The 144,179-nt window shown below is 39.0% G+C and overlaps 1 long non-coding RNA gene across 4 annotated transcripts; it reads left to right on the top strand.

Annotated features, from left to right (window-relative positions):
• Window positions 1-67,231: 67,231 nt before the first annotated feature.
• On the top strand, window positions 67,232-134,613 carry LOC146441162 (uncharacterized). Of its 4 annotated transcripts, none has more exons than XR_014849802.1 (9): window positions 67,232-67,368; window positions 107,298-107,374; window positions 109,914-109,989; window positions 119,237-119,333; window positions 119,758-119,984; window positions 126,080-126,256; window positions 127,004-127,129; window positions 129,418-129,580; window positions 130,460-134,613. It is a non-coding gene; the product is annotated as an uncharacterized LOC146441162 (long non-coding RNA). The 4 variants fall into 4 exon arrangements; XR_014849801.1 differs by having other exon boundaries at window positions 127,004-127,146; XR_014849803.1 differs by lacking the exon at window positions 119,237-119,333 and having other exon boundaries at window positions 127,004-127,146.
• Window positions 134,614-144,179: the final 9,566 nt, after the last annotated feature.

The following is a 144,179-nucleotide window of genomic DNA, read 5'->3' as shown; positions in this document are numbered from 1 at the left end:
CAGCATCATCAATTCCAGAGTCTGGCACACCACCCTTTCACTGTTATACTTTTTAGGATGATTGAGCACATGTATTTTTAAGGTGAGCCTCTCTATTGTCTCCCTTATGATTTCCAATATTGGCTAGCATAAGTTTTCTTGTATGTCCAGCTACTCATCTCAAAGGATAAATTACCAAGGAAGCAAGAAACGTTGAAGGAATGTACATCCCAAATCAACTTGAGGAAACAGAGTTTACAAAGAAAGTAATGGAGAAGAAGCTTCTTCACAGACAAAACCAATGAGGGCATGAAGGGTCTCATCATTTGGGGCTATTCCTACAGGACCTTTCTTTAATTCTCCTCCAGACACATCAGTATTTTAAAAAAGAGGAAACACTTCTATCCTGGCCCACTGTGTTCAAGTCAGATTACCTCAGTTTTTGTCATGAATTTCTTTGCCATTTGTATGGAATACAGTTTAGCCCAGGATAAAGATATCTAATACAGAAGAGATGACCATCTGCTAAACCAAAACAGATTTGCAATTCCCTGCTGTAGAGCTTTGTTTCCCTTTTCAGACTTGTACTATGTAATTCTGGCTGGGCAGATTTTTAAATCTGTATTTGCCAGTTAAAAGATGGCAGTTTCTACTGAAGCAACTCCGACTGTGTATTCAGAATCTTTATGTCTGGTGGCCTTTGAAGCGCCACTATCAGCTGTAAAAGTTCACACTGGTTTGAGGTTCTTGGACTTGAGGTTTTCCACTCTGTTGTTGGCTTGGGTTGTTTGGGGTTTTTTTGCTAAAGGTTGTGGGAAATTGATTAAGGCCAGTGCTGTTTAATATCTTTATCGATGATTTGGATAAAAAGACTGAGTACAACTTCAGTAAGTTCACTGATTTCACTGAGTTGGGCAGCAGTGCTGATCTGCTGGAGGGTAGGAAGGCTCTACAACGGGATCTGGACAGGCTGGATCAATGGACTAAGGGCAGTTGTGAGAGGTTTAACAAGGCCGAGTGCCAGGTCCTGCACTTGGGTCACAACACCACCCTGCAGTGCTGTAGGCTTGGGACAGAGTGGCTGGAAAGCTGCCTGGTGGAAAAGGACCTGGGGGTGCTGGTTGACAGCAGCTGAACATGAGCCAGTGGTGTGCCCAGGTGGCTAAGAAGGCCAATGGCATCCTGGCCTGTGTCAGGAATAGTGTGGCCAGCAGGACCAGGGCAGTGATTGTCCCCCTATGCTCAGCACTGGTGAGGCCACACTTCAAATCCTATATTCAGTTCTGGGCCCTTCAGTTCAAGAAAGACATTGAGGTTCTGGAAGGTGTCTAGAGAAGGGCAATGAGACCTGTGAAGGGTCTGGAGCACAAGTCCTGTGGGGAGCAGCTGAGGGAGCTGAGGTTGCTTAGCCCAGAGAAAAGGAGGATCAGGGGTGACGTTATCACTCTTTACAACTGCCTGAATTGAGGCTGTAGCAGGATGGAGACTGGTCTCTTCTCCCAGGCAGCTAATGACTAGACAAGAGGAAATACCCTCAAGCTGCACCATGGAAGGTTCAGTTAGGATATCAAGAAGAATTTTTTCACTGAAAGGCTGGTTAAACATTGGAATGAGCTGTCCAGGGAGTTGTTGAGGTCACCATCCCTGAAAGTGTTCAAGGAATGAATGGATGTGGCTCCTAGTGCTAAGGTTTAGTTGGCATGGTGGAGTTCAGTCAAAGGTTGGACTCAATGGTCTTGGAGGTCTTTCCCAACCTTAATGATTGTATGATTCTAAATGCACTGTTTTTCCTTAGCTCTCACAGGCAACAAAAATTCTGTCTTATGAGCTACTTTCACAGAGAATTCTGAACACCTAAATTGTCAAATTTTGTTCTCATTATCAGACATGGACTGAATAGTTCCCACAGTTACGTTTCCTGACATAGGGTTCTCATTTGACACCAGTCATATATTTATATTAATGCAATCTTGCTACATGACTTTGTGTATCTTTGCATTTTAAAATCTTCAGATGAAATAGAAAAAAATGGCATTCACTCACTTTATTAGCACAGTAATCAGATTTTCAGAGTTCCACAATAACAGGAGAAGCTTGAAAAGTAATTAAGAGATTCTCAGCACAGCAGGAGTTTTTGTTAAAGGAGAAAACTAATTCAGACTGTAGTTTGCAGATACAAGAGAAGTTGGGGCTGGAGTCCAAGAGACTTCTAATCTTCAAGAAAAGTAGCTGCTCTGAAAGCCGTGGGGAGGGAGAGGTCATTCATATACTTTCGCTTTCCTTTCAAAGAAAGCAAACTATTAGGGGCTTATCTAACAATTAAAACATCTGCTTCACAAAGGAAAAGCACATGTCAGCTTGCATTGCCTTGATTGAAAGGATGCATTTTATTATATAAGAACTTGGAAATATAAAAAGTACTACATAAATTTGTGTTGGTAAGGAACAAAGTTGATTTCTAAAGATTAATAACAGACTGTACATATGCCTTTGAGAAAGCACCCAGCCACATGAATGACTGTTTCCAAATGCACGTTTATTTAGATGTAACCAGATCCTGTAAGTAATGCCTGTGTAAGTCAAGCAGGAGATTTTGATGAGTTGTAATGTACTGAGATTTTCAAAACTGTGAATCCTCTAAACTTCATCTTTCCCTGATGCAGATATAGATGGTAATGAATGACAACAAGTAATTAATTCTTAAATATTTGCTATCTCCTACTATTTTATGCCTCCTTTGTTACTGCTCTCCCTATCTCATCTGCCCTTTTCTGTGGCTAGCTGCCACCGCTCCTGCTGCTTTGGTTTTGCAATGCAGACACAGATTTCTTTAATGCTTTTCAGCATCTGTGTTTGGCTTTAAGGTTGTATTTTCTAAAAAAGTAGGAATTATGAAAAACTGCTTTAATAGAAAAAAAATTGTGCTGCCTCTTGTGCTAAATAACGTACTGATATAATTCATAATGCAGTTTCATGTCTTTAAATGTAATAATTACCTTTTAAAATGTTCATGTGGCCTGATCTTTTTATGGTGTGTGGAAATGGAGGAGTTTTGTATGACTCACAAGTGATGATAAGGATGTACATTGTAGATTATTGCTCTATCACCGTGCATTTGAAGAGAGCTCCCTTAAGGCAGTAAAATAATAATAGGACTGATTGCCTTGTCCTAAAACCACCTGGAAAGCACCACTCTGGGTTATTTTAGAACATAATGTAGAGGTTTGTTCTCCTGTGAACTTCTCTTAGGTGGTAAGTACCTGACCTGTGGAAGGCACTGTGCTAAGCAGTTTGTCTAGGTCTCCTAATCCGCACCAGAATCCCCTTGCCCAAAAGTTGTGCCTTGGCTCTAACTTTCTCATGCTCTCTAGGGCTGGAGAGAAGGAGAAACATATGGAAAGAAGCAGAAAATCAAAACGGAGCATAGGAGGTCAGTGGGAAGCCGATGTGCACCCACTGTCTTCCTTTTCTTCCCTCCCATCTCTCTGTACTTTCAGTGAAAATTGCTCTTCAGGCATGTGGCATTTCCTACAGGAATGAGTGTTTCTGAGATAACCCCACTGGAGTTTTATGGACTGAAATATCTAGATTTGAGAGAGTTTCTAATACTGACCAAGTGCCATGTCATTTTTAACCTGCAATAGCCAGGAAATCTGTATTGAGGAAGTACATTTTAAAATACTAATAGAAACTGAAGAGCAGGCAACAATTTTGTCAGAAATGTTTACTTGAAAAGCAGAACAAATTAGACAGTGGCTGTTGCCAAACATCTTTCAGGAGACTCTTGTTGCAGATGCTGACCCACAGTAGGAATCAGTCATGAGGACTGGGACAGAGAATATGACCGAATGTGATTCAGCGTATCAGCAGTGCATTTGGACAATCCTCTTAATAGCCATTTCAGTTAGCACTATAAAACTGTACCCCGCCCATCTTTATGTCAACTGTCTCAGCTTTCCAGTCACCTTAGTCTAGTGATATCTGTTTGAGTTGTAAATCAGGAAAGAAACAGTGTTGCCACATAAATTTTACAGGGCACTCAGTTTATCCAGATTTGACACATTAAAGCTTTTCAAGCCAGAACCACAAATTGATGGAAAATGCCCAAAGTGAGGACACGCAGTGGCGTGTGGCTAGCACAGGTCTTTCCCATGAGAAATCCTTTTGTGTTTTATAAATAAAGATAAGGTTTGGATGTTATTAAAAACAGTGTCCCAAGACTTGGACGGTGCAGACCTGGCCAATCAGGCCTAGGGGGAGGTTTTTGACTGACCAATCTGGGTGACTTTTGAAAACTCTATATATATGGTGAAATCAAAACAATAAAGGCCTTTACCTTCTTGCCACTGAGAACTGGATTCTCCTCTCTGCTGGTGGCTCAACAGCGACAGTGGCGTAACCATCCTTTGTCCCACAGGCCACGATAAAATGATGTGTGTGCCTTTCTAGGAGGTGCTAAGAGGAGTGCTAATTCTCATCACCTCTTTTCCTCTCCTGCCTGCAGGAATTCCTCTCATGCTGTTCGTTGCTGAATTGAGTTCCCTGCGGCCCCAAAAGAAGATTTCTGCTGGTAGCACTGCAGAGCCAAGCTGGCAGTCTGAATATTAATGTTTTTAGTGATATGGAGTGCTCTCCTGAAATCATCATATCCAGATGTTCTAAGACCATGGGGAGAATCTCAGGTTTATACAAACCATGAAGAAAATTTTGAAAAAGTGAATGCTGTAGTTTCAAAATCATTAGTAAACACACTCACTCCTCAGTGTCAGGTTTTTCAAGCCAAATTAGTTATTTTTACGTCACCATTTTTGAATGCTTTGGGGTAGTATGTTGTATCATTATTGCTGCTCTCCTAGGCCTGCTTAGGAGGATTCGGGTTTGAGGCTAAATCAAAGTTTGAGGTTAAATCAAAGTTTGTAGGTAAAAATCTGTTTCTTCTTTTACAGTTTCACTTAGCTGTGGTTCACATCTCTTCAAGTTAACCCCTAATTGCTGAGGTGATTCAGGGTGAATCCTCACTGAAGGCTGTTTTACACGACAGGGAGAAGTACTGGAAAGAGGTCAGGGTTTCATCGACATAATCCTATCTCAGGGTTTGCAAAAATTTACCTTTGCTAGAGTTCAGTCAGTATCCATGACTTTGATTTGAGGAGGCTTCTATTCCAACACAATGATTCACAAAAAAATTATATGAAAATTTGGAACTCGTTTGGAACTCGTTGAACTGGCTGGTTCAGAGGTTTCCACCTTCCCTACCTTCAGATTTCTCCTATTTCTTCCAGAAAGACCTAGAAGTTTTGAAATAATGCTTTTTCCATGCTCTTGAAAACTGCACACCGAGCTGAGGAACTGTGATATCTTTATTCCAATTATTTTAAAAATGCACATATTTTTTGCACCAAAAAGGTAGAGTCAGAAAGGGATTGCTTTCAGTTGAGTGGTTTTTATTTCCTGCCTATAAATTTATGACATAGCTCAGAGCTGACATAAGTCAATAGCTGGTAACATAGTTACAGTCTATGGAAACAGGCCTGGCAGGGAATAGTCCTATGCTGCTCTTACACCAGGAGTGAAACTGTCTTGTGCAGAAATGACTCACACACGTAGGGGAGATGAATTTTGGAGAAAAAGTGTCTGTATACCTGCATCCTACAAGTGATGGCTTGTGGAAACAGTGCAGTGGTCTTTTTCCTGCTAATTTTTTGTGCTCCATGCCACTAGCAAGAACACTTGGTGCATGGTGAAATTATACTGGAACTGAGATTGGCTAGTCTTCCTATTTTCTGCTGTTTCTTTTTTTTAATCCTGTAACTGGTTTAGACACAATTGCCTTCATCTGCTGTCCTACCTTTCAGCCTCCAGGGCCACTTTTGTGATTAGTATATGAAGAGCAGGGGATGAGGAATTGTGCTGCAGGCTTCCTGCTGGTGATAAGGGCAACAAGCAGTTCACACACACTTCTTTTGTTGACATCTGGATGGTAGCTCATTTAGGGAAAATGCGTATAAGGTAGGTTTAGATTGGATATTAGGAAGAAATTCTGTACTGTGAGGGTGGTGAGGCACTGGAGCAGGTTGCCCAGAGAAGTTGTGGATGCCCCAATTTTGGAAGTGTTCAAGGCCAGGTTGGATGGGGCTTTGAGCAACCTGGTCTAGGGAAAGGTGTCCTTAATTTTTTTTTTTTCCAGTATAATGAATGGCAGTGTTCAAATTCATTAAGAATAAGATTTTCTCCTATTGCTTCAACACTTTAATGTTAAACATTATCATATGCATAACAGCATGGTACATATTAAACAAAGAAGTTCCTACTGAGTCAAATAATTTACATAATTATTAGCAGGTCTCTTTGCTAGTTGTACAACATTTAAAACAAAACCAACAAAAAAGCTGAAGAGTGTAATGTCCTTTTTAAATGCTGCAGAGGCCATTTTATAATTCTGAGACTTGGAAAATCCCACTGTCTCTTTATGAGATATATCTAGGGATAACATAAAACTGGAGGTAATTAGTGCAATGCTTATTATTCTGATGTTAATATTATTTTTCCACTCATAGCTCTGTTTCAGGTAAATCTATTAAAGTTTTATGTGTTACTACACAGCAGCTTAGACCTAATCCACCATGTTCATATGTATCCTTTTGCTTTCTGCACAGGTGTAGCTTCCTTGGTTTAAATATAAGTGGGCTTAATCACATTTTTTAGTGTTTATAGTGTGCAAGAAAGGTATAGTATATTAATACTGTTTTTGCTAAAATGTACCTCTAACATTGTCAACCATGTACTTGATTTTCTTATCACTTAGTCTCTCAGATTACTTCAGCATAGTTGTCCTGAATATTTTACAGTTCATATGTAAGTAAAAACATGCTCTAAGTAACCTTCTTAAATTGTTGAGCAAACACATAACCAAATGGAGAGCAATAAATAAGTACAAAGAAAACCCAGTCAAACACTTATACAAAACCCAGCCAATGAACTGTATCTCCAGCATAGATAAAAGGTTCAGGAGTGAGTTGAGGAGGTGGATAATGAGGGACTGAAGGGCCTCTGTCCCTGTCTTTGGGCTTTTGAGGACAGCTGTGTCATAGTGCACCCAAGTACATTTCAGTGGGCACTGAGGAAGGATGTAAACACTGGTTTCTCTCTAATTCCAGAAGCCAGACAGTAAGCTATTGGTAAATGAAAGCTCTTTTGCCCCTTTCCCTCCAATCTTGGTTAAAAATGACTTTTATTTACAAGGTTGTATTAGATCCTGGTCAGTCTATGACCTGATTCACCATACAGCCAGACAAACCTTTGCATAACCCAACTGAGACATTGCTAAAGGAACAAGAAGCAAGAATTACCTAAGCTGGCATAGTTGCCGAAATAAGTGAGATTCAGTTACAAAATAGCATCCCTACTTATGGTTATCCATACCATGGCCTTGCTCCAAACTGGCATGGCAGGGACAAGGGGGACCCTCTTCACTTTTGTAGCTCAGGAGAAGTAAGAAGCTACTTTCACAGCTCTCTGCTGTAGCAGCAGGCTTTTCCCTGGAGAAAAGTACCTGGAAGGAGGGGAGGTTGTAGATAAGCCTTCCAATTCTTATGCTCTCTAGAGTGACTGGCCAGGACCTGCCACTGTGCTTGTCACATCCATGCTCCTCCCAAGGGGCTGTTGACAGGATCCTGAGAGCACTTTGTTCATGCACTATTGGCATTCATGGTGTGCTTCACGTTTCCCAAAGTTAATGATCCAGATTGTCTGCAGATGCAGGCAGACATCACTGCTCAGACCTGTGGTGCTGATGAGCTAGTTACACAAATAATGTTTTACCTAGAGTGAGTAAATACATATAAGTTTTGTGAAAATTGACCTTTCATGTTGGATGAGTCTCAGGAAACAGTTTTTCACTTAATAACTGTCTTGAATCCAGGCCAAATTGGTAAGTCTGTAAGTCTGGACTAAGCAAGTAATTTTGAACAAATTATTTATTCAGTGAAGATAGCTGCTTTTCCTCACTAGTACATAGTTCACGGACAGACTGTGAAACTCTTTAACTGACTTGTAATTCAAAGTTATTCATACATTTCTTCACATAATAATTCTTGATCTAAAACTATTTATGAAAAGATTATCAGTGCCTGCCATGAAGAGACATGAAGGAATGGAAATTATGTCTGGTTCAGAATCAGCTTGAAAATGTGGACGGATATGCTCTAATGTGAAGAAACTCTTCACTGTTCAGTGAATGTGGCTGGTTTTCCTCAAATCATTTATTTGACAGACCAGTTTTTCTGGCATTTGACCAGCTCCATAATTCATAGAGAATTTCCCTCCCCCCTGCCCATCATTTTCCCAGCTCTGCTGAAAGCCTTGCAGCCAGACAGCTGTTCTGAATGAAGTGTATATATGGCCTCATATTGGCTCCTAGTAAATAGGTACGCTGATGTGAAAGCACACGTCCTACCTTAGGGCCATCTTTGCAGAGGACAAAAGGACATGGACACGTGCCTGCCCGCTTTGTAATAGAATTGGCCCCTCTGGTATGAGCTGCAGTTAATAAACATTAGTAGAGCAGCACGAACTTTCTGGTGTGAAGGGCAACACCTGTACCTGCTGTGCTGTCAGAACAAAGCTAGCATGCAGTACCTTTTAGCATCCCTTAACTGCTCACAAAGAGAAAGGTGAGGAGGGACACCTGCTCTTTCCATTCCTAATTCCCTCCTGTGTCTGGGCAGAGCTCTTTTGGGCATTGCTCACTGAATCCTTCAACTCTTCTGCAGAAAAGCTGGCACTGCCTGGGGTTTCTGCTTGGCATCCCAGACCAGGACATTTATTTAAACCTTCAACTCCCTTTCCTCCAGTGGTAACATAATTCTTTTGGTTAACCCTTTGGTTAACCTCAAACCAAAGAAACTGATTCCTTTCAACTCCATCATCTTTCCTCCCTTCACTCTCCACTATTCCCCTCCTGCAGCCCTCACCTTTTTCTTTTACCTGCTTCACTTCTTTTTCGGTTTTTGTGATTCATAGCTTTTCTCTTTAGCCTTTGCTATGTCAGGGAGGAGGATGTCTTTTCTGGCCCAAGTTAGTGCTCTTTCAAGGTCTGGCTTATTCTTTATAACATATCCCATTTTTTTCTTTATTTTATATTACAATGGAGCCTCCAGCTGATATTAATAATCACTGAAAGGAGAGCTCCTACCCAAAGAATTTAGAATGCAGATGAATTAATGCCACAGGTTAAAGAGAACCCTCCTTTTGTAAACATACAGTGTTCAAAACCAGTAATTAAAATGATTAAAAATCTGATTTTGTTGTATCAGGATTATAAGTATTAATATAAATACTAATTTAGGTAGTAGACAATTTTAAAGATTCTTGCTTGCCTGTAGGTTGTTTTTATTCTGGCCTTGCAAGATTTTTAACCTATCTTCAGAGTTGAGGAGCAGTAATATAATCAACTATCTTGGATCTTATCTTCATTTTAAAATACCTTATTCTTTCTCACCCAGGTCTACTTTTTTTGGTTCCAGTAGCCCTCTGTGAAATACAATAAGTATTTTCATTCAGTTCTGCAGGTGGTGAAAGACATAAAACATTAGAATGGGTCCTTTAAAACAGCTGTAAACTAAAATGATGCTTGTAAACTGAAATACTGCAGTTTTGTTCACCCTGAATTTTAAAATAGTTTCATGAGGTAATTGAGCCTTAAAGGATCTGGATTTTTTTAACTCTATTATGTTATTATGCAGTTGCCACAGGGGGAGCATATGCTTGCTGCCAAAAATCTAAAACTGGAATCTTGGATGTTAAACAGATAAGATTAAGTCATAGACTTCAGCTGTACTAGAAGCAAGCACAACATTCATCTGAAGCATGTGACAGCTCTGTCCTGGAAAACTGTTTCTAGACAGACATTCTTGCCTGCTTACATAGGCTGAAATAGGCCATTCTCATTCATTCAGTCTACTGAGTTTTAAGCACCTCTGTAGAACTATTTGCTTGAATGTTTTTTCCATTTTCCTGAAGTGTGGCATTGCTTCTTTAAGGAGACTTGTAAATGAAGCCTTTCACCTAAGATGGTTATCCTGTTAAGGATTTCTGCTGGTTTTATTGGTCACTGAAAACATACCTTGACATTTGGGTTTTAAGACTTACTTTTTCTTAGTTGTATTAATGGGTTTGAGTCTATGCTGGATTACAGGTGTCAGTTTGTGCACATTCTCTATTGCATTTTATTGTGCCCTAAAACATGACAGGCATTGCACAAAAGAAAGATGTAATCACTTCCCTGAAGAATTTACTATCTAACTTTAGATTGAAAAGAGAGTAATAAACAGCAGGAGGAGAGGGAGTGAGGAACTACCTCACACATTACAGCAGTAAGATCAAGCTGTTAAGCTGTTGGGGCTTGTAAACACCTCGCTTGCTTAACTAAATGGTTTATTTAAAATAATTATGATCAGTGAGCCACTAATTGTAGGCACCACCAAAATGAACTCAAAAGGAGGGATTTGAATGAAAAGTTCAAATTCAGTGAACCAGAATCAGCATTGCATCTCACAAACCAGGCAGCATGAGACAGAAAACCTTACTGGCAAGGTAGGTAAGTGGGACATCGAGACTGATGTCACTGGTAAGTGGAAAGAGCAAACCTCTGTACACAGAAAGCATGCAGTTATTCAGGGCACTAAAGGTGAGAGGGGACAGTTTAAATCTAATGTGGTGGATGAAGGAGAGCTAGTGGACTGATTTAAAATGGATTTAAATATTGGAAGTGTTTCAGCTGACTTAGCAAGGTCGGCACCAGTGTGTTAGGGAAAGCGTTGACCTGTTGCCAGGTGGAGCAGACTGACAGGAGGCATGTACCTTTCAGGAATAGGTAGGAGGCATGTACCTTTCATCCCAGGGTGAGTGCTTATCCACTGGAGCAGAATAAAAGTCTGGAAGATTAGTCCATAAGCACTTCAGAAAGTTTCTTACCCAGACCTCAGGCACCTATCCCTCATCACTATAGTAGCCTGTCGCTGTTGAACCGCTAGCAGAGAGAGAGAAACTGAGGCTCAAATGTGTGGTGAATTGTGTCCAATTTATTAATTCCAACTTATATAGACTTTCAAAGATCACTCGGATTGGGCCAATTCAAAATCTCCGCCCAGGTTGACTGGCCAGGCTTGAAGCATCCATATCTTGAGACACTGTTTTAATAACATCCAAACTTTATCTTTGTTTATAAAACATAGGAAGAAGAGAGAAGATTTTCTCACGGGGAAGGTCTGTGCTCACCACAGTAGCCCACCTTTCTTCCTATCATGGCTCCACATTAATAGCCCTCCTGAGTTTCCTTCCTACACTGTCTGTCCTGAAACATGTATTGGAATGGTGTCCAAGTGCTGTCTTCTAATTTATATATAGTTTGGTGGCACTAGCTCACACTTCGTACCAGGTAAATGAACATTGCAGCAAGTGCCATATTTGCTCAACAGTGACGTCAAAGACTGCCCAAAAAAGGTGGCTTAAAATGATCTTCACAGAGAGATAAGGCCCAGTGACAGAACTGCACTTGGACATCTTTGACATTGCTGTCCACAGTCTGTTTTAACACTAACATGAACAATGAAGCAGCACTAAAATGTGCAAACATGCAGTTGCCCCATCTAAATAAAACACACTTCAAACCACTTGTTAAGGAAGAAACTTGGATGTCCCAGATGACCTGTTTTTTGTACAATTGCAAATCCCCAGTCACCTATACCTCTCTCTTTGATGGTCTCAGATGGTTAACATCTAGGCTTTATTATGTTGCTGAATCTTGCATGTTGTCAGGCAGCACCACATCGATTAAATTGCACTCAGGAGAGGGCTAACCACAAAGCCATAAGCATTCTTGACAGGTCATTCTTGCTTGAGCCTGGTTTCTTCTGTATAAAGATTAAAAATCTTGTCACAGATGGTGAAGAATGAAGTACATGCAAAACAATGGAGCATCAATAACTCATAAAAAGCACTTAACAGAAGTGGCAGAATTTGAATGAGATGCTGTATACATTAAATAAAATAACACTAGTAGTAGTGTTGAAGATTGAGAGTACTGTAAAATAATTTCACTAAATATTGAATGCAAGTACTAATTGACAATGATTGTTCATTTCAGTGATGAATGAGTGTAAGAATTTTATTTTTATTCAGCACTGTACTGAACCCAGGCAAATAACTCCTTTGTGTTTCCCATCATTTTTTTCCTGAATATTCCATATTAACAATATTTGAAATTAACGGATTCTCATTCTCTATTCTGCTGGGTCTGATTTTGCTCTGCTCTTTTAGAATAAAGCAACTCTCAAACAGGCAATCTACCTAGAAGATTCTTGAGTTCCATGGTGGCAGCTACTTTATTCCTTTATCTTGGTTACTGGTATAGGAGTTTTGACTTTGGAAAAAAGACTATGACCAATATGCATTTGCATCAGGGTTTATTTCTACTTTCTGGCCTGCTATAGGAAGCTGGTGTAAACCTGAGCTACATTCTCAAGCAATGAGGAAGCCAGATGGCAGCTGTGACTTGTTCAGAGGCCCATCCTGGTAGCCAGGTAACTCTGGGGAAGAGAGTAGAAGCAGCCCAATACTTTTTACCTACCTTCTGTCTCTGCAGGTTTCCATCAGGTGAACAGAAACCTTGAATAAGAGAGCCATTTGAGATCTGCATTTTTCCTCCTTCTGGTGCTTTTGATTCTGAGCTCTCAGAAAAGGTGGGCAGTCCTGATGGTTGAAAGGCAGCCTGTGTTGGGGATCTACTTTGGGAAATACATGGCAGTGGTTTAATTGGACAATATTATCCTATCCCATAACACACATGAAGAGGGAAAAGAGCCCAGGGTGTTATTGACAGCTCCTGAAGCTTATGTTTTTAAGATGTAGTCTTCTGCAGCTGGATTTGAATCAGGTGCCAAGATTAAGAAAAGAAGGCTGACAAACACAAGTGGCTTGAAAAGGTGATTTTTTAGGGGAACTTTCAGACCAGAAATACCTTTGTTTTTATGGAATGCTAAGATAACTATAAAGCTGACTTAGCAAGCCTTATGTCTTTAGGTTTCCCTTCATTACAGAGAGCTGTACACTCCCACAGGAAAAAAACGTGGAGCCACAAAATTGAAAACATTGATCTACAGCTTCCTGATAATCTTTATGTGAGAAGCAGGGCTGTCTCTTAAGGTATGTGGAAGAATTCTTACAAATACAAGGAGAAAAGTGTTCTTTCCATAATTGAATAATCTAAATGACTGCCATGGCCTCCCTGTGGATTTCCTATCCAAATGCCAACTCAACCTGTTCATGATTACCCTGAGAGAGCCAGAGTTCACAAACTGCAGAGGGAAGACTGCAAAACATGGTAAAAAGGAACCTAGAAAAGCTGACTGCTTCACCACTTTATTATTATTTATTACATTATTAATTTGCAGCACTCTGAGTGAAGATGCTCATAAGGCTGTGCTTTCCATGTCCTTTTTAAATTGTCAAAGGATTCAAGTCACTTAAAAAAAAAAAAGTTGGGTAGAACAAAGTGTGCTACAGAAGATTTACCACTAGCACTTAGACAGTCTGCTGTACTTGAGACAGGCCACCCCTCAGGCAAATTTGTGTAATCTACACAGCACACAATTTCCATAGGCATGAACACTTGCAGGGCAGGATTAAGGTGAAGAAGATTTACACTGCTGGAGAGCAGTCAGGCTGCTACTTCTAGGGACGGATTCTGGAGCTGCTTGGTGTATTTAATATTTTTGGAGGAGAGAGAAGCAGTTTTAAACTCTGTTTAGCCTAAAGTTTAGAGTAATAGGGGTTATGAGTAGTCCCCAGATGGTGTAAGCACTTTTTAGCTGCAGGCAGGATGGTGATTTCAGGGAATGCTCGTGGGCTGATGCAGCAATGCAGGATGTGAAGACATGAAGTGTTACAGTCCCTATAAGTTTGCAGCCAAGGAAGGAAGGAGAAGTGCCACAGGGCCTTCAGAGTGTTTTGCAATCCCTCCCTTGTGGGATGTCTAATTTTTGTCTCCTCCTTGGCAGAAGAGCACACAGACCCATACAATCATCTGATCTGCTGTGGGGTTGCTCTTGCACTGCTGTTAATTCTCCCTGCTCTGCACCTCTGGGGTTTACAGCTGCAGCAACCTTCACCAGAGGAACACAGACAGTTGGGCTCTAGCCCAAAGCAGCAGCTGCTGCCACCAATGAGGTTGAGCAGGCTGATGAGTGAGGAAGATGAGCAGGCAAGGAGCTGCCCTTGCCTTCTTTTTCTCAGGCTGCAGCACGTCCCTCATCCCTGCTGCCTGCCCCCTTGCAATGGGAACAACCTGTGATAAATGTGGCCCAGCTGGACCAGACCTGGCTTGCTCAGCATAAATAGTGCTGGTTTGAAGCTCTAATTAAAACAAAGTGAGGATAATAACCTTCTGAAACCATACAGGGGAATTGAAACTTCAAACAAGCCATTTCAGTAAGAACTAAAATTTGGTTTTTGTTTTTTCCAAGCTCTTAGAAGGTGTTTGGTAGATCAAGACAGCTATTATGACCTTGCATTATGCCTTAAAATACCCATTCAAGTAACTCCTTGGTGAATTTTGAGGTCAGGAAAGACTTTTGTGACTATGAAGGAATAGATCAGCTCCAGTTCCCATTTCAAAGAAATGCCTTGAAGCCAGAGAAGCAGTTTTCTGCCCCTTAAAGAAAAAGGGGTTATGTTTGACATATTATCGAGGGATGACTATTTGGAGCAGACACATCTGACCCAGAGGTGGGTGGGAAGAGAGGACTTGCAAACAGAACTGAGTCGTGTGTGTTGGGTGTTTGCATTGTGCTAAGAAAGAAACCAAATACCTGTAGCTCTGTCAGCTCCCTTCTGACTGGTGTGCTTGTGCATTTGGTGTCATAGCAAGTGATAGGATGCAGAAGGGTTGGCTACAGAGGTTTAGGCAGGTGCTAGAAAGAAGAGGGCCAACACTATAGTCTGGTTCATGGCTGTGTTGATATGCAAATAAAGCACAGAGAGTAATGAAATGTATGTGTTGTTTCACACTGAGCCAGGTAAATCCAGTTTGAAAAAAGAGTCTGGTGGCATATTAGATTGCTTATAGGAATAAAGTACCTACTTTGTAGTCTCATTTTCACACTGGTAATTAGCATTAAATTCCTGTTTTGGAAAACGGTTGGGTTCTGCTGAGGTTTTTTTGGAAACAAAATGAAAAGTTTCTGTGCACCTGAGTGCTGACTTATTTATTCTGTTCTTTGCATAGGATAACTAGTAAATGATTTCTGCTTCATGCTGAATTTGGCTCAGGTTTAAATGTGCTTTGCATATTTTCTTATCCTGTGACTGTTATTGCTTTCAGTGAGCCTTGATTACTGTCATCTACTGTCATGCCCTGGTGCATCTGACCAGTTACAATTGCACAGTAAAATAGCACTTTGAGTGATTTTTATCTGCATCTACAATTTTTATGTTGCAGTTGTGTAATACAATGCAGTTGTATATTGTACCTCTGATATTTTAACGCTTACTCCCTTAAAGTGGATCTTGAAAAGATCTACTGAAGTCCTGTTCCTCAGTAAATTACCTGGAATGGATAAGCAAGTAGAGCACACTTACAGACCCTCTTTTGTTTTCCTGCTTATGCCAAATCCACTTATTTTTTCTTGGCCAGCTGTCTGAGACATAATTATCCAGAATTGTAACTATCAGACTTAGGTGAAGCTTTTATGTGGAGATCAAATACTTTCTATTTCATAGGAAAGCTTATACTACAGAACAGAAGAGCTCACTGAGAAGCTTTGAGTTACGTCTGTGCTCCCTTGCAGGTGGGGTGATACTCTCCAAGTTGCAGAGGGCCCTCCTAGGGCTGCACCTTTACTATTTTTTAAAAATTTTGTTGTTCCACCGCTCGCTCTTACCACAGCCCCCATCTCAATCACAGCTTTTAACTGTCTTATGTCTCCTCCTGTGCCTGTTTCCAGATCTGTTTTGCTTCATCTTTGATGGTTCAGTACGCTACCTGTTCCACTATGTCCACTAGGACAGCTTTGGATCCTGCACATGATCCACCACCATGATTTCTCCTCCTAGCCTCCACAGACCCCTGTCCCTGCCATTGTCATTATTCCTAACCCAGCACACACCATCCATTCTTCCTCTTGTGGCCTCTCTAATGCCTAAAGTCTCAAAAATGTTTGTAGCCTTCCAACCTCTCCTCACATCTTCCACACCTGAGTCCTCTGGTAGCTTTTTGTATTGCATACATACACAGAAACACACACACAGACACACATATATATGTATAGTATATAAACACTTTCAACATGGTGGTTGACCCCTTGAGGGTTCCTCCCAATCTTTGCCCTATTTATCTTTATTCCCAAGGGGGATAAAATAAACCAAGACATGTAACAGGGGAGGTCATGTAGCTAAATCAAACCTGGAGCTGCAGGCACAAATATGGGAGGAGGCCTGTTAATTTTTGTGTGGAGGCTCAAAGGAGCAGAATGGCTCTGTGAGCTTTTATATTCAAATGAATTCTTCTCTACTGCCAGGTAAAGGATCTAATAATTTAAGGCTGGAGTATGAAGGCCAATCCTATTAGCAGAAGCAGAAACTCAATCAGAGAATCTTACAAAACCTGCACTCAGTGTTACTTGGCTTCACTTGGAACATTTGTGTGTCTCTAAGCCGTGTCTCCTCCTTGATATTTCTTCTTGTTTTTCACTTTCATTTGTTTTAGCCCTCAAATTTAAAAGAACCATTCATTGTAAAGTGGTAACCACCTCTCTGTACACGTGTCTACTGCTAAATGAATTACATTATTTAATTAGCAGTTGTCTTGTAAATAATTGAATTGAGTCATACATAGATTTCAGTCTGAGGTGCTATTCAGCTTGGTGTTAATTGAGGTGACTAATAAAAGAGATAAGAAAACATGAATAATGAAGTCAGTCTCTCTACCACATCATCCATAGCACTTTCATGGCCTTGGTTACCTGGAGATGTAAGATGAAAAGCTCTTTTTCTCAGCCAAGGGAATCTCTGGCTATGTTTTCCCTGGATCTGTAATTTAAGTTTTCCAGGACACACTGACCCACGGTTACATTGTGCTACTGGGAGCAATTAGTTTAACTTAGCTTTCCTTTTATTTGAGAGAAACTAGAATATAACTGTGTGGGTTTTTTTTAAACGAACTTTTAAGCACTATTTCAATCAAGCATGTATAAGCAGGAGGTTTATTTTTTACTTTTTTTTGTAATGTGAGAAAGAGCTGCTAGTTTCTGAAAGGTTTTTATAGGTTTCACATCAACTTTTAAAATTCTGCTTGTTTAAAAGGAACTGCCAAATGCTGGAAAGCTTGCTTGTTGCTGCTTTCTAGTTATCCTGGCATAATACCAGAAGTAAGTCTCAAATGCTGATTAAATCTCAAAGAGGACGGAGATCCAGAATTAGTTGCTTACAGGATGTCATACCTTATAAACACCAGGGGAGAAATAAATTAACACATCTCAGAATGGATTATGGTAAAGGTCTAGAATACCTAAATAATTGTTTAATGATGTGACATCTACACTTCCTGTACTAAACTATATTAGCTGAATCATTAATAGAATAATTAGCTGAACCAATACAGATAATAAGAAGTTGTTGCCCTGGTGAGGCAGGAACAAGATATAGAGAAATAGATCAGGCAACAGGACAAAATTTAAAGATCACTTTTCTTCCCAGTGGTAAAACTTGAGAGCTCTGCAGAAGAGACGCTGAGCCTGCTTTCAAGGATGATCTCCATAGCAGCACTCTAGACTTGGGAGAAAGCTTCAAGAGCTTATCTTGTCAGTTTTTACTGTTCTGTCACAACTTGGCTCTACCCACATCTGAAAAGCCATATCTGAAAGCAGGCCTTGCTCTCTGCTTGAATGGGCAACTTGGCATGTCTTTACTGACCCCTGGGTGAGAATATACTGCTGTGGCCATGGTGTCTCTGCTTTATAAGGCAGGGACTAGGAATTCCTTAGCTAGAGCTTTCAGGCTCATCAGAGTTGGCAAGAATCTAAATGGCCGTGGCACAGGTTGACAGATCTGAAATCTTCTGGGCTGTGGGTCATGCTAAGAACAGTGTGTCAGGAGGCAAAACAAATTCATCAGGTTACCATGTATGTCATTCTTGAGAAGTCTAATGCTTTGATGACTGAAAAAGAACAAAACCCAACCCCAAAAGAAACCAACCATTCCCCCCTACCCAACCCTATCTCACTGATAGAGGTCATGGTGTGTGGGGGAAGGCTTTGCCATTGCTGATAATCCTCATGGAGTCACTCAAAGCTCCTGATTGAAGTCTGATCTTCTAGCTGTATTTGGGGTAACCAAGAGCTAGAGCTTCACTGCCTGGGCAATAAAATAAAAGATTCCATGAACACAAGACATTAGAAGCCCCTCTGTTGGGGCTTCCCAGTATTAGTTTTATCTCTTCCCCAACAACACTTTAAGTAGCTCTTAATCCTGCCCAAGGGAGAAATAGATTATTGTGTTTTGCGAGTTTAGCTTTCAGATTGGTTAAAGGCTTGTGTGCTGAGCCACTATACCTGGAGCTACACCAGCTCACTCGCCTCTTCAGACAAAACCACAAAAGGAAAGCTAGACACCAAAGCACCTATGTTGTTTATAGCTGCCATCCTTGCTCAGCAGGTTTCTGGTGTTTCAGGTGTGGTAGAAGTCCATACCTGGCTTTAGAACTGATCCCAGGCAGGCCTGGGAAGACCTTTTCCAGACATATTTCTGGAATGACTACAACAAATAGTTTTATTGATCATCCCTGACGCCTCTGAACTCTTCTGACTCCTGGCTGAAGAAATGCAGCCACCAGGTTCTTCTCTGAATACCTCTTAGAACTCCTTCTAATCCTTGAGGGCCTCCATTCTTCCAGGCCACAAAGGCCTGGTGATTTCTTCACAGTCTGACAAGTCTGAAGAGGTTGTGGTGTTGAAGGGTTTAGGCTGGCATTATGGACAGTGCTTGAGGCAGATCACCTGGTTACTCTTCAAGGTGCGGAAGAGAGAGGAATTGTGAGTTAAAACTAGCAGGCAGAGCACACTGGCCGCTTGCAGATGTTTTAGTCGGTTGGAAAGCTCTCTGCTTGCTTTTCTCTGCATTACCACCCAGCTGCAGCAGCAGGGGAAGGGGAAACAGGAGCTGTCACACAGCACTGGCTCCTGCAGCAGGCTGTGCTTGCCTGGCATCACTACTGGCTCTGAGTCAGCTGATAGCTGGGTAAAATCGGGTCACCTGCCAACACGTTCTTGGCTTTTAACATAATATTTGAGGTTAGGTAAATAGATTAGTGAGAGAAAACTGTCTCTCAGAATGGAGTGCTTGATGGAAGAATGTGTGGGTGCCTTCATTCAGTTTTATATGAGTCCTAATGGTCCTGAGGAAGCCCTGGCTATGACCACAACTGCAGATTCAGTCCTTTCACTGTGGGAGAAAGGACTGGAAGCTGGTACCTCAGGGAAAGAGGGGGTAGATATGCTGCCTTCAGGGGAGAGACTGGTGGGGCTTCGTGTTTTGGTGAGCTGTCAGGTGGGCACATGACGGGATGCTCTGTGAGGAGTGAATTTTTCCTGCTCCCATGGCTCCCTAAGCCCTCCCCAACAGCCAGAGGGAAAGGGTGCTTGGAGAGGCAGGTTTGCTCACTTCCCCAATCCTGAGCTGGAGGTACAGCTCTTCTGCCAAAAGTGAATATTTTTCCAATAGGCACTAGCTGCTATGTGAGCGACACAGACGTGAAGTTTCATATACGAAGTAGAATTTTAATTCAGAACAAATGTAGAAGACTGCAATGTGTGTAGTGTGTTCAGCACAGCTTTGAGACTTTGCTGTCTTGTTTTTAATTATATCCAAATATGATAGCATGACACATTATTCATGTTCTTAATAATGGATTGTATTGTTTAAGGAGACACAAACAGAGAGACCCTGGGGATATACAAAGTTCAGACATTTTAAAACTAGTAAGATTCAACTACTTCAAATATTTGTTTGTTTTAAAGGGGTATGTCTATATCTGCAGCAAACCCATCATCTCTCAGTCCAGGCCAAGAGAGACTTCAGTGGGACTGCATGATTCTTAGCTCAAAATCAGGGACCCATCACTGACTTGTTCAGTGTAGGCTGCTACAAAATGTTTCACAAAATGTTTGTGCATCATCTTTAAGCCGAAAACTTGCTCTCTATGAATAAAAATGATTTACCCTGGCAGGTTTGATATAATTACTTTACACATCAACCAAGGGACTGACAGTCACGTTTATGTGAGAAAAATATCTGGTGCTAGAACGCAGTGCTCTTAATGGCATTTGGTGAGGAAAGTTTTATCTGCAAACTTTTTTTTTTTTAATTTTATTTTTCAAAATTAATTAATTCTTTTTCAAAATACCCTCATTTAGTTTTACTGTTAACATGATAGAATTCCTGGAGTTCTAGTGTTCTACTGCCAAGTTACTCGAACAGGGCCTGTTCTGTGATGCTGGAGGATAGGGATAGCCTCAAGTAACAGCATGGAAATTAATCTGAGGAAAAGATTAAATTGTGTCAGGATTTAGAAAAGAATAGCAGATGAGAAAGAATTGGATTAGAAGGAAAGTCATGAAACAATTAGCTGAGCTAGGTGATACAGAAGGAAATGTTCAAAAGGAGGTGGAGATAACTGGATGAAAAAATCTATACTTAGTGGGAGAGGACATCCAGTAAACTGGAAAAAGAGAGGTCAAGGGACAATGCTATTAGTGTGTACATTCAGTGATAGCAAAATGACACATTTTCATACCTCACTGCTCTGTCTGAGCTCTTTTTAGTGACTGCATACAAAAGTCTTACCTTGTTAAGATAAGCACAATCCAGGATCAATATTGGTCACATCTGGGATCAAATCCTGTTTGCCTTGCTTTCCTAAATAGTGACATTGTTTAAGTAGAATTTAGATGCAATATGTTAGTTGATTTTATGTATCAGTAATTTCCCTTGGACAAGGAGACTAAATGCCAAGGAAAGAAGAGTTGGAGAATCTCAGTGGGAATTAAAAAATAATATGGTATGTCTTAGTATCCAGACCCATCTTGAATCATAACTCCATGCCTGCACATAAGGCTTGTCAATGATACCTGTTTCTTCATCCAGTTTGGACAAAAGTATCATGTTCTGCTTAATAATGTCAGATATAGACTGGGATAATGGTGTGTATCATCTAAATCTGTTTTTAAAAGGAAATTTTTTTTGTTATGATTTGCATTGTAGCATAATTTCAGGATCTAGTTTCCTGAAATTCACAAGAATTATCTTAGCCAAAGTACAGAGTTGGGTTTTATACAACTTTCCTGTAGAGAAAATAATTTTAAAATTACAAACTTACACCAAAACTGGTATATAGTAAACAGTTCACTGTTTCTTCCCAAGTCTGGATGTTAGTTTGGCTATAAGAAATGAGATCTCAGAAAATACCCTGACAGATGACACCAGCTATCTGTAACTATTATTCGCTTTTAATTTAAACATTGAAGTACCTGATTCTACTTATAAAGGACCTATACCTGCGATGACCTAACTTTGTAGAGATGACTTGATTCTACATTTTTTTTTCATAAAGAGTGAAAATGAAAATAAGCCTGTGCTTTAAAATTTTGCCTGAAATAGTGTACAAGTTATTTCATCTGCTAGTAATGGAAAGTATGACAATGCCACCACAGTGGCACAGTGTCAGAGCTGTGTATTATCATGGTGCTTACACAGAACACCAAAATTATTTACATTTCATCCTGGAAGCGCAGAAGAGCTGGTCCTGGCATGAAATGCAAGATAAGACAAATTGGGAATGAATCAGAGTTTATGTTACGAATATGAGCCTGCAAATGACTCAACTGGAAAATTTCAGAGCTCAGTTTTATGCTGAAGGACGGGCAAGTATTGCTGAGTAGACCACTTCTGCTTAGTCACTTTACAGAAGGGTTATGGTGTGATCATGGTCTCGGCTTGAGACAGGCAGGATCTCCAGTATTATGAAAATGGATCCATTTTGCAAGGCAGGAGGTTCTAATCCCCTGGCATCATCTTTCAGAAGTTGATCCAGCTTATTATTCTGCACATACTGTTATGGGGTTTTTTTGTTTGGTTTGGTGGTTTTATTTTTGTTTTGGTTTTTTGTTTGTTTGTTTTTTGATTTTTTTTCCATTTTACTTTAACATTTTATTTCCTCCTTGACATATATGGAAATAGGACTTGTTCTTTGGCGTATGGTGGGGATAAAGCTCTGCACTTCCAGAGCTACCTATGATTGAAGTGGGATGAAGTGGTCAAAACCAAAGCTTTTGTTTATTTGTTTATTTTGGTCTAAGAAAGCTTCTGTAGTTCTGCTAGAGCAGTAGGAGTACAGAAATAAAAATGTATGCAGGCTAAAGGGGAACTGAGGGAAAAACACCTTTGATTCGAGTGCTATTATTATTGCTAAAATGTCAGACATTTATATTATGCTATAGATCTATAGTATTTTAGGAAACAGCATTTCATGCGAAGACAGGGAATGCCCTCTCCCTGGTAAATTTGCAGCCCTAACTGAATGATTAATGAAATCAGAGCCTGTGTATTTAACTATGTATAAAAATGATAATGTGCCAGCTTGCGTCTTGGGATAATGGAGGCAGACTAGTCCTGACAGTCATCCAAAGGGATTTAATTTCCCAGACATTTAATCCAGCTGTTTTGTGCCCTGGTCTGCACAACATTATTTTTCAATGCAGCATTATATAGCAAAGACATTAACATCTTGGAAGGTATATCATATGTGATAAGTTTTTCATTCAGGAGAGTCATAGGACAGCGCCAAAATGCCATGTTGTAGAGTTTGGCTGTCATGATCAATTTGTAGAATGAAATAAGTATCTACTTTATTTCTTGTAAATCCAAATCAGCAGTGAAACCTATTTACTGCCATAGGGACCATGTTTAAAATTCCAGAAGCTGCTCAGTTGATTAATTTGATCTGGGAAGTTTACAGTCTGCTTGAATAGTAAATATTATCTTAGTTAAAACAACAACAACAACACAACTTTGGTAAGGATATGTGATATAAAAACCTCCAACAAATCAGGTTTCTGAGAGATGAATGAAATGAAGATCTTACACTGAAAATAACATTCCTATGTATAGCTCCTTACTGTGTCTTTCTACCTAGACTCTAAATAGCACCTAGTTATAATGTATGAGTGTTTCTCTAGATTATTATTCTGTATAGCATTTGAAAGATAATGTATTCACCCATTTTTACACCACATTCCTGTATTCACAGGAGGCCTTCTCAAAAGCATGAGAAGACACACATAGTCTCCATACAAATTGATCAGCATATTAAAAATAACTCATTTTTTCTCTAACTTAATCTAAAAAAAGCTGTACTTTATTTTAAAATATGTTTTCTGATAAAGGAGCTCAATAATGTGTAATTTCATTCTAGTAAAGTTTTACGAGAATAGATATTGACTGTTTTAAATTATATTACTCAAGACAGCTGGCTGAAGCCTCCAGTAGAAGGTTACAAGATCAGCAGAGCTATGGAAAAGCCAAACAGCAGTATACTTAGGAAACCCAGTCCCATCCAAAATAGATGTGATTTTACCAAAGGATCAGAGCTCGAGCTTGTATTACTCACGTCTTTTTGACTTCTCTTATTTCCCATTGGGAAAGACATGTACTCAAAATTTTTTCATTTCTGTGGCTTCTACCTTTTTCTTTATGGCTTAGTGAGATGTGGAAAACAGGAAGGAGACCCTAACTTCTCCTTCTTAAAATAATTCTCTTCTTTCCCTTCCAAAGATCTACCACAGCTCTGGTGGATGGACCTTGTCTGGATGCCAGATGCCCACAAAGCCTCCCTACCACTCCCCTCCTCAAGTGGACAGGGAAGAGAAAATATAATGAAAGGTTCCTGGGCTGAGATAAGGACAGGGAGAGACCATTCACTGATTACCATCATGGGCAAACCAGGGTGAATGTGGGGATATTAATTGAATTTATTACCATCAAAACTGCAGCAGGATAATGAGAAATAAAACAAACCTTTAATACAACTTCCCCACACCCTCTATCTACCCAGGCTCTACCTCTTCCCCCCACCCCAGAAGCTCAGGGAGATGTGGAATGAGGTTTATAGTCAGTTCATCACACTTTGTTCCTATCACTGCTCAGGGAGAGCCTTCCCCTGCTGCACCGTGGGGTTCCTGCCACAGGAGAGAGTTCTCCATGAACTTCTCCAGTGTCAGTTCATCCCACAGGCAACAGTTCTCTACAAACACCTGCAACATGGGTCACTCTTCTGCCAGGTGCAGTCCTTCAAGGACAGGTTGCTCCAGTGTGGGTCCCTGACAGGGGCACAAGTCCTACCAGGAAACCTGCTCCAGCATGGGCTACTCTCTCCAGAGGTCTGCAGGTCCCTGCTAGGAGCCTGTTCCAGCACAGGCCTCCCAAGGGGTCACAGCTTCTTCCCAGGCATTCACCTGCTCCAGTGTGGGTTTTCTCCACGGGCTGCAGGTGGATCTGTGCACTCCCACTGACCTCTGTGGGCTGCAGGGGCATAGCTGCCTCATCATGCTCTGCACCGTGGGCTGCAGGGGAATCTGTGATGGTGCCTGGAGCACCTCCTGCCCTCCTTGTCTGCTGACTTTGGTGTCTGTCTAGCTGTTCCACTCATGTATTGTCACTCTGCTCTTCTCTGGCTGCAATTACTTTTGCAAAATAACCTTTTGTCCTTCTTGAATCTGTTATCACAGAGACAAATCTGTTATCACTGCCATCTCTTATGGGCTCCGCCTTGGCCAGTGTCAGGTCCATCCTGGAGCCATCTGGCATTGGCTCTGCTGGACATGGTGAACAGCTTCTCACAAAAGCCAGTAACACCCCACTACCAAAACTTTGCCCTGCAACCCCAATACAGCAGCTCATTCCTTCCCCCTTCCTGTCCCTTGTCTTTTCCCACCTGAGGTGAGAAACTGTACTCTAAATTAACTCTCCTTTCTGAACAAGCTTCATATATGAGGGCACAAAAGAACATCTTTTCTTTGAAAGGAAAAGGAAAATAAAAACAAAACCTCCAAGGGCATTCACAGCCAGTGCTTTTTCCCCCTTTGGTGGGTAACTGAGTTTGATTTCACCCTTCTCTTTTCTGACCGAAGGTGGAATGAATGCTGGCAGGCTGGTCTCTTCCCTGTGCCACAAAAGCAGGATCTCTTGGCACTGAGAGCATCACAAACTGATCTGGATAAAATCAAAGTAACTCATGCCTGGAAACAACAGCAAGGCAAGTGGCTGGGATAGACTTCGTTTCCTTCCCAGTGGTGAGCATGAGGCTGTGTCTTGGATTTGTGCTGAAAACATTGTTGAAACCATGGGGATGTTTTTGATGTTGCTGAGCAGGGCTTACACAGAGCCAAGGCCTTTTCTGCTGGACATAATGCCATGGCAGCATGGGGCTGAGGTCCTCAAGGAGGTGTGAGGGGACACAGTCAAGACAGAGTTAGTCTTCATGTGTGTGCATACATGTGTGTTTTAAGCCAAGGGAAAACCTCAAGCTACTAGTGATTTTTTTTATTTGTATACAGCCTTACTCCATCCCTTGCTCCAGATGGATGTTACTAGCCACTAAGGCAGCATTTTCAGCTCTCATCCTACACTGAGGGCCTGTGCCACCTACAAACTCCATGTTTAGAGCTCTACATACTGGAGTGGCTCAGGTGCCCCTTATGGCTTGGCATGACACCAAGTACAGACACAACAGGGGTATTGGGTCTTGACATATTTAAAAGAAGTAAAAACCCTGTCAAATGTTTTGTATCACAGAATAAAGGTGGGATAAATAGTGTTTAAGTGTTGGAATTTTGTCTTCTGCATATCAGACCTTTGAATTTTAGTGTACTGTAAGGATAGGTGCCATTTTGTGAAAGTAGCTTTGATGCTGCATGTTATGAAAGCAACCCAGAATGGTTTAATTTTTCCTCAATAATATTTTCCCCCTTTATCCAAAAGAAGTAGTTCAGGATGCATGGATAAGTTTGCAATTTGCATACAGAATGCGTGTGAGCACTATTATATTATTACTGAAACACTGGGCAGCCCAAGCCAGGAAATGTGATAATTGATGGGTGCAACACAGTAACCTGCACTGGTGGGAAATGGCCCAGAACCAGTTCAGCTGCTCGCTGAAGGGAAATATCAGCCCTGGGAGCAGTGGATACTCTGTTACTGTCTGAAGACCAATAAAACAGTTGCTATCTTCATAGGGATTAGAAAAAACCCTTTCTGAGTTGGTTCATTCTTTTATTCATTTAGAAAGAAAGAAAACAGATAATTGTTCAAGAAATTTAAGTCTTATTTCTGATATTTCTTGCTAGAATTGCTGGTTGGAACTAAAGTCGGTGAACAGCCCTCATTCATTTTCCTCTTTACACTGAGTCTGTTCTTTAGAATTTCTTTGGGTTTCCAAACATTTGTCACATTTTTTAAAGTCAAGATATATTTATTCTCATGTTAACAATATATAAATTATTAAACACACCCCCCCCCCAATATTGAATGTACTAGAAGACATTCCAATTAATAAGTACAATCACAATACTCTCAAGGGAACTTGATCACTTTCCAGAATTTGGTTGGTGGTTGTTTTTTTTGCTGTTGTTGTTTGTTTGTTTGTTTTCCCTTTAAAAAATTATTTGCTTGTTCTGTTTGTTTGTTTTGGCCGGTTTTGTTTCTTTGTTTTTGTTTGGGTTTTTGTTTCTGTTCATTTTTTCATTTTTTTTGTTTTAAATAAGTGGTGCTAGAATAGGTTTAGTGCTGTTAGGGTGTCTCCCTTCACTTAGAGGGGACACCTTGCAGACAATATAATTTCCTTTTCCTGGGTTGAAAGAGAGCATCTAATCATAGTTATCATGTCAATTTTGATGCAAGTTTGAAACACCTTGGAACAGGTTTAAAACCCAAAGGCTGCTTTGCGGATTTGTATTGATCAAGTAGCCACTGCCAGCAATAAATTTCAGTAGCTGTAAGGTGGGAGCTGAATAACTTAATGTTGTTACTCATCATTACCAAACTCTCAGCTACTCAGCCTTTCCTTCTGTTAGCTAAATAACTGAATGTCTGAATTAAGCTGTTTTTACAAGCAGGCTTTCCTGCCCCCCCAAAATCTAATTTACTTCTGAGTAAACTAAAGCATGGATCTGGTTCGCGTTTGTTCAGGGATTCATTATATTGCAGACTATGAAAAAACTTCATCAAGCGTGGCAAAAATATTGCCCAAAAATTAATTGCAAGGTGCTTCTAATTATTGTAGTGTTACATTTCTTTTTCCAGGTATTTATACGCAATGGCTATAAAATCCTAGATATAGGCAATAGGCTGAAATTTGTTAACTGGATATATACAGCAAATCTGAGATGGAGGGGGATTAGTGAGAGTCAAGACTGACTAGCAAGCTATTTGCTAAAAGATAAGAACATAATCTATGTACATAGTGTAATATTTAACTGAACCATCCTACAAGAATGAGTCCAATCAGTGCCTCGTTTTTCTGAGTTGTTTTTGAGTTCCTGGATACTTGCATTTCTGAAGAGAAGTAAATAAGTTAGTGATTTTTTTTTTCTTTTAATTGTTATGAGGCAAGAAAAGATCTTTTTTAGATAAATAAAATTACAGAAAATTTCAGACTTGAAACTTCATCTCTGTTGCAAAGTCTGTAAACCTTATTCACATAATTTTAAAAAATATTGCTACATTCTCTGGTGCAAATTGCCTGGAATTAATTGGAGAAATTTCTTTTTTACATATGTGAAATTGTCAAGAGTCGAAACTGAGTAAAGCTTCCCCCCTCATTTTTTATTCTATAAACCAAAATACTGCATGCTGAACAGTTTTTAAAGACTGAGCTCCTGTTTTAGGATCAGACAGTCCTTTAAATGTCTACAGTCCACTTACCAAGTGAAATAACAGAGTAAAAATAAACTTGTAACTCTGAAAGAATTGATGGCTGCAGAAAGACTTTTAGACCTTTAAATTGCCGGTTGCAGAAACATTACCCTGAATCATTTGATCCTTAAATTGCTTTCTAAATTCTGGATGTCTTGCATTGAATTAACCAGCTACCAAAGAGATCTTGATATAAAGCATGATGGATAGCTAATTACAACTGAATTCGGTATGAAATAATAGCAAATAATTCCATTGAGAGAGCGGGAAGAAAATCTGACTGCAAGAAAGCATTTTGAAGTGTCTATTCTTCTGTAATTAGCAGTTTCGCTTTTTTCTACTTTGTATGTTGTGCTGAATCTCTGATTTTGTACAAGCAGTGTCAGATCTGGTACATCTATAAGCACACTTAATAAATATGATTCATATTTATATGTAACTTCCTGAAGCCTCACTTATTCCATAATATATAGTGTGATTTGCAGTGCCACAAATGTAGGGGTCACCGTAGTCAGCTGTGCCCTGAGTGGACCAGATCAGTGTTTTGGGTGGGGAAACCTCCTTTTGTGTATTCAGTCAGAAGCATTAGAATAGCTTAGGAGCCAGGGATATGTCATGTAAATGAACTCAAGCAGCTCTACTGCCTATTATGCTCACAGTTTCCTTCTATTCTGAGGGGCCTCATTGGGTCTAGGAATTAGTACAGCCCTAGGGCTTCTCTATTTGATTAACCAGAGCCTGGATTTGTTAAACGCCTAGACATGCTGCAAAGTCCTTTTTCCTTCTTGGAAGCTTTTGAGTAAGGATTCAAAGGTGAAAGGGTTGGAGGTTAAAGTTCTGACCTCTTCTCCTCCAAAGCCCTTCCCTTCAAGAAGGAAACAAAACAAATCACTTAAGCATGTGCCTATCTAACTCATCATTGCCATCTCTCATCTGTTTTGTGTTGATCTTAGGGCTTTAGTTGTGATAACTGAGATTCAAATGTTCAACTTTAAATTTAAACCCAGTTTTGTAGTCTTGATGGTTCTGGATTGCAGTTTGAAAATGAGTCCAAGTTAAAATAATATCTTTAAGAAAATACTGACCTATTACTTTGGAACGCAGTGCTTTACTCAAGAATTCTGAATACCTGCATTTGGAAATATCAGTAGCAGAAAACATGGGATTGCTTCCAGCAAAATAAATGGGGCTTAACATGTGTTTTATAAACTTTAGTGAGTTGGGAGCTGAGAATGACTTATGGACGATTTTGCAAAAATGTGATATACTACTTACAGTACAGTTTGCTAAGTGGAAAAACTAACTGTATTTTTGTATTGTGAGCACAGTCCTTTCAACTATGTTCTGCCGATGGGCGGGCTGTGATTACTTGGAGACTTCATTGCACAGAAGATCAAATTCCTCATTGCCTTCATGAAACTGCTGAGTGATGGAGTGTCCTGTGGTCAGTGGTGGTTATAGGGAATGTGTCACATATTTGTTGGCTGGGAACAACATAATTTGTAAAAACCATACATAGCTACTTATTTAGGGAAAGAAGTCCTGGGATGATGATTCAGACTTAAGCTGTGGATTTTAACATTCCTCCTAGGATTTTTCTCTCTTCTCTGCCTGTGAGGAAGGAGTAGAGAATTGGACAAGGTGGAGTAATGGATGAGTGGAGTGCTTTGTACTTGGCAGGGTTTACAGTCTAGGGCTGTATTTTTCCTTTCTGCAGCATACCCCCTAGGGAAGATGCCTGTACGCAGTGTTCAATTATCTAAGCTGTCAGGAACATGCATATTTTCAAAATGTAGGCTTGCAGCAGATTCCTGGTGATCTTTACAGATGGCCCAGGTCTCCTCATACCTTCATCTTAAGCACTGAATTAATCATTTCAATCATTCACCCTAAGTGGGGTGAGTTTTGGGTGTGTTGTTAGAATGAGATATATTACACAGGAAAGAGCCAGCTATGATAGAGGTAGGATTGGCGTTTTTGGTTATTTTGGGTTTTTTCTGCCAGCTAATTAGGTATACTACTGCAAATAAACATAGAAGATTGCTTATCTCATTCCAGAAGGTGCCAAAGACATTAAGGATGTAAATGTCATCTTCAAAAAGAGAGAAATCAAGATATTGTGAATGAAAGAGCAGGAAGTATCTTAGATATGTGGCTGAAGGAATGTCATAGGAAGTCTCCTGACCAGAAAAATGACCATCTGCTCAGCTTGAGTTGTCATTGTCAGTTTGAGACAAAGATGAACCAAGATATTCTGTAACTTCCGTAGGAGGTCACTGGCAGGCTTTGAGAAAGTATGTGATTTGAATTAGATGGCTGCGAGTTTGCTCAGCAGGGCTGTCTGGCTCACAGAAACTAGGTTACTTAGTTGTCCACTTTATTTTAGCATGAATAAAAATAAGCAGTGTAAGTAGTGGGGCTACCTTTGGGGAGAAGAGTGGAGATTCATTAAACTCCCTTCTTGATTCCATCCAGAAGATCTTGTTACCAGCCTCCAGTATTCCTTGGAGGAAAAACTGAAAGAGATGGGCAGCACAGAGAGCAATTTGTTCTAAGCTTTCGGGAAAATTGGCAACACTCAAACTGCATCAGCATTCAAAACTGTGGAGGCTGGGGATGACCTCTATCTGAGAACAAAGTTCATAGCTGAGAGAGTCTAAATTTGGCCACTTTCAGGTAGCTAAAACAGTGCACAGTGAACTTTTTTTAAGAATTATATATCTGTGCTGCAGCCTTCACTGTCCCCCATCAGACATATTAAATAAGAGAGCAAATTCTTGCTTTATGCCCTGACTTGGCAAAACACAGGTTATGTTGCATTGTTTTCAATTACTCCTATGCTGGAAGCAAATCTCTTGCTAAAGTGCTTTGTAGACTTGAACCTGTGTATTTTTTTGAGATTTTACTGAGGCTTTCTTCAAATATTTTTCAAGCCATCCATCAAATACACAAGTAGGTAACCCTAGCTGCACAACCCACACGTGATGTAGAGAATTCCACACAGTTTTTACACTGGTGAGCTTGATTGCCCTGACAGAGAGAGTTTTGTTCCTGACTTTGTGCACAGCTCTGCCTGTGACATGCCTTTCTCTCTCTTCTTTCTAGGAGCAGTGCAAGGTGAAGGCCAAGATGGAGAGCCCTGGTAGGAACTCAGAGGCTTTTAGCTTGTAAATGCCTCCTTTTATCAGTAACAGGAAGGTATACTAGGTACAGGCATAATAATCTTTTCCCATCTTCCACGCTGATTTTGGAGGTTGTTAAATATTTGGTTACGATTGGAAAACATTTTGACATTCTTTGCGGAAAGACACCATAGAGAAGCAAAGTACCCGTATTATTGCTTTATAAAGGACCCTTTAAACTAATGAGGCATTAATGAATAGACTGGTATGCTGAATCTCTCTCATGTAGGAAGGGTACAAAGTCATTTCACATAAATTGCAGCCCATTATTATAAATAGTTTGGCATGGGTTTCCCTAGAGGTGGGACTTCAAGCCAAATACACAGCAGCAGCTGTGGTGACACTTTGTGCAGAAACTGTTCCAGGCATTGTGCTGGAGGAGCTGGTATTGCAGGATAACAGCAAAGCAGCACATATTTAGAGCCATCTTGCAGCAGCAATTCTGCTGGTTGATACTGAAGATATAAAAAATATCTGTGTGGGCCTGAGATGAGCAGTGTGAGTCTTCTTCTCTTTCATCATTTCCCAATGATTTTGTACCTAACTTAGCCAACTACAGTCACTGTGCATAAGATTTTAATGATCGAGGAGTCTGCCTGAATTGTACTTTCTATTTTTTGTAGGAAATTGTAAATTATTGCTACAATACTCCCAGAAGTACAACTTTCCTCTCCTACATCTGACATTCAAAGTCTGTGCTAAACTGGAAGTCATACCAGGTATTATCTGATGACTGGCATCCAAATTCATCCCCAAGGCATATAATTATATTTAGGTCCCTAGGAATTTTGGAAAGGTTACATAAATTAATATTAAATCAGGGAAAAGGGACAGTGGGTTTTTTTGTGTGCATGTTTGCAGTGACCATTTGCACTTACATGGCTTAAAGCTTCCTACACCACTTTTCCAGCCAGCCAACAAATTACCAGCCTTTGTCTGGTATGCTGACAAATCCCTAGAAATCAATAGATTTGCCTGGCCTATACAGGTCAGTTCTCCCATCCTTTTTAAATTCCTACTGGCTTTATCCCTGAGACCAGTTCTGCTGAGTCATTGTACTCCACCTGTCCTCAGCAGAATTCCTCAGTGAAAATAGATTTGAGTACCTCGAAACATTGGTGACTGGGAATGATGCCAATCAAACATGGTACTGGGCCTCACCTGCCACTGGCAAGCCTGCAGGTATGAGCTTCTCAAAGCAGAGTGTTGTTTCTTCCCTTGTTTCCACAACTGAATCCTGCAATGTACATGCATGGAAAGTGTGCCTGTTGGTGTGATGCAGCCAACTCAGGAGAGCAGCAGTCAAGGTGGAGACTTGTGCTCCACCTTGACTGCATCCTGTAAAGGTGAAGAGAGATATTTTCTTTCATTATATTTTCTGCCTCATAATAAAGGCACTTGTATATTCTTGGAACAGCACATCCTTTCTCTTCCCTGCTTTGCAGGATAAAAGTTGTGTTTCTCCTTTCCCTCATCAACCTCCCAAGACTTGTGTGTGTATTGGTGTGGTTATAAGTGTTGTTTCAATAGCAGGATTTGGACAGACAGTAGAGATAATAGCTACTTTTTCTGCTGACTCTCTAATTTTTGAGGAAGTGTCTGTTGGTATCTGAGAACATTTGTTTGTTTTCTTCCTGGAATTTAGTGTTAACCCCAAAACTGGTTCCATGGTTCTAAGGACTGCTTAGTGCGTATTTGCATAGTTTTTAATGCCTGCCACAGGCTTTTAATAGTACAACAAGCACAATAGTCATATTCAATAGCACTTGATGGTAATGGCTACAACATCTGATTTCCAATTACTCTTACTTTGCGTTTATTTGCAGCCTTTAATTTGGTACTTTCAACAAATATGTGCAATTTGTCAGCTTTTGTCTGAGTCTTGTGCTCTTAGGACTACATTTGTCTCTCAGGTGCTTCCCTGGAACTTTCCCAAAATCCACTGAAACTTTCGTATTTGAAGATGACTAGACAATTCAGTTTCCAGTTACTAATATTTATTTTTCTTAACTCTCTTTAGAATATTCGTTACTTTAAATTTGTTGCTTGTTGCAGTGGCCTTGGCTCAGATGACCTTGGAGGCAGATGAACCTGAGGAAGGGCCCTGGGTCTGAGGAGACCCTTAGCTTAGAGTTACAAAAAGATGCTCGCCCAGGACACCTTGCAGCTGGCATCCTTAATATGCACCAGAGAACAAGAGCATTGGTTATCCTATACGGAGTTAATAGCTAGAATGTTCTACTCTGTTCCTTCTAGCTGAATTTCACCATTGGTTTTCAAAGGTCTGTACCCTCCCTCCTTGTATCCCCATTCCATGGCGTCCCTGCCAATCCTGCATCCCTCACGTCCCAGTGGGTTCTCCCATGTAAATCCCTCCCATCCTGCACCCCCTTCTTAACCCCATGTTCAGCATTGTTCTGGGCTCTTGGCGCTCCAGAATCCAGATTGCTCCATCCTCTTTGACCCTTCCCAACCCCACGCACCCTCACCACCCTGCCGCTACCCAATAAACCCTGGATTCCGAGAACTAAGAGACTACATCTCTTTTAATCGCCTTGTTTCCTGCTGGTCTCCATCTCGGAGGCACTCTGCCCCTGCGCCCGCGGCACTTATGGCAGCGCCTGGTCTAGCACCTGTGAGGTTCGCTGCGGCGGCCTCCTTTCGTGCGGTTTCAAGGCTCGCCACCTTTCCCAGAGCAAGAAACTGCAGTTGCTTGACTAACAACTTGGGTCTTCTCTGGTGAAGTGACATCACCTGTCATCACTGGAGATTAGTGTTACCTTTTTTGCTTAATCATTCTACTTTTCAATAGATTCAGTGTAACTGCACCATGAAACTACCAGCTCTGCAAGAGAGGTTTATCTGCTGCTTTCAGCAGGCCACAGCCAGGATGTTCTGGCTCTTAGGCTCTTAGGCCACCAGCAGCCTGAACGTCCCTGACAAGTTCCTTGTCTCCTTTACCCTTATGTTTTTTCATGTAAGGCTAATTTCACTGCTGATTAGGGGTATTACACCAACATCACCTCAGGTAACTGAAATTAAATGTCAGTGAGTCTGGCATGTATCACTGGTTACATGTAACAATGCTTGTTTTTCCAGTGAAGAACTTTTTTTTTTCTAATTTTTTGAGGGATGGCCCAGCAGCTTGGAGATGAATAAATCCTGATGATGAAACCTAAAGGATGTTCCCTGTACTTCTACGGGGATTTTTTTTTCCTCCTCTGTTTTCCATTTTGTCCTCAGATTTCTGTCCTTCCAGTGATGCAGAAGTGGTTTTAAAAGTGAGGGTGATCGAATTATCTGGAAATGTGATTGCAAATGTTTGCTTGTAGTATCTTCAGCCATTTCTCATTATTTTGAGGAAAGGAGATGAGGGCTTATGGCTTTTGATGACTAGGCATTGATCAAATGTGTAGTTGATACAGATCTCGTCCTTATAACTGTTGAATAAATCATTATTTTATTTGTTCTGAGTTGTATAGAAAGACATTTTACAGATGGTATTTTGTTTAGAGGCTGGGAATGATTTTGCCTGGTGTTGCTCTCTGTCTGCTTGTTTTATTCTTGGTATTTGTAGGTCTTTGAATATAAGTGCCAAAGTGTGTATCACAAATCAAGGAGGGATTCCAAGCCACCTGAATGGCCAGGTTGAAATGCTTAGCAGGAATTCTGCCCTTCTTTTGCCTTTTCTTTTAAAAGCAAAATCCTACTGTTCATCTGGGAAGCTATGAATGTATGCCCTAGAAAAATCCTGATGGTATTTGTACCAAATTTGTGACAACTTTTGGTTTGAGAAGCAAAACAAGGGCTACACTGTCCACAGCTACAGAGGACAAGCTGCTGCACTGCACCTCCCATCTATAACCTGTTGTACTTGTCAACACAGCAGCAGAGGGAGGCTGGATTATTTTAAAAGTTTTTAGTGCCTCTCTGTGCCTTTCCTGGGCTGTTTACTGTAGCTTTAATCCTTAAAGAGGATTTGGCTCTGCTGACCATCGTTTCCATCAAGGTGCCTGAGAGAGCTTTCAGCCTTACAACTGTGCTAGCACTAACATAATTTTGGGCTTGAAAAGAAAGGGTGTAATTACCTGGGGAGGAGGTTTGTGGGAGGTGAACGCCTGTGATAGTAATGCTGGGCACTGTGTGGGGTGGCCCTGGGTGCCATGCGAGGTGCCATGAGAGTTTGGTAATGAGTTTGGTAATGGGGCAGTGTGCCCCAGCCCCATGGCATCCCACGCCAGTGTGTGTGGAGCAGACTTGGAAGGATGGATAAGAGATTAGGGGCAAAAATGAGTACACAGCCCTGAGGAGGCTGCACTGAGTCCAGTGCTACTGAGGCTGTGCTGGGGAGAAAGATAGCCTGGAGCTGCCATGGGCTGTGGTAGGGACAGGGTGTAAGCCTTAGCCCTGCATCCAACTCCCTCTTGTTGAACAGCCCCTGTTACCCTCAGCTCTGCTTGGTGAGCTACATGATTGTGTGAAATAGCTTCCTTCCTTTGGCCTTGCTGAACTTGTAAGCCTCAAGCTTTTGTCCATAACGAAGGTTGCCACTGCGAATCATTTGGTGAGGAAGACTCATCTCTTGCCTGCCACCCTGTCCATGCTTTCGAGCTGTGGTGTCGACCGGCTCTAAGTGGGAGAGAAAAAAATGCCCTCAATTAATAGTAAAATACTTGCTTTGATATTTTTAAGGCAGGGAAGAGAAGGGAATGAGTTTTTGGAAAGTCCTGCTTCTGCTAGCTTTGCATCCTGTGGGAAGAGGGATTTTAGATGTTAGTCACAACGGGGGTGAGAAGGGTGGGCAGTGAGCTGCCTTTCTGGGCTGTGCTCAGCGGTGGGAGGGAGCCAGGAGGCATCCTCTGAGGCACCAGCTCAGCTGGAAGGCTGGGGAACAGAGCTGGGAACAAAGGAGCATCAGCCTGTGCAGACAGGGAGACAGCCAGCCCATCAGTGAAGGGATTGATTTTTCCCACCAAAAGGTCTTCTTTGTTTTTCTCTTTTCAAAAAAAAAGAAAAAGAAAAAAGAAAAACAAAACCCAACCCCCTCCGACTTATTTTAACATGATCTGTTTATTTTTTTTCTTATCCCACTGCAAATGTTTCATTTGTATTTTGAGGAAAAATATAGACAATTTCAGACAAAATATTTTCTTTACATGCTTTCATTTTGCTAAGATCATTTTCTGTAAGAGAAGATGTTTCTGTGTGTGGCATGTGCATTTTTATGCATGTGAGGGAGTTTCATCTGCCTAATAAGTATGAAGGGCTAAGTGCTGTTCAGCTGGATTCTCTATCCTTCTGCAAAGCAGGTAGAAATTATCAACAAAAGGCAAGGTGGCTGGTGTTGCTCTGGGATGATACATGTATGCAATATTTATTGGAGTTGCATGGTTCTGAACCTTAGACAAATTTACTCCTGTCATTAGTTTTTCAGAGTGTCATTTGTGCTCCTGGTTTTTTGTGTTGTGGATCCTTCCTCCCTTCCTCCCTTCCTCCCTCCCCCCCTTCCTTCCTCCCCTCAAACATCCTATATTTCTAATACATTGTAATACACAGACTTGTCACAGGATGCTGACCACCTTTACTTTCTTGAAGTCAAGCACAAACGTGTTCAGGATCTGCTGGAAATTGTTGGCTCTCACAAAAGGAATTTCTTTTGCCCTAAATGTAGCTATGACATTTTGCTTCACTGATAACAATGAAGAGTAATAAAGATGCAACAGCAGCCTTCAAGAAAGAGATCAGTAAAATACCATTGCTTTGAAGAAACTGTTACTTGATGGATTGTACCAAAAGATTGCAAAGCCTTCTCATTTATTTCCCTACACACACAAAAAAAAATCCTTTTTGAGCTCAATATTTCTAAATTACTAAAGAAAAAACTACTTACCTGGTCTTTATTTTCTATTTCAAGACTATATGTTGTTAAAACAACCAAACAAAAATCAGTGAAATTATAACTATGTCAACTCTTCCCCTTGACATGCTTCAGAAGACCCCAAAGACTGCCTGATGTGTAAATACATTTTGAGCAAAGACATGGGTAAAAATAGAAGAGAGTCAAGACATTAACTACTGTTGCTCAGAAACAATTGGACTAGTTAATAAGGTGACAGGGCACTGCCTTGATATGTGCACTGAGGTATAGCCATGGCCCTCCCCACGTGGAAGTTGTACCAAAACACTGAGCCAGTCCCTGTAACACTCAGGCTGTGAGGAGAGAGTTTGGTGCCCCTAAAACTGGGGACAAGATGAGTGGCTGACTGAAGCCATAGCAACCTCTACAAGAGAAACTTGGGTGGAATCTGGATCTGTCATCTAGCCTTCCTGTGGATCAGTGTCCCATCTATAAAAAGGTACAGTTAGAGGTCTTCTCAACTAGAGTTCCCTTCTCTGTTCTGCATCTCAGGATGATGCCTTGTACAAAAAGGTCCTGATCTTGTTTGGTGCCTCTCATAATTACCCTAATAGAAAAAAAAAAAACCACAACCAAAAAACAATCCACTGTGAAAGTGAGATTACAACCTCAAGTTCAGCTTCTGCTGTTCTGCTCTCACCCTTTACCACTGAAGCCTGCCAGGGTGTTACTGAACACAGAATTTGGCCTTTAAGGTTTCGGTGTACAATATGCGCATCTTGTGCTGAGATTAAATATGAATATGCTTAAAAGTCTGCTTTCAATCCAAATTTTGAGGGCTTGCCAAAGTAGCAGAGATTGAGATAGGATCTTTTGTACTATTAATTGAAGGCTATGCTTTTATTTCCTTTAAAATTTTTTTAAAGCCTCCCTTCTGTGGTAGAAAATATCTTGCTGCTGCTTGGATTGATTCCAAACACTGTTTTCCCCTTTAGCTAGAGCTGCAGAATGTAGTAGGTTTGATTCCTTGCTAAGTATCTTTTGTTAAATACTCGCAATTCAGAGCAGTAGTTACCTTAAGGTGAAAGGGAAACCAGATCAAGATACTATTAGCTGCCACTAGAAAGAAAACATGCCATAATGTCACATGAGTTAATAACTCTAAGTAGCCTGTAAGATGCTGCTGTGGAATTAAATGCTTAACAATAATTCAAAAACGGCTTACAGAAATTTAAGAATGTGGATCATTTAGTATAGCCGAAATTATGCTCCTGGCATATATGTATGACACATGAGAGCACTTACCTGGAAATTTATTACCCAGCTCTGAGCAAACAAAGCATGACCTACATTTGACTAAAGTCAGCTGTCTCTGGCTAATCCTATGGGCTTCTTTTTATTAATGTCACAATTGCTAATGTGGTATAACATTGTCATTACTGAATAGCACAGCGGGATAAGCTGCAGCTGTTATTTCTCTTTCTATACCTACTAACTCATTAAATTTGAGTTTTGGGGAATACAAATTGTAAAGATTATTCAAATTCTGATTGAGAAATAGGGCTACTGGGAAATTGGTGGCATATAAAGTAACACTTTGATTCAAGGATTTTGGTGCTTTTTTATTAGGAAGATTAGAATGTTCACAATTGGGTTTTTTTTCCTTCCTAGTTTCTCAGCATTAAGGTCCAAATTAAGCCAGAGGTAGAACATCAGGAAAAGTAATAGAAACAGGGAACTTATTGCACAGTGGGTACTATTCTTTCTGATGGAAAGGTAAAATGCAAAGCTTGTATAGTGAGAATATGAAATGAGCAAGTTTTTTTCTAGGAGATCAGTAATACACTAAGCATCCCAATGTTATTTTAAATAGTGTAATTTCTTAATTTAAAATGCATAAAATATACTGGAGCTTGAAGACGTTTTATCTTTAAACAAATTTTTACAGGATTATATAGCATGCATAAAGGCAAGTCCTTGGACTTTGGTATTTCCACAAAAATACACAGGGCAGCAAGAACTGCCTTCTTCAAGAGGGAAAGGGAAACTTTCCAATTTGACTGCTTCACAACTGAGACACTGATGTTTCCTTTAATTGTGGTAGACATTTTTGGGAGTCTTACCTCATGCTTACTCTCCTCACCCTAATGTCTGTTTGAAAACTTATTAAAAAAATTATTTTGGGGGGAATCGGAATGAAGATCCTCATTCCCCAAAACTTATTTTTTCAGCTTCTCCCTCAAATTGCAACTACGTACACAACTATGAGCAGGAAAAAGTTTCCAAAGCAAGGTCTTCCAGGCTGGCTGCATCACGGTGATGTCTGTCTGGGAAGAGCACAGCAGGTCCAGGGGCCTCGGGGCGGGCAGGCAGCCAGACGTTCAGCCCTCGCAAGGGCTCCTCAGGAGCCTGGACAGGGTAGGAGGAGGCATGGCTGGGGCTTTCCCACACCCCAGCTATTTCCTGCTTTCTGCAAAGCCCATGGAAACTGTGTCAGCCAGCAGAGACTTAGGTCAGTGCTCAGGGGTCAGGCTGCAGGGTGGATTTTAATGGAGCTAAGCTGATGGTTGCAGCTGAGGATGTGGCCATTAATTTCCACTCTATTGTTACAGTGAATAGTTTTACAAGCTAAATTCAGTGCATGATCTATTGCTGTATTTCAAGGGGTGTAAATCCCTTGACTTTCATAGATGGACCTAGAGAAATGCAATGGTGGAGAAGGATTAAAAAAATAAGAGGTGAGGCAGGGGGAAGGGGTGCTGGAGTACCCAAATACTGGTGCATGGTCATGTAATTGTGGTGAGAAATGGGCTAATCCGGAAGCTTGGATGAATCTGAATTCCTTAAATCAAGATTAAAACCTCCTGCATTCTTTAGATAAATTGGAAAAGAAATGATCTCTTAGGCATTCATGCACTTAATTACTTTCTCTCCTCCTCCCTTTTCTGCCAACAGAAAAATAACTGAGCTTCTACATTCTTGTTTAAAGCTTTTTTTAAAGGGTGATGTCAGCTTTTAGGCTGTTGCTGACTGCTCCTGGGGATAGGTGGTCAGCCCACAGTGGATGCTTTACACTCAGTACAATAAGGAGATGGGTGCTCTGTAATGTTAATGAGCCTAAAATATTGGGAAGGAGTATGGAGAGGAGGGGACTTTAACTGGGATGTCACAGCTACAGAGGAGGGATAATGCACTGAACAATATTTACAGTTGATGGATAGAAAATTAATGTGTTTGGTCTCTATATCATTGTAAATACTGTTCTCTAGTGTCCTAAACTTTCCCTTTCTCAAAGAGTGTTTCCTCTTGTCTTGCTCCTATGTCTTGATTGAATAGTTTTCAGATTTCCCCAAAGTGAAGCCTTTCCCCCCACCTTTATTTCTTGTACAGATGGGGTCTCTTGTGAGCCCACCCTCTCCCCTTCACAAAGCGTGATCCCACTTGCCTTCTTGATCTGCTTGTTAATTAGTTTCCCAAGCTGTGACTGCTGCTGTAGTACACTAGCTTATAAAAATTGAGCTTTACAAGGGAGCCTGGGTAGGATAGAGGATAGCGTGGAGCTTAAGGGAGGAGATGCTGAGGGCTCTTGTGGAACAAGGTTGGCCCAGAGTGTGAGGAATGCTGTGTGTGCCTCTGCCTGCGTGCGTGATAGGAGGGGAGACTGTGCAGGATGATTCATATGGGAAATATGCCATGGCCACACTGAAAACAAAGCAACATCAGCTCAAAATCTGGTGGGGTTTGTAGTGAGGAGAAATGCTTTTTACTTTTTATTAGGTGGCTTGTGGTCTATATGAATAGGCTTGAGGCTTCAGCATAATGCTTTTTGAGCTGGTGCCCACCACAGGCATTGTTGTTCCTGCGGGAGAAGGACTTGGTGAGCTGAGTGCCTCCAGGGTATGACTTGGGAATGGGATGGCATGTGGAAATTCTCATTGCCCTGCTTCTGTGTAAAATGAGTATTTCAGCAACATAAACACAGGGTTTCTAATGCATAATGAAAATAATTATACTCAAAATCTGTGTTAAATGTACTTAAAAGTTAATTATTGAATGCTTTTTAAACAGCAAATGCCACAGAATTTATGTTAGTTAGCCACATGGCTGTATGTGGAAATAAGCCTAAATGATGCTTAAATGATACATAAATACTCCTTTTGTTTTGTTTTGTTTGGTTTTTTTTTTTTTTGTTTTTGTTGTTATTTTAACTTTTCATGCTTCTCCCATTTCTGGCCTCAAATTTTTTATCACAAATGGAGCAAGACCACTCCCATGCATCAAACAAAAACAATTCACTGATGGTGCTTGAAGATGGAAACACACTCTGCCTCTGGATTTTCATGTGGGTCTTAGGCTAAAGAAAATAGCCTGTACATGTCAGTCATGATACTAGCAGGTCTGCTGCCTTCCTTTTCCCACACAGACTATTAGAGGAGTTTCTGCTACAAAGGAGTCCTTTCTGACTGATTAGCAGTTTGCTCCCTCTGTCTGTGAGAGCTGATAAAGCAAGGGCATCAGAAGAGCCAATTTGAAAACATTATTTATCCTTAGATGTGGTTTTAGGGGAATGTGTGACTGCTCGTGAGTTGCAGATAAGTCAATATTAAAGTTATTAAGAACAGAAATCTCTGTGAGCTTTTGTTCATCTTCCTGAGATCCAAAGCACTGAATTATCAACTTAGTTTGTGCAATTTCAGACTTGAGAAACTTTGTGGATAATTGGACAATTGTCTGAAAAAGGCATGAAGTTCAAAGGGCTAAAAGCTTTTGGAGAGAGAGAATTCTTTTTGAAAAAACAGTGAGAATTTTCTTTTCTTTTTTTTTTTTTTTTTGACAAGCTTTTCAAAGTTCTTTTGCTTTTTAGGCGGAGGAGGTGAGTTTAATTCTCTTCCTCTTCCTTGATGTCTTCTACCCACTGTGTTAGACTTTCACAAAGTCTGCATGCCAAATGAGGAACCAACGGGCCAAATAAGGCACTTTGGACATGGGCTATACATGCAACCCTGGAAAAGGCGCTGGAGGCAGATAAGTCTGCCTACCTGTCTCCTGAAATATGGTTCTTTTGCTTCTAGGTTCCATACAGTTATTTCAGGGAAGGTCGCATTTTTTCTGACACCTCTCCTTCCTTTCCTGTGGCCTAGTTGCCACTGAAATAGCTCAGATGTGCGTCCTCTGCTTGCTGACCTTCTCATGATAATGTGGGGGGAAAAAAACCCCAACAGTTCACTAACAAGCAAATAAAACCATGCAGAACTAAGCTTTCCATTAAGAAAAAAAATCAGCTTCTTCAAACAAGGTCTCAGGTTTATCCATAGTCAAGCAAAATATTTATTGAGCATACACATTAAAGAACTTAATTTATGACATGAGTAGTGACTGTGTATAAAAAGCCCAAGTGAACTGAAAAGTGAGCAGTTTCACCAGCGCCTGTCAGAGTGTCAATGGAAAAACAAGTGTGTGAGCTAATTGAGTCATGTGTGAGTAAACTGGTATTGTGTAGGCTCAGGAATAGGAGAGGACACTGGCTTTCAGCACAGAATTAAACCTGACTGAACAATATTCTACAGCATGAAATACGACTTGAAATGTTAAATGGCTGGGAAAAAATAAACGTGCTTTGTAGCTATCTTGTACTGGTGTACTTGGAATCGTAAGCTTTTTCTTTAAACAAATGCCATCTTTGATTTCCAGATACTCTTAAAAAAAGGCAGATAGATTCTCCCTGGGCTGCAGTTAAATGTAAAAACCTCTTTATCAATTTTTCAAGGAATAAGCCTGCACTATGTCTTGTTTTTTCTAGCTTGACAGAGCAGAAGTTGTAAATTTTCAACATAATAATATCCATTTTGCTTGATATTTCACCATGGGAAGGGCACTACTTTAATCAAGAGGCTATTTGAATTCATGTATGATTTCGTCCAAGGCTGAGTATTTGAAACAGCTGATTTATATCTGAACTTTGAACAGATTTTTTGGTGAACATGCAAATTAACTACATCGTGTTATGAAAGTATCCGTTCGTGACTAATAGAAATTACCAGAGTAATGCTGCCTTTGTTCTCCTTTTATTATTCTCTTGTCCCATAGTGTAACATTGTATCTTTGGTAATATTTAATTTTATGTAGGAAGAATAATGAGAGGAAAAATGCTGTGGAGAATAAAGATGTTCTTTGTTACACACGGGAAGGATTAAGGCCACTGTTTGCCACATGGAGGAGCTCAAGTATCATGTTACGAATTACCATGAGCCTGGAGAGCTCATTCCCCGGCAAAGCTGGTTTGGAAAAGTAACTCCTGGGATTACCTTGGCCTCATGTCTGCCCCTGGGTGTGTGGATGAGGTTGCTATAACTCTCTAGCAGCAAGGCATAAGAGCATAATTTATTCTGCAGTAGTCCTAATACTCTTTCTCACTGGTAACATGGAGATATCAAACCTACTTGAACTGGTGCAAACCCTGGCTATTGCTTTTCTGTGTTTTTCTAGATATGTTTCCACAACTCCTCCTCCTGCTACATGTAGGACTAATTAAGAGGAAAGAAAAAAAACGAGGTAAAAGTCATTCATAACTTACTGTGCCATACGGCACCGTAGATTTAAATTATGTAGATTCAGCTCCCAGATATAGCTGTACCAACATAAAAGGTCATTGACCTGTAGCTATTTTTCAGTCTGTCTTTGACCTACAAGGAGGTTGTTTTTTTTTCTCTAGTACACTGCCATTGGAGAAATTAATGTGAAAATTCCCTAGATAGCTTCAGGAAAATCTGTCTGTGCTAGGTAAAAAAACCGGCATTAGTCCTGTGTCAGATGGAGTCCCTGGGCTGGCAGTGGAGACCAGGGCAATTTTTGCCTTAGTGGATGGACCTGGGAGTGGTGCTGTGGGCTGTGCATGTTCTGTCTGACCAGTTGGACCATCTTGGTATGTGTTGGCTGGGTGTGGTGTCCCTGTTTTTGCTCCCCATGGTCATTCTGTTTTATGTAAGCTAGATAGTGCATGTAAACTAAAAATATTGGCTCTGATGAACTAGAAAAGTAAGGAAAATGAGATGTACACCTGCATGCAGGAAGGAGTGAAAGAGAGGCTAGAGGCTCCCCATGCCACTCATTTCTTAAAGTCAGTTTTTCACAACCTGCTGGCTCATTAAACATGCTGACACTTAGTTTGAAGTACTAGTTTTAGATGATCCCTTGGACACTGCCTGAGGTGTGTGAGGAAGTGCCTGTGGGCACTACTCACATGGCAGCTCTTGGGGGACACAGCTGGCCACAGAGTCAGAGGTGGGGATGGGATTGGAAAAGCAGTCCAAGGACCTTATCTTCTGAAACTGCAATCTTGTGCTGAGTATTTCTGTTTAAAACCAGGATTTCACTCCTTTCACGGTAACAAAATCACAACTTGTGGCCTCTGTTCAGATGAATTCCTTTTGTTATCAGACTTCTCTTTACTGATGAATTACTGTCAGACTATCACTCCTCCTCTCCTTCCCAGAAAGTGTAATCATCTATTCTCACCATGCTGCCTGTGTTGTTGGTGGGGTTAGGTGTGAAACTGGCACAGCTGTAGCATCTCTCCTGTGTTGTAGGCACACATAATTTTCTAAGGAAAGTAGGACCAATCTCAGAGTCTGGGTGCTGCTGAACTTCTGCATTTCCCTTTTTATTACTCCCATTGGTGGTCTCAGCTGTGGCACTGCATGCTGGCATAGCAGAAGCCTGAAGAGCTTTGGGGTTCTCTGGCTGCTATAGCTTCCTGCAGCTAGCTCCTGAGGGAAACAGCCTGGTCTGTTTTGCAGGAGGAAAAGGTAGTTTAAAGTAACAACTGCTGCTGTTTACCAGTTTATTTTAAGTTACTGTGCAGTTTTTTTCTGCATAATGCTAAAATTACAAGTCTCAGTCTTCTGAGTTGTTGATTAATGTGTATTCTGTAATAGTTTTATTTTCCTCCCAAGTGAGATCAATGAAAAAATATCTAAGTTTTAGAACTTTTTAAAAACCTTGAATGACTTTGTGTTCTTTTAAATCTTAAGTTGGAAAGGTTAAGATAAATTGCATTAGTTGCAAGCAGCCTTATTTATGCAAAGAGTTTCATCTTTACATTTGCCTCTGAAGCATGTTAAATTTCTCAACTTGTTTGACAAGGATGTCTCACCTCATTTCCTGAGATTTAAGGCACAGGAAAAAAGAGCTCATGACATTATTGTCTGAAATAATTCAGAAATGTGACACACTTGATGGCTGCAAGGGTAGCTGTTGCTGCTGCTGCATATTCAGCTGGAAGACTGAGAGTAGGAAACCCTTCTAGAAATCCAAGATTTTTGTGTGAGCTAATACACCTTTCTGGCCATGTGTGAGTTAGCAAAATTCACTTGTAATAAATATGATCAATAAATATGATTAATTTGGTTAAAGGGGTGGAATTTGCAGCAACATAGCGCAGAACTGGTTCTAAATTAGCTGTTATGGGTGATAAATTATCTATTTTTGAATTGATAAGGGTAGAACATGGATGTGCAGCACCAGCAATTGTACATGGCTTAAAAGTAAATTGTGTGCCAACTTTGTTGTTGGATTCCATTGAAATAATAAAAAACTTTGGAAAATGTACACCTTCTTTCAATTAAAAGACATGCTTTTTGGATTAAATTAAGCAATACACAGTATGTAGTGTCTGAGGCATGCAATTTAGTCCTAATTCCATAGATTTGGGATGTTAGGAAGTTTATCTCAGGTTTGAGGATTCCCTTACAGAAACTGGGAGTGATTAAAGTGCCCAGCTGAGCAAGTAGAGGGCTCCACTTCACTTGCCAGGAATTTGCATTGGTGGAACTGCATGGTGAATAGGAGAGAGGAGATTTTGGCTGGGGAAGTGCCTTTTGCCTCTGTTTTTGGCAGTTTAATCTATTTAAAAGGAAGAAAGCTTTCCCAATATAGCTCAGCTGTCCCACAAAGATGTAAGAACACCATAAACCTCTTCTCTCCTTGCTTCAATCATTTAAGCAGCCCGTAATGATGCTAAGGTTAAAGAAGATTTTCAGTTCCATGCTGAAAGTCTTCAACTGTGATAATTCTTGAGGGATCTTTCAATGAGCAGAATTGTGCTGATCCTCTTGAACAAGTCATTAATGAAACAGGTTTGTGGTAAATAGTAGTGTGCTAATGACCTGCAGAGGGCGTTTATGGAGAAAGGCACTGGTCTCTTGGGGTCAGTATAGCTGGTATTGCACTTTTAGGAAGAACAAAGGTGTTAATACTTCAGTTGCCAGACACAATCCATCTCAAGAAGTTATATCTCTACTGAAATCCCCACTACAGGGTCAATAACTTCTTTACACTTATGCCTCCTTTCTGTGTGCTGTATAGAACGGCAACTGTACACAACAGCCACTGAACTCACTGCTTTTAAAAGCCATCCTTCTGCTTCTGGAAGGATTTGCAAAAGCCTTTTTTTTAAAAAAATTAATGTTTATAAAGCTTTTTGTGATCCTCAGAGAGGAACGTGAATTCAAGGCGTTGAGTTCTTACTGTGCCAAATCTGGAATTTTCCCTCAGGCCTCCATTCTTTGAGAGTCAAGTAGTGCTGAAGCCTGGCATACCTGCCACTGCACTGTGCCTGCTGCAATTCTTGAACTCCAGCAGTTTCAGTCACTTTGAGAGGATTTCAGTGAGAATTCCTTCCAGCAGGTGCTTTGTGTCCATGGTACTACTTTCTAGTTTCCCACTGATCTTGGAAATACAGCAAAAAAAGAGGATCATATATGTCTTTGTTCTCTTGAACTTGGCTTTTTTTTTTTTTTCATTTTCTGTTTTACCCCACTTATTCGCATTCTAAAAATTCGGCATTGCTTTCTTTGCAGTCTTGAAAACCTGCATGATTGTAAATTTATACAATCACTCTTCAAGGATGAAATGTATTCTTTCTCCCCTCAGTTTCCTATTCAGCCTTTCTGTTATTCTTCAGAATGTTGGCTGTAGAAACTGAAGAAATATAAGTAAGTGTCATTAGTACTTGCTCCCTTTTTTGTTTCACCTAGCAACATCTTTATGTCCCCTGTTCTCCATCCCCAGTCTAGGACATCTCCCACCAAAGCAAAATATTTGCAAAATACTGCTGTTTCATCTATTTCAAAGGCAAAGATAATTCAAAACACCCACACTCTGCCCAAAGGAAAGAAATACTGGGGACTGGAGACTCTGAAGGCAGTACTTTCTGCTTTTATGGCATGGCAGTGCTCTGGGTAGAAACAGTTGCAGTGTTGAAATGGCTGTGGACTTGATGGCCTCTTTTGGTGAAAAATAATTTTGTCTTTGTAGTTAAGTTCTCCTCCTTTCCCTGTAATCCATGTCAACGTTTGATGTGGGGGAAAGATAATACTAGGGAATTTTGAAGAGAGCTATGTTTATTTATGTAATTCCATGAAAGAGCAGGAGGAGTCCATTTATAAGGTGGGAGAGGGAATGACCACAACATTTTAAAATTAAAGTCCGTAGATATGGACCCTAAATAACTTATCTGACTCTCTTCAGATGTGGCCAGTGGTCCCTAGATCCTCTGGGCAGGCACATTTAAGACCTTTTCAAATAAACTTTTTCTTTCTGATGCCCTAGTCCACAAATTCATGTGCCTGAGGACAGAGGGGGAAAAATCCAGAAATTTATAAATGTTTTAAATGTGCATTCCCTAACAGACTTCCATAAACTGTACAGTAGAAAAATGAGAAGAACATAGCTTCTGTATCTGTAAAGCACCAGAAAAATATTTGAGGAGCTACCCTGATATCTCCTAGGCTAGATGAGATAATGCATGATTAGAATATTTATGTTCACTGGTGAGAAGTAAGAACGATAATATTGACTAGCGGCAGTATTCTTTAACTTCCCTGCAGGCTGAAATGTGTATTAAAGTAGATGTAGTATGTGGAGTGCTAATACAATACATGTGGATCTTTGTGGGGAGAAAAGATTTTAAAATAACTTCTCAGTCTGCAATTTTTCTCTTTGTCTGGGAACAAGATCTTGCTTTGCTCCCAGAAATAAATCCTGTTTTAATGAAATGCCTTAGGAAAGCTACCTGTCAAGGTAATGTCCTCTGTCTCCTTTTTGTGTTTATATATACTTAGAAAACATTCTGAAAAGTAATGCAGAGGGTTTTTCAAACATTAATAAGACTTACTTTCTTCACTAATTGCTAAGTGGCTTTGCGTTAAACTTGTACTTTTCCACTTCAAATACCTGCAGCCTTTCTTTGAGCTGAGGGAAGGTATTTGCACTTTTCTAGCATGTGGTTAAGTTCCAGCTGCCACTTTGAAGTGCCATTTAAGGCCATAATCCTCTGAGCAGTCTGACACAAAGCTCAGCTGGAACTGCACCAGGACGATTTGCAAGGTGGAAGCCACTGTAGCACTTTGGCTTGATCTAGCAGAGAAATGAGAAAAGCCCCACAGATCCAACAGAGAATTCACAAAATGGGAAAGTTTTCAAAGTCTTCCTAATGTCCTTCCAGCTGTTATCAAGAACCTGATTTGTGAGTATTCTTGGGCAAAATTTTTTTTTAAAACCTAGTCTCTTGTGTCTTTTTTGGAATAAGAGTTTTCAAGAAAAACATTGTGTAGGCTGAGGGACATGCCAAAATTAGGAGTTAACAATGCTGTATTATAGCTATCATGACTGTGCTTTTCAAATACTTCCAGTAAGCCCTTGCTGAGTCAGCTTTAGTCTTTGTGTGATTCCAGTTTCCAGAAATCCAGCTTTGTATTCCTTTGATACTCTGTCAAAATCTCCCCCTCTCCTATCTTTTCCACTTGCTGTCTCTGAGGGTTTAGTCCTGCAAGATGTTGAATGTACTGGATATAATTAGAGTCACATAAAACTCTTCTGTGCATCAGTTGTTGCTCACACCAACTACTTACCATATGCCGAGCACTTCGCAGGCACGTAAGGTAGAGATGCCATTCCAGGTGTCTCTCCACACACTTACCAGTCAGTGGTACTCTTTTCATTCCTGAAATTACACACATACTTTACCGCATTGGGGCTCAAATGCTCATCATTTTGCAGAATCACAGTCCTGAAGAATATGCGTGAGGTTTGCTGTGCCTACCCAGAAAACTCTTTGTATGCTGATTATAGAAAACAGAAAGCAAGCAGAGCATGTTCACAGTGGAGTAAGTGATTGCAGACAGGCCTGGGGCTGCAAGCTGCGCTGCAGCTCCCAGTTCCTGCCCTCAACAAATTACCCCCTACACTGAAAAGCAGAATTCTGGGCATAGCCTGACTCTTATTAGGACAGGAGGCTTTTGCTGATATTATAAGCAGCTATTTTTTCTGAGGGAGAAACAGGTATGACAAAAACAATGCTTGGTAAATATGACAGATGAACAGAGTTTTACAGAGCAACAATATGTTGTGCTGTTTGATCGCTGACTGTTTGGCAGAGCCATTCCAGGAAACTAGATGATTGCATGTGAGCTTCACCTCACTGGCTCGAAATGACTGTAATGCTCTCCTTTAATATATGGAATACTTTTGTTATATGCTGCTCCTTCAGATTTCCAATAGAAAATAGTTTTTAGTATTTCTGTGTCTACAACTTTTATAACAAGTGGTCCATAAATTCCCCCTCTAATATTGTGTGCTCTGTAGCACTGGTGGTTTATCACAGGGATAATTTTATAACTTGTGTCACATGGGGACTCAGGTTGTAAACTGTATGCTTGCTCTAAATCTTCAGCAGTTTGTTCTGATCCAGCTCACTGCTGAACTTCTAATCCCCTCCCAAATATGCTTTAGAGTAAGTTGTGCAACGGAATTTTTATACTTACCTTTACTGAGAGTCCACCGAACAAATGTAGAGAGAAATATTATATTGTGCTTTTGCAATTTTGCTTCTGATAAGAATTTTAATCTTAGCCAGTGTTTCTGCTTATTGACACAACTAATTTTGATTCAAACACTGAGGTTTGCCTATCAAGAATTTGTGTGTAGTATTTATCTTGCAAGCCCAAGTATTCATCTTTTTTTTTTTTTTTAATTTTGCAACTACACTGTCAGCTGACATAAGAAAAAATGCTTTCGGAAGAAAGAAACATTATGATTACACAGTTTCAAGGATAAGAAATACTTACTTTTTTCAAAACATTTTTAAAAAACCTTTTGACATAATGCTAGTTAGCTAAGGTACAGAATATGTGTTAAGGAATGCACATTTATGGCTAACCCAGTGGATGTGGAGTCCTTTGGCTGTCTCTCTTCACACCATCCAAGCACAATGCAGCTCCTTGTTTGCATCACATTACATTACGTTAGTACAAAGTGCCAGTCTTAAGTACAGATTTGCATCCTTTCTGATAACTGAAAGAGAAGATATCTTTCCTTCCAAAGCATTTTGTATCTCTACACCAGTCAATTGCAAAGCTTCTCAAGGGACATCTCTTTTGTAGTTTTAATGCACTCCTTGTTCATCCCAGACTCTTGATACATAATCTTTTAAACTGCACAAAGAGTTCTGCTCTGTGATACTAAGTATTCTACAAAGATGAGTTATATTTATTGCATTGGGCATGTTTAAACTACTTATTCTATATATCTGTCTAAACTGATGTAGGTAAAATAGGCAGTTACTACAGACAGTCTGTAAATCTGGCATTCTTTCAAGGCCTGGAGCAATCAGCTATTGCTGGTGCAGAGTCATGGAATGAATTTTAAAGTAATCAGTTTATGCCAAGTATTTCTTAATGTACTTGCAGGTCTAGTGGCAACAGGAAAGAAAAAGATAGTGATAGCTCATCTGGGAATGATTCTATTATGTTGAATAAAATATAGCTATACAGAAAAATGTACTGTGAGCAGGAGGTCTCTAGAGGTTTGTTATGTTTTTTTAAATCTTGAAAGGCACAACTTTCTTGTCACTGACAAGGCTTTACATCAGAGAGTTGATTCAAAAAAGTGTGGCATTTATCTTAATTTTGCTCTTTTCAACTTCAGTGACACCATTTTGCCACTGAGTGGGAGTAAGATTGGAATAGTGCTGAATATCTTTGACAGATTTTTTCAAGGTGGCAATTTTCTGGAATTGCAAAGAACTCTACCTGCTTGGCGCATGGAAATCATACACTTCAGAATAAGTCTTAGATGTTTAATGCAGTCATAGAAAATTTCAGAAAATTTGGAGCAAAGTCTCTACATGTTTCTCTTCTCCAGTTGTAGTGCATAAATATATTTTTGTTTGTACTCAAGTGTGTGTGCTCCTTAGATAAATATATACAGAGATAGAGCTTAGCTGAGGTTATGGTGTGTTGAAAACTTTGGAGTATTGTTTAATTGTTTTTTCTCTGATGAAGTCGTACATAGACATTTAGTCCTGGTTGGGGGCCACTGATCTAGAACTGCTGCTTCCTGTAAAAATAAAAAACTAAACCCTTTCATTTAAATGGTTAGCGTCACTAGGAAGACTTTTAAAAATATTTTTTCAGTAAAGCTGCCTACACCCTAGCATGATTTAGAGGGAAGATTGTCCTTTGACACTGGAGTACTTAGTGTGCTGTCACGGGTCACAGTGTATTGGTTTTAGCTGTCTCTTTCTCTGCTGCTGCCATTTCTCTCCTTCCTTTCTGCCATTTAATTGAGATCCATGGGCTATTCAGCAGGAATGGATCTGGATTAGCATTTCTCTCTGTCTGGAAGTCCTGTGGTCTAGTCCTCTGTCCTTCACTGGGTCTCACAGTCACTTCTGGTACCTCCTGTTAACCTTGCACTGAGCCCAGGCCTTCTGACCATGGCTACCCCTAAAGCTGTTTGGCAAATTCTGTGAGAAACTGATGGAACTGGAATGGTTCTCTGTTGTTCGACTTGGCCAGGATGAGTTGCTAAGATCAGGAATGACCCTTTGCCAGCAGTTTCAAGCTGCTAGGCCTTCAGGGTGGAGCAGCAAGCCCTGAGCCCTGAGTGATGCTCTTTGGGTTGTGCTGACCAACCCTTATGTTTCTGCAGCTTTGCAAAAAGGGAAAAGGAGAAAAGTTCCTCTGAGCAGAAACTCCTTCTCTACACCACCTGAAAATAGAACTGGGGGAAGTAGTGGGAGTTTTCTTCTATCCTCTGTGAAGGAAGGTTTTTAAAATAGGATTTCAAAGATACAGTGTTGGAAGTTTAGGGGACTGGTGATTGCTACCTCTAAGAAGAGATTTGTAAAAGCAAGTGAGGGAACTGGGGCAAACACTTTTCCAGTAGGAACCTACTTTTACTTTAACAGGGCTTTGTGCCCAATTAACAGGATTTCCACCTTGCACTCTCCTCTGAAAACCTGATCCTACAGTCAGTTTGTTTCATTGCCAATGTCATCTCTAAAAGTTTTTATGTGACAGTGGGCTTATTAAAATCTGAATACTCCTGAAGAAGCTGAGAATGCAACAGTTCTGGGCATTAGGTTCTTTAGGCAATACCTCCAAAACTATCTGAATTCATAAAAGTATTTGCATATGCCTTTGTGTTTACTAGCAGATCACAAAAATCTCAAACAAACAAAAAACCCCCCAATCCCAAAACAAACAAAAAACCCAAACCCCACAAAATCAGAGACTGATTTTGCTTACATAAAAAAAAAAAAGAAAGATTGGCATGAAAGACAGGAGGGAATTCAAACTGTATTAAAGAACTCTTTAAATAATCTGAAATTGTAAAGTTTCCTGTAGGAGTAGGAGATGTTATAGCATATAACCCCTCCCCCAGTTTTTAATGGAACCTGAAAGTGTTGGACACTCTCATTTGAAGGAGCGAGACACAGGAGTATAGATATTTGTTTCAGGGAATTTGAGAATGTGTCAGACATCTCTGTGTAGAAGGGGTCTTTGAAGTATACTACTAAGCTTTGTACTTGAAAGAATTAAAGGATGCTGTATAGCTTTGTGTGAAAGAGAACTTCAAAGCTCACTGAGAAGTAGTGAAAGATCTGCAGTTACTAAATTTACAGTAAAGAACCATAGCAAGTCTTCCTTTTTATGTATAATAGTGACATGATATTTATGGAGAAGGCACAAAAGTTAGTGACTGAATGAATCAGTCAATGGGATATATGGAATTTTTTATCACTTAGTATTTGAAATCCATCAAATGCTGATGAAATAGCCATGACTGCTCAAGTTGCTGAGTTAAGTATGTTGCTGTGGTCTTCAACTTTAAATGGTTTCTACTCTTTAAAATTTTTGTTTATTTAGTTGAACCATGATTTTCTGGAATGACAGCTGTGTTTTCATGTTAAGCCATTAGAAGTCTGCTAGACTGTTGGGCACTGATCATACTACTGAGCTGTGGCCTACACTAAGGTTGTTAGTGTTAAAAATATTCTTATTATAATTCAAGAAAATTTCTGGAAAGGTGGGGTGAGAGAGAGAAAAATCCAAAAGGTTATGTATTGTAGGAGGAAGCTGAGAGGTGTAAAAAACACAGGACCTTAGAGTATAAGTCAAAGTCCTTAACTCCTCTAAGTTTGGCAGAGATCACCAGTCCCATGGTTGCTGCCAGTAACATGCAACAGTTGAATTCTTTTGCTTTTTCTCTTTTTTTTACTGCTTAGGACCTGTATGGGGATGCACATAACAATGTTGCCTGAAGGGAACTAAGGGTTATTTGCAGTTTGGAGGACCACAAATCCCTGGAGACAAGAGCAGGTGGGATGATGACATTTGATTTGCTTTGGCTAAATTTGGATTTTGAAAGCTGTGTCTGACAGGTAGACTGGCACAAAATAAACTAGGTTGTGAATTTATAGTATTCTATCTACTCCATGCTAATTGCTTTTTTACATATTTTGCTATATTTGAGGGGAGTGATGCCTTCCAGAGGGACACTGAAAGGCTTGAGAAGTGGGGCAATGTGAACCTCATGAAGTTCAACAAAGCCAGGTCCTGCATGTGAACTGGGGAAATCCCCAATATCAGTACAGTAGAGAGGGGTGAATGGACTGGGAGCAGCTGTGAGGAGAAGGACTTGGGAATATTGGTAAATTCACAAACACACCTTGGATATGAGGTGGCAATGTGTGTTTGCAGCCCAGAATGCCAGCTGTGTCATGGGCTGCCTAAAAGCAGCATGGCCATGAGGGAGGTGAGGTGACTCTCCCCCTCTACCCTGCTCTCATGAGACCTCACCTGGAGCACTGCATCGGCTCTGGGCCCCCCAGTGTAAGAAGGATGTGCACTTCTAGGATTGAGGGCCACAAAAATGATCAGAGGCCTGGTGCACCTCTCCTATGCAGACAGACTGAGAGAGTTGGGGCTCTTCAGCCTGGAGAGGAGAAGGGTGCAGGGAGATTTTATTGTGGCCTTTCAATAGTTAAAGGGGGCTTATAAGAGACATGGAGAGAGACACTGAACAAGGTTGCCCAGAGAAGCTGGGAATGCTGCATCCCTGCAAATGCTTTGGTTGGATGGGGCTTTGAGGAACCTGGTCTAGTAGAAGGTATCTTTGCCCATAGCAGGGGATTTGGACTCTAAATGTCCCTTTTAACCCAAAGTATTCTATGATTCTCTATTCCTAGCACATATTAGGTGTGCCCAGTGCCTTTGTTTTCACTAGAAGTAGGGAAATCCCTGTTGCACAAAAGAATCTTTTGTTTCCATGTGAGCAGCGACTAATGCATGCTGATTTCATTCCCTGTGTCCATGGTTTTTAAGCTTGTCCAACAAAGATGATGCTTGAAAGTACTTGGGAAAAGTGAGTGTAGCCAGGAGAAGATGGCTGCTGCAAGGACCGGATAAGGGAGTGGGGCAGGCAGGGCTAATACAGCTGCCACTGGTAGAAGACACTGACAGTGATAAGGATCAGTGACCAGGAGCAGAGGAAAGCCATGACTTGTGGGGGCTGTCAGCTGATCCAGGGAGAGAAATTTGCTACACCAACTTACTATGCATTGACTTTGCTATCTACAGAAGCAGTAAATGACTGAAGGAAAACCGTGTACTCAGAGAAACTGTTTAGAGCATCATTCTTCCAGATTATGAATTGGGAGAGCTAGTTTTATAATCTAGATTTTTGAAAAACTAAAAGAAATTAAACCACCCCCATTTTTGCTACTTCTCCAAATGACAGCAGTATGTCATCAACTAAATCAATGTAAATGAGTGCTGACTCTAGTTTTTTTCTCACTTAGCTATGAAAAGTATTGAATGTTTCTTCAGTGATGTTTTATTCAAAATTACCAGCTGGAAAGAAGGGGGAAAAACTGTGGCTCCAGAGATTTACTGTCAGCTGTGCCGTACTTCTCTAGAGAGTGGTGTATCTTGCTTTGGGATCATTGTCCTATACATAGCTGCTGAGGGCTGCCTACACTCTCATTATCCTACTGCTTTGATCCTTTTGTGTGTTCAGGAGATGAATGAATGACTAAGGTCAGGATTGGATGCAGTGACTTGTCAGGTGGCACTGCTACAATTTGGCAGAAGATCACACTTCCTTCCTTTGTTGAAGATGAGATAATCTGGCAGGGCCAATGTGTGTTTAAATATAGGAAGAAAGATGAGGAGTCTGTAAGATCTTATATGGTCTCCTTCTAATAGCTTGCAATAAATGCCATACCAAAACCATTAAGTGAGACACAGCTGTAATTCTAATACGCTTTTACAGAGCAAGTACTTTCAAAAGTATCCATTGGAGGACACTAGAACACTATGAATCAAGAAAGAATGGTGGTTCTACTTAAAAAAAAAAGAAAAAAGCTGCATTTCTCTTTTGAAAAGAAAAATTAAAATAGAACATTTTTTGTTTACATCACACAATCCGAAAATCCATTATTACTTGACAGTTTTTCTCTGTCACACCTTCTATAGCTCCATTAGTGCTTTGTTTTTGTTTTTGAAAGTGGTGGCATGTACTTACTCTCTGGATGCTTGTATAATCGCTTGTTCTACTTTTAAATAATTCCCAGATGGGCTTGAGTTTTTCTGTTCATTATTTTTTTATTATTTTTATTTTTATTTTTTCCTTTTCAGCTTTTAATCATTTGCAAGAGCTACATTAGCTTTTGTGTTTCATGTATATTTAAAATGATTACTATCCTTGAATCTTTTTGCTTACATCTCACAAAAAAGGTTTAATGAGTGGCCAATCACTAGTTATGTAGCTGAGATATAATTCAGATAACTCAGTGCTGGATTGAAGAACACTTTTGACTCAACATTGTTCTCTGGGAATGGAAGAATAAAGATGTCAGGTTTGGAATCATTCTAACACAAATAAACTCTCATCTACCCTCTCAATGACATCATTCTGCTCCTTTCTGCTCACTTCCATTGCATTCAAAATTGCAGATGCTGAAATTATTTTTCTGCTCTGTCGTTCAGAGGGTAGAAGATAACTATGTTGTGCTTAAGGTTTTCTTTTCTTTTTTTTTTCCTCTCCTTACTTCCAAGGTCTCTCACAACTCAGAACTTTTCTATGAGATGTATTCACACCTGTGGGATTAAACTCAAATTTCCTCCCAACTTACATGCCAGTCCAGGCTCTCCATTTGAAGTAGTGTTTCCTTTCCACTTGAAATACACTGGTAGCAGGATGTGAAGCATCACCTTGAATTTTTCTCTTGGAACTGGTGCTTAAACATGAAACTCTTTATACCTTGCTTAATATCTGACTTCCATGTGAGGATATTTGGAAGACTAATGTATGAATAAAAGTTCAGTGGGGGTAGTGGAAAAGAGAGGAAGAAAGAGAGGAGTTGTGGAGGGGACAGCACGTGCTTTCTGGTACTGCCACTCCGGTAACTTTGTGATTCCTTCACTGTCACATTTTTATGTTTCCTGTTTCCAGTATGTGTCAAGTATGTTGTGTTGTTTCTTTTACATTAAGTTCACAAAACTCTGCACAAAGTATTTATTCAGCAGCTGATAATGTAACGGTAATTTCTAAAGAGAAAAATAGTACATGAAATACTTTTTGTAAATAATTCAGTTGAATTTGTCTTTTCACTCCTTGTTTTTGCATAGGGTCAAGCTCTAGAGTGGTAAGTATCTTTACACTGTGGTGACCTTTATACAACTCCAGCTTTAGTTCCCAGTTTAGTTTAAAGGACAAACTAATGCTTTGCAAAGTTCAGAAATCAGTGTATGTACACACAGAGGAACTATGATCACACATGACATTTCCATTTTATTGCACACAGATTTTACTGTGGATCATGAGCTTGAGTTAATATTTTGTATTCCCTTTTCCCTGTTACATTGCATGTGGTGTTGTCTCTCTGATTATGTTTGTGTGCAAAGCTCTTTCATTGTACTTAGTTTTTCTAAATGGTAATATAATGGTGAGAAACAAGTAATTATGGGGGGATTTTCTATTTAGAAGGTGGCTTCACAGTGATATGTCTGATTAATTTATTCCTATCCCCTACTGTTACTCTCCTCAAATGATTTCCAGATGCCTACTCTAGGCATCAAAGCACGGAATAATAGATGGGGTCAGATAATAAGTTAGAGTCTGCTATTATTTAGTAAGAGGCACTATCTCTACCTAATTCTAGACAGTGTGGTGCCACACCATCTTCTGCAATCTTACAGGGACAGCCTGCTAGGAAATCTAGTTGCCACAACTCTTTCACATAGTGTTTGTTGTGCAAAGGAGGAGGGTGAATGGATTTCCTTTGTGCTGTTGAACCCCTCTGTGTGTAAGCAAAGCAGGGAAATCCCTGAGACTTAACCTGCTGTTCTGCCTGTAATGGGTCAGGCTGCTCCCCTGCTACTTGCATTGATGTCTGATGGTTTTTTGTCCTTTCTCTTTATACTTTTTTATACCCTTTTTATACATTTTATATCCTTTCCCATTCCCCGTACTTTTCACTCCCTGTATCTTAGCCCTACATGTTTATAACCCTTGTACTCTGATATTTAGCCTAGTTCAGAATTCTTTGGGGAAGAAGAAACATCCCTACTATCTCAGAACAAGAGGCTCCAACCTTGAACGGAGCCCCCTCTCTGGAACATGATTTTGTAAACAACATTGTACCCTCATTTGGGGGGGCGGGGGATAATTAGAATAGGGGAACAATTGCTTCATTTGTTAAGTTTCTCATTGGGAGATTTTAGATAGATATGCTAATTTGTAAAGTCCATAAAATTGTATACATGTTGTACACTGTTGTGTGCTCCTCGGCGTGATTCCCCCTTTGATGAGGGAGCACCTGGGATCCTATTAAAACCAAGGTAATACCCTTTTTCCCTATACTGCAGTGTCTGTGTCTCATTTTTACTGGCATTTTTAAGGCATCAGCATCATGGGCTGCCTTTCTTGTCTGATTGCCTTGCTGGTTTCCCTAGCCCTAAGCAATGCTTAACATTGTTCAGGTATCCCAGCATGGCCCAATGCTTCTGGTTAAGTAGTTCACATTTAGGAAGAAATATGAATAGCATAATATGAAATTGAAGCCCAAAAATTCTAAATGAATCATGTCTGAAGTGGGTAGAAGTCCCTAAAAGACTCCTGTAATGTAATATTTGAGATTTAAAAATCTACTCCAAATTTATGTGACTGTTTTCTCTGAGATGTTGTTTAAACTCTACCTTTGATGATTATAATTATTATCCAAATTGCATAATATCACAAAACTGTTGCAGCTTCCAGAGGCCTTTAACCTCTATTATGGCAGTTCCAGTTCTTGCTTATCTGCAATTCATCAGGTACATCAAGTCTTATGTGCCTTGAAGCTCACAGATGGAATTCAATTTTGCCTTTACATTGATGATAAATTGCTAATGAATCCAATATAAGCAGCCTGAAGAGAAATGGTGACTCTCTGACTTGCCACTTCTAGCCATGGACATTAATATTCAATATGACTGAGGACTTTTGTTAAAATTAAAGGCTATTTGACTCTAATGCATGTCAGGAACATTTCTCTGCATTTGTGGTCAATATTGTGATTGGTTTGAGTCTTTTCTAATCTGCACTGTCTACCATTCCTAAATTTCTCTGGCTTATGCATCATGGGTTCATGACATGGATGTTTTTTAAACTAGATGTCATTAGATTAATATGAAGAGCCATACTGTCATTTGCAAAAGATCAGGTGGGTACCTAGAGCTAAATTGAATATATCTCCAGGGCAGTATTGTGAAGGCTAGTTCGCAAGAACCTGCTTACATAAGACAGGAAGTTTATTTCACTGGAACGTTTTACAAATTACAGTGGCCACAACTTACAAAATATCCTAGGAAAGGTGGAGTTCTCTTTTCTCCTTGTTGTTCTTTGCCCAACTCTAAAATAGCGAGTGGTAAGCTTTCTCTAACAATCTCTTTTTTCAAAGTACAACATTATAGCCTAGGATGACCAACAAATATGGAAAAGGGGCTTAGAATTGTCCAGAGGATACAACACTTTTTGATTTTCATCAAATCGATGGAAGGTTATAAAAGATTTCTTGAATACATGAAAGAAACTCCTTCTCCATTAACAGTGCTGTGACACAGTAAGAGATAGAGTCTTGTTGTGCCCCCTACTCTCTCTGGGAGGTTAGATGCTGTACTGGCTAAAGACCCACTTTCTAACTTTCACCCCAAATTTATTTATAGCTCGTTTCATACCTACTCATTCTTGTTCCACCTTGAACTTGAATTTGGACACAATTTCTGCTGTAGGGGTTTTTCTACCATTATACTTAGGGATAGCAATGCACTTCTGATCCTCCAGGTGTATTGCTTCAGAAAAAGAAAGATGTCTGCTTTTGCTTCTGAATGTGTGCCTTGTCTGAGGAAAGAGTGCACACAGCAGAATCCCTGTCATGGTTCTCATCAAGGGTCAGAACATCCCTCTCTCAGCTGTCACATTTGGAGCTCAGATCTGTAGTGTTGATTCTCAGAAGAAGCATTCTGCTGGGGAGTAAATTAAATGGTCCTGGAGCAAACTCCAGAACTACTGAGGAATGGACTTCTGGAAATCTGTAAACTGAAGAGTCATGACGATTTTCTGCTGCAGACTTTGTACTGATTTTTAAGTGTGCTGAACCATCACGTAACTGTTTGAAGGAGACTGAATTAAGCATGTGGAATCTGAACCGGGTTCCAGTGACACTAAATCTAATGGAGTGCACAAAGGTGCTTTACAGATAAAAGAGGAACCTAGCCTTCGGGAAATGGGACAAAAAAAGTGTTGAGTGTTGGGATTAGTTGATGAAATGCTTATTAGGAGAGTTATGTATAGTTGGATTAATGCTATCCTAAATACAAAAGCAAAACCAAAAACCAAACCAAAAAAGGCCATGGTAATTCTTTAAGGAGCAATTTTGCCACTTTTTCCTGCCTTGCTTGAGTTATTGTTTAACTGTACAGCCTTACCTTCACTATAGAACTAATTCAGAGAAAGAGAGTGATTGAATTTGGAGTTCTGACTGAATTTCTAGGTAACTTCAGGCATTGGCTTCTCAGTTTTATTCCAAAATAAAGGTCTGTGGTCTGGAAGTAATTATTCTGGATTCACTTATAACTCCTTTCTGTGTAAGTGAGTCTTCACTGCTGTCAGATACTTTTTGCATCTGGAGTATTTGTATCTGGATAATCAATAATTCAAACTATTTTATAATTTATTATAATAATTAATTAATTAGAACCAAATCCTATTCTTTAATGCAGTGGGGATGCAACTGGCTTAATGGTTGTGAAATTGTTCTATTTCTGGTCTTAAACAACTGGACAATGGAAAAGTGGAGACAGGGCGCAAGTAAGGATCAGTTTTTGTTATTATCCCCAGACAGCATACTCTGATACAAGAAAACAGTGAGGAAAATATATTTATTGTTACTTACTACTCACCACAAAAACTTACCAGCTGTGCTTTGTGCATGTCAGAACTGGATTTCATGATTTTCCCTGTTTTCTGCTGTGGTTTTTGCTCTTCCTTCTCTTGCCTGGAGACCTGTTTCTTTCCTCCTGCTCCTCTGCTCTTTCTGTAGGAGCCAGGGACATGTGGAAACTAGTGATTTTCTGCCCTGCTGCTGCTACAGTGAGTGAAACTGAGCTTCCCTTTTGTGATAGGCTGGCAAAAAACGAGCAATATTAATTGCTATAGGTAATTGCAATCAAAGCTTGGTGTCTAGAGAGTTTTTTTGGCTTAGCTGAGGCATGCAGGAAGGCTTTCTTTGGATAGGAATAAAGAATCCTACTTCAGAGGTATCTTACTGCTTGCAAAGGACTGCACCTTCTGCCACTCCGTTGCTACCACCACTGTCCTTAAACTGAACTATTTGCTGCTGAGACTTGTTGATCAACATCTCTACCAAAAGATCAGTGCCTTGATCAAAAACATGATAAGTTTTAAATGGTAATAGTAAATCTCGTTTTTAATTTTAGTTTTTATTCTGATATTGTGTTTCTTGCTAATATTGTATTTGTGAATGACTGACATGAGCTGACACTATAAAATCATGGTCAAATTCTGTGGATTTCCATCTTGACTGAAGAAATTTCAATTTAAACTTTCAGTCTGAATTCTCCTTCACTAAGCTGGAGTCTCTTATTAACTTACAGACCCTTTCCTCCTTTCAATTTCCTTTAATTAAACTTGTTTCTATTATATGAACAAGAATAGATTTTGATTTATGGAAAGATTTGTTCAACGAGGGGTTAATGTTCCTATTGTCCTTTCCTACCACTCACAATCCTAGTGTGAGTCAGTGGTTGGTAAGTGAAGGTAAAAACCTGAATGCATTATGCTGGTAGTTTTGTGGAAGTTCTCAGGTACAGTTTAAAGTTGCTTTGAAATTATGCAGGATAGAACAACTTACAGAGTTATTGTAATGCATTTAATTAGTATTTAAAACAAGATCTACATTTGCATACTTCCTTTTGGTATGTAAGTGTGCACACCATCTGATAAGCTAGAATTGTGGAAGGTCATCTAGAGGAAGAATAGGATAAAATTTTCCCTGTCTGTGAAAACATCTGCAGATCTAAAATAAAAAAGTGGGAGGAGGGGGGAAGAGAGTGGAATGAACTAGAAATTCTAACAGGGACATGGGTTGCTTACAAATAAGTATAAAGCAGAACTGGGGAACTGGGTAACTGCAGCTGATGATCATTGATTTAGGATAGATTAGTTTGGGGATGCCAATATCTACTCTTAATTGGGAGTGAAAATATAAGATGTCAGTGTGCACTTCTTTCTGACCTTTTGACTGTGCTGAAGTCCATATTTTTAGTCAGAGTTCATTGTGCTGAGGTGGGGAATAGCTTTCAAACCTATTAATTTTGTGTCCAAGTATTGTGGGAGCAACTTGGCTCTTAAAGAGACTGCCAGTTCACCCTGGGTGATTTTGGCAGTGAATACTCTGATCCTGCCATGCCAGTGCAGCCTGGGAATGATGGTGCTGTAGAAAATGGGCCAAAGTTTGAGGCATCTTATCTGTGCTTGGTGGGGACTAGGTGGTGCAAAAAAGAGGTCCTTATTGTAAGGCCCCTTTTTCCTTATTTTTAGTACCTGTGACCTTGGAAGACTATTAGTCATTGAAAACAATGTTTCACCATGAAGCCTTGCTTGGCCATAATGCCACCCCAAAATGGAATGGGTAGGAGGTGCTCTCACATTATTTCCAAATATGGCACTACTGCACTACTGGGAGTCTGAGGGAATTTCCATGGGCATTCTTGTGTAAACCAGTAAGATGACTCCAAAACCTGTTAAATTTTCTGGAGCCCAGAAAAATACCAGGAAAAGAAATCCTGTTCACTGAAGGCCCAGCAGCAAACTGTGCTGAGCATCTGCTGTTCTCCTGAGCACAAGCACCTGCATCTCTCAGAAACAGAGGCTGAGCTGCCACCCTTGTTGGTATTTTGCTCAGGTTTATCTTCCATTCTTGTAATTAGGACCTTCTGATCCCTTGGAGAGTGCATAATTGAATGCGTTTTAGCAGAGTGTTTGTGATGGACGTGTATTTTAGCCATCTTCCTAGATTCCTTTTTTTCTTTTCATACCAGGAAGAGATAATATAAAGCCATATACTGTCACTGCACAGTGCCCTTATTTTCCTGTATTTTCTGTTTTTTGTGAAGACTAGAAATCAATATACCCCCAGTGTAAACCTCTAGATATATTTAATGTAGGTAAACTGATAATATTTGTTTGAATAATTTGAATCAAGTAAATATGAGTACATCTATTAAAATCTTCACATAGGTTTATATTGACCCCTTTGCACTCAGTTTTTGTTCTCAGTTCACTGTAACTGCATTGCATGGATTGGTTTCCTCTAAATTTGACCAAGCTAAATGCTAGATTACATTATGTGCTTGTACTTTGCTTTCTGTAAACAGCTTGTAAAACATTTAGGAATAGTAGCATTATGGTGACATTAAAAACAAAAATGTAGATCAGCCAATTTCATGTAGACAGTCCTCTTTATCTAATACAAATACATGAATAGTCATAAATTGGCTATACCCTTGCTTTCATGGGGAAATAACAATAATGTTTTAGTGTTTATCTCTGAAACAGCATCTGCAGCATGTTTGTCATTACTATAAGAAAACAAAAAGAGAAGCAAAGCTGACATGCATTTGCAAAGATGATGTTTTTATATTCATGTCCTAATTCTGCTATTGACATTGGGTATCAATAGCAGAAGCTCTGCCAAAGACACAATTTTAAATGTATGTAAAGAAGCTAACATTCATCATTCTTTCATTAACTTCATTTTGCATTCTGGAAAATATAATAGGATATAATAAACTATGTGGACCCTGCTAAAAGAGACAGAAGATGTGGCAGAAGTCCCTTTAACAATATCTATTTTATTATGAATCTAATGGTATTTAAAACTGAAGACAAGTCTCCTGAGGAAAAACACCCCTGGGACATTCTCATCTTGAGAATGTACAAAGATAGCTGTAATTTGTCAACAGTTTTAAAATCTCCAAGCAGCTGTCTCCTTTTCCATCACATTCGCTGTTGATGTTGTTCTGCAGAATGACTTGAGGTTTTGCATGCAGGGGTGTGTGAATGAAATTCTCAAAGTTAATTATCCTGCCTTACTTTCTGCATGGGGAAGGAATTCATTGCTAATTGTATAATGAAGTGTCTGTATGAGATTAAGAAAGAAAAGAAGTAAGTTTCCATGTTTTATTGTACCAGGCTATCCCCTCTCAAGCTATCACTCATGTTTAAGTTTACATTGGTGTGGTTGGTGGCTCTATGACACTATTAGTCTTACACTGTTTGATTCCTAAGCAGTCAGTTCAATAACCACAAGGAGGATGGATTTTTTTGTTTGTGTTACAAACCTGTCAAGTAAAGGGATATTTTTCTAAGCAATTGCTCCCCAGGAGAAGCAGAAAGGCAGCAAAAAGGCATTCAGTCTGACCTTGTGCTATTGAGCCAGGACAATATACTGCAGAAGAAATGCTGTCAGCAGCCTATTGTGGCAAATCCTTGCTGGTCCTCAGGGCCTCACACCAATGAAAATCTGTGCCAAACAGATAACTTGCTTTCTAGTCTCCCCGTTTGCCTTATTTGTATCTGTGGCCTACTATAAAATATACAATGCCTGAGAAGACTCAGAGTGGATGCTCTGAGACTTGCCCATGAACCCTTCCTCCATAACACCAGCCAGAGCTGCAGCTCAAGTTAAAGTATCTGTATGTCTGTTCTTGGTGACAGGGGCCACATTTCTCTTCCTGCTGCACTGCACCTGGCCGAAGATCATCTTGAGTTATTCTGGAAGGACCCTGATATGTGCTTCCAGAAGATTTTGGCCCTTTAGTACCTGTCGACTTTGCTTGTAACTTCTGCTGCTGTGAAATACCGAGCTGGTAAGGGCAGCTTGATTAACTACTTGCTCCTGAGTGCTAATCTTGGGCCGCAATTGCTGTTACAAATACAAACTTCTATTACTTTGGCAGATGCTTCTACTATTTAGCCCAGAGGGGACTTTTTCCCATCATTTCCTCTTCTCTCTTCCTCATCCCCAGGCTTTTACAAGCAAATACTGTGAGAGCTTAACTCCAGCACTTCATCCTTCAATAGCAGAGAGCCTGCTGTCTGATTAGGTGATGGGGGATTTTTTCCCTCCAACACGAAGGCTTTGGAAAATTAAACTGCTCAACATTTCATGTTGAAGCTTTTCATGTGTTTGAATGTTCTTTGGATAGATGGTTATGTTTGCATACTTTTATTTCTCATTGTGTGTGTAATTCATTATGTAGGCAGTAATTTGGTAGGCAAAAAATAAATTCTGGGAAGACAATGTACTATTTCAAGTCTATTAGAGTTCATATTAGAGTTCCTGATGTTGTTCTATTTAAAACCTGATGGTTATGCTTCCCTATATAATAACTTCTTTAGTTATTAACCCAATGCAGTTCAAAGCAACCAGGAACTGTGCAAATGGCTTTTCTTTACCTCACCTCTCTCACACACTATTTCCTAAATGTCCTAAAGATAAGGTAAATTTTTACTTCCTGTACATAAAGTTAAACATATGTTTGTGTGCTGCTGAATTAAGGATTTTAAGGCTCACAACCTGGTATACATAAAGCAGCACCTCCAGTATATAAACTTTTGAAAGAGTACTTAGTAATTACTAGGAAAGATTGATTGGTACATTGGAAGTGAGGTGAAGAAGTTGACAAAGTTACTTGGCATGCAGAAGCTATATGAGAGTATGTATGTGGAGTTTTCCTCAAATAAATCTCCCTCCCACACTCAAATCAACCTACTGTAGTTTCTTCCCAGGGCTATGTGCATCTCTTGGTAACAAAAAATGCACCTGTACATGTGACCAGCCTCCACATGAAACCACAGCAAAATGAAACTTGTGGCCCCTGTGGTGCTATTAGTCTCAGTTCTGTTGGAAAACTAGGCACGTGGATGATCACTTTTTTTCTCCCTAATGCTGTTATTTCTTTTCCCTGCTCCTCTTCAATATTTTTCTTATTAAAAAAAGGGTAGTTTTCATAAAGTAAGTATTTCTGTTATTTATCTCCCAAGGGGAAGCCCATCTGTTTAATAAGCTTTATCAGATACATTGTTCAGTGCTCCTTACTAGTCAAACAAAGTTGATTAGTTGACATGTACATGAGATAAAAATCAGAGTGTTTAGGACATGAGCTATTTAAGAAACAGGGGGAAAAATGTAGCATGAGGGGTTAATTTTTTTTCTTAATCTCAACGTTAATGAGCATTTAATGTGACTGTATTATCTCTAAAGAGTAGGAACATAATGAGATAGTAAATTGGTGTGTCAAGAATTTTCTGAAGCAGAGTAATCTTTGCAACAAACTTGACTTCAGGCAAAATAGCCAAATTGCTGCCATTTGACAGTGCATTATATATCAGCCAGTGATATAAAATATCTTAGGCCCTGGGAAATATCTGTACTGGATAAATGCGAATGCAGTCTTGAGCTAGGGAACAGGGAAAGAGTTGAGGGCCTTATGGTGTTGTGCAGATCATGTGACTGGACCAAACTTAGTGTTTCTAAGTCAACATACAGCCCATTTCTGCCCCATCATTTACACTCTGGAGTTGAAAAGAAAAATCCTGATTGTACCTGCCCACAGGAGATTGTACCAGCTCAGGGGAATGGAGCAGATAATGGAGGAAAAGCCTGTGCGTAATTTTGTTGAAAGTTCTGCTCATAGCAAGCTTTTTAATCTTTCCTCACCTCCTCCAGGGAGGAACATATGTTTCTATTTCTGAAGTCCATGATAGCCCCTCTTAGGAAGGTCTGGGCAGAATTATTAAAGTAAAAGGTCTCAAAAAGTCACACTGTGTGGCTACCAAAAAGAAAGAATTTATTTTATCTGTCTTTAAGCATTCACATAAACCAGCGACACTGATAGTGACACTTCACTTTAGCTGATTAAAGAGATTGAGTTTTAATGGTTAGAATACAAGCTCCCCCTTTCCCCCTGAATTTCCCTCTGAATTAGTCAGGGGGCTACACACATGCAGGGTGGAACTGGTTGCTGTGACTGAGGTTATCAACAGCTCTGGATGGGGAGGACGTGGTCCAGGCAGGAGAGGGGCATGCCTGTAACATCACCCAGGCCAGACACGGCTGCTGTGCTTGAGTTTAAAGGAGCCCTGGGTATGGGCAGCGTGTGTGCAGGTGGTGGCTCCAGGTGAGGCTACTCACGGCAATCACAGCCCACAGGTGTCCACCTGACAAAAACAGGTGCTTGGATTTAAACTGTATTTTGTGGAAGGGAAGTTTATACTGAGGAAAGATTCTGATTACACAGCTCTTTATTCCTGTTAATGTTACAGACGTGGGGAAATGCAGGGAGTAGTTATAGTTCCCTGTGGAGTTGCTCCAGTTCTCTTCAAAAGCAGGATGTGGTGGAGCCAGCCCCTTGAGATCCTCAGGTAAGAGTAATAACCTTGTTTCTGCTTTAAGTGTAGCACTGCCTGGCAAAAACCTGTCCCTCTAAGTGTCCTTAGGGGCAGTGGGGAGTCAAGTTTGGGAGTGACCTTGGGAAACAGCTTTGCTCTGGTAATTCCTTACCTGGCACAGAAAAGCAGCTGAAATACACATGAGGGAAGTTGTGCTTGATTGTACAAGTAGATTCTTTCAGAACTCACACAGAACTTTCACCTTGCTGAATAGCTCCAATAAGGGCACCCAAGTAGAGCACATAAATTTCAGTGAACGTGATGTAGTCAAGCTGAAAAAGTAATTTTTCTTTAAGTCAATAGTGTAATATCCAGGATTTAGCACGTGCAGATGCAGTAATAAAGTTCAGCAAAAGTAGTTTCACTGACCTTGAAAATGGGCCTTTCTATGGTAAAGATATAAGCAGTGCTGTCTGAAATGACCTGCAGAGTCAGCAAATGTGTGGAAGCTGTTGGATACAGCTTTTAGCTCTATAATGTACTTAGAAGTCTAATCAATAAGCCTGACTTTGGGAAATACAATCTTTTTCTCCTCACTTTGCAACAATTATGATTTATATTCCCTTTCAAATCAGTTAGAAAGTACCTTTCCTATTTTCCAAAACTTGGAATTGGTAGGTACAAGGCAGCTATTTTCTTTTTATTCCAGTATTGGAGATTTTCAGATAAATATTTTCAATATAGCTACATCTGTGCTAGAAAACCCCCACTTCCAAATATTTCTTGGGGGCTTGGTTTAAGATGCTGCTAAGGAAAAAACGGAGAAAAAAAAATATAAATCCCAACACATGATGAGGTCTTGTTCAAAATCTGATCTTTACAAACAAAGACTGAGGATAAAATACATGCCAGGGGCTAGCTTCTTTAATGCTGATATAGATGAAAATAGACATGGGAAAACTTGAGTTTGCATGACGTCTCTCAAAGGCAACGAGAGTCTCCTGGTAATGGTTTGTAGCTAGTGCACTGGAGGTTAATGTGTTCCATGTTTGCTCCTCATGATCCTTTAACAGGCCAGCTCAGGTGCTATGCAGCTTTGCAAGGATTCCTAGCCAGGAGCTGCACACAATCACAGCATTATGAGTGGCTTGGAAAGCTTTCAAGCTTTTCCAAATCTTTCTGCTAATGACTGCAATTGTGCTGTGTTCCTGTGGGCAAATAGGCTGTTGCACGACCCCATTGCAGGCTGATTACTACCCTTCCCACTGTGTTAATTGCTGAAAAGCCTCCTGAGGTTTTAATGGGAATCCTTGCAGAGTAAAGTGCTAGCTAGGTGAAGGAAGGAGGCAGCCCTCCGGTAAGATCCATTATATTCAGGCACAGGAGAGAGAAATGTAGGGTTAACTCGTGTGCTCCTCATAGCTTCTGCAAAAGGTTGGCTCATGGGAGGAGGAAGAGTAGAAACAACACAAACAGAGCTTGCAGATCTGGGAGCCCCTGGGTGCTTCTGCAGTTGTTAATGCAGTTGTCGCATCCTGTCTGGCCCTGGGCAGCATCCTATGTCAATGAGTATCAGTTATAAATATTTTATCTCAAGAAAGTTTCTGATCAAGACAATGTAATATTTTCTTCTCTTTTGAGATTACTCAGCCGTTTCAACCGTGGAAAAAAAAAAGGCAACAAACAGATACACTTGGGAGAAAAGCTTCTAAGTGTGAAGTTGGAATTTTATGTGGGAAATCTTACCACCAGTCTCAGTTTTGCATAGATCGTCCTTTCCTTTTTCTTTGAAAATTCTTTAAAGTGATGAAGGTATTTGGTGACTATATCTGTCCATTCTGCTAGTTTTTTTGGATTTTTTTTTTTCCTCTGAATTTACTTTTTTGGTGAGCATTTATTAATATGTAAATTCGTGTGCATACAGATCATTAGTCTCTGGCTTCTTAAAGTGATAAAATTGGCCCTTGTACCTATTTTAAACTTAGGCACTTCTTGAATATTTTCTCCTCTTTCATTTCAACCAAAGGAAATTATTTGTATAATGCCTTTTTTTTTTAATAGACCATAAGGGATTTTATCTTTATTAATGCAGACATCTGGAAAACACTTCAAAAGTTCTTTATGTTAATTTCCTTAACAAGGTTCATATTTTAATAACAAGTGATGTGTTGTGAAACAATTTCTGTGGGAGTTTACCCATAGCACTCAGTTTATCTTCTGAGTGCTCATTGCTAGTCTCTTGGTGGTAACTGCAAAACAATAATCTTGGAAATGTCTTGATACAGATTCCTAAACTTTCTGGAACGAATTCTGCACTGTGTTTCAAGTATGTCTGGAGTCACTGGATTTGTGCTGGTGTAGCAACCAGATATGACTGTCTCTGAGGGCCAGCTGGAACTTGTTTGCAGCCTGATTTATTAGAGGTCACATTAGTAGTAGACTTCATTATGGATCAAAGAGTGAGATATTTCTAAACTATTTTGCACATGATTTTGTTAATGTGCAGTTTGAATTCTGCCAGAGAGTGTGGACCTGGAGATTAAACTACAAAGTTCCAGCATTATCACTGGAGACATTTACTTTGGCTCAGCAGCCTTACTTCAGAGTAGCGATACAGAACATTGCATATGTGTGTCTGAAGCTCAGGACTGGCTGTCTGCAGCTTATATAAGTCTTGTTCACAGGCTACATGAAAAAAAAAATCAAATTCAAACTTTTTTGCTTTTATTTTTCTGTGGCTGCTGTCAGCTGGTTTTAAAGAGTAATTTTCCTTGGAGAGGAGAGCAGTGTCTTCTCACGTCTAGGTCAGGACTCTGAGAATAGTGACCCTCAATCGTACCCAAATCTGTTCTGTGCTTCTCAAGAGTCTCGCCATTTTGGTGAGTCAAGATAATGATTGTTTTCCTTCAGGGTCTAAGGAGGATGGAGTGTTGAAGCAACCTGCATTACTATTTGTCTTTTGAATTTATTTCTGCATAATTCAAAGGGTTTCTATTAAGGTCTGTCAGTTCAGTGTGTTTATTAAAAGGTCAGTTGTGCACACAGATGTGGATGTATGCTAAGACTCACTGGTGTGAGTTGCCACTTTGATACTGAAGACAAGATCTTGTGAGAGCCTGCCAGATGTGCTGCTGGAGCCTGCAGGTGTTTCATCCCATGGATAGGAGAAACATAATAGACAACTCTGTGTAAATGCTGTTAGCATTTTCAGAAAATGCACTAACAGAAGCCTTTAAGAAGCTGTATTCTGCAGGGTTTTTTTTTTTTGTTTTTGTTTTGTTTTGGTTTTTTTTTTGTACAATTCATGGATATGGATGGATGAACCCCAGGTCTGGTAATAAGAAGCAGAGCCTTTCAGAATGAAATCATTACTTTGGAGATTTGGTTATGAAACCACTTATTACCTAGTGTGAGCTTTACTGCTGTGAAGGGACCTTCTTCAGCACAGGTTTTCAGAAATAAACTCCTTTGGACCTATATGGCTTTGTGTTCAAGCCCCAGTTATTCATCTTTGAAAATCAGGATGTGTTCAGCGACATAAAGGAAATAAACCTGTTTCTGGCGATAGCCATCCTCATCTAATATTAGAGGGATCATAACTATTGGGGTCTGGAAGGCAAAAGAGGAAATGAACTTTTAATGGGAGTGGTGTTAAAATTTACAGGGGAACTTTGGCAAGTTATTTTTTGAAAAGAAAGCCAAATCTGCTTTTGGACTGTGTTCCTTGTACATCACTGCTGAGTGGTGATCAAGTCTCATTTCACTGTGGTCTGACAAGACTGAAATCCAAGAAAATAAGGATAATTATTTTAAAATCAGTATCTGAAACAAATCTGGTACACATAGCTTGCACTTTAAAAAAAGCATTCATTAATTTCTTCCTAAATGTAATGCTGAATTCTTACATACTACTTTTCTGTCAACAGCTCTCAGTAATTTATAATGGAGGCAAATATCATAATTCTGTTTTACAAATGGGGATCCTAAGACGTGGGGAGGAAAAAGTGTTTTCCTTGATGCCAATAAGGAGAGCAGAATCTAGTGTGATTACAGGATCTAAATCTCTCAAGTCCATGTGAAATGCTCTGCTAGGCTTTAGTGATGTAAATGTAAACATGAGATCTTAAAAACAAGTGTGTTCCATCTATTGTGAGAAAAAAAAAAAAGTAAAAGGAATTCTCTTAGAGCTCAAAAGTACCTCTTTCCCTCTGCTGAAACCTGTATTTGTTTTCAGTAGGCATTATCTTAACAGGTATTTTTACAGTGTGAAGTGCTGTAACTGTGATTACCTGTCTTACAGAACATCAGTATTCACTTAGTTTGACTGATGTCAAACATCTTGGTTTGTGCAAAACAGGTTTATCATGACTTTTGGACTAAAGGTCTGCAGGTGAACTCTTGTTTGAAAGTGCTCGAGGAAGACATTGCATTATAGGAAGACAAAGTATTACTTTTTTTTTTTTTAATGGGTGTAAAATGTGTGCTATCTTCTCAGATTGACAGGATCATTTCGAGACATCTAGCCTAACCTTTTTTAACTCTAAAGAGTATTTACTGGATTAATGGTATTTGGCAATATTTTCCTGACACTTATGAATTCCAGGGTCTTACATTTTCAGTGGATTCCTGAAGGTTACAGGACTATATATTTCAAGCAGATAATTTAATAACTAAATACTTCCCAAGTTCTCTGCACAGGAATCTTAGTCAGTGAAGGCATAAACTAAGATGAATTAACTTTGTCAATAAAATATCCTTAAACCTATAAATACTGACTGGGAGGTATAATTTGTATAGGTAAATAATATTGTTGATTGCTTCAGGGATCCTTGCAAGCTTATGGAGCTCTTTCACAGAACTAAATTTAAAATGGCCATGGAGGAATCTAGGGGTTGGTCTACTTTTAAACTTGAGACTTATTTCTATCAATTCCCTAACCTAGAAATGCTAGGGTGTTGCTTCCAGCTGAGCCAGGAAAACACTTTTGTTCCAAAGCTAGAATGAGGATGCTAGCCTGAGCTTTATCCAATATCAAGCCATAGCTCTTGGTAGGATATTCCCATTGTATCTGGTAGGCCACTATGAAGAGGCTGATGTAGATCAGGAGGAATGGGAATGCCCCCATTTTTTGGATCATGCTGGTAGTGCACGTTGTTATAAGAAGAGGAAATGTTAAAGGCTGTTCACATTTGATGTTAGACTACTGAATCAGCTTTAGGAATCATGCCAATGTTGTCTCCATTTGGTGCTGGGTAGGTTCTTAAACAAGTAAGTCCTGTGCTGCACAGGGTGTGAGAGCAAGATGTGAGAGGCTGGAGGTGTGCTCTTGAAGAGGTGCTTGCTTTTGAAACAGCAGAATGGGAGATATCAACAGAAAGAGTGCATAAGTAAGGATTTATTTTCTTGACCATGTGGGCTATAATATATCTCTATTTGATCCACCTTTGAGACACTGAAGCACCCGGGAGTGCTCCTTTGTATGACTATTCATTTGCAGTAAATAAGTGCTTAAGTCTTTGTGCTTTATTGTAAATATGGATATTAGGTAATGAAAAATAGTGGCCTGCTTATAATTAATTTACTGCCATTCGTCAGAGACTTGAAACTTTTATGGCACAGAACAGTAGCTGGCCACAACACTGCTGAAACTTAGGTGGACAGAGGGTCTGGCTCAGTGCCCTCAGCTGCCTGTGAAAAAAATTAGATTAATACTGTCCAAACCTTTCTTTCTGCATGCTATTCAAAAGAAATATTTTGGTCTCTATTATCAGTTAGTCAATTTGGCAAATGCTTGATTTCTAGAATAGTATCATTGGAGTATATATGAGATTTTTGTTATCTTAATTCTTCCAAAATAGTCCATGTTATTTCACTCAGTAAAAGAGGGTTCAGTTTACAGTACTCTAGTTTTCTGTCAGTGAAAGACAAGAAACTCCTGATTTGAACAAAAAAGACCTTGAAGTGAAAGTAATCTGTTTTGTTGAGTGGTTTTTTTCTACCATGTAAAGCTTTTGCATTTCCATGCATTGCTTTTTTTTCTTAGGCATTTAATCTTACAGTTTTGATTTCAGTAACTGAAAAATGCTCAGAAATCTTATTTGCAAACCTCTAACTGCTGATTTTGAAGTAATTCTCTCTGGGTCAGAGTTGCTTTTGCTTTGTGGCAGCAAAGCACGTTTTAGCTAGCAGGTCTGAACTCTGCTGTATTTTCTCTGCATCAAACCACCACCACTGCTGAGCTTCCTGTCTGTTGGTCTTGTGCCTTTGCCTAGCAGTAGAGCACCCTCATCCACTGGGCAAGTTACTCAGCAGCTTCTCTCTGTTACTTTGTTCAGGTCAGTTACTCTGGTGGAACCTTCAGGTGCATCTGTTGCATCTGTTGGGAAACAGTGAGGAACAGTTTCCTTTTGCCATTGAATACAGCACTGGTCCCTCAGACTTTCTTGGCTGCTGTTTTGCTATCAGATTTTACTGCATAACGTGATTTTTTTTTAAGTTTTTTTTTTAGACACTTAAATAGCAAAAAACAGAGTAGCAGGCAGTAAGAAATATGGGAAAATGTGTGGAAGGTCAATGCATGCAGGAAAAATAGGAAAAGATGATTAGATGAGTTCAGAAAAAGAGATGTGTGTGTGAATGACTAACATTTCACTGTACTTCATGATCTCCTTTCTCATCCTGTATATGTCAAAGGGCTGACTATAATTAGATACAGTCTTCCTGGGCTGCTGAGTGAGCCTTGTAAATATGAGGATCTCTCCTTAAGTTACATGTTCCTTTCTAAATCACTGATTGGACAGAATGATTTAATCCTGAATAAGGAAGAGGTCATAGCTTTAAAAAAAACAATGCTTCACCTTATTTCCTCCATTCTGCAACAGGACCAGGATCCTTTTCTTCTTATACAGTGTGTGTTCATGCAAATTATTAATGTTATATAGTGCATAGACCTAGAGGTCAGAGTTAGGTCTGCATGTGAAAAACTTGGGTGTTTTCTGGTGTATAAGTCACTGGCTGATTTTTTTTTTTTAATTTTAAAAATTATTAAATGGTATTTTAATTGATCTAATAGAGTAGATCCAGTTGTACAAGACCTAATGTCCCATGTGCAGAATGCAGCATTTGCACTTATTAATTTTCATATTATTAATGATTGTCTAAATCTCTCTATGCCCCTCTGCAAGGCATCTTCTCCCTCCAGGGAGTCAGCAGCATCTCCAAGTTTAGTATCACCAGCAGTCTCACCAAGGGTGCACTGTGTCATTAGTCATACTTTGGAATGCATACAGCTCAGGAAAGGAACTGTACTTGTGACATGCAACTATAAATGTAGTACTTGCATTTTTCTATCCCTTCTTTTTTGCGTCCTAATTGCTGATGCAAGACTTGGGGCTTAATTGATCATATTTTGAGTTTTTCCAGTAATTTACCAGTAATCTAGGTTTAAGATCATCTCCTTGGAACTCGAAATACTTAAGCTTTGTAAGGAATCATGTTACCCGGAGATTGGCATCCTTACTGTTTGCTGAAACTGCCAGAACGTGCAGTCTGGTGCACAACTGTTTATTAACTTAGTTTGAAGACTGTAGGTAAATATAAAGTATGGTATTTTTACCCGTTGAATTCTAGAGAAGTATCAAACATGACTGGAATACATCTGATGCAAAGGTTTGTTTCCACAGTCATTTCACCAGATTTCACTGGGGGGCTGGGGAGGAATAAGTTTGATATCAAGTCCTTGCTGAAAAAACTGATTTTTTTCTATCAGGAGAAACTGAGTGCATTTTTGAAAGATGTTCAGGAGAAAATCCAGTAACACTTGCATTCCTTATTTCATTTGGAGAACTCTAGAAGCTTTTCTTTAAAATTTTATTTTCATAATATGTTAAACAAAATGATTTGTTTTGTTTTATGTAATAAACTTCAGTTGAAGTAACGATGGAAATTAGCATGTTTTCTTGACTAAAATTTTTGAAATATATTTTGGTCATTCCTCTGATTAAAAAAAATACATATTTTAATTATTTATTTCTGGCAGAGGGATAATTGGGTTAATTTTGAATTTTCTACCTGCTAAACTCAGTTTAAAGCACCAATATCAATTAAATTTTAGGGTATTGACTGTCAGTGAGAGTGGCAAAGAGAGTTGGCTCATTCAATTTGACGTTATTGGTTTGTAAAATGAATAAAAGCTAATTGAAAAGCTGAACAGATATTCTTCATAAGCAACATCAAACCTATTTACCAGCTTTCTGCTTTGCTTTAGATGAGCTTAACAACTCTTTTTCTTACTTTTACTCATTTGCTAATGAACAAAATTAATGGACACAGTCAAGATCATAGCATGTACTAAAAAGTGATTTTTAGATGACTTTGAGATTTTTTTTTATTGTATAGCTTCTAATTATTTGAGGTCATGAGGAGTTTCACTGACATTGATTTACTTGTTCATTAAAGAAAGGCAGCAAAGTGGTCTGTAATGTAAATTGTAGCTTGCTGTTCAGGAAGATGTTCTTCTGAAGATCTTCTCTTGAGTTTAGCTCTAGCTCTACTCTGCACCCTGAAGAGAGGAGAGAGTCATCATCCCTTCTAAAATGCTAGTAACCTTTTTGGGGCATCTGCCAAGTGTTTTCATCTTTTAATATTCTGAACTCTTACAGATTTGGGCCGTAAACTGAAGGGATTGGCAACTATTTTATGGGGGGCAGGATGTTAAAGGATAACAGATCTTTTCCTCATGCTTTGTAGATTTGGCCAAAATGGATTTTGTAGCATGCAGTTGCTCAAGCTGAATGGCCCTTCAACAAGGTTGCACGCTCTGCTCCTGCTAGACTGATGGCAGGTGCTTCTCCTCCCCTGGAGGAGGGGTGCAAAGATGGAAGGTGCCTCTTAGGCTATTCCTCCTCTTCTTGATACATGCTCATGAGAGAGAGTCTGACTCAACTCATCTGGAAACGCATCCCATGACAAAACCCATTACAGTCAGTGTTATCTGAGCTAAGGCAGAAGTGTTGGAGCTCAAAGCCTGAATGGACTCTCCTGGAAACAATTCCTGGCTCATTCTTTTTGCTTCCTCCAATTCGCTGATGAGTTCCCTTCCCAGCTGGGTTATAGTTCCTTCTGTGTATAATTTCCCCAAGAGCTAGTTTTATTTTGAAAATGTGTAACTCTCAAATCTGGAAAGGTTTTGGTGAAAGATGGATTTTTGTTTGCCCCAGATAATCTGAGCTTCATAGTTTAGCTAATATTACTTTTTATTTTCTTTAGTTTGGATTTCTTGTTAAAATCCAAACAATAGCAGTCAAAAGTAGAAAAATGCAGCTCGTTTTAAGCCTGTCTATGAATTGCTAAACATCCTATTCCAGGATGAAGACATATATATGTTCTTTTTAGACATATATTTGCTGAGCAGTCTTTATCTATTTCAGGCTTTAGAGGGTATAAAAATACATAATAGACAGTTTTCCTTGAGAGTGACTGCAGCTAAACTGGAGAACAGGCTCAATTTCTTTTAGTCTGGAAATTCACATTTGATTCTGGATGTTGTGTTTGAGATACGTAGCTAATTTTATGTCTTATGAGTCATTAAACATTCTAATACAGATGGAATTACAAAGAACTGTTCATAACCTGCATGCTGACAAATATTTGCTTAATTCTTTGCATGGTAAGATTTTTTTTCCCCTAAATTTATCTTCTTATAGAGTAAGCAAAAATCCTTTCTAGTTGTTCTTCAGACAGAGTCTGTGCTTTACATAAAGCAAACTTAGACATTTCTTGAGAGCTGGTTTATTAGCAAAGTAAAACATCTCTTGGCTACAGCTGGGATTCCCCTAAAGAGTCTCTTATGTTTCTGATAGGAATATATGTCTAACAGCTGAAATATGCAGGAACTTAAACTGCCCAGGAGAAGTCTTCAGCATTTTCTAAGTATGCTTTTTGCACCAAAACCCAACCCGTCTGAAGATTTGTAGTCCAAAGGTAGCCATGTATTTAGGAGGGGAAGGGAGGATTTTGTTTTTAAAAGTATTCAGTTCTTTGGAGAAATTTTCTTGGTTTTTTCACAAGGCATCTCTGAAACGGTACTTTTCTAAAGCGACTTGCCTATCTTACCTGAGGGTATAGGCTGGTTTTGTGTAAATGACCAATACTCTCAAGGACAATAAGTACTCTCTAGTGATGATCCCTAGGGAAAAATATGAAGTTCATGTTATTTTTTGTTTAACCCTTAAAAAAATGGTTATTTTAATAGCCAGTTTTCACATATGTATGTTTTTCTACCTGAGCAACTTAAATGCAATGAAGTAAACACTTAATTGTATTTAGGGAACAAGGTCTTAAGTTTACAGGTGATAAAATATAAGAAACAGTGAGATTTAAAAGGCTTTACTTCAAAAATATGCTGCAGAAATGTTTCATTAGAGTAGTGCTTTAACACTAACTTTCTTTATACGGAACCTTGAGAAATCATAATTTTATTGATTTGACATGCTTGATAGCATAAAATATTTGAATTAAGAAATAGAAGAGCAAAAGAAGACATCAAAGGTGTACATATATCTCACTTTAGTGGGTCTTCTTGTGGATTGAAGGATTTCCAGTTCTTGATGTTTAGGGAAAGAATATGAAAGGAGGCAGGCATAAAGTGAAGCTTTTCCCACTCCATCAATTGCTTTCAGCAATCTGTGGCTTAGGGACTCACCAAGTCAAAGGTTGTATCCATTTCTCCACATTTAATAGTTCTTGTAGGACTTTATAATCTGAAGCTGTCTAAAAGGAAAGCTGCCCTAAAACTAACCCAAAGGCAAACAGCAGATACCAACAGGCTTAGCTCTTCTTCTTTTAGTTTTTTTTTTTCTTCTTTTTTAAAAGCATGATATTCTATTTTGTTCCTGGATGATTTTTGCAGCAAAAGCGGGATTGACATTTCCTTCAAAGAGGAGTTGCAAAACTGCATCATCCAGACCATGAAAAATGGCCAGTCTGAGATTGAAGGGTGAGATGGTTTTGCTCAGACAGGCTACTATTAGTTGCAGCATAGTTCTTGCTGCTCACTGCAAGGAGATGAGTGTACTCAGAGGGGGGAATTGGTGTGAAAAGTTCCTTAGAAAGGCAGTAAGCAGCACTATCAGCTCTGCCTCTCAAACTTGAGTCCATGGCAAGCTCTACTTAATCCTGTTTCTAATTTCGTCCCTCTAGATTTTTGGTTATATACACTTTATTGAATTAGTGCTTCTTGAGGGAAATACCATCTGTTTAATAGGTTTAATATTTCCAATTTTCTTGACAAAAATAGTGCTCAAGAAATCTTATAAACACTCTGTAATGCAACTATGTGTAGTTGCACACTTATCCTCTAATGTAGGATGATGACCTGTTAAAGGCTTTTCTGGGAAGCATATTAAAATTCTCAGTGTTTAATTCAAAGTGGTTTTTACTAATAGCCGCTAATTTAAAATACACTAAAAATATTAAATTTCAAAAAGAAAATGAAGTCAATGATGACTAAGGAGAATTAGGTATTTAGACCCACTAAAACTTAATGGGATTTAATGTGTTGAGAATTCTTAGCCCTGTTTCTTAAAATCAGACTTTTATCCAAGAATGGGCAAGATTGCCCAGAAATGATCCCTCTAGATGGAATGTCTCTTGTTAACTTACAAGCAAGAGTGAAAATCTAGTTTGTGAAATACTGAAACTGCATTGCTTGCTCTTTTTACAAAACAAACAATTGCTAAAAAGCCCCACCAGATGATAGAAGTTTGTGTAACTATACTAGTTTATAACCAAGAGATGATTAATCTGGTAGAAAACTCAGGAAGCCAGCCCCCTGGGAAAGCAACATTGCCCATGAGTACCGTGCTGCAAAATATATGCGAAGAGCATAGAAGTAACGTAAGTGGAGTCTCAGGTTCTGGTTTCTTTCCTTCAAGGCTCCCCTGGCCATTATTTCCCTGCCAAATGCTGCTTCTCCATTTACTTGATTTCAAGGCTGTGAAGTCTTTAAGACCAGATGCTCCAGGTGATGAATTAGGAACAAAAGTCTCTCTTGGTAGCTGTTCAGCAACTTCATCCAGGTCAGCTCAGAGACACAACTTCATATTACCTTCTGTTTTTCCGCTCTGTTGCCTCCATGCTCAATGCAAGTACCTGAGTGCTGCTGAGATTCACCACCTTTGGTCACGGTAGAGTGGCATCTGGCAATGGGCATTGCTGTTCCCCTGCTCTCTTGCAACCAAGGACCATGTCTCATAAGCTGGATGTAGGAAAACACTGTAGCTTCACTAGTTTTGAAAGGACTGCTGGTTTGGGCAAGAAGGATTTGATATTTGGGGCAAAAAGTAACAGTAAGCAAGAAGCACAGACCTGATGCTTAATATGCTATGTGTAAAATTATTTTTTCCCTTTCTAAGGAAAAATATTTTTACTGAGGTTTTTTTTTTTTCAGAACAATTTCATACCGTTGTCCTATTCTATAAACACTTCAGTCAAATGTTTCAAGGGACTCAATATTTTTATAAGTTTATAATGTTTTCTCTAAGTTTTTATTATCAGATTGAGAAGCCAGTTGCATAATGTTATTACTTGTAAGATAAGGCCAACAAACTTAGACATCACAGGCCAATTTTCCCACTTATTGTGAAAATTTCCACTACTCCCATAGGTGTAAGTATGTTTGAGAAATACCAAAAGGATAAATTTAACCTGTTTGTGGATTTCTCCCTTTGTTTCCATCCAGTTGCACTCTTTATGCAGTGTCTACTTCTCTGAGTTACTACTAAACTATCAACAGTTCAGTCATGAGTAGTTTTCTTAGCTTTCTGCACTGGAGATAGTGTCCAGGGCAGTATTTCAGGTCAAGTGATTTATCTGATCTATTCCACCAGCAACCTTATCAGTCAGAGGTTTATCTGCTTTCAGTGTTGCCTTCAGAGTCAGATACTCAATACAGACAATGAATAGCAGTTCTCAGGTTCTTATACAGAAAGTCTCACTTTTCACCACCATCTAATTAAAAACATGCTTCTGAGAGTTTGAATCTTAACCATGAGGGAGAGGTGAAAAGAATGCCAATAGGTTTAGGAAGAATCTAGCGATCAATCTTATAGATAATTAAACTTACAGTACAGTTAAGTGCTTTGACCTAAAATATCAAGTTCTTATTCTAGGAGAGTTGGCATTTTTTAACCCCTAAAAAAGCTCTCAACTTTTGACCCAGGTGTATGATTTGGGCTGACCTGACTTAAGAAGGAAGTTTTAAATAAAATACTTTGCTTTTGAAAAGTTAATAGGTAGGGAAATTAGCCTAATAGTTTACTGCAGTAGTATTTCTAATTAGGACAAAATATGCTAAGGACAGACTTTCTGAGTGAACTTGATGGCAGAGTGAGAATCTAACATGATGAATGAAATTTTTCTTTTATGAAAAGTGCTGTTCTGAAGGAATAGCTACACACACCTACTAAAATCCAGCAGCTGTATGACAAGTTTTGTGACCATATAGGTAATGGAAGTGTATGGACAAACTGGAGAAATAAAACCAAAATGAAATTACTAGCCATTGAAAAGTAGTTTCTGCAAATCTGAGAAAAGGCAGTTTATCTTTTGTTTAAATCACTCTGGTCTACAGCAGGATTTTTTTTTGTATCTTACTGTGTTGTCTTAAAACAATCTCACATCTCAGGAGGAAGATTTAGGTGCTTCAGTGTAGATTCCTAAAGAGAAGCAGTTATCCCTTAATAGGTGATATTCCTGCACGACACAAAATATGGTACTTCATCTGCATGGTTGTATAATTTGATCTTTTTAGTATTGGAACATTAATTGTCATATATCCTGTATAGTACTATACTGGTCATTAAAATTCTTTGCTCTCAGTCTTTTTCTAACTGGTGTAGCAGCCCATGGCTTGCTTATTTCTACTGGTTTTGCTACTGCTTGTGATACCATGTGATTTTTGGAGGTTGTCTTGGGGTCATTAGGTGCTGAATTAGATCATACCTGAGGGAATACTCTGAACCTAGATATAGCCCTGGCCATGTAATAAAGGTTATCCAGATAAAATAACTGCTCTAATATTTCCTGGTCAATTTTACAATGCTCTAGCTTTTTAAACACACTTCAGGACTTTGTTGCCATAAGGCTTTCCCCAAACTTTTCAGGGAAGCTTTCTGAAATAATTTTGTATTCCTTCGTGTCTAGGCTAATTGCTCTGACATCTACAGAATCCCAGGAAATACTGTTGGTTTCATATTTTCAGCGCTCAAACATACACTGTATCCATTTTTGAAATATTTGAGCCTCAGATTTTGAATGCTTCTAGTTATAACACGCATGTGTATGAAAGCAAAAAACATCCTGTCTGCTGGATGTGCCCTGTGTATGGCTTCCACAGTGGATCAACACAGTTTCAATTTAGTTTTTTATAATTTGAGTCCTGATGGTCCAAACACATGTAACTATGATCTGTGATGAAGTTTCTTATTTCTACTTATGTAGCTATGGAACTCCTGGCTGTAATGTGATTTTGGGAAATTTGACTCTGTGGAAATTCCCCAGAGGGATTACTTGGTTTCTGGGAAAACAAACAAAAAACCTCTGAAAAATGGGAGTAGAGAAATTGATCTATTCTGCTTTGCCTGTCTGTCTGAGCTCAAAGAAAAATAGGGAAGGGGTGAAGTAAGAGTTTTGTCATGAGTTGCATGAGCTTTCTAAAACTGAAAACATTTTAGTAGTACTGCATTTTTTTCTACTGGTACAAAAGTTTGAAGATGTATTTTTAATTTTTTTTTTATTTTCTTAAGAGTCTTTTAATTAAATCCTCCAATTAGTATTAACTGAGGTTATGTTGCTAAAGATGTGTGTGGTTTGGTTTTTAGTGCAGAACACTGGTCAGCCATGTCTTCAGGAGTTGGTCTTTATGAGGTCAACAGTTTTTCCTGGGCAGAGATAACTGAGGGAGCTGATACCAAACACACCAAGACTTCTTTGCTTGGAAACCTCATGCTAGCTTACTTTGGATGCTTTTATATTGCTTTTTTTCCCAAAAGCAATCTTAGAGGTTCAGAATATTTTAGATGTTCTTGATTTTTAGTTTGCAACTACTCCAAAGACACAATCTCTTCCTCAGTGAAATTGCGTCTTTTTTTCTTCTTTGTTCTCCTGGCTCTGAGTTACAGGACTAGAATTAGGAGAATCAATTTATTTTTCATTAACTCATTTGTTCACAAATCTTTATCTCTAGTTTTGTTAGTAATTTAAGCTTTCCTCTGTTTCCATTCCCACAAAAGCTTGAGAAAGCCCAGTTTCCTCTGTAGCATTTATCTCTGAAATAATCATATTGCTGTCTAGATTGCAGCAAGTTATTGAGCCTTCACTATTGACCCCCCTTCAAAATTTTAAAACAAAATGTGGACAACTTAAATTCATTGATCCAGTGACTGTTTCTGCTTAGTACTAGTCATGTTGATTGGCCTGCCATAGCATGTGTCCTGCTCAGTCTACATGCTGCCTGGTTAGCCTTGTGTCCATGGTCAATAATTCCAGGAACAGAGGTAGTGTTGAGCCCAGGGTCTACAGATATCGAGTTCAGCCTGTGGAACATGTTTATTACACTAAAACAGCGGCTTTCACGTGTGGAAATAGCATTATGTATTTCATTGTTGATAATGGACCTTATAAAAAATACAGAGGCAGTTTTACGTCCTTCACCTATCTCCTTCCTCCCCTGTAAAGAGCAGATATCCTTTGTATTTCTGGAAAATTTGTGACCTTGACTTCTGGGTACAATTGCCTGGATAACCTTCTCTGCCCATTAATGGAACATTATGTCTGCTTTGCTGCTCCCATAACAGTGTCACTTTATATAAACAGTACATGTGCTGTACACAATGACTTTTTAAACTTACCACTTGATGTATGAACTCGTGATCAAAATGAAATCTTTGTCATACGTACATTGCAATTGTCCCATTTATGTAACCTTTGATCATTATTGTGTTATCTGAGTTCTACCAACTACCTAGAATAACCCTTTCATCTAGCCTTTTCTCTCTCTCTTTTTTTTTTTTTATTTATTATTTTTTGGGGGTAGATTTTTTTTAGGGACTTGTAATAGCTCACTTTCTTCTCTTAACCAAAATCCCTGAACCCAGTCTGGCTCTTCTTGGTCTTAAGGGTTTTTTTAGATTTCTTTTTAATACACTTTAAAATAGTATATTATTATTTAAAATGTTGAAGTGCAGCCTTTTTAATAAAATATTGAACATCTTATCTCAGCACTTTTTTTGCCAGATTCCATTAGAACAGCTAAAAGATTGGGAGCTATTTTGTATGTCACTCTCATTATTGTTTTCTGCTTAAAAATTCTACTTTTTTTGAAATGGAGTGTCCCTGTATTCTGCTACCCTGACCTTGCGAATGTCACTTTTACTGACATATGCCCTGTATATTACAATATGTGCTCTACTGACGTTCTGGCCTTTAGGGCTATGTCTGGATGAATAAACTACGCTCTGTGGACAAAGCTGTCCTGATGAAAAGAGAGCACAGTTTAACTGTGTGGATGCAAGCTGCGTTGAGCGACTTTTCCTCAGGTGCTGAGCAGGATGTGTGCCATTTTGCTCACTAGTGTAGGCATACCTTCTGTTTGCTCCCTGAAAGTGGGAAAAAAGATCACTTTTAGTGCAACCCTCATTTGGTAGTAGTTATTGTGCCCTTTCTGGTGCTGCAAGTGGTTTTTTTTTTTACTGTGTAACATGTCACTGTACAGGATAGCGGCTTTGCTACTGTGGTCCTAGAATTTAATGTTCCTTTCTGGACTTACTCCCTCTCCCAACAGACCTTCCCCACAAGAGCAAGATAAAAAACGTTTTGATTTAAAAAAGGAAAAGTAAGACTTCAAGGAGTCTCATAGAGAATTTGCTGTTTCATACCCGTTTAATGTGAAAGGCAATTGGAAATTGCTGCATGGCTGTGGGAAGTCTTGAGATAATACATATGGAAAAAATCTTGTATGACTGTGACAGGTGGGTCAGAAATGTTCCCTTTATTAATTCTGAAGAGAGAAGTAGTCTCTGCAGAGATAGAAACTGGAGTAAAAGCATAAAATTCTGCTTGTTTCTTTTTATGGTTGATCAGACCATGTGGTAAGTACCCATTTCTCTATATGCTATGGTTTTGAGGGTTTTATGCCAAGATCTTATTTCCATAGCATTGTACCTCCTTGACTCAGTGGAGTCATTGTAGATGAACTGTACATATGAAGAAATGACTAATATTCTAAGAGAACACTCTCCCTTAAGTAAGGGAGAAACGATGCTCAATGCAAAAAACTATTATTGCCTTTGCTGTTTTGATACAGCATTAATGTATTGCCTTCTCTATAGTTATTAATGCCCTTAAAATAGATTCTATCCTCCTTGACATCTTCCATTCTGAGTTTAATAGAGACTTTAATGAAATTTTCATGGTAAAACAACTTGCCAGAAGGCCAAGAAAGCCAAAAATAAAACTGGGAATATAAGTCATCTAAATGTCCTTTTCTTTCTCATTTGTGATGATAGCACTTCAGGCTGCAAAAATGAGCTAGAAGCTGATTACCAGAGATGGGAAAGGGAGGATGGGGAGGGTGGGAGGTAAAGATAATGGAACATAGCATAAAGTGTTGAGAAACCAGTCTCTTATGCTACAGTCTGAGAAGTTTCTATTCAATAGCTTGACAGTTATAAATGTTGTGCTGCCTTAAATGCTTTCAGAATGACTTACACAGAACCTTGTTATTGCTTATTACACAGTCCCTTGAATCCATGTTTTTGGCTGGTGATTTTTTTTTTCTATATAGTACACTTTTCTTTGTTTATAAAACAAAATTTTTAAAGGGCTGTGTGAAATGCACAGCACCGAGCAGTAAATGTAGCCACTCAGCTTTGTCAAAAACAGTTCTGTGCAGAAGCACCCAAATTTAGTTGGCTCATTGAGAGTTGTGTGGCATAGTTCATCTCTCCGTGCTCTCCTGGGTCTTTCCCAAAATACCTCTGTCTATTAAGGCTTTCTTCCTGCGCCCACTGAGAGATGAGATCCTGCTCTACTCTGAAGCACTGGGACTCTGGTTGCAGAAACAGAGTTTGTAAAGCATAAACCACTAAGACAAATTGCATGTGTTTTGTAAAGCATAATTATGATTGAGAAAAACATGTACCTCTTACACTAGCCACTAAGAAGGAAAAGGTGCCTGTTTTCCTAAGAAATTATATTACAGGAGTGATGGATTGATTATTAAGGGCAAGACGGTGGTGTAGGCCTTTAGATGCTGAAAGAAGAAATTACATTCTGTAGCCAAAGTCTCTTGCATCAGCATGCTCATGGCAGGCCCATGTGGGGGATATGCTTCAAGCTGATATTTTTTCTGCCTGTGTTGCCTCTGTAGACTATCTATAGAAAATGAAGTTATGTGATGAGGAAGGCTAATCCACTTTCTTCTGATAGGTCTTGAGGAGATCAGTAATGGTGCCTGTGCTTGTGAAGTCTGTTTCAGACTGGTCTTCTGACTTGTTTGAAAAGTTTTCCTTGATGATGGCCACCACTCAGATTCAGCAGCATGTAGGAATACCTTGTCCTCAAATCCAAGTTTCAAGGGGTTGGGAAAGTAAATGGGTGTATTCCTTGCTTAAACAGATGGGTGACAACACCTTGGGGACACCCTGTGGTAACTTGAGGAGCACTGGGAGAGCTCAGCAGGGAAGGCAAAGCTTTGAGTTACCAGCAATCTGCTGTTCTGGAGAAGTATAGATATGTAATCAATTCTCTACACTCAAACCTTGCAGAGCAGCCTTACACAACCACCTCTTCTGTTTTAGGGCATCTACAAGGTCAAAAAGCAGAGATCAAATGATATGACCTGTTCCTGGTCCACTGTATTATGGTGCTTGTTCTAGGGTTAACCTTCTTGTGAAGGTTAACTAGCCCACAGTAAAAAAATCATGTATGTCTTCCAGACAGTGTCTGCATAGTGCATGTGTGTGAAGAGCTTGAGTAGCAAATATAGCTTATTAGTCTTCAAAATGTTCATTAAAAAGGGCTTACGTACATTTTCTGTATTGAATCTTAACAGTATTGGACGTTTTTTTTCTGTTGCTAATGCTATTCTATTTAAAAAAACAAACCCAAATCATCAATCACTTGGACAGGAGCCCATCCATTTCCATCTTTTGTACAGGCTGCTCCTCTCCTGGTAGAAGCTTTGCTGGTGTCTGGTCAAAACTGCACATAGTTAAAGAGTTACAGTCCTTGCACAGTAGGACAATTTAAAAAAAAATGAGATTCTAAATGCTATGTACTCTGTCATTGGGTTAGGAGGGATAAGAGTATAGTAGAAGTATCTTAAGAAGTGATGGAAAGGGACTACATCTAAACAAATAGTCTGGACAGTATCCAGTCTGCTGAGTTACAGTGGGATCCATAAGGAGATTGTCATTGAAATGAGCTATGAAATGGAAATCCTAGTAGTCTAACATAACACCTTTTTTTCACAGCAATGTACAAAATATAGAGTGTATGAGTGCAGCATGATCACAGATTAGTGGACAGAATCATAGCTGATCCAAAACATGGAGCTATACATAATTCTGAAAATGGATTTCTGCTTTGAAAGGGGAAAAACTTTACAGTTTTATAAAAAATTGGTACAGCTGCAGACTTGACTAACTTGCTGTAAAATATTCTTTTACTGCCTGGAGGGAAAAATTGCAATTAGAGTCTTGTTTTCAGAAAAGGGCTACTCCTCAGAGTAAAGATCTCTAACTGCAAATGAAGACAGGAAAATAAGGATATGTAATATAACCTGACTTAAAAGGAGTAAAACCACAAAATCAAACAAAAAAACCTAGACAGACATGTTGCACCATGAACCTTTCAAAGTGAGGTTGGTTGGGAGAAGATTATTTAATACAGCATTGGAGAGAGCATATCTGTGAGGTCAAACACTCAGCTAAGATTTATCCCTAGGTTGTGAGTCAGCTGGCAAAGCAAGCCTGCAATGAAAACCCCTGTCTACCAGCTCTTCTTTTTGGACTTTGAAGACCACTTACACGCAAAAGTGATTGGAGAAGCAGGCCCTCTTATTTTTACTCCAAGTAATGTTAATAAGGAATACTTTTGGGATGAAGCATTCTGGTTTGAACTTGGTTTGGCTATTTGATTTTTGAGTGTGCCAAAAAAGCACTTGGCATATGTAGGAGAGGGGGATAGAACTTCTCTATTACTAATCTTCTTCATAGTGCTTGAGGAGAGGTCACTTTTGTGATGCCCTTTGCCAAGAGGTCACAAAGGAATGTTCTTGGACTGAGCCTAGGAATTAAGGACTATGGCCACTGTATGTTCATTCATGCATGTTCTGCTGTCTGGCAAGAGGGTTATCCACTTTAAACCTCTTCCCTCCTGGAATTATTTTTATTCCTGGCAGCAGTAATCTGTGCTGATGTGACAGAGAAGACTGGAGCTCTGATAGTCAGAATAGTAGATACAGAGCAGTACAGGTCATTAGGACTAGTTCTTCATGTACCAGAGTAGCTGTGTTTCTGATGTACTTGAAATCCTTGCGCTTAATTTTTTGCTAATATGTTGAAAAAAGTTGCTGCAATCTAGGAAATTTATTAAATGATTGATTTCTAGTAGCAGAGTGGACTGGGGTGTGTTATGGTCTTATTATATGTGATGTAACGTGTCTCAAGATATCTGAAATAATAAAAATCACTTACATATTTTGGTCTCTTAATGAGCAAATATTTCATTCTCCATAAGTAAAGTAGGTAAAAGTGCAGACAAATGAAAGTCTTGGTTTTGCTTCCAGAAAATTCATAAAGTTAATGCCTGTTTTGGTTCAAGGTAAGCATACAAAGTAAAAATCCTTGCCAAAGAAACCCTGAAACAAATGAAGCTGTTCTTCATAATGAATAAAACTCAAGCAGAAATAAGGATTTCATGACTGTCATTTAATAATAAGCGAGCACCATTACAAATCCAGTGATCAGAATCACTTTCAATATGTTAAGCACACATTCAACCTCTCCAGTTCCTGTCACAGAAACCTTAGTGTTGTATTACTCTGTCAAAACCACATTTACACCTTTATTTCTGTAGCTGTAAATTATTTTAGCAGCACTGAGATCAGCAGAAATAGTTTGGCCCAAGAAGTTTATGTTGGGTTATGCATAGCGGCAAATGTAGTGAGTATCCTGCGTAAATCCAACTGCATGGCACACTAAATATTACTACAGCTTTTTATTTTTGTTTTAAAGTTTCTTAAACAATAGCTGTCCAGGGGTAGCACTTTACTTTTGAGCACTTAAAGTTTGTTCACATGTGATACAAGCCTCCTGCTGTCAGCTGCTGAGTGATGTCCACTGCTTCAAATGCCCTTTGCTGTAACACAACTCACTACATGGGTGCTGCATTCTGGCCTTATGTTTCTTTGCAGTATATGCAATTGAAAACAGCAAAGCTGACATTTAATACACACTCTTCTGTATTTGTTTAGTACGTGAAAGCTTAAATTCTTTGTCTTTGAAATTACTCTTCAGAGGCCACTCAGGAATAAATTAAACAACACAAGACTGAAGATCTGTGACTTTGGCTTCCAGCAAAGTCAGCCTTTAAAGTCAAATCTGTATTCTGCATCTTTCCATGAGGTGCACAGCTGGGCAGTTCAGAAAGTCCAAGAGGGACTGAGGAACAGGGTCTTATCAGAAATTTACTTTCATCTCTTTGGCACTTCAATCTGTGAGACTGTATATACAGAAAGCAGATTGGTGTTTAAGCTCCCTATGGACCACAAAATATTGCTCTTTCTGCTGTCTTCAAGGACCTCAATAAGGAAAAAGTGCCAGTCTTTCTTTAGAATGATTCCGTGGGAAATAGTGTTTGAAAAGTGTGGAAGGATGACATTTTAATTCGAGGAAACGCTTCACTTCCACTTACTTATCTAATCAATTGACTCTGCTGTCTTTAGCGTTGCAGTGTGTGCCAAGGAGAAGGGAATCTTCGGTTTCTCCTTGAAGCTGTAGTCTTTATAATCTTGTATCCAAGAATTTTCTGTTCTGAAGATGAGCTCCAGCAGGAATGCTGTGGAAATTGTTGTGAAGCAGTGCAACAGCATGTAGTTTATGTGCTCATGTGAGGGATGTTCCTAGGGACCCAAAACTGCTGCGTAAATTGTAACAGTAATTAAGTTCATTTAATGAATGGCTTTGGTAGTGTTGGTCCAGGCTTCAGACAACATCATGGGGGAGCATGAAAGGTGACTTAGAGCAATACTGGGTTTACTTTGCTCTGCTCTGCAATGCATGGGCTTCGTAGCTGAGCCTTGAATGCTTTGAGAAACCAACAAAAGCAGAGGGAGGGATGGTGGCTGGTCACATTTTCTGAGACTGCCTTTTCTGGCTGGAGTTTTTGGAAGTGCTCCAGTTAGCCCAAGAAATATGAGAGGAGCCAGTTTAACAAGTAATTTACGCAGCCTGTGCTGTAGGAGAGTTATGTAGGATCTGCTGCAAATTATGCCTTTAACCTGGAGCCACACTGCACCCCCTCTTACTGCAAACTACTCTGCTCTGGGTGGCCATACTTTGCAATTACGTAATAAGTATGAGCAGCAGGATGCCAGACTGTTTAGAGACAGTAGTGTCTCAAGAAAAGTGGGCTTGTTATTTATATAAAAATTCTAAAAATTATTTTGTAGAAATGCTTGGGCCTGATTTAGTGTGATGATTGTATCCGATCTCACTGTAACACTTAGAGTGTTCAAACAAGTGGAAAGGCTTTCTGAAACTTTTTTCAGTCTGTAGTACAGACATACTGGGGAAAGTTAGGCACATGCTATGCTTTTTAGGACTTCCAAGTTGAGAGCATGGAACTGCTACCAAGTGAAAAGTGACCTGATATGAGACTCAGTCTGATTTATGGTATCCCACAATGCCATCCCAAATTTATGCTGCACTTATTTTCTTCTAGCATGTTAAACCTTTATATCTCATTGACTTTTTATTAGATATATGAGAATTTTTCATTTGTGGTAACTTGAGTCCTTCTTTAAAGAAAACAATAAGCTTGAAATAGTATCCATTTCCAAAATGCAGATGGATGTCTCTGGATCATTGAAGTGGGGAAAAAAAAAACCCTCAACAGCAGTATTGGAGATGCCTGGAAGATTAGAGAAAAGACTTTTCAGCTAGATTTGGCTAAAAATTGTGTAAAAATACAAGCAGGGCAGCTACTTCATATGTTTTTCTGATCTCAGAGAGCAAAACTCTGTGTCAATAGAGAGGACTGTACCACACAGATTCAATTTCATTGCAGTTTTTCTCTCTTATTAAAAGTAACCATCTAAGCCCTTTTTAAAAATTGTTTTTATTTTCTCTAATCAGAAAGGGTAACAAGATCTTTCTGAAAGCCTATTATGTAATTATAAAAATGGCAAGGGAAGAGCCCTCTATGTGCTACCACTCATTTTCAGAGCAAGAGTGACTTATACAAAAACTCAGAAAAACAATAACAAGTTTATATGAAGAGCAAGATGACTGAAAACTGGAATCTGATATTGCTTTAGCAAATTATAAGTTGTACATATATGTGTGAATTAGTATATTAGGGGAATTTCAAGTTTTTTTAAGACTGTATATGGATAAGGTAAGCCTGTAAAAAAGATCTTGGGAGGAAAATTATTGTGCCATCCAGCCATCCAGGTCTATCATTACAAAATCAAAATTGTTTAATGCCCCAATTTTTTTGCTTCAGAATTTTCCTTTGACTGACTAGTTCATGGCTAACACCTTTATATCAGTACATTGGATAAATTTAGGACATTTGTCCTAAAAATACAGTAGTGGTAAGCGGTGGAAAAGACTAGCAAGTACAAGAAAGTACTATTGATACATTTTTACAAAGCAGAGCAAGTCTAAAAGAATGCTTAGAATGTAGGGAAATGCATTAACATTAATGGGTAATGTAAGGTATACATAAGAGAGATGGCAGTAAATGTAGGCTTTTTAAATGAAAGACAGGCTTTGTCTAGCTCCTGGGTTACCACATAATTCCAGAATCTAGTTCAGTTGTAGTTCAGATGAAGATCATAATTCCCACAGTATCCTTTCAGATGGGAAAAAAGGTTACTTTTGGGGGGGAATCTAGAAATTAATTCTTATAAGCTTATGTTGATAAAAGCAACTTAAACTTGCAAGAACAGTTCTATTACACCAAAGAAATTGGAAAACTTATTCCTACCTAAATTATTGTAAGTAATACAAAGATCCATTTGTTTCCACAGTTATTCCATGCTTGCAGCAATGCCATCTAGTATAGCTGCCAAGACCTATTGGTAGAATGTATTATTATTCTTCTGTGAAAATAGCTAATGTGAGATGTAACCAAGCTAAAGACTATTTCAGGTATGTTAAAAAAAAAAAATTAGAAGTGAAGCTGGTTACATCTGTGGCCAAAATGGGAATAGGAAGAGATACTGACTTTTCCTGACTTTAATACTTCAGGACATTGTAAGTAGATACACCAACTCTTTGCTTCCTAATGCCTGGTTCTCCTTGTTGTCAAAGCCTGGTGCCAGCCAAGGCTCATGTCTGTACAAGTTTTCTTGATTCTCTCTCCACTTTAGCTATGAAGGGACATAACAGAAGTACCACCACTTCTAACAGTGCTCACTGTCTCCAAGGCCTTCAGGGGATTGCCCTGAGCTCTAGCAGTTTGGATAAATGTCCAAACTGATGCTATTTGTAAAAGTGGTGTAATTAACTGTCTGTTGTTCTGAATTTACCTAAGATAAAATTGTGCTTGACTCTTTTGTAACGTAAATTGAATAATCTTCCAAAATACCTAAGGTTTTGACTTAAAAGTCTGATTTCAGTCCCATACCATTTTGTTTCTTAAAAATAAAAAAGTATTTCTTTTGTATTCATTTTTTTTGGTGAACATGTTGAGACACATATAACACCCAGGTTTCTTTCTGCAAGGTTGATATAAAAAGGCATGGTCCTACCTTTCTGTCCCAGGGTCCTGGTTGGCCCTCCAGTGGTCACTGCAACCTGCCTTTCTTTCTCTGAAATAAGGAGGAGGAAAAGATTCCTCCAGCACACAAGCCTAAACCCAAATGCCTGTCTCTCCTGTCCAGATTTGATTAATGTAATACACATGCTATGCTCTGGGCTAAACCTTTTAAATCAGCCTCAAGTTGATGAAAAATTACTTTGATACCCGTGGAGCCTGAGACTTTTTTGGATGCAGTTCAAGATATTGGGTTTTACCTCTATGTCCATAAATGTCTCTGGAACTTTTTCACTCAGCAAAAGGATTTAGTTTTTCTTGTCCTCAATATGAAGAAATAGAGACCCATAAGCTGGATCAAACATTGTTTAATATCATGAAATGCTGTTAACCCCCTTTTTTTGTTAGGGTAGTTCTTTGTCGGGAATTAAGGGAAACTAGTAGGGAGAAGAGGAATATGATATGCCATTTTGTGATGAAATTTTGGTGTTTATTTCCTGGTTTGATGCATGCTCTTGGCTATTTTATGTTGTATCTTCAGTATACAGGCATGCTCGAAAGACCAAATTAGTCCCAGTCTCTACACCTTCCATATCTCTTCTGCTGCAGCTCCATGCAGCAATTTGAAATATGATGACATGTCTGCAAACTGGCACACTAATGAAGGTACTTTCCCTCTTTTTCCATCTCAAATTGAAGTGTTTGTCTGAAGAGTTTGGGCAGGTTGAAAATTGTATAGTGGGGTCACATGTTACAGTAGAGAAACTGTATCTAGTCTTGTTCATGTTACAAGTCTAACATGTCTATGACTTTATAGGGTTATGGGTGGGATAGGAAGGAAATCTTTACAGAAACCTCATCAGCAGTGGAGGATTTAGCTAGTGTGTTTAAGCTAGGTGGGGGATTCAGATGCCATAATCAGAGTTTCTCTATGGAAATCAGTGATTTTACTCCTCTAAATATGTTACCAACTGCAGGTTAATTACTGCATGTGAGGATTTGTTTCTTCTCAGCATTTTTTAAACTGAGCTGTTGCCTTGTGGTGCATGAGTGGCACTGTTGCTCTACAGGTGGATGCTTCTCTGTCCTCAAGAGCAGTTTCACCAGAAGGCATGTTGTTTGTTTAGTTGCTGATGCAGTCTTTCATGTGGAAGAAAAGCACAATGAGTTTAGCAATTCTAGTGAAATAATTTGACAGAGGCTGGTTAGTTAATAACATAGAGTTGTTGTCTTGAGCATCATGTGGTTGATGAATGTACTTAATGGTAAAATATTAGTTGGCAGAAATGCACCATCTGCTTTTGTGTATTGTTGAATGATGAGCACAGTGGGTATGGAGTGAGGGGAAAGGAGAACAAAATATTGGTGCTCCAATATATCTTTCTCCCTCACTTTTCCCAAAAAGAAAAATTCAAAAAGAGAGTGCATCTAGAAATCCAAGTACAGCTATCAAGTAAAATTGTCTTTAAATGGCTATATATAAAATATTTGGATTTTCTGAACATATTTCAATTTCTGTGCTAAAAATGCACAGTGGCCTTACAGAAAGAAATTAACTGTATTTGTGTTGGTGGTGATATTTCTTTCCTGTAAGTTTTTCCATCCATGCTGTCTTCATGTTTTTCAGAACACTTTTGTAACATCTCAGAACACTTTTCTAACATCTATGCACCATTGAGTTTGGGCACTTTAGTGGCAATTTATGCCCTGGAACTAAAGGAAATCTTCAGCTAAGGTGAGTGCATAAAATTTTTTTCTTGCATATTTTTCTTTAGACTCTGCTGCCAGTCTGGGCACTTTGATCACCAGTTCTGACCAAGAGCATGTTGTCCTTTTAGAGACAGATAGTGCAGACACTTCATCACTCCTGTGCTCAGGTTTACTTATCTTACCAGTACTAAGTGTGTTTGGGAAGCTTACTTGTCCAATACTTCTCTTGCTGCCTTTGTAGGGTAAGTGACTCTCCAGCCACTCACTCAGCAGCACACTCTGAAGAATCCATCACAGTTGTGGCAACTGTGGGTTATGCCCTGTTGTACTTGCAGAAAATTATAACAGTTGAATATAATGGCTATTTCATATAATTTCTCTTGTCCCTCTCTGTAAAACATTCTTCTTATTCAACTGTTTTCTGTATCTAATGTTTGGGGTTTTTTTGTGTTTTGGGTTTTTTTGTGTTTTGGGTTTTTTTGTTTCTTTGGTCTTAAAGTCATCCAATCTGAATTATTCTCTGGAAGGATACTGTGAAAATGTGACCTTCCTCTAAACCTTGTTACCTTTGCTGCTGTACGTCTTTTAACAGAAGCACTTGCTGTTGCTCTGGCCTTGCAGTGGATGCTAGATAGATAAAGGGATGTACACTTTATAACTGATTTTTGCAGTACTCATCTAATCTGTATTTAACTGGAATTTAATGTGTCCTGCAGGGGTTGACAGTACTCATCTCATATATTGTGATTAGCTTGAGATAGTACCCTTGAGGGAGGAGAAGCTTAATAAGACTTTATTTGCTTCTTATTCTTGCTATGAAAATGTTAGCCTTTCTTGGGCGTGACATCCGCTGCTTAATGGAGCAGGCACTGGTGTAGTGGCTGTGGAGATCTCCAAAAGTACTTCAGTCATATTGTCCTATGCCAAGAGACTCAGTACAGGGAATGATATCAACCTGAAGAGAAAATTGAGGAAAATCAGCAGACCAATCCTCTTTCAAGTGTAGAAAGGCAGTAGAAACCAGAGGGAGAAGGTAGCTGCTACTGTATAGGCAGCTGCTTTTCTCTTATGTTCCCTATCCTAAGTCTTCCTCTTCCTTCCTCTCCTTAATCGTAAACCTTCATATTCCTCCACAAATTAATTTTGTATTGAGCAAGCAGAAATTGTTTGTGTGAGGGTTCGTTCCAGCACATAAGTGCACATTCACATTAGCTTTGCAACATGTACTCAAACTAACTGCTTCTATGTATTCTGTGATTTTTTAGTTACTTTTTTTTAAGAGAGATTTTGGGCAGGAGACCAAAACTAGTGAACACTTGCTTTTTTTAATGCAGTTGAGTAGCAGATGGTCAGAAACAGCCCATGGACTCACTGTCTCTTTTGAAGTCAAACATGATACTAAGTAGCAGAAGTAAAGATAATGAGGTGAGCAATTTGGTTTATGACAAGCAGGGGAAGAAATTTGTTTTCAATTTGCCTGCAAACATATGTGAACAAGGTTAAAGTATTTAGGGATATAGCACCATTTGGGTTTTAGTGCTGTTCAAAGTGTCATTGTATTGTACCACAAAAAAAATTAAAATTGAGTGCTTTTAGGCTGGGTTTGTAGTCAACGATCATGGGAAGAGTTGCAGTAAAAAGCACTGAGGCCAGATGAGTTACTCTGGGTTTATATGCTAGTACATTACATTATGTTGTTTCCAGTGTTTTCAATGACTGGCAAAGTGAAGCTTTCAGATGTTTTTCACATATATTGAATATTTTCTTCTAGGAAAAAGTGGAGCTTATTCTAAGAATTATTCAATTCCTCATCACTAAACCATATGCATGTAAACAAAATTGCTTAAAAATATATGTACTTTAGCTACTGAGTTTTTATGTTTACTTGCATAGTGCATCATGAAAATGGAAAGAAACAAGTTGATTGGATGTTATACTGACTTCTATATACGGTGTTCCAGGAACACAATTATCAGACATTACTATTGTCCATTGCTTTTAACTTCACAGTATGTGGGAGAAGACATCAGTCTAAGAACTAGTATGAAAGCATATATTGCACAACCCTCCATCCTTTCTAAGCCTGTATGCAGCCACATATTTTTTTTTGAATCCTCTACAATATTTCTTGATCCATCCATGCACACATGTTCTTCTGAAACTCTGTTTTCTGCTCCCATTTCCTCTTGTGTGCAGTAATTTTACTGCAGGGTCATTCTTTGTTGCAAAGGCCACAGGATGAGGTCTCTGCCCGGCTCACAGGACTGTCCTCTGTTGCAGTTTAGAGGATGTTACAGCAGACTTTACCCTAGAGCTTCTCTACCCAGCCCGGTTCAGCGCCTCAGTGCTCCAAACCCTCTGTCCCAGGGCAGACACTGCGCTCTCACCGGCTGGGGAGCCATTAGGCTAGCTCTGGTTCGTCTGCTTCCACACCCGGCGGTGATAAAGGAGGCGAGGAGGGTCTATGCGTTGTGTCCATGGAAGATGTTTATTCGCATGGTGCAGCAGAGGCCAACGACCTCCCCGAGGCAGAGATGCCTTGAGGGCGAAGGCCTCACATGCACAGCCACACGTGGAGCATAAACACACGTGGAGCATAGACAGCAAGATGGCGGAGGGTAAGGGGTTTTATAGGGAAACAGAGAGGGGCAGGGACAGCACACAGGCCCAGTGACCTCTGGGCACAGGGGAGGTACAGGGGCGGAGTTAGGAGTACAGGAACCAATAGGGGAAACCCGAGGGAGTGGCCAGGGCCACGTGGGGTTAGGGAAGGCAGGACAATAGGTGACAAGTACAGTCGTTAAGAAAGGGGTGTGGGGAACTTGCAGCTGTTATCACAATAGTCCTCCCCTTTACACACATATGGAGGGGCCCTAGGATGGGCCCTATAACCCTCAGATATGTTTTGACTTCTTTGCTCTTCTTCTCCAACTGCTGTGTTTGAAATTCTGCATCAAGCTGCCTTCCCTTGACATTTTTAGGGATTATTAAGCAACGTTGGAAAGTGTATGTGGATATGCCCATGATGGTTTGATACTTGAATTTACACTTTTACTAATACATTTCTCTTATTAAAGGATATGTTATACACTTTATACCTACAGTTTTAGAAATTTTTCTTCGTATTTATGTATGCACAGATAACAATTTATATGAACTTATTTAGTATAGCAAGGTTTTTATATATTTACCAACATGTATATATAATTTATTTTGTACTTATAAATATGTCCTGATCCTAAAAGAGAATGGACGGTATATTTTGAGATTGCATGGGTATGTTTTTAAAAAATGGTAACCAGATAAATGCAGAATAGCATGAAAATACATGGTGTGGAGGTGTGGAACTCTACCTGGAATTTAGGGCTTGGGGCACTGTTCACCACCTGGCTTGGTTGGCAGCTGTCCCAGCGTGGTTGTGAAAGGGAAGCTGTGTGTGTTCCCTCATTCCCTCTTCAGTGATATGGCAAGCCTGAGGATGAGCAGGACGCATATGGTGTGGAGCTTACATACAGCCCCTTTCACCCAAACTGTTGTGTTTTCCTCTTGAACTAGCTAAAAAATAGAGAAAGAATCTGGTATTCTGAGTAACACTAAATATGCATCTTCAGTTTTGCATATGTCTGTATATTATAGCTCTTAACCTTTCAATAGAAGTTTCACTGTGTTCAGCACATACTATTCTGTCATGTAAAAATATCACTGAACTGGTGTAGAAGTCCTACTGGATGAGATCTTGCTACAATGGCCAGTTGATTACTATCTTGGAAGGCAAAAGTCACAAAAAAAAATGTTACAACTATGCTTAGGGTAGGTTATTTGAAGATTTCTTCTATTATATTGCTATTGTGACTCCATCTTTGTTAAAAATATTGGAATATTCTTTTGGGGGTTGGGAGGGAGAGGGAAGTGTGGGAAGGCACCAGCTGACAAGTAACTGCTTTAGCTGGGATTGGAAATACTGCAGATTCACTGAGAACCTCCAGAGCATGGGCAATTCAAGAGTGTGGTATTTTTCACCCATCACTACTCTTTACTGATAATGTCCCAAGTGCTTATTGTAAACCTCTGGAAGCACTGGAGAGTGATGCAGGTTATCTTTTCAGTCTTTGCTTCTTGCTCCCAGGCCAATACGATTACTGGCTACAGACTTGCAGATCCTGGAGACTGTTGCTTCCAGACTTTAATAACTCCACATCCATTTCCATATGAAACACTTTTCCTGCAGTCCTTTTGCAGGACTAATGAGTCCCACAAGCTTATTAAAGGTATCTAAAGACTTTTCCAGTAGTTCAAATGAGTTCATGTCTAAAAATTTAGCACTCCTCATGCTTTTTAAAGTTAATTTTATCATTCCTTTATCAGAAGATTTTAAACAAATCACCTCCCTGCCACCCCTGTGTCCTAGAGAGTTAGAGTCCAACTCCTTGGTTGTACAAGTGCAAGCAAAATATGTAAGGAGGCAAATAAAATTTTAAAACAGTTGTAAATGGTACTGTATAGCTTGGTGCTCCATTGGTTGAAGTAGTGGTGTGATGGGATGTTAGGTCAGGAAACTTCTCCATACAGTTTCTCATGAAATTTCCTCTGCACCTGTGTTTTCTCAGCCATGTGACTGCAACTGGCTTCTAGATCTTCAGAGAGATGTTAAAAACACACATAATATCATTGTCACCTAAGTTCCCCCTTTTCTGTCTGTTACTTTTACTGTTTTTTTTTAACTTCTACTGCTGCAAAAATTAATGAGATGCTCAAAACCTTGACAATGCAGTTGAGAGAATGCTTTGCTACCCTTACATTAGGTTTGTAAATAAGCCAATTTCTGTCACTCTTCTTGCATCCTACTCTTTTTCAAGGGTACATCCACCACAACTTTAAAATTAGTGTTTATATTTCTTACAGAATTTGAATCCTTCTTGTATATGGACATGTTTTGTGCCAGTGAGTTGGCTTTTCTGATAAATTATAAATATGAGTGACTATGATTCAGGGAGGAGTCACAGAAATAGTGTCTTCTGAAGTTGAGGGAAATAACTGAAAATATGGTACTTTGAGCTTTTCTTTTTTATTTTATATTTGGAGAAATTTTATTCTTTGAAGAGCAAAAGTATTATCTTACACAAGCGACATGCCTCCAAATATTTGGATTTCTTCCTGTATATATCCTCTCATACCCATCTTAAAAACTTTGGTGTTTTTTTTTTTTTTTTAATTGTCTGTAAAAATCTGTACTTCAATAATCACACTTACAATTTTGCAGTCCAATGAAGTAGTAGCTCTTTTCATATATGAAGAATGTGCTGAATGGAAGCAGCCCACTTATGCTTCCAGTCAAGCCCCATGTGGTTTCTTTCTGAGGAGCTGGGTGAATCTGTGCAACTTTCAGTCCAGTCTAATGAGCAACTTTTGACTCCAGGAGTCAAATCTCCTTGCTACCTGTTTTGTTGTGTCGACTTACTAATATCTACCTCTGCCTGATGCAGCTTACTATGATGCAAGGTAAATCTAGTTTTCTGCCTTCTTTTCGTTAACTAAGAAGAAGTTAACTTGCAATTCCATGTGTGTTTTCAGTATCAGTTGAATAATGAGAGTGAGGGAAAGTAATGAGAGGGAGAGTATTTTATCCTAGGTATTTTTGCATATCTGAAGCACAAGGTGCCCATATTGGGAGATGCATATTAGACAAAATTCCTTCAGTGATAATTGGGACTATTCCCCAAAATAAGAACATTTCTAGGCTTATCAATGTATCTGCCAGCTAATTTTGTTATTTTTGTTTAGAATATCTTCTCTGTACACTCTTTAGAAACTATATTCTTCAAATCCAAGAAACTAAACATTGTTTAGAGAACTGGTTTTTGTACTTAAAATTTTGAGATCTCATTTACAACAGCTGACTCAAAATAAAAGAAGGCAATAGCTCTGAAAACAATTTCTAAAAACTGAAAAGTAAGCTGTAAAGTCCATATAATTTTTAAATAATTAAAAAACAGTATATTGCTATTTAAGGAATACTACACTGGATTGTCTAACAGGAACAAAGTTACTAAATGGATACTGGTATACACTTGTCTTCAAATGGTCAAGCCAGTATACACTCCATCTTCGAGATCAGAGGAAATCTGACTTTCAATTGTGTTTTGTCACTTGTGTATGTGGAAAAAAAACTATTTGTACTGGTATGCATTCACTTAGGATGGTGTAATCAGCAGCATTTACAATGCTGGGGCTTGAAAGTGATCTTCTATCAGAGTCTCCACATTATTTTATGATAATGTTGGCCTTTTTAGTTTCAAAATTCTGCTCTTATATCTTTTTTTTTTTTTCCATAATTTTTGTGCTCCCGAGAGAACATATAGGAAGCTATAAGTATAAGCAAGTCCCCTGTGAGTTGAGTGCTAATGCTGTGATGGGATTAGATTAACTTTGCACAATTCTGATTCTCATTATGAGCCCTGTCAGAAAGCTGGATTCATGTTGTGCCATTTTCTATCCTCATTACCACTTTTGTCACAAAAATGAAATTTTTCATCTGTCATACAGGCTGGAAAAGACAGCAGCCTGTAACTGTAGTGTGATTTCCTTTCTAGTGCTGTGCAGTTTGACAGGCTGTGCCTTTCTGCTTTGTTCTCTTTAATGGTTTCTCAACCTATGTGAAGGAGAGAAGGGATGGATATCCATCTCAAGGTACAATACGTGATTAATAGTGTTGTCTGTATTCAGAGGACTGCAACTTTCCAAATTGAGCTGGTTGCAAAAAGAATGGCAAATATTAGACACATTGCTACTGCTAACTGGGCCCTACTTTCATTTTCATGTGGTCTAAGAATTGAGTTGGTTCTAAAAATATTAAAGAATATAATTCATTCCTGTGTTTCCACAAATTCTTGATGACTTCAAGAATTGAAGTTAGTGTGCTAGTTTGTGTCTCAAATGATGAAGTTCCTCTGTAAAACAGATATGACCGTCAGTGTTTTACAGTATTTAACCTAAAAATTCCTGCTTTAACCTACAAATTCCTACTTTTAATTTATTTTCATTACTGTAGTTAAATGCCCTGCAAATTACCCTGCTTTATCAAATTCCTATCCTTTCCTGTTTATGCCAGTAGACCAGAGAAATATAGCTTTCTTTTCATTATTCCTCAAGTGCTCTGTAATGAAAACTACAACAAAGGGGTTTTGGGCAGATATCCTTCATTTTTATATCTCATATTTGTAATATCTCCTGACCTTCGCTATCTAGAAGAGGAAATAATTTATGGTTCTGTGCCAATATTCTCCCTGTGATGATATCCTGATCAAACTTACCTGCATGATGAGAGTGTGATGGTACTGCTCCTGTGAGGGTGGCCTAGCAGAGAGATGCTGGGATGCTGAATACTGAAGTTAATAAATTCTTTTCTGAGTGAGAGCTGCTGAAGTGCAGATACCCAAAGGCCTCAGTTGTTAATAAATAAAGGCCTCATAAGTGTTAATACTCAGCAGTGTGGAATAAGGCAGGAACCACAGCCAATGCCTCTTGGAGACAGTATGTTTGGGAGAAATTTCTTGTGATACACCCTTGTAAATAATATTATCTGACCATTTCTTGCCCGCCTATCCCTTCTGAAAGGTGTTGACTGACTGAATGTCACGAAAGTGCTCATCCCATCTGTAATACCTTGTAAGAATGAAACATGTCATACAGGGCATATGCAAAGGACATCAGGCTTTATAAGTTCTGGTTTTTGTCAAACTGATTTGTGTAACTAATCTGTCATCAGCACAGTGAGTTCTTGGACATAAACCCAGTTTTCCTGCATTTAAATGTAACAGGTGTACCTGCTTATTTGAATAAATATGTCTAAAGCAACTTTACAGCAAATGTGAAAATATGGGAAGTCTCCGTTGTGCTAAATCCTTTCCTGTGAGGGCCTTTACAGAAACACAGGGATTATAAAACACATCTGTCACAGCTCGTAAGTGTTACAGAAGTGCACCTTTACATGCAGACATCTGGAACATAAAGTTCAACTAAATCACTGAAGATTCCATCTCAAATGCAATCTATTTCAATGTGACCTTACATCAGTGAGCACTTGAACTTTGCCTGCTGGCAAGCAAGGTCCGACTCCAGCTATCTCTTATTCTTTCACAGAGCTGCATAGCTTGCCCAAAGTGTTGCTTAGGGTTTTTTTTTGTTTTGTTTTGGTTTGTTTTTTTCCTCTACTTTTGTTTTTTTTTGTTATAATGGAATGCAGCTTCTTTTCCTAGCTGCCCTGAAGGCTTGCAGCATCACTTAGTATGTCTTTGACCTTCCTCTTCCCACACAGGAAAATCTAGGTAATTCAGATTTTTTCAATAGTTTCCTTAATTCAATAAATTGTATTACAGTAAATGCAGGGGTATAATACCAACAACAAGAACAGAAGTTAATAGAGAAATTTCATCCCACCACTAAACCAATTAACCTAATGTCACCTGTGCTCAAAGGAAGCAAGCCAGACTACTACTCTTATAACATATATTATTTACTCTTTACTGTGTCTTATTTAAATCATGAAGTTGAGACAGAGGAATGTGCTTAAAACAAGTAATTATTCTTATATATTTCATTATCATGTTTAACATCTCCTGAAAGCCCTTATGCTTTGTTTACTTCAGAGATGCTATGTATAAAACAGGCAGTAAAAGCTGTCTATGAAAAGACAGAAAAAGAGTCTATGAAGTCAATGAGGTTATACTAGAAATGACTTTTGGTCCATTTTCCTTGTAGCTATTCTTGAACTCTTAACCTTTTATTTTGTTTTATCGTTCACTAAATGAAAAGGTCTTATGAAGGATCCTAATCTATCCTGTGGACTAGCTAAAATGACAAATCAATTTTAAATGTATGCTTAAAATTAGAGAATATATAGCAGGTTGGGGAGTGGGAAAGCAGAGAAAGGAATGGTTAGTAACAGCTTGTCCAAGTGCCGCAGGGTCCCTGTAGAAAGAAATTTATTTATTTTTACTATCTCTTCCCCTGCAACAAAATAAAAGCTAATTCAAGTGTACAGATTTTATTTGCATCTGACATGCGATGTGTTGTATCTCAGGCACGTCAGGACTTGAAGATTGTTTCCGTTCCTTTTTCAGAGCTCCTTTGTCAGTATGCAAAGTGCCCCTGGCATACTGGGAGGCACTGACAGCCTTGTTACCCTGATAATTTCCCTTTTGGAAGAGGCACATCTACTTGAAACAGTAACACAAACACCATACCAGACAGAAGGGTAAAATCAAGCCAACACTGCAGAAATTGTTTAAGAGGCAAAATAGGAGGGAGCTTTGTCTTCTGGGGAAGGCAAGTAGACACATTTTAATTTTGTTTAGAGGTTGTAGGGAAGATGTGTATTACTAAGAACTTGTTTATTGATCCACTGGGGGAAAATGTTCAAGTACCTATTGTGTGTTTCTGGCCTGCAATTTTTGGCCTTGTTTCTTCAGTTTCCTAAGACCGCTTCTCTCCTTTGACCTATGGCAGATTTCATGATGGAGAGAACCCTTTGGTAAGAAAATAATTGATCTTTGCAGCATCCTATTTTCTGGGAGGATGAGGTTGGAATGTGGAGGGTAACATTTTCCTCCTGTTTTTCTTGTCCAGCTCCTGTTTTGCTGTGAGACTGCTTTATGAGTAAGTGGTGCAGATTCAGATTTCTGTAGGCGATAAAACAAAATACAAAAAAAGCACAACCAAACAGAAATCAGATCTAATATCTAGATTAGCTCTCAATAGTGTGTGACTGTAGAAATATCAACACTGTGCTGCTAGGCATGTTCTTGTAGTCAGCTCTTACACTTTAGATCTGTAATGCCATGAAACTTCCTGCTTTTAAAACCATCCATGGAAGTCTGTGGCTTGTTTTAGGAATGTTTTGGAGTGCGGTTGTATATTCAAATATGTTCTTAGTAAGCGGATATGGTACTAATTGAAAATCAGTTTAGAAGTGAATAATGTAGGTAAATGTCTATGCAGATTAAAAGGATTTTTTAAGCTATTATGTTTGAGTCCAGAAATAATGTTATTGCAATTAAAAAAAAATTAAAAATCACTGAACTCTTATGTTATGTTGGGTTAAAATATGACCTGATTTTGCTTACTTATCTCCACTGGTGAGTCATTATTTAAGTATTATGATATGTAAATTTTGTTTCTATATTAAACCATTGCTAAATGGCCACATTAATGTGTTTTTTTGTTGTTTTGTTGGGTTTTTTTGTCTGAAACTTTTGTTATTGCATTAAGAGATGGGTTTTGCCTGCTGTTCTTAATTCTCAAAGCCAGTAACATTGTCTAATTCAAACTTCATGGAAAAAGTTAGAGCAGAGTTGGGTGCTCTGAGTATATGCCTTCAGACTTTCCAAGATTAACCTGCACACTATTTTACAGGTATAAGTGGTGCCATGGTTACTTAGGGAATACATTATTCTCTTTGATTTGCTATATGTTATAAACTAGTAAAATATATTCTAGTTTGTAAAATATGCTATGGCTGTGCAAGGCTCAAGATGGTGATGATAAAAGCCTCTACTGGAGCATTCATTGTCACAATTTGTGACAGTTGTTTTGGATGCTACTGCCTAAAGCTCTTCAGTGATTGATAAGATTTGGGTTCCATCTTGATTAACTATTTGCCATCAGAGACTTCTAAGTTAGTGAACCAAAGTCTATCCATCTAAGCGTCTTTCTATATCTGCCGAATAAGCTTTCTAACAACCTTTTTTCGATTTTGTAGCACCATTTTTTTTCCCATTCCTAATGAAGAACAGAGTTGGAAAATTGTGTGATTTAGGTTAACGAGGAGTTGTGAAAGAAATATTTTTGTAATTGCCATCCATTTAACACACCAAGAATTTGTGCTGGTTTCAACTTAGGAAAGTCACTGCTTTTGGGAGCAGGCTGCAGTTGTTCCTTTTGGTTTCACTCCACGTTCCCCAAGATGTGGGCCATTTGTTTTCTCCTTTGAAATTCTGCTAGAAGAACAAAATTGCAAAGTGTTTTGCTCTTTGATTTTTGGCCTTTGACTGTGAACGTGTGTTCCTGTGTTATCAGTGTATAGAGGAAAAAAGCAGCAGTGTGAAAGCAATGAACTGCATGTAACCACTTTTTAAAATAATGCCAAATTTTTTCATAATTCCATATCTTTCTGAGTAAAGATGATCTTTGGTTGGTGTAACATGATGGTATTCTAGATACTGCTAGAGAGCAATTGATGAAATCCGTCATGTGGAAAAAGAATTTCGTAGTGTAATACCTCTGCTTGTCAGAGTATATGAGCCAAGAGGTAATAATCACAGCTAAGAAATAGCCCTCACCCTTAGAGATGATGTTGTGGGTTTTTTTAATAATAAAAAATCAGTTGTTGCTTTGAACAGAGGAATCCAATAGCTGTAGGAATTATAAGCTGCCTCCTGGTCAACAGAGCATGCCGGTTTTGAATTAGATAAGTAGTGATGGTTGAGACAGCTGTTTTCTCTTTGTGGTTTTTTTCTTTTTTTTTTTTTTTAATTTGAATTCATTTTTTAAAGTTGGTTGTGGGAGCCCCATAGTGTTTACAGAAACATACTGTGTATTACAGAGGATATGATTTCAGGTCAATTTTTTAAAATTAAGTAATTCCTATGGTTTAGGTGGAAGGGATCTTAAAAATCATCTAGTTTCAACCACCCTGCTGTGGGCAATGACCTCTTCCACTTGACCAGGTTGCTCAGAGCCCCGTCCAGCCTGGCCTTAATGTTTCCAGAGATGGGGCATCAACACCTTCTCTGGAGAACCTCTTCCAGTATCACCCCAGCTTCATAATAAAGAATTTTTTCCTAATGTCTAATATGAACCTCCTCTTATTTTAAAGCCTTCACCCCATGTCCTATGACTACATGCCCATAAAAAAAAAGTCAATTAAAATTGCTCCTAATTACAAGGAGCTGATTTTTTAATTGTGTATTTTGTTAATTTATGTGAGAAAATGTCAAAATTCTTTTTCTGACATGTGTTAGACATTTGGCCTTTATAAACAATAGCCAAACCACAATCTTTCACTTAGTTAGCAAAGAAATTGAAAATTTTGGATCAATAAACATAAGTCATCACCAATCCTAGTTCTTTCTCAGAGAGAAAGCACAGTCAGGAATATCTAATATTGTAAGATTTCAGTTTTAAATAAAAATATTATATTATGCAAGGAAATAAAATAGCTTTTATGAATCTAGAACTATGAAATTAATTGTAATAACCTAATTTTATTAAACTTTCTTGATACATGTGACTTGTGCCATTTATACAAGAATTTGCATGCAAATAGTAGAAATTAACTTGAATTAAGAAAGCACAATGCTGCTGTTTCATGGTGTGGGAGAAGGATTCCTTGTCAGGAATGGGTTGGTGATGTGGTAAGTGCAGGATGCTCCCTGCTGCTGTATGTGCTTACCATCAATATTCATCCACGTTACAATTTCCATTTCAATTCCAAACCTCAAAATTGCTGTGCTTTTGTATAATACACTGCTGGCACTAAATCATGCTACCTACTGATGTTTAGTGACCTGAATGAAATTGTTTCGATGTAATTGACTGACATGCTTTGTGTGTAGAAATAAGTCTGCTCAGCAAAGGCTAAATTATGTTTTTATGCCATAAAAAAAGGGACTTGTCTACTTTAGATTTTGAAAAACAGTGCAGACCCATTGATTTCATCCACAAGAGGTAAAATATATCAAAAAAGTATACAACCTTAAAAGCCATTGCTCCAGAATTGCACTCTACTGTTTCTCTCTGTTTTCATATTATAAACCATATCTTTTCCTCTCGTGATAGGCTTCTCTGAACAGCACTTTGCTGCTCTTAGCTGGGCGTGCAGCCTCAGTTCTCTTTTGGAAGTAGGTTAGGTATGGTTGCCAAAAGGAAACACAGCATACAGCAACAGGAACAGGCAAAGTGGGCGGGCATGGGTTGTGTGGTGAGTGTGTTAAAAGTCCATACTTCATGAAAAGCTTCCTGTTTAGAGGTGCAACAGCAGAGTATTTAAATTTTGTTTGGAAATTTTTGTTAGGTTAGATTTAAACGTGCTCTGCACTATGTGTCTTCCCACTTTGCACCTGTATTCTCAGTGTCAGTGAAATCTGTTATAGTTATCACATAACATTTTTGCCTTCATGAAAAAAGATTATCAGTTGTCTGTGTTTTCTCAGCTTTAGGAGGGGGACATGTATGGTCTGGCCTGAGGGAAGAAGGGTACCCTTCACCAGAGTAAAAGGAGATGGTGAAGGTATGTCATGATTTTTACAGCCTTACTTGGGAATTGGCTAGTAAACCATAAAGCACCATGTCCCCCAAGAGTATCCAGGAGGAACAAAGTGGGGAGAGGTGATGGAAAATGGACAAGGTACTGAGGACAGGGACTGCATGTGTTGTGCCGACACCCTCCCTCTAGAGAGAGAGGCAGATTTGCCAATGGCCAGTGGGGAACCTGGCTTTTCCTGCCAAAGCCAGGCCCCCAGCAAAGATTTGTGTGGTGTAGAATAGCAGCAAGGCACTAAGCTCTGCCCCCTGCAACCAGGACAGTGAGACAGATTAGGATTCTGGTTATTAAAGAAATAGGGTCTCTATGGCATGAATGGTTCTTGCTCTCTGGCATACTTGACAGGTTTTTGTGTTATTCAGAGATCCAGAAGCTTCTGGGTGACGACCAGATGGGTCTGAATGAAAGGATAAGTCATTGTTCTTCACTGCTTGTTGTGATGCATTTAGCTCCTGGTCTTGAGAGTCATGAAAGATCAGATAATGTCCTCATAGAGCTGTTCAGGCTAACTTGTCCCCTAGAAAAATTCCACATCTCTCTAAAATCTTCTCTTTTGATTATGGTGTGAGCTCCTGCAGAAAATCCCAAAGTCAGTCCCTACTTGCTTTACATCCTTGGATTTTCATCATTATTGAGGAGCAACTATAAACTCTTCTCAGACTTGGATGTCCCAGTTTGGGCTCAATGCCCATGTGGCTAAACATTAAGTCCTGACCCCTTCATCTTTGTTGTATGCCACTTAATTTCAGCAGGAAAACTTAAACAACTCATAGTGCTTGACACAAAGACAAAATTATGTCCTCTGCAGTAACTCCCTTTCATGACGAGAAATACCAGTCAGGTCTCTGGCCTTTTGGCTCATTAAGTCTTCTAGATCAAATCACAAGTTGTGTGATTTCCTTTGCCTTCACTTTCCTTGCACTCTCTGGGTTGTTTCTATATTGCTGCAAGGTTTAGATTTGGTGTATATGGGGGATTTGGACAAAGACAGGTGTCACATCTGTGTTCCTAGCTGTAGGTTCAGATTTTTTCCTGGCTAGAGTGATAAAATACAGCCTTAAAGGCACTGACTTTATTTCTACCCACCACTGGCTTTGAGAATGGCCTTCAGACTTTAGAGAACACTTAGCCAAGGAATGCTATGAAAAAAGTAAATATCAAAACTACCACAGATATGCATTTTTAAAATTTATAGAATGTATTATGATACCTCCTTATGGTTATAAACTTTTCCAGTAAGACTCTAAATATAATTTGTCCTGGGAATACCTTGGAATATGAACGGTAAGCTCATGATCCCTACCCATATAATTTTAAAGAAATATAGGCTGGTTAGTGGATGTGGTGTTGGGCGTTTCAGATGGCCAAAATTTCAAAATGTGGCGATCATCTGGATAAGGTGTGTTTAAAAAAAAACATGAGCATTTTGAAGAAAGGTAAGCCTTTATGTTGTGTGAGCCTTGGCTGAGGGAAGTGACACATATTTCATCCCCTGAAGGACAGCTCCACAGGGAGAAAACTGGCAGGAGCTCAAAGGCCTTGAGGAGCCTTTTGGGCTTCAGGTTTATAACTTGTGCTCACTAAACATGAATCTGCTGGAAAATGCTGCACATTTTGGGCCTGATGTCAACAAGGTCCCATGGAGCTAGCATGCCTAATCAATGTGTTGAAAGAAAGGGTAGGTCTGCAGCCTTGGCGGTGATGTGGAGCACATGCCCCAGGGACAGCATCCATGGAGCAGAGAGGGAAGGAGACACAGCCTCACACTCTGCATCACAAACCTTCCCTGTCCCCTTTGTGTTTTTCTCCCCTGCCCTTGGTAGAGTTTGATTTGATTTGATACAGAGCCCTCTTTGAAGCTGGAGGCACATGGAAATACCTTACACTAAAAGAAAGCCAGAAGAGCCACTGGATCTGCTCTGCTCCCCAGAGCTCTGCAAGAAAGTGAGACATACTGCCTGCTGCAGAGAAAGTGGTTTGTGATCTGGTTTATTGATGCAGAGAGAGAGTGGGTAAAATGTTGACATGCAGTATTTTAAAATGAGCTGATGATCTGAAAGCCTTCAGAAAGATACCTTATGTTAGATACCAATAAACCCACAATATAAGTCAATCTGTTCTCTAAATGTTCCTTTTAATCCTCAGTGCCATCTTTCTTCTAAAGAGTACTTACAAGTTTTTCCAGGCTTTGACTGTTACTGAGTTCTTGGAAAGTAATCTCAATTGCTTTTGTATGCAGTTTGTACCCATTTAAATGGTCCCCTTAACTTTGAATATGTACCTAGAATCACAGCATATTTCTTAAAATGTAAGTAAAAAATCTGTTTTGTGTTTCATGTCAGGATTTTGGTTATGATTTTAAAGCACAATTGTGCAAAAATCCAAACACAACCCCATCATTCAGTCAGAAAAGAATCTCCTGGCAAGGTGATATGTCAGGCCATGGTTAGCTGAAATGAATCTGACTTGGAATAATTTTTCTTCTCTTTTTCCTCCCCTCGCTAAGAATAGGAGATGTGCCTGAAGAATAGGGTCTTCAACTAACTACAGCTTTGCAGACCATGAAATACCAAGGATGCTGGGTCAGTAGGCTTCTCTTTAAATATCTCATTATAATTTAACTACTACTAAATATTAAGGGAGTTGTTTGGTTTGTAGATTTGTGATTGTACAGTTCCTAGTACATTGCCTCCTTTTAAATGGAACTGGAAGTCTACCTTTGTGCTGTTTTCTTCAGTTACCTATTTGTGTCTCTTTTGTGTTTCTCATATTTGTACCTATTCTGTGACCTTTTCAGATGATGATTTTTTGACTTCTTTGCATGCATAAATATGGTTTACATTCTTCAAGCTTTACATGAAGTCACCTTACTATTTATACATTCTGTTTTCTACAGCATTTCTGCTGCTGTGCAGCTATTGGCACTTTTTGCTTTTCCCAATTTAGAGGCTATGCAAAAGGAAAAGGTATAAATTTTCCTAATTCCCTCTTTGCTTGCTAGCTCTTACCTAAATTGTTTTGTGCTATGATTTTCCTAGTTTTATTACAGTTTATTGATTTAACCCTATCACTTCTGTACCTCTTGCTTTGTTTGATTTCTTTACTGCTACTTCACTGTGATTGAAGCTAAAAGTACCACCCTTGTAAAGCTGAGTGAAAGAAACCTATCTTCCCAATTGTCTATTCCTGTCAAGTGCATGCACACACACCACTAAGAAATTCACATGTCCCAGAGAAAGCAGGACATGTTCCTTCTTTACTGAAGACAGGTTTCTAGAAAAACTTAGATTGTCAATGTGTTATTTGTTACTCAAATGAAAACTTCATTTCTGTGAATGTGCATAGGTCCAGTGGCCTCTTCTATAAAGCTGTTAACAGTTACATTTGATATACATGACACCAGAATGCTTAAATTGCTTTCACCCTTTTTTTTTTTTTTTTTGGTCTTATTTTTAAGTTCCTTCTCTTTCTGCCCACCCTCCAAGGGAAAGGATTATTCTACTCTAGTTGGTCTTTTGCTGTCTTTTTTGTGATTTGTGTCACCTAGGCAGAGAAGTGTATGAACACCCTGAAGCATTGTCAGTTAGGACATGGCAAAGTCCAGCTTGCCATAGCTAAATGCTTAACAGAATAAGTAGCTCAAAGCCTTTTTTTTTTTTTTTCTGTTGTCCTAGCTCCCAGGTATATTATGGTCTCATGTACATCAAACTGAATTATAAACATGATAGATTTTTGCATGTTCTTCTTGTGCATCCAGCTTGTGGATGGACTTTATTGTTCAGTTTCCTGCTGAGAGAAGTCTACAGATGCCAGGGAGACATGCCAGATGTACAGCTTTCCCTTATCAGAAACCTGTTGTATTTTTTCTCATTTTGGACCTTTTGCTTGTCTGCTACAAAAGCTGAGTCATAGAGACCCACTTTTGCAGTTAGTTTCTAGTCACATACCTGCAAAAATGCAAATGCTTGCTTTCACCGAGAAGTTGTGTTACCTTGGTTCATCACCTTCCACATATAAGGTATTGGCAAGAAATGCATTGTAGATTTTTCTTTTTCTGACCTATTTTTAGTTTACTCTATAACGTGAGCACTATTGAAAAATATACAGAACATTTGCTGTCCTAAGAAAAATGTCTTGGAAGTGAGCTTACCACGTAAAGGGTATAGCAGAACAGTGGAGAACCTAAAAATACATTCTTGGGACAAACATAAAAGAGAAGTGAATAATTTTTTTGGAATGATCGTGAGGAAAGAATTTTCATGAAATAGAACTAAATCAAACAAAGTCCCTTTATCCGTCTTTGTAAATGGTTTTGTATGGTGACAAGATCCTTTTCTTGTTTGAGATTGTCTCATTCTTCTCAAATGGAAGTGAATGAGAGGACAGAGACAAAAAAAATGATTGTAGGCAAAAAGATTTCCAAAATGTCAGACAATGAGGATCACTTCAAGGAGATAATGAATTATAATACTTTTCTGTCTCCTAACATTCTGCAGCTTAAGCTATACCTGCATTCAGTGGAAAAAATAATCCTCATAAGATGAAATATTATGTGGTAAGATTCATAGAAAAATGTGATTTATAGGAAATAACAACCTTCTAAGTTATTACTTAACTTCTTTTCTTCCCCAAAAGCTGGGATTAAAAAGTAGGTCAACAAGCCCATTTAAATAGCTTATTCCACAGTGTGGTTTAAATTAGTGCTAGTGACAAGTGTATGAAGTGCTGTGCGTTTTATTTTTATGGCATATTGGTTAAATTTAGAATTGTTCAAAGTGGCTGTTATACACAAGCCTCTAGGCAAATCCTCAGATCTTTCAGTCAGTGGGCTTTGTTCTTGCTTTTAAACACATATAACATGTTGGCACTGTGTTTGTAAACCAGGTGTTTTATCTGAACCTGCAATTAGAGTAATGAGCGTTCATGTTAGTCCAGTGATAGAGCTTCTCAAACTAAGGAGCTACAATTTCAACGTGAAGGTTCATTTATATTCTCTGGGCACGTGATTCCTGGTCCCGGTTTTGTTCACAAGTCCTTCCAGAAGAGTGATTTTAATCTAGAGACAAGCTGAAACCGTTAAGTCTCACTGAACAGAACTGCCCTTGTAATGTTATTTAGTATTGATAGGTCAGGCAGCTTCCATCAGACAGATGGCCCGAGATGAAAGAGTGATTGTAGGCAAGGAAATGGCTTTTGCAAGAGCTCTGTTCTTGTTTCAAAAGCCATTCTTTGGCTTGCAGTCTCCCTTTCTGCTGCTTGAGAGCTGCCAGAAACAATTCTGGCCCTGAATTTCAGACGTACCTAGCGCCAAGGTGAGGAGAGACGTTTCCAGCCCAGCTAGAATCTTTTCTTTTCCTCCTGCTTTTGTTGCTTTGCAGCATAGAGTTCTCATCTGCACCCTGACTGGGAAGATACCAGGAGAGATGAGTGAATAATGAGGAAATCTACTCACTAGTGTTTTGACAATTGCTAAATAGAGTTTTGCTTAGATCATGTTTGTACTTATTTTATCAGCTATGGAGCTTTTTCTGAAAAGCTGTGGGAGTGAAGTGTTTGCTCAAAAGAATACTTGCAGGGAACTATTTCTGGACTGTATTCATGATTAATTTAATCAAAAACCAGTTTTTCCTCACTGTAAAAGTAGCTGATTAATGATTACGTCATAAGTGAGGAAACAGCAACAGGGAATAAATCAGTGTGTTAAATTTGAGCTTGTTCTCTTTCAGAGCTCTACATAATTCAGCTGCAGCAGCATGTCCTCAGTAGCTTTTTTTGTATCCTGCTCTCCCAGTAATGATACCCTCGTCAGCCTCCTCCTGCCCTGCTCTTGTATGCCATTCTATTTTATGTCGGTTCTCATTCTGCTTTCATTGTGAAGTATTTGAGCACCTTGCAAGTTTATGGAACGTGAGGGGACTAGCATCTGGTGTATTTGGCTTATCCCTTCCCTGCCTGAAGCACTAGATACTTAGTAGGAGTGCTTTGTTTTAGCAAGATTGTTATCTGCTGATGGGAAGCAAGATAGACAGAAAAAGAGTGATCTGCATTTGGAGTGAAAATTGATACCATTTTCAATAGTCCTTTGCCCCTATAGGAATTTATTTCATAGCCTTGGCTGGCTGCTGGCAGAGCCCTGTGTTTTAAGCCTGTTATAGCTGAGTGTTACATTTTTGTACTTGCAAGTCCCAACAAAACTTCTTTGTCAGGTCTCAGACCTCACTTTACTCCTGTTAGTCCCATAATTGTCTCCTAATTGTAACGGACAGCTGAAGATCCTGAGAAACCAAGGTACCAAAACATCGGCCAATGCAATGAAGTGCTATGAAATGCTTTTCTGCCCTCGTTGGTTTTTTGTCTTTTATAATTTTGCAGTTGTTGGAGAGACTTTTCATTTGTGCTCTGAAAACTGATACACTGAACCAGATAACGGAATAATAAAGAAGATTACTGCAAATTTTCAAAGTAATGTATCAAGCCTTGTTAATTATTTCATACTGAGCACTGTCCAGTCAAGGCAAAATACTTAAGCCACAGTAAACTTTGCTTGGCAGTGATTTAAGTCATTGGTAAGCTTTAGCTAACAGTTCACCTCCATTTGGGAAAGCACTTAAAGCACATATTCATGTTGCCTTGACTGCAGCGGATTGAAGCAAACGATTAAACATACTTCCAATCCAGATGGATTTCCTGTATTGGACCTGTGATGCAAATATATCTGAATAGGAACTGTCACATAATACTTCTCATTGCTTCTTACATTAATAGTGAGAGGAATTAGGTACAACTGTTGGCTAGTTACTAATATAGAAAGTCACTCGAACATATGTATTTTGTGGAGTGAGTGGCTCTGAAAACGCCTCACAAATTTCTGTGAGAAAATTAAAGAAGTACCTCTCTGAGGTCTATTCATAAATTATGATGCCATATTCAAATTTAGAGAACCCTTTAAGAAGTAGTTAAGTCTGGAGAGCTTGAGAGGCTTAACAGCAGAAGGAATAAGCCTTTATTTGAAACAGTGTTGATTCTTATTACATTTGATGAATCTGAAGGATATTTCAGGAATACCTCCTGTTTAGCATTGCAAGAGGAACTCTAAAGATGCTCTGAAAAGTTACTGCTACAACAGTATTGACAAATCACTCTGTCTCAGCACTAATAGACTACTTATTCATGAGCTGAAGATGAATATCCTGTTTTCCTGTGCAAGGAAGCAGCAAGCAGGCAGGTAAGAAAGCCCAGAAATAATAGATTCCACAATACGGCGTGAAGGTTAACAACAAACTCATACCTTCCCAGCACAGCAATGACCACACAGTCCTGACTGAAATTGTAAAAATCCACAAGGAAACTGAGTTAAAATTTTAGCGTCATGTTGTAAGTAAAAATTCAAAAGTGACTGTACCTTGGAGCAGTGGTAAAACCTGTATAAAATAAATTTGCTTGAAACATGGTCCTGTAGAGGGGTTGTAGTTCAAACTGAGATTTTTCACAAATAATAAGACTTGACTGGAGTATAATAAGCATATTAATAGATGGCTGTCTCTCCCACAAAATTAGATACACTTTAGTTTATCTGATGTTACAGGATTGATGTATCACCAGGTACCACTCAGATACACCACAGGTATTAGCCATTTAAAATTTATTAGGTTTTCTATAATATATGAAGATGTGTTCCGTGGGTTAGTGAGATTTCGTTTCCCATCTCTCACAGTTTATTTAGCTAAGATACATCCTAAAATGTGTTTCAATTTGAAGAATTAAAAACCTCGGGGCTGATATTAACCTCATTGTGAGAGGTCCCATTTGTAACTAAAGGTTTCCTTCTGGAAAAAAAGGTCTAAATTAGGTAGCTGTTATGTTTTAGAAGCTGGTTGGGTTTTTATTTTAGAAGAACCACAAGAATCATATTTAATCAGTGTTTAACGAATAATGTTGCTTCCTTTTGTGTAATTTTCTGAGTTGTACAACCAAATTCTGTGATGGTGCCATCTGAGAGCTTCTTTTGAGACACAATCATGAACCCTTGTCCAGCTGTGTCTCATTTCTCTAGGCACTTTTTGGTAATCTGAACACAATTCCTTGATGCTTAATTACACTAATATAATTCTGGTCCTAATAGCTTATCTAGGAAACCAAATTAAACAATCATCAGTGTAAATCCTTAGGAAAGTATTTCTCTGTGAACAGACTGAGTGAGCAAGGCTCAAGTAATTAAAGTTTATCTGCAATGGTGTTACCATACATGATCCACATAGTTTTGAAATATTTAGATCTCTAAGTTGATCTGCTGGTGTTCATTTTGCCTCTATTATGCCACAGCTTGCTTTTTGTCTCTCACAGTGCTCTCATGGTAAAAGGAAATAAATACACTCATGCTTTAATAAACAATGAAGTTTTTTTGTTTAGCCATCATTATTAGTCTTTCAACAGAAGTGAGGCAAGCTGGGCCAGCCAAACAACTGTTTATTGCTGCTTCTGGTATGCTGAGATGGCTCTAGGTAAAACACACTTTGGTTTTGTTTCAGCTGCTCTTGACATATGCTCCCTATCTTAATCTGCAGCCCTGGAAAGAGTCCAAATCTCATGGAGCTTGATTCTGGAGAAAAGGTTGTTAACAGGGTAATGAGCTAACTTCTCTGATTTTTTTTTTTTTTTAATTTTTTTTATTTTTATTCACTCCTGTTATTCTGTTTTGATAGTGGGTAGGTACAGCAAAATGACACTGTGTGGCACCTGGCTTGGACATTCAAACAGCTTGGATTGTTCCTCATGAAGCAATTTCAGTTAGATGTGCATAGAGGTAGTCACTTTAAGATACAACCAGATTCTCACATTTTGTGACCCTTGGAACAGTATGAGTAAAACTTGCAGTTTTCATCCAAGTAAATGGGTTCTCTCAGAGAATTAACATGATGTGAAATTTTGCACGAGGACTGTCCTTTTGTACTAAAACAGAAGGGTAAAAAGAAGTACCAACAATTTTTGAAGCGAAGCATAGAAATTAATTTCTTGGTGACCCTCTTGAGAATCTAGGTATGATTTAGTTTGTCTCTGATAAATTTGCATGATGATTCCCAAAGTCTTATTCCTAAATGTATTTTTAAATCCTGGTGGTTTCACCTAGCATTGACTAAAACCACATGTTGTGAGCAGTCATCTATATTTTTGTGGTGATTTAGCAGCTGTTTTTGGAGGCACTTCTTTGTCATTGCTTCCATCGGTCAGAACTAAGCTCAGTGCAGGAGATGTACTTAATACTCTGGCTCCTCTGTAAAATCATGAGTCTTTCTGGTGTAGCTAAGGCTGTGTGTCCCTAGAGATACAGGCCTGGGCTTAATCTGACTCATCTCAAATGCCCTTGCAGTCCTAAATGAGGCTGCCTACAGCTAAGGTTATACCTAAATTCCTACAAGAAATTGGTTTGACCTGAACCACTAACAGTATTCTGCAAGGAACAAACTTCTTACTTATCAATTCCCCGACTCATGATGGTTTCCTTTATTGTTATTTATTTATTTAGAAATAAAATTGCTCTTTCTCTTAGAAATATCATTGCCACAGAAAAAGTGTTACAAACTGACTTGATAATGAATTCTGAGAGGTCCAACTTGTAGAAACCTGTAACTTAAAAGGGTTGCAACATTTCACGATTCCGTTGTCAGACACTGTCTTGGTTTTAATTTCTTTTTTTATTTTCCTATATTAATATTGTCTGTACAAGAATGATGGATGATAGAGAATGAAGTTCCCATTAACTTAAACTGTTACCCATAAATCCTCCAGAGATTTCTAATTAACATGATAGTTTACTAGTTTGGGCTCATTGTGAGAGACTGCTCATGGTGCTCTGTATTTCTACCAGTGCAGCCCAGAGGTCCATAAATCTTCATTGCTCTGGGATTCCCAAGATGTCCCATTACCATGAAAAAGTGACATCTGATGCAAGAAGTGTAAATACTGTATAGAAGTTCAATAAAGTGTTTCATTCTTCACTGCTGAATTACAGTTTTATGGCCCATAAATAAAGCCAAACAAGGAAAACTAAAATATGAGGAATGGCTGTATGTCACACATGTTATCTGGAATGAAATTGTTTTTACTGTGGTGACGAATGTCTTACCTTCAATTTGCATTCATGCCTTGTGTTATGCCACTCTAAGGGCGGATGGTTGATGTTGTTATAAATGACCTCAGACAGAAAAATGATAGATTCTGGTATCATCCAACTTTTCATAGGACAAATAATAGACTGCACTAGAGACCAAGGGATAAAGTTTATCAGCCTGGTAAAGTTTGAGTAAAACCAGTATCTTTTAGGAGTCAACTTTATATAGTTAAAATAAATTAAGATTTTTGGAAAACAAAACAGAAACCTCCCCCCATCCCCCAGTAAAACAATATAAATACTCTGAAAAGATCTGCTTTGTTCAGCATTAGCCCATGATGGGTTTTGTTGTAGTGATACATGAATTTTCCTAATTCAATCACTACAATAATCACTAAGCAAAAGATGTGATGACAGAACTGAAAAGGATTTCATAGATCATCAAATCCAAGCTGCTGTGCTAGACATATTGGTATATTAACCTATTTATAAATGTGCCAGCTCCATCAAAACCGGTTAAGATGTCTTCTCCTCTTACCTGCATGGGCAGAACATTCTGGATGTGCATTTGTCTTATGCAGAGGGTCCACTCTCTGCATATTTATAGCCTGGTTATATACATTGGCTCTTCAGTCTGCACTGCATTTCAACAGCTCTTTTCTCCCTTCAGTGTTCTTAGCCCAGTGAATTCATATACAGCTGTCCGGAGACTAGTGGCATTTTCCTCTTTTTTCTGGATTTTGTGATTTTTATGTAAGATAACATTTCTTCCTCTGATCATCTTAGCCTTTCTCTGACCTGTACTGGTCTGACTGCATTATAAAAACACGTAACTGAAATTTGTAAGCTTGATTTTTAGGTAAGGTCTTACAGAGGTAATACACGGTGATTTGACTTCTACCATGTGTGATTTGTCAGCATTTTGTTGTTTTTATGTCTGTAGTTGTGGTTCATGGTCACTGAAGTCTGTGTTATCAGGCATTTTCAGCTACTGAACTTTGGGATGAACTCTATGGTGCACATCCCTTGGTAGTCTTTGGTAGAAAGTTTTGTTATATGCCAAGTCTTTGATGAGACCTAAAGTTGCCTTTCCTTTCCCAGCTGAAAGGAGGGCAAGCCCTAGTGGAACGGCACAAAGAGATACAGTGCACTTTGCCCATGTTCTTGACTGTCATGGGTCAGGGCTGAAGGTTGCAGATTCCAGAATGCCTATGCTTATATTGTGAGTTATTTCATCAATTTTATTGAATTTATCTCACATTCTCCATGTTTCTATAGTTGCCCTATTGTGTCATCAGTTCACAACAGTAAGCAGCTTGATGTGATTTAGATAGGTGGTCCCATCTTCATGAATCAGAAGTATGGGTGAAACACTGAATGAGGTAGTTCTCTGTTGTTACGGGCTTGATATGAAATAGTCTTAAATCTACCTCACTCAATGCAAAGCCTTTTTTTTTCCTCTTTGTGTTTCTTGGCTGAATTGTAATAGAAGATAGTACAGGTGGCATTTTTTGGAGGTGTCTATTTACATCTGGAACAAAGATTTAGAATTAAGACGACTTCATTTGAGCAAGCTGACTTCTTCCTTGCAGATTATACTTATTTTTAGTATTTCCTGCATAACTCCGCAAAGAGCTGCTCCAAATATCCCAGTGTGCTAGTGGTCTTGGTTAACAGGAGACACCATAACTCTAGTAGCTATCCCTTCACTAAATTTACAGGTTAAATCAAGAGACAGTGCATTTGGATTACATGCAAGATTGAGGTCAAGGCATATGTGCTCTGTTCTCATTCCTGCCACAGATCTGCAGGATAAGTGTGAGTCAGACTCTGCCCTTTAGTTTCTTTGTCTATGAAACTTACACACACATAATCAATTTAACTGTCCCTGATACCTTACAAGTTGAGTTCAACCATGGCCTCTGCCTCAGGGGTTTCAAACCAAGTGACATGTTCAGGTGTATTTGGCAATGTTGCAAAAATGGGGTAATTATTATACTAAGTCTGTGAAAGATAAAAGAAACTAAATATATTCTGTGTGCTCCTTAAAGTTCAGCAGCTGAGAGTCAGTGAAAATGGGTTTTTTAAGGTTGTTTGCAGAAAGTCTTGTCTTGTGGCAGACAAACTGGCTGTACCTGAATGGAAAGACTATAACCAGTTATCTGGGGTTTAGGAATCAGAAAGGTTAGGAGCATGTCCACATTCCACTTTTGTTGAGCGTCTTATTCCTTTCTTCTTTCAGGAGTTTTGCAGCTTCCCTCTAGGACCAGGAGTGCTAATGTGCTGCCTTCTCCTCATTGTTCACTGCCAGGAGGGTAACGAGGCCTGACTTGGAAATGCTGTGTGAGTGGCAAGCAGCTGAGCAGTCTGACTCAGGGTATTGCTGCATACAGCACTGTAAATCTGGCAAACCTAATTACGCTCAGAGGGATAATGACAACTCCATATGGGATGGAAAATTGTTTGCATGTAGGTTTTGCTTCTTAACTCTTCTGGTCTTCCTGTAGTTAGTAGGCAGGCAGCAGCCTCCAAAGCTCACAGCAATGCTACTGCTTGTCCAGCTGGCATAGAAGATTTAACTTCACATGAGCCAGCTGGCTATCTCCTTGCCTCTTTTCACCTAAGAGACTGAAATATGTCATCCTTGAGATATGACCAGACTCCTGGAACTCACAGCACTTTCTGGGAAAGAAACAGCATTATTAGTACTTTGTATATGCTTTCCTTCAGAAATATATAAAATATTAAATATACACATGTATGTATTTATATGCTTTATCTTTCTATGTTCATGCACAGATGTTAAAACTAAAATGTATACCAAGGAAACTTTAGCTTACAAATAGGTATACAGAAAAAGAACAAGGAAATGAAAAAACAAGGTGCTAAGTTTTCATTTTGATGTGACTGCCTTACTTCCACTGCCCTGCATATGTGATAGTTTTAATTATCATTTGGATTGTTTAAATATGCAGCCAATATCATTCTTTACTCAGAGTCATTGATACTAGCAGGATCACAGTATTTTCATTTCCTGTATTTTAGGATATAATTTATTACTCTTCAATGCGGCACTAGTGGTTTTTTGGTAGTTATTTTCCTTTCCCTAGTAAAAACAAATATATGGAGAAAGATAAAAATGGCTTTTTTAATATCATTGTTTTATAAGTAGCCCTGCTAGGCTTTGGAAGTCATATCTGGAACAATGAATTGAATGGGACATTACATTTACTGATGCTGCTGTTTGGCTGAATTGCAATTTTGCAGAGGCAGCAATGTATCAGGCTGAGCCATGAATCTTTCCCAAGAGAATGTAGGATTTAGAGATGACTGAAAGTGATAAAAACACAAAGAATTCCATCTATTTGGGTGTGGGGCTAGGGCAATATTGGTAATATCTCATTAAGGTACAGATGCTTCTTTTAATGTAAATTGCTCCAGCCAATCCTGACAAGCTGTTTTTTAACTAGCATGAAAATGGAAAGGGCTTTTTTGCATCTCCCCTTTTGGCTATTCAAAACTTAAGAAATGCCCGAATGAAACAATTTTAAAATTATCTAAGCTTGCAAAAATGTAATTAAAAGCACGACATAAAAGCAGTTAAAGTCCTAATTGTGGACTCTTTTCTTGTATCCCATGAAAAGCAGATGTGGCAGAAAGCTCCAGCAGTGGTCTGAGATGCCTATAGTGCAGAGGTTTATTAAAAGCAGCAAAGGAAAATCTTTACCTCACATGAGTAATGGATTCTGTTTATCCACTGAATACCTACTCTTGGTGGCACTGGCTTAGTTTATATTGGCTAAAAGAAGAAGGCCTGTATGCAAATAAACCTTTAAATAAAGCTAACTATTTAGTTAGTGCAACTTTCTTCCAGGGTAACAAATGAGGATTGTGGCAATGAAAGCATTGGATTGCAATTATTTATTGAATATTAACAATCAGTGAAGGTAGGATTTAGAGTAATTAAAGCAGAGAGGCTACAGATATTAGGTTATTACAGTCTAAACTAGTGTACTGCTGCCTTTCTTGCTCCATCAGTTTTATTGGAGTAATGTCTACGGCGTTGCCAGATGACTATAACTAGGTAACTCCTCCTGGCCATTGATCAGAGGGGGCTTTCAGAAAGGATCTCAAAGGTTATCAGAGGCTGTTTGTGCCAAGGTTGCTCATCAGGCATCTCTCAGTGCTCTCACCTGTTCTGAATATTCGTTACCTGCCCTGTCATTTGGGATCTGGGATCCATGATTTGGAATTCTTAGGAATTATGCAACATCCGTTTTTATGGATGTCATCCAAACATGAGACATCTTACTTAGCATCAAAGATCTGGTGTTATGAATAATATATGTTTAGGATGCAGAAAATCAAGCAAAATAGATCATATGTAATTCCAAGAAAATGTCTCAAAGGCCATCACATAAGACTGTTTTACACGCTGACTTTGGAAACTCTTGTTTACATTGTCAAATCTATAAAGATAAATTGAAATAAATAAATAATGAAATGACCTACTTAAGGCCTTTGCATCTTTTGCAAGTTTTAAATGCTTTCACTGGAGGCAACGCTTAAAGTTGCTTAGCACCCAAATTATTTGCAGTAGTTTTTCAGCCACAGCATCCTTCAAAGGCATCTGCAGAGATACATCCAGGAATGCATCCAACCATACCAAGCACTGGAGATCTTTGATGCTAAGTAAGATGTCTCATGTTTGGATGCCATCCATAAGAAGGGATGTTGTGTAATTCCTAAGTTCTAAGACTTCCAAACCATGGATTGCATTGTGAAAGTTCTTTTTAAACCTTGTAAGTGAAATATGTTGTTGGAGGTGTCTTCCCTGAGGATTACTGGCTAACATATTGTATTTATGGGGGTACTAGAGAATTTAGATGGCACAGACAGGATGTCTCTTTCATTCTAATTTGTCTTTGTACACGGTTTATAACCTCCCCCCCAAATTACTTCTTGGTGTGCAATTCTTCATGCTTGTTCTGCTCTCAGAAGTGGGTTTTTTTTCAAAGGAGTTCAAAGAAGAGCATTTTAGCTCCAAGTGAGCTGGGCGTGAAAAAGGATTGTTTTGACACACTTTTATGCTCTGGTTGCTCCAGAAGCATTTAAATCTGAAAACTGCAATTGTGATGGGTAAGTTTCAGCCTCTCAGATAAGGCGCTGTAAGCACTCAAAAACAACATTAAAAGGACAGGAAGGTTGCAAAGTTAAGCGGCTGCCAAAAAACAAATTAGGCAATGATAGAATGAACATTGATAGTGAATCTTTAATTCTGTCCTGCTCTGTTTATAGGTTATGGCAATTTTGAAGGGATAATGTACTATTTTTCTCATGTACTATCTTTTTCTCTTCTGGTGTTGTCTTTCCTTACTGGATTCTCTTATCACATTTGTCTTTCCACATACAGTTTTCTCACCCAGTAATTCTTTGTTTTATCCTTCCAGATCTCTCATTTCTACCCCATCCCTAACATTTCTTTGCCTCACATTCTTACTTCACCTTCCCTCCTGAATGTCTCTGCCTTTGTCTTCTTTTTTTTCACTCTGCTCTCTTATATCTTTTTCCTGATGTTGGCCAAAACAAATAAAACCCTAAGGAATGACAATGACAAAATCCATATCATATTTTATATGTACTTAATGTGTAGAGAGCTGATTTCTGTGTGAGAATATGCTTGTAACTAAACTTTTGGAGGAGGAGTTAAGGGGAATCCTTCCATACTGTGGCTAAAGTCAGGTGTCTCCCATACTTTTTCTTGCAGATCCTTTTTGTGATGCCATGCACTTCGGGATTTCCAATGGGGGTTCAGCTTCTTTATTTCGATTAAAGATGTGCTGAGTTTTCTGAGACTGCATTTTAGATGACTTTAAGATGTTGGAAAGGTCTTTTGGAGGATGCTATCTAGAAAAAAAACACCTGAGACAAAAATTATAGTTGGTATTCCTCACATATTTGTATTTCACCAAGTACATGTGAGCATGCTAATTTTGTGTGCAGCTGCTCTGTAAAGCCAAATGATCCTTTCACTCTTTCACAGTTCTCCATCCTTTCCTTCTATCCTTTTACTAAACTGACTTTTTCTGCGTACTCTTAAATTAGTTTATGCCTTTGGGACATGTTACTATGTGTATGTGACATAAACTGGAACAAACTCCTGCAGATTCAAGGGGCATCACTGATCTGTGCTCTGTACTCCTGCTATGCCTAGAGATCAGTGTGCTGGGAGGTGTGAACTCACTCAGCAAACCAGGGAGCCTGGCTCACTGGGTGAATTGTAACTTTCATTTAATTTGGAAACTTCCAGAGCTTTCTCACTGATACTGCAAAAGGCTAACTTACATTCTTAATTTTCGACACTGTAAGTAGATCTGGCTAATTTGTTCCCCAGCTGTTTAATTTGCAAAGGGGGCTGTTATTCTGTGTTAAATAAAACTGGAAGAGATGGAGCCCAAGGAAGATCTATGTAATGATAGAAGTTTGTTCCAGTTCAAAGCTATTGTTGATATTGGGTGTGATCCAAAAACTCTTGATGCCAGATGTAACGGTTCCATTGATGCAATCAGATTTCAAATCAGGGCTGGTGTGTTCAGCCCACTACTCCTTTAGCTACTGCTCTGGTACCTGATTCTCTGGGAGGATGAGCTGTGCCAACAGCATTTAGAAAAACCCCACTCCTACTTGCTCCTGCCTTAGTACTATGTGCAAGAGATGCCCACTCTCACTTGTATAATTCACTCAATTTCTCCCCGCAGGTGTGTAATGTTTCTTTTTCTTTTTCAGCCTAACCTTGCTTTTTATTTTATTTCCTCAGGCCAGACATGCATGGTTTTATGTAATTTACAGGTGTTGTGGACCAGATCTGGGAGACCCTCACTGCCCCTAAATCTGAACTGCTGGCTCCTTCATCCAGGAACTGATTTCTTGATGGTGTCTTTGGACTCATTACTGGAGCCTGGACATGCTTGGTGGCCCTATCATTAGCACTTTCTATACTTCTGTATTAAAAAAAAAAGAAACAAAAAGAAAAAAAAAAATGGAATGTTTTAAAATCCAGTAAGTTGTATGAAAAGTAATGTATGAATCAGGGTTTCTAGTGATCTGCTCTGGTACTATTGTATGTTAGAGACTTAAGGACCAAATAATGGTCTTGGCAAGCCTCATCAGAGCATGACTGGCTGTGGGGCTGGTAGAAGTTCCCTGGTGGAGAGCTTGAAATTGACAGGAGGTCTCCTGTTTGACTCCACTTGCCAGGGAAATGTGCCTTATTGGACAGTCTCATTGCTGAATTGATTTCTCAGTTGTCTTATGATTCATATTGCCCTTTGGTGTTGCTGATCATACTATTTTCTTTTTTGCTTCATCTGCCTGTTTTTTCCAGGCTTTATCTGTCTCTGTTCTGCTAAAACTTCCCATTTTCTCTTCCAATTTACTTTTAGAGAGAGCAGCATGGAGACCCCTGTCAGATAATCTGTCTGCTGGTTAAAAAATGCTGCTGCCCTTAGCTAGGCAATCTCTTACATCAGCTCGGTGGGCAAAGACACAAAAATACTTCTCCTGCTGTCAGAAAAGAGCAAATATTTAACTCTTTCCAATATGCAAGTGTTCTCTCTGTGATTTTTAGCAATTGTTGATAACAGATTAGCAGCTATGGTAAAACTTTGCTTTTATGGACTGTGTACTATTTTGGGTTCTGTGCTGGTGGGTGAAGAATGCTGGTATAAGTCACTTTTCTATTCTGAATCTCTTCTCCCACATATAAAAGGAGAATAAAAATGCTGGCTGCCTTTCCTATGTGCTTTGAAATCCACTGCTGAAAAATGTTGCTTAAAAGTTGGACATTATGATCTGTAATTATAATCAAACCCATATGAGCATTATGCGTGAGAAGGCAGCCTGAGAGCATATATGGTTATGAGTGTAAAGAAAGCAGGAAATTCCTGCTGCTGCTGTAGACAAGTAGCAGGAGACTGTAGACTGGAGGCATTTTTAAGTATAGATATTAGCTGTTCATTGTGTCAGTAAGGCAGAGAACATGGGGAGCTGCAATGCTGCTTGTTAAAATTCCTTCCTGTATTTAATTTCTCTGCCTTGATTTTGCATTTGCATAATCCTTTGACCTAAATATTAAAATATCAGCAAAGGAATGAAAACAGAAATCAGGTTTCAGAGTTGACTGTCCTTCTGTACTTTGAGAATAGCATTAGTTGGTGGAGGTAGGGGGACAGTAGGAATTATTTCCCCCAAAAATTCTAGAATTGTACATTGGAACCAAACTTATTTTTTGAGGATACAAATTTTTGTTTGATGTATACAATTTTTACTTGTATTGCAGAATTCTCTCCTGGACTGTGAGAACCTTGGAAGTACTTTTGGGCATTAAGTTATTTCAGGAAATTCTATCTAAACCATCAGCTTCTTAATGGCTTACAAAAGTAAAAACGATTTTGTTACCTCAAACAAATGCACATTGTTACTGTTGATTTTAAAAGTATTTTTAACTTGTGAACATACCCAAAGCATGAAGTGTCAAATGTGACTCTGTTATTTTATGATTTCAGGTATGTGAATTGGATAGATCAGCATGCAATCCTGTAGATGAACAATGTTTCAAATCTATCTCCAAAACTCCAGCTGCTCCTTTTTCTATTCTCACTTCCCTTGCTGATCTTGCCTGGACACCTCAGGACAGTCCAAGGACATGACAAGCTGTTGTCTGAGAGACCTGCATTATAAAGGTGGTTCATCAAAATGAATGTCTTCTCCCTCGCTAGATTTTTATTTTAGTATTTATTAGTTCCAATCACTGGCATCACTGCAGTAAATTTAAACCCCCTCAAATATCTTGGTTTCGTTTAATACCTGTGACAAACCTTGATATGATTTTCTTATTTTTAAGGAAATGAAGGAATGTCTTTATTGTAACTGTAATGGCTCAAGCTCCTTTGTAAAAGGAGCAATGGGGTTGCAAATTACATGATTCATCAATCTGGAAATGCTTGTTCAACCCAATTCTCTTCTCCTATTCGTCTGCATCATGATACTGGCTTATAGCATTTCACTGCCCTTGTATAAAGGCTCAGAACAAACACTTGTTTACAAGTGAAGTAGATTACATTCAGAATAAATCAAGATAGTAAATTGAAGCTGAGACTAATTTTTTTTTCTGAACTACAACCCTTTCTTGCTACTGAGAGTAATAATAATACAGTGACTACAAGGTAAAAATAGCTTCTTGAGGTCTTGAAAGAGTTGTGACCATACTGGGTTACATACTTCAAATACACATGAGGAAGTGTTGTGAATTTCCTTGAAAGGGGATCAAGTCTGGTGTGGAAACAGAGCACAGACTTGTTAGAATATCTCTTTACCAATTTGTTTTTTATTAATAGACTTGAGATATTAATGGCAGAAAGCTATTTCCCCTATTAATTCACTTAATTAATGTGAATTAATTAAGTGCAGGTCACACATCTTTTGTGCAGGTCACACATCTGCACTCAGCTGGAGCAGCAGTGAGAGGCCAACCCTGCAGTACACATCCTCAGAAGTGGATGGTCTTCCTGGGTACAGCTGTGTTTTCTAGAAAGGTGTTTGGAAGCTCCTTTGAGGTACTTTTCATCAGGAGGTGTGTGTCACACCTGTAGTTTCTCTCTGCATGCAGCAGCTAATTTCTTCTTTTGACATGGCCTGAGTTATCCCATCACTGCTTGATGGGCACATTCACCAGCCTCTTCTTGTCTTCAGTTTACCAGTTCTTGGGAGACTTTGCATGTGCTATCTCACAGCACATACGTTTCTCACTGTTTTCAGGTGCTGGTCCCTCCATGCACAGGTGTAGGTCCCTGGTCCCCCTTTGTGGGGACTGCTGCAGAGGGGTTTTTGTGGCAGGAGCAGTGCTGCTGCTGAGCCATCAGCTGTTACTGAGGGAGACAGAATGTGTGTGGGAGAAAGGAAGAAATGACCCTGCTGTGTAGGTGGGGAACTGGGCTACAGCATTTTGCTGATTTGCCTCACCCTTGGCAGGAAGCCAGCAGCAAGGCTGTGAACTGAGTCCAGGATGTTTGTGTCCTCCTGGCTCAACTTTTCACTCTCAGCAACAACTATCTCTGCAGTTTTCAGCTCCTGTTGCCCTTCTTGCTCTGCTGCAAGGTATGCAGTTACAACACACTTGATTTCCTGGATGCACTGGCATTCTGGAAGTAGGCTGCAAGGTCTGAACCTTGCAAACGTCAAAATATTTAAGACTGGGTTTCTAGGGCTTGGTTGGCACACTTACTGGGACTCAGCCTGAGGTGTTGCTTCCTCTGAATGAGCTAGAGACATTTCTTCTAGTCTTAATTCCACAAATTGTGAATAGAGAAGGAGGACCCCAAAGAGATATGTCAGGTGTCTGAGGAGAACAGTTCGCTGGAAGAGTCTGTTTTCCCTGTGACTCTTCCACTCAACACATCTAAAGTATTCAGAAGAAAAGAAAGAATAGGCTAAACATTTGTAAGAAATTAAATCCAAAAGGAAGACTCAAAAGGTTTTTAGGGAAAATTATTATTGAGGCTGCAATTCACTATAATGTGTTTTGCAGGAGTCACTTTGCTTTACCAGTCATTATCTTTCCACTCTTCCCCAGCCCAAGTGCTGAAAATAACAGTTGACAAACCCTCATTTTTATTTCACTCTAGATATTGCTAATTTTTCTTTAGATAGCACAGAAAATTGTACTACAGGGTTGTCATGGTGTCAGGATTAGATTCTGCTGAGGATCTGAGTCATGACCAGGCCCAGCATTGTAACTCATGTTAACCTTCTCTGTAGCTCTTTTTTCCTTTTTCTTTTCTGTCTCTGAAAGTTCATCAGCTTTTACAGAGCAAATACTGTGTAGAAATTTCTTTTATCTTTAGGTATATTCCATTCATGGAATCACAGAATCTAAAGCCCAGAAATTCCTTTAAATGCCAGTAATTTCAATAATTTGGAGTAATTCTGCACTGAATTGTCTTATTTAATTACTGTCATATTTAAACAAGGTTTTGGTTGACCAAAGACCATTAAAATACACTCAGGTTAGAACAGAATGTTTAAAATGATTTGACAGAACTGTTTCTTCAACCTTCTTTGTGCTGGTGCAAAGAATTTCATTTGAAATTCCTAGTCTTCAAAGTAATCTTGAGACTCTCCCTCTCTTTTGCTGATAAACTTAGGAGTGATTATATTAATAAAAGAAATTATCTTGTGGTTGTAAACCATACCTACATGGAGGAAATTATTCAAAACAGGAATGGATTGGATAATTAAACTCCATGTAATTAACTGAGTGGGAATGTCTCCTTGGAATACAAAAGTGGATGACCTCTATATTTGGTAAAGAAACAGCCTATTGCTGGCTCTGATGGGAGGCAAATAATAAAATAAAGGTAATACAGGTATCTTTGCTTGAAAATAACTTTAACATTTAATCACTGTTTGAATGTAATCCCACTGGTTTTGAATATGCTAGTTGTAGCAAATAGCTCTCCTGTTTATGCATGAAAACCCACTGGACTTTCTGAGAACTTAAGGAAGGAAAAGTGACACCAGAACTTTTCTTACCACAAAGTGTGCAGTAATGTTTTGGTTGTGAGATGAAACATGTTGGAAAACTTATGCAGATGTATTTTGGGTCAGGAAAATTGGTGTCTTCACCTAAAAAGAAAAAAGGAATATTTGAGTCTTTGTTTTTGGAGCTTGAAAATGAAATCAGTTCCAGGCTATACTGAAAAGTTTAGCAAATTCATGTCAGTTTAGGAAAAAAAATCGTTGCAAGAGAGCACTGTGATTATGTTTTCTTGTGCAATTCAATTGGGAGCCATCGCTCAGGAAAGTCATATGATCAATAAAGTCTTGTTCTGTTTAATTATTATAGAACTACTTGACAAACATCTGAGCCAATTTCTGCACACTGCCTCAAACTTGGAATAGATTGAAAAAGAATGAAGTCGATTTAATGCATAGCTACAGATGAGTAGCCAGAAATGGAAGAAGAAATGTGGAACAGTTCTGTCAAAACCCTTGATCACACATAACGGGTAAGTATTAGTCTGCTTGGAAATGCTGAGATTATTTTTAATGCTGGGACTAGATTTGTGTGAAGGTACAATCAGTAAGCAGTAAGTGCCTTCCCTCTTTAATAATTTCTGTTGGTTGAAATGGATTGCTGGCTAAAATTCAGGTCTATGTAAATCTGTGGAAGGCTGTATTTGTGCTGGGGTCCTGAGGGCACTAGTAGGCCTTAGTGACCAGCCTTACCTGGAACTTCTATCCATTAGGGCCTTTATCCCCCCAGCCCTGGGGTACCCTGGGGGAGCACTGGTCTCTGGCACAGCTGCAGGGATGCCCTTCCTACCATGGATTCCCTTGCAGAGCTCAAGCTGTGCACCAGTGGCTTGGCTTGAACTTGGACCTGCCTTATCACCATGGCCTTGCCTCAGGACTCCAATCCTCAGTGGGACCTGGCTACTGTGTTGGGATCTGTCCTGCTCCACTGCTCAGGGTGGTGGACAGGCCCTGGCCGGGTGGGCTCTGCCCACCTGGTCTTAAAATTCATCCTATTCTGCAGACTTGTCTTTCAGTCTGTTGGTTTCACAGAGATGTTTGAATTAGATCTGTTACCTAGCCATTAAACAATTAGTGCTAGATGAGCAGGAGCACATCCATGGTGAAAACAGAATTTCTCTTTCTCTAGAGTTTCACATTATTTGAGGGCTTTTTTACCTAATTCTCTTTCCTGAGCTTTGGCTGTTTCAAAGACCCTCTTGCAGGACTCTTCTATTATAGATCTTCATTGCCCATTTTCTAAAGACCAGATATAATCTCTTCATCTCCCTTGTGCTGTTATTACTGCCTGCTGCAGCAAATCAGCGCAGCTTTAGCAGCTTTAGATGGATATCTGTGTAATCTCTTGGCAGGCTGGCCAGCAGAATCCCACTACTCCAGTGCAGTGATCCTTCATCATGTGAATATTCAAGTGCTCAGACTTCACTAATGGAAGTGCCCTGGAGAGAAGATAATGAGCTTCAAGGAAAGCACACATTAATCTTTGGTTTTGAGGTATTTGCTGAAAACATTTAAAATAGTGTGTCTATCTGATTTTAAAATTTACATGTTGAAACATATTTGGCTATTTACATTAACTGGAGAGAATGACCAATAAAGTAGTACTTGTGTGAGGGAAGCTTCAGTGGAAGTTAATTACAGGTAATTAAGGAATAGACAAAGTATATGATAATGGATCCCAATGCCACAAATTTAATGAGAATTTTGTCATTGATTTTGCGATGGACTAGACTTCATAGAAGACATGTCTGACTTACAGAGAGAAAATTTTCCTCATGTGTAAGGCAGTTTCATGTTTCTACACATTTGCTGAAATTGTTTTAGCAATTAAGAATGTATGAAAAGTTAAATACAAAACAATAATTTCCAGAATGTAACAGTTGCCAGATTTTGCTTTGTTCAATTCTTCTTCTTTTCCTGTAAATGCTGGCACTATCAGTTAGTATCACTAGCTCTCTCTGGCTGAAAAAGTCAACCTGATTGATGTGACACATTCCAATGCAGAGAAAAATCTGCAGTCAAAAACTGGTTACAAAATTATACAATAAGTCAGGGGACTGAAGAACGAAAATACCAAACTTGCTATTTGTGAGTGGAAGAAGGATATGCAAAAAAGTGCCTTCTACTTAGGGAAGAAGCTGTAGGTTTCTTAATGATGCTTTTAATTGTAAATATTTGTTCCAAATCAATATATATTGATATTGAAATATCAAAAATTCTATAAAATTTTAAGATTCAATTACTTCAAATCAGTAAGGGTGTAAAAAATAAGCACAGTCCATTAACATTCCTTATTTTTGTTGCAAAAGAGAAAATTTTCTGAGTTTTTTTGTGGATTTTTTTTATGTGTTGTTTTGGTGAACTTAAGACCTTCAAATTTGTCAGAGTGCAAATCTGTGAGAATTCGATAAAGAGGAGAGCTCTTACACTGGCCCAAAGTGCAAATGGACTTCTCACTCTTCAGTTTTCATGCCTAATTTTATTCCTGGACATCATAATAAATTTAAAAAAATTATTTATTTGTTAATATTTATTTATTAAAAAGCCTCTGGATTTTTAACTGTGCTTCTTTACCAACATTTGGTTTCAGAACATGGAAATATTGGTGGCTGTATTTAAACTGTCTGAACTTTGTAGGACAAATTTCTGCAGATCTGAGGAGTGAGTGACCGCAGGTGGGCACAGGGCTGAAGAGGAAATGTAACCCATGAAAAAGGTGAGAAAAGTAGTGGATGCAAGGAATGAGGGAGTTCCTTGGTTCTTATCACCCTGAGTGGTGATGTGAGAAGAATGGGCTCTGAAAAGGCAAAGATAAACCAAAACCCAGAGGAACAAACAGTCTATTCCTCAGGAAAATCAGTTCACTGGGGATATTTACATATATAAACTTTGGTCTCATGGGGTTATATTCTCATATTTCTAACACATGGGAATAACCACCACTCAAACTGAGAAAGTTGCTCATATCCTGTGGTGGAAGAATCAGCTCCAAGCATCAGCCCTAGCAGAGTTTGCTTTTGCTAGATAAATAAAATCCACATTAGCTCCCTAATAAAAATAATTATCACACATAATATTATCTATTATGCTTGCTCAGTCTCTAGTGCATGCAGTAGATACTTGTAACTCAGCTCACATAAACTCCCCAGCATGTGGCTGATAATGGCTTCAGGCTGGTTCCAGGCAGGACCACAATGTCTGGAAAAGTCACATCTCTAGTCTGTGTGTTGAGCCACTCTTGTAACCACACCTCAAAACCACCGCTGTCATTCAGCATCCTCCCTGCAAGATATTTTTGGTCTTCTGAATTCACTTACAGCAGTCATTTCACCCTTTGGGTCTTCTTCAGGCAGTGTAATTCATAAAACAGACAAACAAAACATACTGTAGATGCTTTTATAATTTATGGGTTTTTTTTCTTTTTTTTCAGTTAGTCAAATTTATTTTCTGCTGTGTACTACTATCCATACAATGCAGAGCAGTACAATTGTAAGACCAGAGGGCAGCAAAAAGACAGATTTTTCCCTTGTGTGCATTTTTTTTTTAACTTTTGCTGTTCAGATCCCTAAAGGGAAAGGTACGTTATTTGTCTCTATCTTGTGTTTAATTCTAAGCGTAGTCTGCAATGCAGAGATGGGTGCTGCTGTTTGGGGGTACCCCTTCCAATTTATGTTGCAACTACTCAAAAATTATGTAAAAATGATGCTGTACCAACAGCTGGGAAATTGTGTAGAACCCCCATATTCATCCCAGAATATGAAAAAGATTCTCCAAGTATTCCTCTCATTCATTTAAAAGGGCTTCCTTATTTATCTTTGTTCCAACAAGACTAGAAATAAAGTTGGTCTGTGTGTGTCCTATTTCAGAGGCTGAGCAATGCTGGAGGGACTAATTTTTCTGCCTGCTGTAGCTCTCTTGCTTATTCTTTTAAGCCAGATGTCAAACAGAAGACCAAGAAAAACTTTAGATGCTCTCAAGAATGATGGTAATAAGGGAAGATGATAGAACATAACTGGATTGTACTCTTGTAGCTGAATTGCTATTGATTTTCAAGAACGTAAAATCTCATTTCAAGACAGGCATCTCTCCAGCCCTTGGTGATGCTCTGCCACCTGCTTGCATGGGGCAGGGAAGTGCCTCACAAACACCTTTGCTTTTTCCAAGGAGATGGCTTGTAGCAGGAAATTCTGCCTTGTACAAACCTGGCTTTTATCATTTGTGTCTCTGATTAGTCCTTCTCCTGTTGCAACCATTAGTAGACATTATATTGTCTTTGGGTGTTTTGCATTAGAGCAACATGGTGAGGACTTTGTATTCAATATAGCATTGTAGCACTTATTTTCATGGTTATGAGGGTTCTGCTGTAGATAAATAAGATACAGTCCCAACCTAATAAAGTGGAAACTACTATGAGCCCAGAGCATATTTCAGAAGCAGCTGAAATATAATTCAAATAGTTTTTATTTTTGATATTTTTTTTCTTTCCTACCTTTCACTTGCAGACTTTTTTCCAAGGAAATTATATTTTTCTTACCTAATTTCATTTTGCACATAAGGAAAGAACATAGAAAATATTTTTGCTAATCTTATGCTTGCTTTCCCTATAGACAAAGAACTTTACAAAAAAAAGAAAAAAGAGGAATTCATTCTTTTTCAAGAAGATACAGCATACAGTTATTAATTATTGTATAAATTTTACAGCTTATCTGTAGTGTCCAGCTGCAGCAAATAATAGTGGCAAAGTCGCATTTTGTGTGGCTTTATTCCTACAAAGGACATAGAACAAAGGGAAATGATGGTATTTCTGGTTTAACTTTTATGTGACCATGTACAAGAAATGTATGTTGTTCTAAATTGTTTCTTGGAATGAGTCCACCTTACCAGAAGACCCTTGTGTTAAAAGATATTGTTTTGCTGGACAGCCTATAGATGTCTCATAAGCATATTCATGTCCTTCAGTCTTGAGAAAATATTTGTTTCCAGGCTGTATTAGCACAAATTGTTTTTCTGTGTAGTGTATATATCTGCATAACTAAGGAAATATGTCACAAATAATTCTACAGGATGTAGCTTTCATTTTCTTTTGTAGTGATATCAAACAGCAGTGTAATTACGAGGAGCACTGTGTAGGGATATCTTTAACTTGCAAAGACAAGGTGTCACATCTAATGCAGAACAAATCTAATAGAGTAATACAGTATGACAGCAGAGAGCTCAGACTCTGCATGCTAAGTTTCATGTTGGAATACGTGTTGGAACAAAAGCAGGAGAGCGAATTCAGGAAACAGAAGTCTTGTGAGATTTATAAAGCTATAAGTATAAAAATTATATTTTCCTGTTCTTCATGCTAGCAAAATTCTGGTGGGCTAGAGTCTGAATTGTTTTCCAGACATCTTAATGTTTTGTTATTAAACACTATGATATTAAAAAGTAAATGGCTTTCATCTCCTACTTGCATAGCCAGGTACTAGATTGTGTTAACTGTTATCTTCACCTTCTCTTCACTTGTGATGCAAATGTTTATTACCTTTTTGTGATGCAAAATGCAATAAACACTGCATTCCAGGTTTCTTTTTCCTCTGTGATTTAAAGTCGTATCACAATAAAAATCTAGAATATTTTGGTGATCTGACTTCAAGGTCTGTCTTGGACCACTCTCGGTTAGGTTTTGCATGTGATCAGTCTGAACTGCTGTCTATGGCAGGCTCCAGGAGCTCCATCATAGGTTCAAAAGGTTTCTGCTCCAGGGATAACCTCAGTGATGGACAGCTGAAAGAGTAATTTATTTTGTTATTAACAGATATTAATTAGGGAATTTATGATACAGGCATTTAGGAGGATTGGAACATACAAAGCAACTGGATGCTTGAAGAGTTTGCATTGATTAAATGCAGTGACAGTTCATGTACCTCTGTTCAAGGGCCAATTTTATGCAATTCAGCATGACAGATAAACTCAAGATAAACTATTTTTACACAATATATATTGTTCATTGACAAGAAATGTTCTGATTTTTTTCAGACAGTCATGTCTCAGAGATACCTTGTGAGCATAATTCTTCCTTGTGGATGATTTTTTATCATGCTTCCAGTTAAAGCATTCAGTACCAGCAAGGCAGGGAAGGTATCCCAAACTAGACTCATAACAATATTTTGGGAAAACTAGTGAGTGAAAGGCTGTTTGCATGGTTACTTGCTGATAGCAAGCATTGGCACAAAGGGAGCAAGGAGGTAATGTTTGCACATTTAAAGGCCTGTGTGCCAGTACTTCATAGCAGAGTCCAACTCCCCTGTAAGTAAAATGGTTTTTTTCACTAGAAAAAAACATCATCACCACTTAGAACTTTATCAGCCAGGAGCAAATCATAAAAGTTAGTTTAAAGGAAAGGTAAAATTCCTCAATCCACTTTCCTGTCTGCATTTGTGGAAAGGACTGCTCTTCTTTTTCTGCCCTCACAGAGGCGGAAACTCCATTTTTTCCAAAAGAAATAAATACTCCTGGAAAAGTTCGATGCCACAGCTTCTCCCTGCCAAGTGAAGTAATAGGTGTAACTGGGGGAGTATGCAGGACCTGGCTGTATGGCTGGGGCGCAGTCCAGAGTCTCGTGGGATGACTCCTCCTTGGGTCACTCTGTCTCCAGGCATTACCTCCTGGAGTCCCTAGATGTAAAGCTTGGTGCTAGCACGGTGGGCACAGATTTTTTAGGTGCTTTAGCGCTGTGACCATCAGAAGCAGCTCCATGAAAAGTTCCAGCATGGACTATATGGCAATGCTTTTTGGTCTGCAAACTGACCCATGGGCTGTTCTTCTGGAATCCCTGCTCTGAAAAGGTAGTTTCTGCCAAAGATGTTGCTTTCCAGAAAACTCATATGTAAGTAATTTCAGTATCTGAGGACACTTATAAACAACAGGCTGTTTCTGGAAGTCCTTTTCGGTATATGTTTTCTCACTCTGTTATCCTGGCCTCTATCCGTCCTCCTTGATTTGTCACTTGAGAATCCACATAAAATGAAGAATGCAGGACATTCAAAGGAAAGTTCCTGGAGCTGAAATGTTACAGCTGTTCTGTCTCTGTTGACTTTAAATCAGTTTCACTTTGTTTTAGTGGCGCTGAGGAGAGATAAAAACCTTATAAAACGGTTGCTGTTGATATCTGTGGCAGAGGGTAGAGATATCCCTCTGCCTCCCTGCTACCCAGGAGGGAATATGAGCTCTTGAGAGCTGAAAAAACTGTGGGGTTTATTGCCTTATATTAAGCAAATATAGTATGGGCATGAAAGTAGCTTGAAGTCTTCAACCTAATGACTGCTCTTAGGACAATTTAGTATGAACTCCAACTTAATGAAGGCTCCTGGCTCTGCAAGACACCAATATCCTGTCTGATTTCATTGCTGGAAGATATCCTAACTGGTGATTTTGTATCACCGGTGTGTGGCTCAGAATGGTTCTTTCCTGAAATAACATTTCACACACTAGGAAACATTAAGCATTCCTCTTTGAAAGGGGTGCTTTCTCCTAAGATTTACATACTGTGCTTTTCAGAATTTTGAGAATTCCCCCCCCCCCCCCTTATCCACTAATTGGACACTGCAGCTGGATACAGCATGGAAAAATGAAAAGCAAAAAAATCTGTTTTAGTGGAATTTTTTGTCATGAGCTCTAATGAAGATGACTGTGGGTTTGAACTCAGTTAAAAATGAAATACTGGTGCACTTTTTATTCACTTGTATATTGCTGTATGTAAGATGAAATGCATCCCCAGTCTCCCCTTTCCCTTGCTATCAAAGTTGTAGAGAGACAAACAAATGTGCCTTCTACATCTGAGAATACGTTGTGGTTTTTTTTTAGTTCTGTGCTTGTCTTTGCACAGGAAGAAAATAAAAACTGGAATGTTGTGGGAGCTAGGCAGTTAAATATCTTTAGATAGTTTTGGAACAATCTCTCTGTGGGACTGCACCTTGAAGATGGTGCCTGACTGGTGGCAGGTTGGGTTGGAAAGAACTCACTAGTTGGCATCAGTCAAATTTAAAGGCCGAACCAGAAGCACAAATCCAAGAGGGGTGTGTGGTTAAGGATCGATTCAGAATGTTAGTATTTCTTTTTTTTTTCCTTGCACTTATTTTTAAACCAAGTAGAGTTACCATCTTTGATTAATTGAACATAACAACGTTATTTAAAACTGGAAATTTCATATCTTTACTGCATCACACTTGACATCCATTTCAGTGACATCTCTTGATAAGGGAATGGCTTCTTAGGGTCAGCCTCAGGATTACATTACAGATCCTGTCTGTGCTAGAACTGCTCTCTGTCGGGAGGTCAATGTAAATAGTGAGAATCTGTAGCCTGGAATAATCCAACCTGACACACACAACCTAAACCCACATTATAATTAGCATACTGGGACTTAATTCCTTGCTAAAGCACACCGCTTCTTTCACTTGGGAATGGAAAAGTGCTTATAAATCTAATTAAAATTCCTTTTTGCAAAAAGGTGATGTAGGCTTGGACTCTCTTGGGCATTTAACGTCTCAAATATAGAAAGTTCTGTTCTTATACAGAGGAATATATTGATAATAGCAGATAGTTTGATAACATTATAAAAAAAATCAATTTGTGAAATAATTTTACAAGACTATTTTTATTTATCTTGGTCAGGCTTAATTTTCTGCCCAGAGAAATCAGCACTATTTCAGTACTCTTAATGGAAAGGCTGCTGCTGACCCTGCTGGTTTCTATTGAACCAGCTCCCCAAAACATAGTTAGCAAAGTTACATTTGCCTTCTACTCAGCAGAAATTTCACAGTTTCAGCCTGTCTCTAATTCCCAAACAATTACCAAAAAAGCCAACCGAGGGACAAAACACAGCAACACCCCCTCCCCCCATCCCAGTGTAAAAATTAGTCTTGGATGCAAATACTAAGAAGGCAGAAAGTGAAAGTCTTTTACAGACCCACTTTTTTCTTCCCTTTGCATTTTTTTTTCCCTTTCCTTTTAAGGTGTTTTCTTTTTCTTTTTTCTCCTCAACTTATTAGCATCTTAGGACACCTTAGAAAGGTCACCTGGTTACTGCTTGAACACAGACCAAGCCAAAGCAGAAGATTTACAATTAGGAACAGATATAAAGATATATAAAAAAGATGTGTAACTTTTTCTGGAATGGTTGTAATTTATACTTAAAAGGGTCATAATGACACTGCTTCTCTGCACTTATATTAGGCATTTCATCTGAAGATCTCAAAAGGTATTAAGGGAGTGAATTTAGTAGTACTATAGTCTCCTCCTTCACCTTTGACAAGTTGCAATAGGAGTAGGTGGAAAAGTAGGAGTGGGCATAACAGAATTTGCAATGTCCTCTCCAACTTAGGCTGGCATGCTCTCTCCAATAAGTGACCTGCTGCCACCTGACCTTGCCAGACTAGCTATAGCACATAGAAAATCATAGGTGCTGAAAAAACCTGATCTGGTAGAAAACATTATGCAGGAGAAGGTCTAAAAACTTCTGTCACAACCAGAGCCGGAGATGCACAATGAAGCCGAGGGGTCCTCATGCCAGAGCTCACATGGCTAAAATATGAAACCTACATGGCATCATAATTTTAGTAAGTTGTCTAGACCAACCTGTAAACTCAAGGAATGAAACAGGCACTTTTATCGCACATTATTTCCAACCTATTTTAGATAATCCTTTTAGCACTGTTAACTGACAAGATTAGGTGGATGTTTAAAGTGAGGTGAAATTACCTCCCCACAAAAAGCAAGCACTTTGTGGTGTTAAGACTGGGCAAAAAAGGAACTTTTGATTCAGATCTTTTAATTCTTGGATGAAAACACTAGCAAAAAGAGAGTACTAAAGTCATTATGAATTTAATGGAAGTTTCCTGGATTGCTGTGCTTAGTGTTGGACTGCAGGTGGTCTTTATGCTAGGGGCATGCTGTGAATTGTCTTAAACAATGAGATGCTACAGGGACCAAAGTGGAGAAGTAATGTCTTTATGTCTAATGCTTGCACTAGAGCAGATATATATTCAGGTCTCTGAAGGGTCATGATGCTGAATGTGTAAGCACATTTTATCTCTCTGGGGCTGTGCAGTTAGGTGGCTGCTGGAATGTGGGTGTTTTGTTTGCTTTGAGGACACAGGATCACCAATAGTGCTGTTTTGTGTGACACTCAAGGAGTGTGGGTTTTTAGGTAGCTTGCTCTTTATCACATCAAAAGATTTTCCTGGAAATGGGAATGGCAGCCTTAGCATACAGAAGATGGAAAAGGCTGTGTGGAATATATTTTGTAGCTGTTTCTTGCAGTCAGAGCAAGAATTAAACTGATCTGGTTGTCTCAATAGTTTAGTGTGGAGCAAAAAGGGAAAGAAAATGGAGGGGAAATGGCCCAGTCTGGTTTCCTTCAGTTAGTGAGACCTAATGAAGGTCTACTGTTGCTCCTGCAGGGATCTGTCAGCAGCTTTGAGGCAGCTGAAGAAGTACCTTATACAGAACAGATATTGCCTAGAAAATGCCTCCTGCTTGTTTGTAGATTGGAGTTTTATGATCTTTATGGGTGCTAAAGAGTCTGCAGACCAAAAACCTAACTCAAGTTTATGCTCTAGTATTCAAACAGGTTAAAGGTGTGATGCTTGCAACCTACTATGTTAAAAGCTGCAGTTCTTTCAATAACTTTCTGCATTGTATTATGTGTTTATTATTTTTTGTTGTTTTTGAGACTTCAGCCTGCACAGCTTTCTAAAAAAGCTCCTAAAACATGGACTCTTGCATGCATTTGCAGAAGCAGCGGGTGCTGAGGAAGTGGCAGTTACAGTGCTGCCACCAATTTCAGTGGCACAGCAGGAATGGTCTTTAGGAGAGAAACTAGACTTACAAGTTCCATGTTCTTGGGGAATATTCCTTATTACAAAACAAAACTTCTTTCTCAGAAGAATTAAGGCAAAGAAATAACTCCTTGCCAAGATAACGTCTGCTGCTCTTGGTTACTGGCCTCACTAGACCTTTCAGGAAAAACATGGTTTAGTAACTGGTGGAGTTGAGCACTTTCAAGAGAATATTTTATAGGAAATGTCTAAGCTGTGCCATATTCAATTCCAATCTTGGCAGCTTAAAACCTTTAGCTCAAGTGAAGGATTCAGCAGCTCTCTAGGTTTCCCCTCCCTTTTGTTCTATGTCTTTTGACACATTTTGTTGTCTTAACATCTGCAGAGAGAACTAACTTAATGTCTGTGTACCATCTGCTGGGAAAGTAAATATCTATTTCGCAGCATGACAAGACACTACTTCCACCAATAAAGATCTAGAGAGATTTGCTTAAAATCAATACACTGCTTAGAAAGTTAAAATACTTCTGTTTATTTTGTGTGCTCCATTTTCAGTTTTCACACACTTCTCCAAGGCTTAGACCTTTTCTTCTCTGAAAGAAGTGTTTAAAATATCCTGGCAGAGATTTTTTTTTTTTGTGAGCTATTTCCAATTAGGAGGCAGGCAGAAGTGGTTACTTGTGCAATTCAGGCAGCATTTACAGACTGATTAACATGTAAGTGGCTTACTGCTTCTGTCCTTCTGTATTTGTATTGCATCTAGAGATCATAGCTCTGTCAGGTTGGTGTTACACTGTCATGGCTCCTTTACTGCTGAGAAGATGCCTAGGCCCACAAATTAGAGAGAGCTGAAAATGTTATCTTTTTTTGCCATTCAGAGTTTTTGTACTCCTCATTACCTTGTTATTTTGTGACTGGAAGGAAGCTGTCTTGGTCTGGGCTTGCTGTCTCTGGTCTCTTTTCTTTTTCATTTTTTCTGTGGAGTGCAAGTGGAAGATTTTTGTCACCAATAACATAATCCTACTGATACTTCATGGGTTTTTTTCATAGTTTCAATAACTTCATGTGTTAAAAAGAAAGCAATGTGGAGGGGTAAATGTCAGCACTGAAGCTGATGGCCTGAAGGTTGGTGAAGGCTAGTGGTTGGGGTAGAGCTTTGGAGAAGCTCACATGGCTCTGACCTGAGTATCCTAGTAGTGATTAGTCCACTGAATAACAAACAGTCATAAAAGAGAGCAAGTGAATTTATATTGGAAAGTGTATTAACTGCATGATATTTTTCTGGGTCATTCTGAATGACATACTTTGAGAAATCCTTCTTTGATTTCATTTTTCAGAAACATTTGCTACAGCCCTCTGGTATCTCCCGGTTACTGTTAGTGATTTCATCTTATGCTGTATGACTTTTTGGAAATATACAGGGAACTTTTTTCTTTTTTTTTTAATTTTTTTTTCTTTTTTTTTTCTCGTTCTTCTGTTCAGACTGAAGAACTCAGAGTCTTGGCTTCCCTAGAGCTTTAGCTATATTATTTTCTTATTTTGCTGCTCCATCTCAGCTACAAATTGCATTTTCTGTCTTTTCGTAATAGTGGGATGAGCTGTTCTTGTCCCACCAGAAGTCTCGTTTCTCTTCATTAATTTAATACCTTTCTCACTGAAGAGAGTTTATCAGTTTCTTAAGCCTTCTGTTATGTTTATTGGCGTTATTGTCTGTCTTGGTATTTAATAAGCCCTGTGCAGTGCCTTCCCAACAGATTTCCTTTCCTCCCTTGTGTACATGCTTTTTTAACAATTAGAGAGAGTGTTTTTCAATGGTTTCTGTTTGTTTGGGCCGATGGGCTCTTCCCTGCTGTTTGACTGGCACCTTGCAATGCTGGCTTAGTCATTTTTTTTCCCAGACTGATTATCTACTTTCTTGTCATATCCTTCCAGAGCTCCAGCTATTTTCTGAATGTAAGTCTTGAAATTTTTCCTGTCTTCCTGTTAGCTTGCTCACAGGACACAAAGTGATTTTTCCCAAAGGCATACTGACTGAATTTTTAGGTCTCTAGCCATATACATGCACTTATAACAGCCTTGTAGTGTCAAAGATGAGCCAGTTGTTGTGACAGGGAGGCTTCAGGAGTCTCCTAGCCCTGCTGCTGTGATTGGCCAAGAAATGGGCACTGAGACTGACCATTAACTATCTTATGTGTGCCTGAGATGGGCTTAAATGCTGGGGTTTTTTTTAAGTGACACCCAGACAGCCTCCCTAACACCCTCCTGACAGCTGACTTGAAAGGATAGTAATAGTGCACAGAAACACAGAGTTACAGACCCACCTGGACACTGACTTGTAGTGTTCCCCACCCCAAGAAAAGGAACCAGTTCTATGTAGAAAAAACAGAAATGATGAACTAGAAAACAAAAAGTTCATCAGCTCTGAGATGTAAAGTCATATTCTTAAAGCATTTGTATGGCTGTGTTTCCCATCAGCATGCTTCAAGGAATGAGGTTTGGGAAGCTGAAACACAGCCTTGTATGCATGCTAACTTACATGGTCCTCCTCCAAAATCCATAGCAGAATCATCTCTCTTGAATACATAGTGTATGAGGTGTAGTGTTTACTGACCTCTGGCTCAGAGTTTCTGGACTGAATCTTTCATCATTGCCATCCAGGTTCTGCCATGCATCATCACAGTGCAGTCCTTACTCTGTGTGCCTCAACATGGAAGAAAACAGAAAAAGTCACAGGAAGAAGTTTTGCTGTGTGGAGTCTTCATCAGCATGGGCAAGTCACTAACCTTCTGCCAAGCTGATGCAACTCACCTCTTGTGAGCTGGATGTGCTGTTTGTTCCCTGAGCTCATCTCTTACAAGCATTGCACAATCAGATCAAAGTGCTGCCTGTGGAGGATCAATTTGCCGGACAGGGAGCATCTGTTAAGGTTTCCTGACCTGGGATTTTGAACTAACAAGTGAATAAATGCAGTTCCTTTGATCAGTTTATTTCTTTTTGTTCTTATAAACTCTTGCATTTCTTTCTCCCCATCTCCATGTCTAAACATATCACTTTAATTTTTACTCTAAAATCTCCTAGGAGGTAAGGCTGTAGTTGAGACTTGGAGAGCTGAAATTACTTTAACTGGTTTCCATAAGCCATTTGTGAGAGGACAGGGACAGAATTCAGGACTTTAGAGACTTGACACCAACACCATTTTCACTCCAGTGCTCCAGTTGTTTGGGAGTGCTTTCCTTATGGAGATTGGCCTTATCTGTCTTTTAGAAACTTGCTGTTGTGCTTCATTTAGTGCAATCGCACAGTCCCCCTTTTAAAGATGTCTTTCAAACCAGTGATTTTTTATGAACTTGTGAGTTTAATTCCCTTTTATGATAAAGAAACATCATGACTGCAGACTCACAAAATGGTTCAGGTTGGAAGGGAGTGCTGCAGGTGATCTTACTCAATCTTCCCTGCTCAAGCAAGGCCACCTAAAACCAATTCTAGCCCATAGCTGGATGGCCTTTTAATATGTATGAGGATAGAATTCCTTGGGCAACCTGTGCCAGTGCTCAGTCAACCTCACAGTGAGAAATTGTTATCTCATGTTCAAAGGAAACCTCTTGTGTTTTGGTTTGTGTTCATCACTTCTTGTCCTATCACTGTGCACCAGTGAGAGGAGCCTGGCTCTGTTGTCTTTGCAGTCTCCCTTCAGGTGTTTGTACACTTTGATAAGAAGCTCCCGAGTTTTTCCTTTTCTGGTTGGACAGTCATAGCTTCTCAGCATTTCCTCATGGTAGAGATTCAGTCCCTTCCTCATCTTCAAGCCCTTTAAGTGGGTTATCTCCAGCAGGTCTCATTTGTATTGAGGACACAGAACAGGACTCAGCGCTGCAGTTATCTCACCAGGGCTGAGTAGAAGGGAAGGATCACCTTCCTCAGTCTGCTGGCAACACTCCTAATACAGCCCAGGATGCCATCAACCTTTGCTGTGGCTAGGGCAATTATGTTGTCCTGGTTTTAAGGAAGGTTTTAGGGTTGTATCTGCCCTCCTGAAGGCTGTTTGTAGGTGTGTGTTCTTAAATAAAAGAAGCGAGCATCTTTAGGTAGAAATTTTTTTTTTCAAAAATTTAGTCAGTTCATTTAAAAGAGTATTATAAAAGTAAAAAAACCTTTAGAGAAGTCTGACAGAAAATACTTCCATTCTGTTTTTTTAATTTTTTACATCTCTGGTTTTAATGATGCCTTAATTTCAGTAGCTTTGGAGTCT

This window comes from Lichenostomus cassidix, chromosome 2 (assembly GCF_008360975.1).
Source record: "Lichenostomus cassidix isolate B80296 chromosome 2, HeHo_3.0, whole genome shotgun sequence".
Lineage (NCBI taxonomy): Eukaryota > Metazoa > Chordata > Aves > Passeriformes > Meliphagidae > Lichenostomus > Lichenostomus cassidix.
This window is presented reverse-complemented; position numbering and strand designations above follow the sequence as displayed.